At 35.6% G+C, this 125,351-nt stretch overlaps 13 protein-coding genes across 21 annotated transcripts in view; 7 read left to right on the forward strand and 6 right to left on the reverse strand.

Annotated features, from left to right (window-relative positions):
- Positions 1 to 2,230, reverse strand: part of LOC142550699 (protein FAR1-RELATED SEQUENCE 5-like) — a 6,598-nt gene extending 4,368 nt beyond the window's left edge. Inside the window, exon 1 of the mRNA XM_075659776.1 lies at positions 2,063 to 2,230. Coding sequence (XP_075515891.1) covers positions 2,063 to 2,230 — 168 coding nt within the window. The remainder of the gene's footprint in view (positions 1 to 2,062) is intronic.
- Positions 2,231 to 6,029: 3,799 nt separating this feature from the next.
- On the reverse strand, positions 6,030 to 6,572 carry LOC142550700 (pectinesterase inhibitor-like). The gene has a single exon (XM_075659777.1). The coding sequence runs from the start codon at positions 6,570 to 6,572 to the stop codon at positions 6,030 to 6,032; it is 543 nt and encodes a 180-aa protein (XP_075515892.1).
- A 15,906-nt stretch (positions 6,573 to 22,478) lies between these two features.
- LOC142551344 (leghemoglobin reductase) lies at positions 22,479 to 25,794 on the reverse strand. The gene is made up of 2 exons (XM_075660534.1): positions 25,449 to 25,794; positions 22,479 to 23,983 (listed from the first exon to the last, which is right to left on the reverse strand). The coding sequence occupies exons 1-2, from the start codon at positions 25,710 to 25,712 to the stop codon at positions 22,733 to 22,735; spliced, it is 1,515 nt and encodes a 504-aa protein (XP_075516649.1). The 5' UTR covers positions 25,713 to 25,794; the 3' UTR covers positions 22,479 to 22,732.
- Positions 25,795 to 27,439: 1,645 nt separating this feature from the next.
- Positions 27,440 to 30,788, reverse strand: LOC142551345 (putative protein phosphatase 2C 49). The gene is made up of 2 exons (XM_075660535.1): positions 30,408 to 30,788; positions 27,440 to 28,718 (listed from the first exon to the last, which is right to left on the reverse strand). The coding sequence occupies exons 1-2, from the start codon at positions 30,594 to 30,596 to the stop codon at positions 27,723 to 27,725; spliced, it is 1,185 nt and encodes a 394-aa protein (XP_075516650.1). The 5' UTR covers positions 30,597 to 30,788; the 3' UTR covers positions 27,440 to 27,722.
- Positions 30,789 to 51,928: 21,140 nt separating this feature from the next.
- Positions 51,929 to 55,269, forward strand: LOC142551346 (polygalacturonase At1g48100). Of its 2 annotated transcripts, none has more exons than XM_075660536.1 (6): positions 51,929 to 52,995; positions 53,075 to 53,242; positions 53,400 to 53,444; positions 53,527 to 53,734; positions 53,839 to 53,920; positions 54,580 to 55,269. In XM_075660536.1, exons 1-6 carry the CDS (start codon positions 52,558 to 52,560, stop codon positions 55,079 to 55,081), a joined length of 1,443 nt encoding a protein of 480 aa, XP_075516651.1. In that variant the 5' UTR covers positions 51,929 to 52,557; the 3' UTR covers positions 55,082 to 55,269. The 2 variants fall into 2 exon arrangements, with proteins under 2 accessions (XP_075516651.1, XP_075516652.1); XM_075660537.1 differs by having other exon boundaries at positions 51,934 to 52,968; positions 54,580 to 55,264.
- A 2,203-nt stretch (positions 55,270 to 57,472) lies between these two features.
- LOC142551347 (uncharacterized) lies at positions 57,473 to 62,174 on the forward strand. Of its 4 annotated transcripts, XM_075660539.1 has the most exons (9): positions 57,473 to 57,588; positions 57,671 to 57,845; positions 58,639 to 58,742; positions 58,896 to 59,037; positions 59,174 to 59,244; positions 59,330 to 59,806; positions 59,919 to 60,452; positions 60,576 to 60,788; positions 61,160 to 62,174. In XM_075660539.1, the coding sequence occupies exons 3-9, from the start codon at positions 58,656 to 58,658 to the stop codon at positions 61,772 to 61,774; spliced, it is 2,139 nt and encodes a 712-aa protein (XP_075516654.1). In that variant the 5' UTR covers positions 57,473 to 57,588; positions 57,671 to 57,845; positions 58,639 to 58,655; the 3' UTR covers positions 61,775 to 62,174. The 4 variants fall into 4 exon arrangements, with proteins under 4 accessions (XP_075516654.1, XP_075516653.1, XP_075516656.1 ...); XM_075660538.1 differs by having other exon boundaries at positions 57,506 to 57,845; XM_075660540.1 differs by lacking the exon at positions 57,671 to 57,845 and having other exon boundaries at positions 57,570 to 57,588.
- A 572-nt stretch (positions 62,175 to 62,746) lies between these two features.
- Positions 62,747 to 63,975, forward strand: LOC142550887 (1-Cys peroxiredoxin). Its single transcript, XM_075659933.1, has 2 exons — positions 62,747 to 62,934; positions 63,243 to 63,975. The coding sequence occupies exons 1-2, from the start codon at positions 62,814 to 62,816 to the stop codon at positions 63,776 to 63,778; spliced, it is 657 nt and encodes a 218-aa protein (XP_075516048.1). The 5' UTR covers positions 62,747 to 62,813; the 3' UTR covers positions 63,779 to 63,975.
- Positions 63,976 to 67,334: 3,359 nt separating this feature from the next.
- On the forward strand, positions 67,335 to 76,033 carry LOC142551349 (protein GFS12). 2 transcript variants are annotated; one of them, XM_075660543.1, is made up of 16 exons: positions 67,335 to 67,744; positions 67,863 to 67,951; positions 68,202 to 70,310; positions 70,457 to 70,784; positions 70,883 to 71,098; positions 71,237 to 71,309; positions 71,408 to 71,613; positions 71,696 to 71,758; positions 72,093 to 72,298; positions 72,394 to 72,505; positions 72,956 to 73,477; positions 74,586 to 74,869; positions 74,944 to 75,187; positions 75,272 to 75,345; positions 75,471 to 75,606; positions 75,696 to 76,033. In XM_075660543.1, the coding sequence occupies exons 1-16, from the start codon at positions 67,613 to 67,615 to the stop codon at positions 75,843 to 75,845; spliced, it is 4,944 nt and encodes a 1,647-aa protein (XP_075516658.1). In that variant the 5' UTR covers positions 67,335 to 67,612; the 3' UTR covers positions 75,846 to 76,033. The 2 variants fall into 2 exon arrangements, with proteins under 2 accessions (XP_075516658.1, XP_075516657.1); XM_075660542.1 differs by having other exon boundaries at positions 67,336 to 67,744; positions 68,190 to 70,310.
- An 8,065-nt stretch (positions 76,034 to 84,098) lies between these two features.
- Positions 84,099 to 91,417, forward strand: LOC142551350 (uridine/cytidine kinase UKL1, chloroplastic). 2 transcript variants are annotated; one of them, XM_075660546.1, is made up of 15 exons: positions 84,486 to 84,569; positions 84,677 to 84,737; positions 84,842 to 84,919; positions 85,023 to 85,092; positions 85,204 to 85,322; positions 85,526 to 85,622; positions 85,750 to 85,829; positions 86,261 to 86,455; positions 89,308 to 89,391; positions 89,487 to 89,547; positions 89,909 to 89,969; positions 90,271 to 90,364; positions 90,461 to 90,533; positions 90,627 to 90,709; positions 90,792 to 91,417. In XM_075660546.1, exons 3-15 carry the CDS (start codon positions 84,917 to 84,919, stop codon positions 90,936 to 90,938), a joined length of 1,167 nt encoding a protein of 388 aa, XP_075516661.1. In that variant the 5' UTR covers positions 84,486 to 84,569; positions 84,677 to 84,737; positions 84,842 to 84,916; the 3' UTR covers positions 90,939 to 91,417. The 2 variants fall into 2 exon arrangements, with proteins under 2 accessions (XP_075516660.1, XP_075516661.1); XM_075660545.1 differs by lacking the exons at positions 84,677 to 84,737; positions 84,842 to 84,919 and adding an exon at positions 84,099 to 84,375 and having other exon boundaries at positions 84,478 to 84,569.
- A 1,829-nt stretch (positions 91,418 to 93,246) lies between these two features.
- LOC142551351 (pleiotropic drug resistance protein 3-like) lies at positions 93,247 to 102,820 on the forward strand. Of its 2 annotated transcripts, none has more exons than XM_075660547.1 (22): positions 93,247 to 93,740; positions 93,878 to 94,001; positions 94,137 to 94,219; positions 94,459 to 94,543; positions 95,419 to 95,584; positions 95,697 to 95,773; positions 95,859 to 95,912; positions 96,009 to 96,401; positions 96,477 to 96,758; positions 96,846 to 97,159; positions 97,258 to 97,418; positions 97,489 to 97,592; positions 97,671 to 97,824; positions 97,894 to 98,180; positions 98,311 to 98,643; positions 99,442 to 99,732; positions 99,900 to 99,983; positions 100,331 to 100,464; positions 100,570 to 100,797; positions 101,241 to 101,412; positions 101,494 to 101,748; positions 102,443 to 102,820. In XM_075660547.1, exons 1-22 carry the CDS (start codon positions 93,430 to 93,432, stop codon positions 102,707 to 102,709), a joined length of 4,359 nt encoding a protein of 1,452 aa, XP_075516662.1. In that variant the 5' UTR covers positions 93,247 to 93,429; the 3' UTR covers positions 102,710 to 102,820. The 2 variants fall into 2 exon arrangements, with proteins under 2 accessions (XP_075516662.1, XP_075516663.1); XM_075660548.1 differs by having other exon boundaries at positions 93,248 to 93,740; positions 95,425 to 95,584.
- A 1,082-nt stretch (positions 102,821 to 103,902) lies between these two features.
- Positions 103,903 to 107,176, reverse strand: LOC142551352 (putative receptor-like protein kinase At5g18500). Its single transcript, XM_075660549.1, has 8 exons — positions 106,765 to 107,176; positions 105,739 to 106,386; positions 105,536 to 105,640; positions 105,185 to 105,307; positions 104,931 to 105,101; positions 104,654 to 104,783; positions 104,128 to 104,340; positions 103,903 to 103,997 (listed from the first exon to the last, which is right to left on the reverse strand). The coding sequence occupies exons 2-8, from the start codon at positions 106,365 to 106,367 to the stop codon at positions 103,932 to 103,934; spliced, it is 1,437 nt and encodes a 478-aa protein (XP_075516664.1). The 5' UTR covers positions 106,368 to 106,386; positions 106,765 to 107,176; the 3' UTR covers positions 103,903 to 103,931.
- A 3,724-nt stretch (positions 107,177 to 110,900) lies between these two features.
- LOC142551353 (protein TRIGALACTOSYLDIACYLGLYCEROL 4, chloroplastic) lies at positions 110,901 to 115,329 on the reverse strand. Of its 2 annotated transcripts, XM_075660551.1 has the most exons (6): positions 114,995 to 115,130; positions 114,435 to 114,520; positions 113,420 to 113,666; positions 112,722 to 113,076; positions 111,309 to 111,631; positions 110,901 to 111,220 (listed from the first exon to the last, which is right to left on the reverse strand). In XM_075660551.1, exons 2-6 carry the CDS (start codon positions 114,497 to 114,499, stop codon positions 111,023 to 111,025), a joined length of 1,188 nt encoding a protein of 395 aa, XP_075516666.1. In that variant the 5' UTR covers positions 114,500 to 114,520; positions 114,995 to 115,130; the 3' UTR covers positions 110,901 to 111,022. The 2 variants fall into 2 exon arrangements, with proteins under 2 accessions (XP_075516666.1, XP_075516665.1); XM_075660550.1 differs by lacking the exon at positions 114,435 to 114,520 and having other exon boundaries at positions 110,904 to 111,220; positions 114,995 to 115,329.
- A 7,315-nt stretch (positions 115,330 to 122,644) lies between these two features.
- Positions 122,645 to 123,630, forward strand: LOC142550888 (uncharacterized). The gene is made up of 3 exons (XM_075659934.1): positions 122,645 to 122,800; positions 123,026 to 123,426; positions 123,563 to 123,630. The coding sequence occupies exons 1-3, from the start codon at positions 122,780 to 122,782 to the stop codon at positions 123,606 to 123,608; spliced, it is 468 nt and encodes a 155-aa protein (XP_075516049.1). The 5' UTR covers positions 122,645 to 122,779; the 3' UTR covers positions 123,609 to 123,630.
- The last annotated feature ends 1,721 nt before the right edge of the window (positions 123,631 to 125,351 follow it).

A 125,351-nucleotide genomic window follows, 5' to 3' on the forward strand; every position in this document is an offset into this window, starting at 1 on the left:
GATTCAGAGTCTGATAGGATCGATTAACGTATCAAGAGTGTTTAGAAGGGGGGTTGAATAAACACTCACAATTAAAACTGATCTTTTCGAATTTTGAGTTCAGTTTGGTGACAAACTGATTCTCGGAATCTTGCTGGTCAATGACAATCAGTTAAACTAAAGTAGTTGCGGAAAGTAACTGACTGAAAGATAGAATACAAAACTGAAATAAAATACACAAGGATTGTTTCTGGATATTCGGAGATTTCAATTACTCCTACGTCACCCTTTCTATCTCAAGGATAGGATTTCCACTAAAAGACTTTGATCGAATACAAGATTTGTACTGACCCACTTCAGTTTGGACTTATCACTGCCAAAAACTGAAACTCTTAGTATTACAAAATGTTCTCAGTGCATAACTGATCTTAGCACTATCGAATTTAACGATTATTACAAAGTGCTAGTGAGCTCAAATTGTAGCCTTGACTGCTACGAATAAACCAAATAAGAGTGAGCTAAGATTTTGGCAGAGTAACAGTAAGCTTTGAATGGAGTGATCTTCTTCTTTTTTTTTTTAGCTGTTCTTCTGTCATATTTATAAGCTTCCCTTCCATCGGTAACTTGAGATATATTTGAATCTTTGTATCCGTTGATTGCCACTTCATTATTTATTGGGCATTGTTTGCTTCATTTATTGTAATGCGGCGTCTTAACTGCTTTAGCCGAAATGTGTTGTTCTAAGCTGTATTGATTGAAGTGCGGCGTTTCATATTCAGTTGCAGTCTTCTATGTCTCTTTGTCGGTTGAATGTTCTTTCCCGAGACATGTTCAGTTGAAGGATGCTTAGCTTAAAAGCATACGGCTGAATGTATCAACTGATCGGTTTCCAACTGATCAGTTTTCTTTATTAGATCAGCTAATTTCAGTTGTTAAGTCCAGTTGCTGAATACAATTGCGCGTATCAGTTGGTCGATCAGTTTGTCAAACTCCAGAATTTAGAGTCTGGTTTTCAACAATTTCTCCCTTTATGGTGTTTGACAAAACTCATCAAGTAATAATAACTGAATATTGAACTTTATGTGGATAAGATAAGATCTGAATTTCTTGAACTGATGGAGGTCTTGATTCAATAACAGCTGAATCTAATAATCTGATTAACTGCTTTTTAACGAGATGGTTTCTTCTGCTGTTTCTCAAGATTCTCTTTGATTTCTTCCCCCTTTTTGTCAAACAAATCTATCTTCACAGATAATCTTCGAACGTCAGTGGAAAGAATTTTGACATCTGAGGAGATACTTGAGACAGCAGATTGTAAAAAAGTCTGCAGCAATTCCATTTTATTAGAAACAGAAGTTTCCAATCGCTCAACTCGTTGACTGATTATATCCTGAGTTGTATAGAGACTTTGAGCTAGACCTCTGTTATTCTTCATCTCAAGCACAGTTCGGGTAAAAGACTCCATGGTTGCTTGAATGTCTTTCAGTTTTGCTGAATCAAATTCAATTGAAGAATCCAATTTGACAGTATGAGACAATTGTGTGGATTGAATTTTCTTGATTTCAGTAATCATCTGCTGCATATTGTGCTGCATATTCTGGATTTCTTCAAGGACAAGATCCATTTCTGTGGATTGAAGATGAGGTGACTGATCAGATGTTCCCTGTGTTTGATCTTTCGAGGCTTGATCAGAAATTACTAGAATCCTGTTCTGGACTTCAGTTTCAGCAGTTGTAAGATCAGGGACTTTTGATTCAATGACTTCTTCAGCAGTCTGAATTGTAACTACAAAAATTTGTGCCTCTTGTTGTTCTTGCACCAAATCTGGAGCTTGCTTTTCAATTGGAAAATTTTCAATGATTAATTGAGTTTCCTCCGATTCAGTTAGTTCTTTTTCTGAAGTTTGGATGGGCACTTCAGTTTGTACTTCAGTCTCAGCAGATATTTCTTGCTGAATTAATTCTTCAGCAACAAGAGGCTCAACTGGTTCTTCAGATGATATCTGAACCACTTGTTCTGGTTTCTCAGTTGAAGGAGCAACTGATTCAGAATTTATTGATTCTAGCTGAGCTTCCAGGGCTACTGTCTGAGTGATTTCATCAATATTGGCAAAAGTTAATTCAGCCTCGGAATACATGTGTTTATCAGCAGATGATTGTGGCATATCCTGAACAGGTTCTTCAGCAACCGGTTGTGGAGGTGGCTCTTTCTGCTGGGAGGAGAATGTATCTTCTTCTACATCATTAGCCATCAAGCACTTGACTTCCTCATCATCACTAGAGCTGCATGAGCTTTCTGGTTCTGACTCCTCACTGTCAGTTTCTGCCCATTTAGATTTGTTTTCTTCAGCTTAGAGTACCTTATGTTTCTTTCTGAAGGACTTCTTATCTTCCTTGGGTCTTCTTTTGTGTTCATATGATTTCTTTCTTCTATCAGTTGAGCTTTGACTGTCCTTCTTGGGTTTAGGACAATCAGCAATAAAGTGACCTAATTTGCCACAGTTGTAGCAGGCATTTGATTCATATTTGGAGCTGTTCCTTTGGTATGGCTTCTGAAAGTTTCCTTGATTCTTTCTCATGAACCTTCCAAATTTTTTGATGAACAATGACATAGCATCACTACTCAACTGATCAGCAGATTTCTCGACTGAATTGATTGGTTCTGTTCTGACAGCAGCTAGAGCAGTTGTGGCTGCAGGGGTAGATGGTTCTCTTTCTCTGGTCTGTAGCTCAAATTCATAAGCCTTTAAATCAGCAAACAGATCATGAAGTTCAATCTGGTTCAGATCTTTGGACTCCCTCATTGCCATGGTCTTGACATCTCATTCTTTGGGAAGACCTCTCATTACCTTCAGTGCAATCTCTTTGTTGATATACACTTTTCCAAGTGCATTTAACTCATTGATGATACTGCTTACTCTTTCATCATACTCGTGCATTGATTCTCCTGCTTTCATTTTGATGTTATCAAACTTTTGAACAGCAACAGAAAGTTTATTTTCTTTGGTTTGATCATTTTCTTCACACAGCTGGATCAGCTTTTCTCAAATTTCTTTGGCTGTCTTACACATCTTTATTTTGCTGAAGGTTACTTTGTCCAGCGTTTTGTACAGAATGTCTTTAGTCACATTATCAAGATTTGCTTTTCTTTTATCTTCAGTTGTCCATTCATCTCTGGGCTTTTCTATTCTTTGTGGTGCCCCTTCTGTTATGGCAACTGCTGTATTTGTTTTTAGAATCTTCATGGGTCCATCAGTTATGACATACCACATGTCATCATCTTGTGCAGCTAAATGAGCCTGCAATCTGATTTTCCAATTATCAAATTCTTCTATGGAGAACATAGGAATTTTGTTGAATGAAGTCATGCTAGCAAGTTTATAGATCAAAAGTATTCAAGAACAAAATTCAACCGCTCTGATACCACTTGATAGGATCGATTAACGTATCAAGAGTGTTTAGAAGGGGGGTTGAATAAACACTCACAATTAAAACTGATCTTTTCGAATTTTGAGTTCAGTTTGGTGACAAACTGATTCTCGGAATCTTGCTGGTCAATGACAATCAGTTAAACTAAAGTAGTTGCGGAAAGTAACTGACTGAAAGATAGAATACAAAACTGAAATAAAATACACAAGGATTGTTTCTCGATGTTCTGAGATTTCAATTACTCCTACGTCACCCCTTCTATCTCAAGGATAGGATTTCCACTAAAAGACTTTGATCGAATACAAGATTTGTACTGACCCACTTCAGTTTGGACTTATCACTCCCAAAAGCTGAAACTCTTAGTATTACAAAATGTTCTCAGTGCGTAACTGATCTTAGCACTATCGAATTTAACGATTATTACAAAGTGCTAGTGAGCTCAAATTGTAGCCTTGACTGCTACGAATAAACCAAGTAAGAGTGAGCTAAGATTTTGGCAGAGTAACAGCAAGCTTTGAATAGAGTGATCTTCTTCTTTTTTTTTAGCTGTTCTTCTGTCATATTTATAAGCTTCCCTTCCATCGGTAACTTGAGATATATTTGAATCTTTGTATCCGTTGATTGCCACTTCATTATTTATTGGGCATTGTTTGCTTCATTTATTGTAATGCGGCGTCTTAACTGCTTTAGCCGAAATGTGTTGTTCTAAGCTGTATTGATTGAAGTGCGGCGTTTCATATTCAGTTGCAGTCTTCTATGTCTCTTTGTCGGTTGAATGTTCTTTCCCGAGACATGTTCAGTTGAAGGATGCTTAGCTTAAAAGCATACGGCTGAATGTATCAACTGATCAGTTTTCTTTATTAGATCAGCTGATTTCAGTTGTTAAGTCCAGTTGCTGAATACAATTGCGCGTATCAGTTGGTTGATCAGTTTGTCAAACTCCAGAATTTAGAGTCTGGTTTTCAACAGAGTCAGAATCCGATCGCGATCGACTTAATCGTTCGATTTGCTTGAGTTTCTTCTGCAATGGCACAGGCGATCACTCATTCTGATGATTCACTAAGTCCATATTCCGATAGTCCAGGACTCGTCCTCGTCTCGCAGCTACTAACCGAAGATAACTTTGCCTCCTGGTATCGAGCTATGGTTATAGCTCTTTTTGTAAAAAATAAGTTGGGATTTGTGGATGGATCAGTCCTCAAGCCTGATAATTCTGATCCAAACTTGTTGACCTCATGGAAGAGAAATAACAATATTCTTTGATCAAATCTGTCGTTTTTGAGTTCTCTAGACGGCCTTTTTCTGCAGATGAATTATTTATGTTCAGATAAAATATGGTGAGAAAAATGGAGAGAATCAGCAGGTTTTTGCCACAAGAAATACCCATTTTCGGACTATGAATTTCACGGGTACGTGTGTGTCAGATTTCTTGAAGTGGTGATTATGCTTGAACATATGTATTTATTAGTGGTGGAGAGTCTACATATAGCTAGGGTTCTTGAGAATTAGGGCGATGTGATTTTGATTTATTTAATATTGCATATTAAGTTGCTCTAAATATATATTTGTCAACCTATTTACTAGATATTATATTATATTAGTCGCTTAGATACACGCGTTGTTTTTGTAATATTATATATCGATATTATGTATGACATGAATTAATATATTTATATTTATATCTATTTATAAATATTTCGATATTAATAATGTTTAATATTAAAGAGAAAAGCTAAAACATTATATTTTTCCACTAGAATCAAATATAAATTCATTTAATGAAGGGTTCATTTATATAATTAACCAAATACATTGTACTAAATTGTATTTTAGTTAAGTCCAAAATATTATGGTAAAATATTATTTTTTATTTGAGTATATATTCTGATATGATGTATATCAATACCATTTATTGAGTATGATCATTTTGTTAGAAATTTCATAATATAAAATTATTCTTTTTTATTAGATTTTTATAAAAGTATTAAACTACAGAACCTTATTACTCATAAAAATTTTAAAAAAATTATTATATATATGTAAACTTTTCTTAGAAATACCGGGGCACTGCGGCACAAAAACTTGTATACCACTATACCAGTCATATCACTTATTTTACATAAATATTTCCCGTATAGGAAAAATATACACTAAAATTTATGCATTATATCGTATTAATATGCAAGATTACTATTCTGCATTTTATGTTAATTGAGTATATTCTCTTTTAGAAAAGATGTATAACTGTAGGATTTGCCCAAAATTGACTCAGAATAAATTTTACAAAATTATGAAATGACTTGTGGTCGAGCATATTAAATAACACAAAAAAATCATTTGCACGTCAATTTTGTGCGACGGATTTTCGATTCAGACAGACTTCACCCATAAAAGTATTACTTTTTATACCAAAATTCTTGTCAAAAAAAACAATATTTTTTATATAAAAAATATTGTTTTTGACTGTAAGTATGAAACAAATCGATTATCTGATCATCTCACATGATTTCTGCTCTTTAAACAAAGCTAATAACTTCTTGTCTGATATCCTATTTTCCTCGATCAATAAATTGGAAATATATAATTTCAAGAAAATATAATATAATTATATAAAAGTTACATTTAACGCCCTGCTAAAAGTTGAGAAATAACCAACACTACGCTACAACCATCCAGCAAATCCTTGGTCCCCTTCTTCACCTGAGCAGGCTCGCTGGACGGCGGCTGGAACTGTTTATCACAAGCTCCGGATTCTGCGAACGCCGCAGATGCTTCGGCAGGCAGGCTTTGATACTTCCCCGCATTCAAAGCCCCCATCACTGCGAACAGATCAAGATTGGTCTGCCGATAGCTGCCTATACATGACTTGAATTTGTCATTGAGCGCCGGAAATCTCCCCTGAATGAGAAGCTCACGAGCCTGGTCCGCCGCTAATTCGGCTAACAACTGTGCCGGCACGAGTGCTGCCTTGCATAGCTCGGGCAGGCTCTCGTTTCTGAGTCTCCCTATATTCTGGTAACAGAAGGTGGGATTACGGGTCTTGGGGCAAATTTCATTCACTAGATCATTTTCATTCCCTTGAAACGACTCGTTGGTGTTGATTAGAAGGAATAGCGAGAGAGAAACGAAGATGATCGAGCAGTTTTTGAGACAAGAAAACACCATTTTTGAATATATGAGAGGATTCTGATTTCTGACAGTGCATATTTACAAGTTGCTAGTATATAAGGTTATGGTTTGAATCAGAAACAATTCACATTTAATGTTGTATATTAAGTACAACGAGGGATTTGGTAGCCATGCATGAAATAAACTTTACGTTATATATTTGACTGTAATTTGATTCGTATTAAAATCAATAAATCAGATTCTTATTTTGTATTTTATGTAAGGACGACTTATTATTACATTATCTACACTATATTATAGAGATTTTGACGCTCATATTTATATACCAATTTTCTTTCCCCAAATACTCATTTCCATAATAACTTATTTAAAATAAAACAAATTTTAATAAAATAGAAATTCAGAAATGAACTTTTTAAATTTAAAAAAATACACTATATATGTCATTATATTCACACAAAAATGCATCACATATATAATTTAATTTAGATTAAAATTTAATTTACGTGTGTGCCAATTGTTTTAGTATATGTTGGGTTCAATTAATACCATTATTCTTTGATCTGGTGTATATAATACCCATTTATATTGCTACATTTAGTTTTTAGTGATAAAAATTTTCCATTTTGTCCGATTCGCGTTGCATATATTGCAATTAATGCTACATTAGTATTATGATATCCGTATTTATGTCTATTAACCTTAAGTTCATGTTGATCTTGACCTAAAACTATGAAATGATGTGATGTAGTGATAGTTTGTTTGCTTGCATAAGCATGTTGTTGATTGTTTATCTATCATTGGATGGGTTAGTGGACAATTTATGATTTTAGTATACTAACACGTATTTTTTTTTTCAATTTTGGCCTTTTGCGGCATCAGATCCGTCGGCAATGTTTGATATCACATTATCATTTTTCGACGTCACATCAGTTGTTCAGTGAAGAAAAGATTAAAAAAAATGAAAATTAGTGGACTAAAAATATCAGTTACCTGACAACGTGTAAGGCCCGAGATTTTATTACCGTAATCCGAGATTAATCTGAAATGATTTATTTATTAATTGAGATGATTATGGATGAAACGGATCAGACCAGGAGAGCCGAAAGAAGATTTGACATTTTGTGCAAGAAGAGTTTGGCGCATATGCGCCGGATTGAGGCGCGCACATGCGCGGCTTGAATGCGCGCACAAGCGCGGAACGTCCAGAGAGTTCGGCGCACATGCGCGGCGGAATGCGCGCACATGCGCGGAACGTCCAGAGAGTTCGGCGCACATGCGCGGCGGAAGGCGCGCATATGCGCGAGTATTGAAATGCCGAGACAGTAGGTCTCGCGCATATGCGCGACTTATGTGCGCGCATATGCGCGAGCAGTCCAGTAGCCAACGTGTTGAAACAGAAGCTTTGGCGCATATGCGCCGGATTGAGGCGCGCATATGCGCCAGTAGTTGCGAAGCCGAGTATCGAGACCAGTAGGTCTCGCGCATATCCGCCATTTGTAGTCGCGCATATGCGCGAGACATGCAGATTGAGGAGTCGCCACGTTTCTTTGGCATGCAACATATATATATATATATATATATATATATAACAAACGTTAATTCTCAGAAGAAAAAGAAAGAAAGGAACGAAAGAAGCAAGTTCTGATTTTGATCGAGATTTACGAGCAATCCGTCCGTCTGAATTGTAATCCGACTTCAGTACTGTGTTCCTATCAACGCAGGCTACAACTGGACGTAAGTTTTGTTACGTTTAGATACGATTTGAAATTATGATGTTGTCAGAATTGAATAGAAATCATATATGGTGTTTCTGATACAGTGGACATCGTATAATCGAAGTCAGATTAAAGAACAAACTGGTTATGTAATTATTATGATTTTTGGAATTGATTAATTGAGATTCGATATCAGATTTGTATTGTTATTGAAATTATGAGTTGCACCGATATTGATTATGAGTTCTGGTATTATATCTGTGGTGTTGGAATTGACGAAGTTATCGAGATTGTATTGTTATACCGTCGAAACATCCGTAAATTGATATTGATCAGATTCGGTATTGGTTGAGATTGTATTGTGGTATCGTATGTCGATTGGCATTGATCCGATTATGTTTTGATTTGAGTATTGATCAGAACAGGTTTTGAACTGAGTTATATACTGATATTGTATCTATTCGATTGTCATTATCAGATTGGGTATGGACAGAGTTGAATTCGGGACTTCGTCTTCGTCAGACCGAGAAGATAAAGGTATAAATTAATGTTGAGTTGGGATTACACAACTCGAGTGAGGTTTGGCTCGAGTTTCCCTAAATCACATACTTTACCTTATTGTATTGATTTGATTGATGTACTTGTTCTCTTGATTTATAGATAGCAGGTATTAGACGAGTAATCTTGGGACAGAAGTGCCTGATAGTGGCGGGATCGCCACGGGCACATTACACGATGTCACAAGATAGTGTATTGGCGATAGTGCCAAAGTCTGTCGCCGGATGTTTGGCTATCGATGTGGATAGAATTGTAGCTTCATCTATTACTGGTGATCGGTACTGTATCGATGTGGATAGAATCATAACTCTTCTATTACTGATGATCAATATCATATCGATGTGGATAGAATCGGAGTTTCTTCTATTACTGGTGATCGATACTATATCGATGTGGATAGAATCAGAGCTTCTTCTATTACTGGTGATCGATACTATATCGATGTGGATAGAATCAGAGCTTCTTCTATTACTGGTGATCGATACCCTATCGACGTGGATAGAACTGGAGTCTTTTCTATTACTATTGGTCGATATGGGAATGCCAACTTCTGGAAACCGGGATCCCTATACTAGGATTGAGTCTAGTCTAAAATGTGAAGTCATGAGTCTAATTGACAGTTTATCTTGAGTTACGTTGATTATGTTCCTGAATATGGTACATGATGAATTTTGTTCTTGATGATGGTACATGTTAAGAATAGGATTTATTCTTGATATGGATTTATATTCTGATCTGGATATATGTTAGAAATATCTGTTATATGCTTTTATATTGTTTTTATGATTGCATGTATACATGATTTATACTGAGAATGTAATTCTCACCGGAGTTATCCGGCTGTTGTCTTGTTTGTATGTGTGCATGGCAACAGGTGGGATAGGATCAGGGTCAAGAAGAGAACGAGGCTGGACTAGATAGCGTGGAGATCCGGGCTTCGAAGCAACTTAGGATTCAACATTGATATATAGGTGAACCTAGTTGAATTCTTGTAGATAATACAAGATTTATATGTTTATGTTTAGTATGTAATCTGAATTGAATTACATCACGTTTCCGCTTTGTATTTTTTAAAAAAAATTTAGACCCTGTTTATTATAATTGTTTGAATTATTACTAAAGACGATTAGGGAATGAATTAGCGTCCGGGTCCCCACAACAGGTGGTATCAGAGCATTAGGTTCCAGAACAGTAGGTTCTAGAACTGTAGGTTCTTGAGATTGAGATAGAAAAGAGGGAGCGGGGTAGATTGAGTTTTCTTTCCTGCATGTGATTGCTAGCATGTGATTTACTTATAATGTTGACTTACATTGTGTATGCTAGCATGATATTATGTTTACTGCTTTTAAATACATGTTACCTGAATAACTGAGTTGATTTGGTAATATGTCTGATTTGAAAATAAATCAGAACCAATTCTCGATCAGAGGTAAGCTGATCAGAAAGGGACTGAGATTGATTTATCTCATGTGATGGCTAACTCTTTTGGTAAGCAGATATACCTCCTCGAAGAATTCCTGAAAGGGGTAGTACTTCGATTGATCAGATGGATGAGACAGAAACTTTGATGGAAACACAGATGAAGAGGTTTCAATCGTTTCAACCGCTGATTCTGAAGGGTAATGAGACGCCAGTGGAGTTTGAGAATTGGTTAGATGATATAGAGATACTGTTTGATTCACTTGATTATCCAAATGAACGGAGAATTAAACTGGTGCCCAATCAGTTACACAAGGTCGCTAGGAGTTGGTGGATTACAACCAAAAGAGTATTAGAACAGCGGGGTACGGTGATTACGTGGGAAGTCTTTAAAACTGAATTTTATCGAAGATTCTTCTCAGGGTCGTACCGAGAGGACAAGAGAGCAGAGTTCGAGAATTTGAGACAATGCCAACTGAATATTGAAGAATATGTTGCTAAATTCTCTACTCTACTGCGTTTTGTTCCTCAGATAGCTGGGAATGATGAAGTTGTAACTGAGCAGTTCATCAAAGGATTGAATTCAGAGATAGTTGCATTGATAAATATGCAGCGACCTTACCATTTTGCTGATACTTTGAATAAAGCAAAAAGAGCTGAGGCGAGTCTAATTACACAACAAGAAAGGTTGTGTGCAATGCAACCCCAGACACAACAATTCCCTCTCCGATTGGATTGTGGCAGTACGAGTGGGAAGCAAGATTTGCTGAAAGCTCGAAAGAAACAGTTTAAGAAGTTAGGGAGCGGTTCATCTAGCTCCAGTGGTTCTAGCCCGAGTTATACTGGAGTTTATTGCAGGACTTGCGGAGGGAAACATCCCATGGAACAGTGCCAGGGAGTGACTGGTAGGTGCAATATCTGTAAACAGCAGGGACACTTTGCTAGAGTCTGTCCACAGAGAGGTTCCCGAAGATTTCAGGGAGCAGAATCATCTGGTGGTAGTGATCGAGGAACAGACCCAGGACACACGTGATGATATAGTAGCAGGTAATAATCTTTTATGATTATGTTGCATATGCATTGATATATACTAATGCATTCCCTACGATTATCTTTGACTGAGTTGTACCTGCTGGGTCTGTATTACTGTAGTATTGATCTTTGTACCTTTTGGGGAGAGGAATTGATATCAGTGAATTCTGTGATATATTGTGTACTGCAGTAAAAAGAGAATGAGATTGAATTAGATTGTATTGTACTTGTGTTATATGATTCTGATTACATTATTGATATTAATATGCTAACAAGTACAGAACTTTATAGATTCTTGCCAGGAGATGGTAAGATTCGGACCTGAAATGGCCGATGAACGAATGATATACGGTAAGGATTCCCGATTTTGAATTCCTTGATATCCGTATTATGTATGATTCGATGATTATCGAAAAGAATGGAGTAATTCCTTATGTATTCAGTTGATTACTGAAGTTGAGTCTATCTGGGAATGATTTTTCAGTAACAGGAGAGTTACTATAGTCGTTCCAGATGAAATTCCGAGTTTGTCTTATATCAGGGAGAGCGACTTCAGCCTTGATGTGACATCAGATATGGATTTCATTTTAGACTTCTGTACAGAATGATATTGATTGAATTGAAAGAATTGAAATGTCAGTTAGAAGATTTACTGCCTGAGAGTTAGAGTTACATCTGATTATGTGTTTCTCTGGGAAATACTTCAGTTCTGTGTATGGGTTGATAAATCCTGTGTTCCGAAGTGTTGTGATGACCTTATGCTCGTTTTATCTATGATATTTTGATATATTCGCAGCGTATGATTGATTGAATCGAACAGTTGAAATTTGTATTGAATATTCTGGGAACTGAGATTGTTGTATACAGAATTGTTCGGCTATGAATTCAGATTGCAACAGATTGCATTCAGAGTTTGTGATATCTGAAGATAGTATACTGATTGATTATAGCACAGTTGAGACCGTGATCAATGGCTGAAACGGCATTGGAAATGGAAGAACTTCAGAAATGTCAGAAATTACGTTTTATGAGTGTACTAAATCAATATAAATGATTGGTATTCTGAATCCGTATTTGATACCGATTGTACGAACCGTTGAGATTTTATACAGTTCAAGCCGGCTCAGAGCTGATGTTAAAAATTACAGCAGTTCCGAAGTTTGATCAGATTGTTCAGAACTTGATTTCGATAGTCAGAACAGTGTATCAATCAGAATACCAGGTAGGTAATGCTTTATTTTATATAATTAGCTGAATTATTTGTGCTAGATATTTCGAATTTGAAATGACAGGTATTGTCAGAGGCACACAGTAGTAGATTCAGTACTATTCTGGTAACCGGAAATGTGTGATAATTCGAACGGACAGTTTTGATGTAAATAAACGAAATCAGTTATGTCAGAATTTGTGTTGAAATGTCTAAATCGCTGACAGATGAGGACAGAAAGATAGAAACCAGGAGATTGAATATACAGATTATCGATTCCTGAATAGAAATAGGAGTATAATTCTATGGATCTGGTGATAGACTTACCGAAATATTGCCAAAAATGTACCAGAATGTGGTTATGATTGAATGATTGTTCAAATCTGCATATATATATTGTACAGGATGACGTACAGATATGACAAGACGACTGAGAGGTATGTCAGAAAAGGGGTCAGATTGTATTGAATGCCAGAGTTGATTATATGATACCATGATTTTTGGTTGATTTTATACTTTTGACAGAATGTATAGAATGATTTTTTTATCTATGGTTTATAGATTGACGGATAGTCGGAGCGAACTATCTAGATACTGGAGGATATCCAGGAACTGTAGTGCTTGATTTTAGCACTAGTGACCTGATGTCTTGTCACTTTATGAATTATTGTACAATAATAGCTATTAGATGAGTATCGAGATAACTCTAGTCGAGATATTGTACAGTGAGTACTGCGGATTTCCGCTGAATGGGAATGATATTACGGTGATATCTGAGATTGAATTTGATAACAGCTGATGATATTGATTTGGTATGAGCTGTTGATTGGTAAATACGGATGTTGTATAGCCAGTATTGTGAGATTGATTCTGTCAGAGTTATTTCGAAGGGTATTATGATATTATACTTCTTGAATTCTTCTTCAAATTGAAATCAGGGATGCGTGAAAGAATGAAAATTCAGAATGAAGACTATTCTGTTGTTGGAAATACGGTAAAGTTAGCAGGGCATTAAAAGAGACAGAATCTGATATGAGATTGAGATTTCAGAATGATTTTACAGAATAAGTTTTCCTGAATTAACCTCTATTATACATTCCTTCTTTATCTGATTTGATTGTCTGTGATTTGGAGGACGAAATCATAACTTAGAGGGGGAGAAATGTAAGGCCCGAGATTTAATTTGTGAGGCCCGAGGCCGAAGAGGGCGGGGGGTGATCGTCGGTGCCATCAGTTGCATGGACAATGAGCGGCTCCTGGCAGGCTTCTAGGTGGAGGGAACATGAATGAACCGACCCACACGGGAATGAGAGGGATTCCGAGACTGTTCAATGTAATGGACTATACAGTTGAAGAGGGCTTAAAAGATTTGATTTGTACTACTCATATCACGAAGGTGCATCTTCTTTTCGGTAACTCATCACATAAGAACTCCAAAGTTAAGCATGCTTGAATTGAATGAGTTAGATAAGATTCAACTAGATTTGTGTGTTAATAAACTTACTACAACAGATTTTTTTTAAATAATGAATGTCAAATAAAATAAGTGTAAATTTGGTATTCAATATAAAACAAATTATGACACCAAAGTTTGTTACTTAAAGATCTCAATTTAATAATATAACATAGTATATCATATATACAGGTTATTGGACTTTATGTAACCCACAATCACTAACCTTCGATGTGCACTGGGCAACCCTATGATCAGCTAACACAATAATCTACAAGCCACGAGTAAACTGCACTAGGCAAACTCTGTGCGGTAGACTCGCTTGAAAAAGTGTTTGTTGTGAGAATCGAATTTCTTACTATTAATCAAATGCTCACCTACTCCACCAAATTGTAGAAATCACAGTATTGTACTTTAAGACTTCGTTTGGTTTGGCAGATAAAGATTGGATTGCCTCATAATAATTATTTGTCATTTGTTCTTCTCACTGATTGGGCGGCCCAATTTATCTTTGGGCCTATGATAAATAGATAATTTGGGAGGAGAAGAGATCCCTACATACCCAACTGATAAGTATCCAGTAGTAAACACTATTATAGATGAGAGAAAATATCTTCACACAAATACCTTTTGCTCAATAAACAAGCGTGAGAAGCGGAAACACTTTTTCTGCAGGGAAAAAAAGGCGGTATTTTGCCCTCTTCCTCCCACGACCACTGTACGACGCAATGAAGAAAAATAAATTTCAGAAGGTGTAGCAAGCATCGACCAAGGTAAGTGTGTCGATCTTCATGGCAATGCTTAGTTTCTTCAAGAATTTTAACCATTATTTGTTTTGGAGTATGTTGTTATGAACATCGACCAACAATTAATTTTCTGAAGATGAGGAATAATTATTTTGTCCATATTTTTGTCGAAACATTTGCTGGCAATAACCTCTTTTTCGAATAAATGCTCAAAATTTTTATTTGTGTTTCTCTGTTGTGTTGATACATCATGTTGGGCAAACCAAAGAACTGTTTTTCTGTGCTTTGATTTACTTGTTTTTTTTTTGTCAGTTATGGACATTGTGTAGCTAAATTTATTTTAGAATATTGTATATTTTAATGGCATGGTGTTTGTTTCAAGATTGTTTCCACCTTCTGGTTTTATCTCCTACTATTGAATACTAATTTGCTCTTGTAGCAATAATTTTTTACAAGGGGTAGCATTGAAAAAGAAGTGATTGTGAATAAGACGTAAATACACACGGTGTGAAAACCCGAATTTCCAGCATTTCCAGCATTTCAGTAGCAATGTAAAATTTTCAGCAGAAGATAATATTTCAGAAGCTGGTACTTTTCCAGCAGAGTAGAATCCAACAGCAGACAGCAGATAAAAATCCAGCAGCAGAAGATTAGAATCCAGCAAACAGTTACTGATTCAACTTAGACTTGTAACTGAAGCATTAACATGGAATAAAGGCTGTTAATGGCAGATTATGGTCATTAATAGGGAGGCTAACAGTCAAAATTTGGCCTATAAATAACACCCTCAAGTCTCTGAGATTGTTGTTACACAATTCTTGAGTTATCACTTGAAAATTTAGCTAAGAGAGGGTATTTTAGAGCTGTAAAAATCAGTAGCGAGGCAACCAGATTTCCAGTATACTTCAACCGAAACTCTAGCAAATTACGGTAAGTGGGCTTATGTATAAATATCTTGAAATCAGTTTGATAGTTCTGTTTTAAAGCACAGTTTCTGTATGTTTAATTTCTGATATATTCAGTGCTTCAAAATCATATATCAGAAATTAAACATACAGAAACTGTGCTTTAAAACAGAATTATCAAACTGATTTCAAGATATTTATACATAAGCCCACTTACCATAATTTGCTAGAGTTTCGGTTGAAGTCTACTGGAAATCTGGTTGCCTCGCTACTGGTTTTTACAGCTTTAAATACCCTCTCTTAGCTAAATTTTCAAGTGATAACTCAAGAATTGTGTAACAACAATCTTAGAGACTTGAGGGTGTTATTTATAGGCCAAATTCTGACTGTTAGCCTCCCTATTAATGACCATAATCTGCCATTAACAGCCTTTATTCCATGTTAATGCTTCAGTTACAAGTCTAAGCTGAATCAGTAACTGTTTGTTGGATTCTAATCTTCTGCTGCTGGATTTTTATCTGATGTCTGCTGCTGGATTCTACTATGCTGGAAAAGTACCAGCTTCTGAAATATTATCTTCTGCTGGAAATTTTGCATTGCTACTGAAATGCTGGAAATGCTGGAAATTCGGGTTCTCACAAATGGGAGCTACACTGCCGAAACGATGGGTTGTTACCGTCTGGAATTTCAAGCCGCTTCTTTTTGTTGGTCAGTAAACCATTCAACTTGTGTTTCATTGTCTTCGAAGAGTGAACATTCATATTTTTTTTCCCTTGTGCAAAGTTTATATCCACCTTCCCTGTACCATCACCTAACATATTAGGGCCAGAATGATGAGATGCACAAGAAAATACATTACCTTTCCCAAGAGAGCTTACTGCCGCTTTAATTTCCACCTCACACTCAGCCTCTTCATCGTCTGATGTAAGGTCTATGATTTTGTTATGATCCGATGTGAGGTCTATCACTTTGTTATTGGCCTCGCTGTCACTTAGAACAACATAATACTTGCTTATAACAGTAGCCTCAGAAATACTATCCAGGTTCTTAGACATTTTTGAAACATAAACAGCTGACTAAACTTCTTTGGTCTTTGTGGAGGGGTATGATATGTATGGTATCAGTAAAGATAAAGCAAAGTAGTTTTTAAATAGAGCAATTTTCTAACAGAAAACAATTGTATCGGTGTGAGCATTAATTTCTAATACACCAACCACATTTATGCACAACAAAATTTTTTTATCATCAAATATGTTAAAGTGCAATTAATTGATCATGATAGAGGTTACCCATCTACAGTGGGAGTCATGTCGACATAAATTTCAATAAGAGATTTTAATGTAGACTCTTACCTCCGCAGAATAATAAAAATGAAGGGTATGCATATTAAACAAATTGAATCATATATCATTCGGGAGTAGTAAAAAGTAGATAGCAAACCAAATTTATATTAAAATTATGTCTCATACAAGCAACACAAAACAAAACACTTACATAATACCCAAATTATACAACATACCATGTATACTACAACAAAAAATATCATACCAATTGATGATCATATGACACAGAAACACCTGATATGCATGTTTTTATTTTGACACAACAAGGCACAAAATTAAAAATAGTAATACGCAGAGAAAGAAATATATACAACCAAAGCAGCAACAAATTTGTTCTGTGGAAAGCCTTTGGGAATTGGTGTCATTCAAGAGTAAATTTGATGACAAGAGTGATGTGTGTTTGTTGTTAGATGTATAAGTGTCGACCGTGGATGACGAGTACTGCATGTCCGTTCGGGACTAAATCCAGCTCTATTCATGCATGTTTTGGTGGTATGACCGCTTGTTTGACTCATGTTTTGCGCATGTGTCTGCATGTTATCATTGTCATAGGTTGTATGATATTCATCGTACCAAATAAATTTCTTAGAGTGCTTCAAAGAGGCCGGGCAAATGTAGTAATGCTTCCCTGGACTAGTGGCAAATTCACCTGCCAGGCGCAAAAGCATGACACCATTACCACACTGGCATTGTGGTGGCCTTCTGAATTCCATGACAACTACAATATCAAACATGTCGAAGGTGTCATTCATCATGGGCAATAACCTCATACACAATAATTAACTCTTACCAACACAACATAATATTTTATTATGCTAACATCATTTCACATAATCCACATTACAGAGATATTGAAATAAAACTAATATCGGATTCAGGGGATCTCTACTTCAATTCAATTATTAGGTGACTAGATAATCAAACAAAAGAAAAATAACCATCATTTCTTTTCAGTTACAAGATATTATTTCTAATACACAAGTTTATGACTCTGCAATAACCTTATTTGGTAGATGACACAAGAGCAGTGAAAATTTTGCGGAAAGCGGTATCCAACAAAAAATAACAAACGTATTGCAAATGAGGAAATAAATTAATAAATCAAAAATCAAGGATTTGCAGATCTGTTAAAAAAAAGGCAAAAATATGTCAAAAATCGACCGTGAAATCGGATGAAGTTGGTGAAATCGGCTACCGTCTCCGAATGAGTAGATGTTTTGCAGAAACTCAATTTCGTGAAATCGGATGAAGTTGGTGAAGTCGGCTACCGTCTCTGAATGCGTAGATTTTTTACAAAAACTTAAATTTTTTATGCGAAGGTTTTTGAAGAGACAGTGAAGTTTTCTTCTGGCCTTGGAGACACGTGAAGGATTGGGTAGTTTCTTGTGGGTAGGTATGGGAAGAAGGTTTAAATGAGGGCATTTTTGGAAATTAATCCATATTTGTAAATTTTTTACTTTTATAATCAATCACAACAAACACTAAATTATTTATCCCAATTTTCTAATTTTTCATACCAAACACTGTATATTTAATCACATCATATCAACAATCTTTATATTTGTATAAATAATCATTTAAATATTTGTTTACTCAGTTATCTCATCACACAAACCAAACGAAGCTTTATATGTAATTTAAATGGATTAAGTAGAGAATACTATCACAAATGAATTGATTAAAAACTTCAAATATTTTATGTTGGTCGCATCGGTTCTGCATCAGACGATGAGCCATGCGAAAACATTATATTTTCCATCCTTTTCAAGGGCTCTAATTTCATCATTAACATCTCTCTATTATGGTTGATGAAGTGCATCTTGAATATTTTTGGGAATTTCTGCCTGTGATAAACTTGAGACAGACAAACGATAACTTGGAGACAACTTATGCTATGACACAAAGTTTGATATGGGATGTTGAGTGCATGACATTTATCCTTTTCTGTTTTTTGAGAAATAGAAATATCAAGATAATTAATAAGAAGAGGTTGGTTCTAAAAGTTGCCTGGAGCAATATAATTTTGTACCCGATGCATATTCTTGACTTTTATTCGGAGGAATCGGCTGATCTATCTCGTGGTTAGGTTTTGGCCTTCTTGATTAAACTTGAATCTTATTTTCGATTAAATTTGGAGACTTGGGATCTTGTGATGGTGGTAAAATGGAAGATCCTGGTGATGGATGAGTATTGGTTCAGAAATATGGGAATAACAATGTGGAAGTTGGATCATTCAGGGTGTTACATGAGGAGAGAGCCAAAGCTGATATTCGTCTAGAGTACATGGAGTTCTCCTCTTGAGTATCAGTTTTGAACTAGAAGGGCTGATTCTCGAAGAATTTTACATCCATGGTAACTTAAAATTTCTTCACAGTATGAAAATAAAACTTATCTTTGGTTTGAAGAGTATCCAAGAAATACGCATTCAGTGGCTTTTGGATCAAGTTTTCTTCGTATATGTTGAGACACATGAACATATACACCACACCCCAATATCATAGGAAGAAGAGTAGATTATAGTCGTGTAGTGACCCGAGTATTGTTTTATGTAATTAAATGATAAAACACGATTAAGTGGTAATTAATTTAGCAATTCAGAGCAATTGAACATCAACATGTCGGAACCGCCGAAATGAGTTTGGACCATCCAAACACACGGTCCTAGCAAGATGACTCATGTTTCAAAAGTTCACTAACATGTAGCATTTCATACCTTCCAAACTGCAGTTTGGACTTTCTGAACCCAGGTATCTAGTTAGGTGTCAAAACGAGCATGACACGTAGCAGCAGTGTTCGGATCATCCGAGCTAGAGTTCAGACCATTTGAACTCTGCCTATAAAAAAGCCCTTCAGATTTCAGAATTTAGGAAAAAAAATTCAGACTTTCCTCTCTATTCCAACCTGTATTTGAGTGATTCTTAGTCATATTATCGAGGGTAACGCAGCGGAGAGGTGCTTCCATAGTCATAGCGAAGCTAAGGCCAATGCTGTAGAGTTTTCTATATCAGTGGGCTAACACAGGACGGAGATATAGTCATGAATCTCTAGTAGTATTTGGGGTAAGATATTAATTTTATAAGAGCCTGGTAAATGGGAAAAATAGTGATATTGTGTTTCAATTGTCCTCTAGGCTAGGACTGAGATCAACGTGTTTCCTCGACCCTTGGTAGTAGACGTACATAGATACAGACTGAGATAACCAGCGGGTATGGATTCTTATGTATTGCATTTTATCTACCATGACATGCTTGTTTTAACATAAATATATTATGTTAGGCATGTATCTCATTCGAGATAGTCTTTCTAGTAGGGTCGTTCAACCTTATATTCTTCTGATATATGATCAGGCACGGGTAGCCAATGTTATAACGGAGAACGAGACTACAGCGGCTAGAGTGCCTGATATCGACGATCTCGATGCAATTGTTTGAGTCACCCAACGGATTTGACCATAGACGGTACTACTCACTCTTGACGCCTAGACTGAGCATGATGTTCTACGTTGACCCATTTATCCAGTTCACTTCATTTGCGTGTGCATATAGATTTGTATATTCATATTTATGTGTTGGGCAATTTGTCGCTCATGTACTTGGTTTTATATTGGACATCTTATTCGATGGGACAGGTCTCAGGTCAGACAAGGCCGATGGTCCAAGGTTTTACTCTTTTCAAATGGGGGGTTTTTCATGGATGACTCAAATAAGATATCTTCTCACAAAATACGACCCGTGAGACCGTCTCACACAAAGTTTTGTCATAATTTAAAATTTGAGTTATTAAACATCTTTTTCAGTAAATTTGTTTGCCATAGAGAGCATATATTTAAAAAAATAAGAAAACGAATTTTTCTTATTACGATAAACAGTGAAAAACCTTGATTATAACGTGGTTTGATCCGACCGACCTACTCCACACGTCCAGCAACGAATAAATACATTAAGCACTTGGTGTTATAACCGATTCACCTGCCTAGAATCAAACACACGTAGAACAAACAAAATTAATAAAGTAAGGGCATAAAAATCATATTTGAAGGCATTAATCGAAAACAATGGTAATAAAATGAGGACATTAAAACCAAATTCAGGCATTGAAGATAAAAATACACGAAACTCGACAGATAGAAGTTGTATATAGATAACAGAGATATAAGGCCCAAGCTAAGTTTAAGGAGAGAACAAATGTTTTTATTATATGCAACTTCGTAAATAAATGTTTTTTTATATAATCTATATCGTTGAGTGCATGAAAATGTTTCCAGGATTTATATAAAATATATGTGAAATGTATACTACGACTGCATGATGTGTGCTAGAAATTATTTCTTAGTAGATTAAACGAGTTCAAATAGAGAAGTGGGGAGAAGAATTGAGATGAAAATAATCAATATCTGAACCCTTTCGCTTATTTTTCAAAAACGATCAATCTAGTTTGAAGTTCTTTTTTAATGAAGAAATTTTATATATATATATATATATATATATATATATAATTTTATTTTTTCAGCTCTAAGATGAAAATTCATCATCGTCGAGCTCTAGTTCGAAGTTCTTGGTTCGCATGTTCAAGCAAACACGATATTACGAGAATCGAAAAAATTATTGACAAGTTAAAATACAACGGTTCTCCCGGACAGGTAAGTTGAAATCACCATAACGACATCACAAAGGCTTAGCATTTGCCTGTTTAAGAGTCACTGGTTCAACGGTTAATGTCGGCCCTGAGAAGCTCTTACTACAAGAAATTGGCTCATTTAGCGCAGCTGCCGTATATGTGCTTAGAGTTGCAAAATCACCAGATTTTAAATAATGATCTGCTATTTCAAGATAATATATAGAGCAATCATATTTCAACAAACATGATTTTTATAGCTCATTTAACTTCACATCTTGTGTTCCTCTAAACGAGATGTGTATAATCTTTTCAGTCGATTAAGCGTTGGATCTGGCCGAGTCTATAGAGATTATCAGAAGGGTGTGAAGTGAAGAGGCCAGAGAAGCCCTTTGGTCTGCTTTTAGAATCTGTGCTCATAGCCGAGGATTTTGAGTTCTGGGGAAGATTTTGGAGGTAAAGTCATTTGATGCTTCTGTGTATGAATTGTTGGTGAGAAGAAATAAAAGAAGGATCAATGGCTTAACAAGCTGAGTTCGGGGCATTTTCAACTTGAGTTTTCTTTTGTTTTCAAACATTGTCCCTGCCTTCAAACTTTTGCGAGTTGGGTATTATAAATGTATTTTAGAAGAACAAATTTGGAAAACACCCATTATGATTATCCCGCACCCAGCTAAAATATGAACCATATCAGACGAACATTTGATTGCTATCCGCTAAATGATTTGGAAAAGATAGCAGAATCCTTTGAATATCATTTAACTCTTGACCGACTACTATAGCCATTTATTCCCCTGCGAAGCTAACATGAAAAGGGTTGATACTTGAGTATGTAGCCAAGAAGTAATTTTCAACACATGAAAACAGAAATTTAAAATGCTAGTTGCATATGCCGGATAGCGAGTCTCAGCATATTTCTCATTTCAAAAGTAAATTCCATCCACAGATAAAAACTAAATATCTTCATAAGCATAGAAGCTGAGAGTACAGAGACTTGTGATTTTATTACTCTCGAGTCACGAGATGATCTGGAAGAAACATTTTACTGTAGTATTATGATTCCAAGAAGAAGATGAACACAACTTTTTCAACCACTTCATAAAATTACGGGCGGAAATGGAAAAGAAAAACCTGGTTTACGCCCGGTTGCAAAATCTTAAAAATAGACATGAGCTGTCGTAACAACATTACGTAATGTGTCCTATATGTGAATGGGCTTGTCGTAAGTAGCCATAGCAGCCTCCTTCACTGCCTCACTCATGGTTGGATGAGCATGGCAAGTTCGGGCAATGTCTTCACTTGATGCTCCATAATGCAAAGCCAAAACAGCCTCGTGAATTAGTTCCCCTGCATTTGGAGACATGATGTGGACACCTAAAATCTTATCAGTCTCCTTCTCAGCAATTATCTTGACCAGTCCCTCAGCATCATCAATTGTTTTGGCCCTACTATTTGCCAACAAAGGGAACTTTCCAACACGATAATCAACTCCAAGTGTTTTCACCTGCTCCTCAGTTTTCCCCACGTATGCCACCTCAGGGTGGGTGTAAACAACTCCTGGAACCAAATCATAGTCAACATGAGCCTCCTTACCAGCAATATATTCCACACATGCAACCCCATCCTCTTCCGCTTTGTGAGCCAACATTGGGCCAGGAATAACGTCACCAATGGCATACACACCTGGTACATTAGTGGCAAACCGCTTGTTCACTGAGATCCGTCCACCCTTGTCAGTTTCAATCCCTAATTTCTCCAATCCAAGTCCAGCAGTAAATGGAACTCTACCAGCAGAAACAAGAACAACATCAGTTTCAAGAATGGTCTGATCACCGCCAGCTGATGGTTCAAGAGTCAACTTCAAAGTATCACCACTGGTGTCAACAGACACCACCTTAGTTTTGAGCATGAACTTCATCTTTTGTTTCTCAAGAGCACGTTGAAATTGTTTTCGGACTTCACCATCCATGGTTGGTACAATGTCTGACACAAATTCAACAACAGTGACCTCTGACCCCAGGCGACCCCAGACAGAGCCCATTTCAAGGCCAATATAGCCTGCCCCTATAACCACTAGCCTCTTGGGAATTTCTTTCAATGCTAAGGCCCCTGTAGATGATACAATTCTCTCCTCATCGATGGTTATTCCCGGTAGACTTTTGACATCAGAACCAGTTGCCACTATAATATTCTTCCCTTTCACAACTGTGTTGCCACCATCTAGAGTATCAACAGAAACTTCAGAAGGCGAAAGAAACTTTCCATATCCCTTAACGTAATTAACTTTGTTCTTCTTGAATAGACCTTCAATCCCTTTAGTTAAATTACTAACTGCTTTATCTTTCTGGGCCATCATGGCTGGTACATCAACCTCAACAGAAGAAATCTTTACACCATGATTAGCAAACGAATGCTTGGCTTCATGATACATGTGGGAAGAATGTAGCAAGGCCTGCACAAGATAAATGGAACATTGACATGGATTTTAACTCAAAACATCAACACTCGTACAAATTGGTTTTTTAGCATGCACCAACTATAGAAATTATTAACTTAGAGACAACACTAAAATTATTAACCATTAAAACAAGATATAAGTTCTAAATCAAATGAACAAGATGCGCAAATACTCCCTCCATGCTATACATAGAAATTATGCTATTTGTCGGAGATTTTTTGATTTATATATATATCTGGGAACGGCTATATTATATATGCATGGTATTAATGGTAAAGTTATGGACAAATTAATTAGTCTTCACTCTGTTCTTTTATTTAAAACTCTCATGTTCCTAAAAAACAACACATGAATGGTTGGCGCTTCAGAACATAATACAGGTAGTTCACCTTTTCTAAACACTAAGACAAGAGAACAAAAGAAAACCAAAGCTGTAAACTAAAGATGAAGAGAGAAAAATAAAAATAAAAAAGAAGTTGAAAAGTGATCCCCGGACAATGGCCACATGCCAGTTCAAGAAGAGTGTTTGAAATTTGACAAAAATAATCAAATTTTAGCATTCAAAATTTGGCAACCTTCAAATTTGCACTAAACTGAGTCCATTAAAATTATCGACGATCTCTCGCAGAGTAAGCAACACAGTTCACATGTGCATTCTTATCTTATGCAACAGTTCTAAGTTTTTAAAACTCTGAAAGAGATACTAGTGTCAAATCCTGTTCAGAGAGATCGACATCAGAAGTGTTACTTATCACCTTTTCAAAATAACTCACCAACTGAGAAGGCTAAAAACCGAGGAAGAGAAAATGATAGTACTTTCCATCATATAAAACTAAGAACTTCTGACAAGCCCTTTGCCTTCATATGGTGTTTGTATCAAACTGTTATACGTTAATTCTGATTATTATTTATCTTAACAACAAAAAAAGTAGCCTTGTTCCACTTAATCCTGAAAATTAATGACAATTTATATCTAGCCAAAATTCACCACAGTTAACAGCATGCAAACAAATGCACATTACACTTAATTGTATCATTACCTTCCCTTCTGGCACCAAATATCTCAGCTAAATGTTGAATATTGCATAATGAACTAAATGGAAACTTGTACCGAATATACCTTTCGTAACCTGAATCGCCAACTAACTTATAAAAGACGTGAAGCACGGAAGCTAAATTTCAGCAAAACAGAGCAACAAGGAATGAATATCAAAACAGTAGCCGATTATCCAGTAGTAAACTTATCATCAACACAGAGAAGAGGGAGAACAATCTAAATTCACAATCCAAAACACAATCCACCACGCACTCCCAATCTTCAATCAATACCAACCAACGCATCACTCCGAGCGACAGACAATCAGGAATACCAAACAGCAACTTGATAGACCGAAAAAAATCAGCAAACAACCAGAAAAATCGAACAGATCCGGAAAATCAGGCAGACACAGGCACATACCTTGGAGGGGATGCAACCAACGTTGAGGCAAGTGCCTCCGAGTGCCCCTCGTTTCTCAATACATGTGGTCTTGAAGCCAAGCTGCGCGGCCTTGATGGCGGCGACGTAACCCCCAGGGCCGCCGCCAATGACGACGACGTCGTTCTCCTCTGATCCCGAAGCGAACCCCCTGCGGCTACCAATCCACGAGTACTTGCTTCCGTAGTGCAATTGCCTCGATGATACCAAAAGAGAGATGGCTTTTCGACTACTCGCCGTCGACATTTCTGACCAAAATTTCTACACAGGAGAAATCGATCGAGCTTATATCAGCACAAAGCAGAATGGAAATTAGAAGTTATATTTACTCTCTGAAAATTATTACCATAAATTGAGACTAAACCCACTACTGGTTAATCTACAAAAATAATTAATTAATTAGTAGGTTTTATTTTCTTTTTCTTGCCTCAAGTTTCATGGATTTCTTATTCGATCGATAAGATACGGAATAGGTCAAATCTTTTTATCGTGATATCATCTAATAAAAATTTTATATTAATAATTATTAGAGTAGGTATCTTATGAAATGATCTCACGAATCTTTATCTGTGAGACAGGTCAATCCTACCGATATTCACAATAAAAAATAATGATCTTAGTATAAAAAGTAATATTTTTCATGGATGATCCAAATAAGAAATTTGTCTCACAAAATACGACATGACATGTGAGACCGTCTCACACAAGTTTTTGCCTAATTATTAATTCAATAATTAGATGATTTAGGAGATATTATATTTCAGTCAACAATTAGTTACTAAACATAGCAATTTTCACTAGTTTTTAAACTAATAATTCAATGAATCGAATTATCTATATTTGTACAATTTAAATATGTGGTTTAAATTAAAACTATATTTATATGTATAAGTTACTTGAAATAATATTAAACTTAAATATATATATATATATATATATATATATATATAATTCATTGATTAAGTAGACACATATTCAAATCGGTTTTTATTATATAATTAAACAATATTGAATATTCTATTTATTAAATTAGTTTTAAGAAGTTATATGAATAACAAGTGGAGCGAAAAATAATTTAATAAGGAGATTGGGATTAACCATAACTACAATAAAAAAATAAAAACAGTGTCTCCAAATTGGCCTAGTCATCAACGATGATTTTAATAAATCGATAACATTGCTAACTAATACAATATCAAATCATTTTTATTTTAATTAGCACAAAAATTCTTGTGAGATGATCTTACGGATCAATTTTTTGTGGGTCTACTCTCTTATTTGGATTATACATGAAAAAATATTATTTTTATACTAAGAGTATTATTTTTTAATTGTGAATATCGGTAGAATTGACCCGTCTCACAGATAAAAATTCATGAAATCATCTCACAAAAAATCTACTATTTAATTTTTATGAATTACAATATTAAATAATGTTGCACGTCAAACTTGTTTACAATCATGAACGTGCTGATTTGACCAAAATTTTACGTGTGGTTTGAAATTAAAATATATATATTTATTTTTAAACATAGTTGATAGTTGGGAGTGAAATTAAAAATTAAAAATTAAGTCTCTTGTGACACGCTTTTACGAATCTTTATTTATGAGATGGATCAACTTTACCGATATTCACTATATAAAGTAATGTTCTTAGCATAAAAAATAATATTTTTTCATGAAAATCCCAAATAAAAGATATGTCTCACGAAATACAACCGTGAAGTCGTCTTTCATACAATATAATCGAACGATGGACATAAATTCGTTGTTGGTTAGAAGCCAGAAATATCAGGAATATACATCTATGGACACAAGGAAAACATCGTGGCCTTACGCGTCCTATTTTAAAATATTTGGTTCAGAATTGACGCTGATTGGATAGATGAGCAGTTGAGCTCCATCAGAGAAAAGTTATCAACATGGACAAAACATTAAAAAAACTCATATTATTAAATTTAAAATACCGAATATAAAAATCAAATACAAATTTAAGATTATTTGTTGGACACACACTGAATCATGTTCACCAGCCCAAATTACAGAATCAAGAGTACAAAACAGAGATACAAGAGAAATAGATTATGACACTTTCAAAACAATGGAGTACATATATCGGAGTGACACAAAAATAGAACTCCCCAAAATTGTATTTATTATTTGCTTCTAACAAAAATGCAATTATTTGTACAGAAAATAATCTGGCGTTCATGTGCGGCCTAGGTCAAGAAACTGTAACTGGGTTTTATATTTCTGTCAGTTGCCTTCTAGCAAACTACGCAGCTTTTTCCGACCCTCCTCGGACATGCAGAATCGTAATCTCGGCCTCTGCAAAGGCACAGAATCTCGGAACTTCGGAGACAAGCAGACCACGATGGCCGTGAGATTGTCGCAGGTATCACGCTGTAATGCTCGATGGATAAGTTCTACCGCACACCGTTGAGGGTCGTGGTGGCGCCTAAGCTCGTGGCGAACCAGGCTAACCACTTCTTGGTTCGATAGAACATCCCATATTCCATCGCATGCGATTATCAAGAACTCGTCATCCTCAGTCAACAAAATATGCTGAAATTCAGGATCTGAGATAAGAGGAGACGCAGATCCAATTGGTTGTTTCATGTACCAGTCTCCAAGGGCTCGAGTGACAGCAAGTTCACCGTTTAGGTATCCATATTTGATGATACCCCCTAAATCTTCAATTCTCTTTCTTTCGACCTGACAGGAGGGTCGGTGATCTTCAGATAGTTGAAGGGCATAGCCTTTTCGACAGAGAACGGCTCGACAGTCTCCAGCATTTGCTACAAGTAGATATCTTCCGAGAACCATGGCAATAAGTGCCGTTGTTCCACAGTAAGAATCAACATGACTCTGTTCATCGGCCAGTGCTCGATCCGCCAATAAAAAAGCTCGGCGATGAGAACTCTCCAACTCGTGCAAGAAATTTTCGTCAACATCAGATGTTTGAGGCAATTCAGCATCCTCAAAGAAAAATTTAATGGCATTATTTTTCAAATAACATGCCGCATCAGGTCCACCATGGCCATCAAAAACAGCATAAAAAGAACTTGGTTGGGGCCATCTGTATTGGGAACCCAAGTGAGTAGATAGATCATCTATCCGAATATGCTGATCTTCATTGTAACTGCGAGGTCCAGTATCTGTATGGCTTCCCGAGAATATTCTTGGTGTAAACTGGTTGATTGTATTCTCGAATAATGTATTAGTCTGAATACTCGTTGAACAGCTAAGAGCCTGATGACACAAAGGATTTGGTTAAACTGTATTCGTGGATATTCACCAATTTATAAGACATGAAGATCAGATATCCAATAATTAATCAGCTATAAAATAGATACTGACAGTAGCTTTTATTTATGACTTACGAAGTTTATGTGCGCTACAGAAGTATTGTGAAAAATATTCTCATAATGGAACATCACAAGGTTGGTTATCTACACATTTGATAAAGTTTTAGAGGCACACCAGACCGGCACATACATATAAATATTCAGATAGAACCCCGAACAAGTACTAAATCAGTACATCATCAGCAAACATCAAATTGTGCTTCAATAACAAATTTCACATGTAAGCAATAATAAACCGAATAAATGGTTATCATATTGTTGGACAGGTATTACAGCACATGCAATCATGAATTTGGTAGGAAAAATAGGATCTTTGAGGTGTAGCATTAGTACCTTACACAATTCAAGTGTTTTTACGATTTGTTTATTCGATAAGAAGCATTTCATATCAGATGCAGATTGCACATTCCATAGACGGCATGGCTACTTCAAACATGGCAGGTAGAATTTGATCATGATCATGCTTGACATGCATCATGGTATGAAGTGTTATGAGGAAATCTTATATACCGATGGTTAAGAAATGCAGAAGGATTATTTAGAATGTTAAAATAAGATTATTTAGAAGATCGGATGCGCGTTGATATTTTGAAAAACATTAAAAAGTTGCGTCAATGAACTATTTGACGGTGACACGAGAAGGGAACCCGAAGTATCATTAGATAAATGAAATAATGCATAATCACATCAACATCTAGAAGACATACACAAGTGGTAATTTTGTACATCACTATATGGTATGAACATAGCAAGATCTTCAAGATCCACAATAGAATTGGACATAAGAATGAGAATCTTCGGCAATTACACCTTCACACACCAACTTTCATGGTTCACGGTTCACTATGATACATTTACATTATACACGAACTATAAGCCCTTGCCATCTTTGGAACAAGAAGTGTTACACAGTTTCAAAGCAAAAGCCTTTGGTCTATTTCTTATCCGTTTATTCTTCCAACTCAATTATACTATCAACGTTTAAGGAAAAAAAAATGAATTTCACTCCAGGCAATGTATAGCCAGCCGTGGTCATGGAATGGGTCTAGCACTTTGCTAAACTGCCTGACCCAAAAACCCAAACAGTTGCGAAATGGTCCTGGATTGGCCTAATCCAGAGTACTCCGGGCTTGGGCAGTTCACAGACCAAGCCACCTTAGCCTGGCAGCTTGGCAGTTTGGTATGTTCATGTTACGCTTCATCAACCCCCATTTTTTTGCAAAAGAACACAAAACCCTATAAGCAATATTGACTTAGGCGTCGAAGAAATCACCAAATTCCCAGTAAAATCATACCAGATTCAGACCATACTCGAGAACAATTAAATATTTTCACGAGAAAATTCAAAAATATAAGCTTCCGTTCCACAGCAAAAATTTCACAAGAATAACTACTATTTTGTGTGACAAGAAAGATTCAAACACCGGAAAAAAAAAGCCCAAGAGAATCCAATCATCGAAACATTAATTAAAATCACGAATCCAGCCAAAACAAATCTAATCTTCCTGAAAACAATTAATAAACAACAAAACCAAGAATCAACAGCTCAAAAAAAGGCAGATTCGACACATACCGATTCAGAACGAGAGAAGTCCAAAGATTCGGGAGAGCGAATAGTCGGCGAGCTAATCGCCACAGTTGAAACAGTCGCCGTACACGAGACATCCACGAAATCCGGTTCAAGTTTGGGAGCCGGCGACGGTACGCAAAGGTAATTAACGACGAGGCTCTGCTGACAAAAAACCTCCGCTTCTGCCACCATGATTGCTTCTTCAACACAAAATCTCTAATACGTAGATTCCAACAACGCAGTTCAGAAACAATAATCGATAGCTTCTGACGAAGATTTGATTCACTGAGAGAGAAGATGAGAATTTTTCCTTTTTTCTGGAGGAAACGATAGAGAGAAGTTACAACTTGAAAACAATAGAGAGAATATTCACGAAGGAGGCTGCTTGGCTGGGTTTATATATATTATATATTATATATATATAATATATATATATAATAAATATATATATCTGTGTGTGTGTGTGTGTGGACGCGGAAATATAAATCCCGGACGCGGGGGTAAAAAATAGTGAATAATAATAAATTAAAAAAATAGTGTATTTGGGAGTGTATTTGCAATAATAGGGTCGGTGGAGTTGCTTTTGCTCATGAAAGAAAAAATATATAAAATTTATGCCCACCAATAATAAAGTGTTATTTAGCAAGATTCTGGTAGGATAATTATTCGGATAGATAGATAGATGAGGAACAAGCCAACTATTGGTGGTGGAAATTTTTCAATCCCATTTTATATAATATTTTTTATTTAATTTATAATATATTTATGTTGGCATGCTTTTTTCATCATCAGTATTTACCTATATGGTATTTATGTTGTTGATGTTGTGTTTTTTTATAATTTTGGTCATTTGTTTTGCAACTGCGTTTAGAAATATAAACGAATTAAGTCGTTCGCGAGTTATTTGGAGCTCAGTTCGCTAACAGACTCATTCGTTAAGCTTATCGAGGCGACCTTGAGCTTGACTAGTTTTTTGAGCCTTGATTGTACAATAATAATTGCATTGTCAAACATCGAAATATGCGTGTAATAGAAGTTATTGAAAGACTATAAAATAATAACTCGATCTTCTTAAATTTGCATACCTTATTTGGCTTTTTAGCTAAGAATGCTCGACAAGCTAAAAAACAAGCTTGTTTAATGAGCTCGAAAAGGATCTTGTTTAACGAGCTCGAAAACGAGCCCGTTCAATGAGTCGAGTTCAAGTCAAACTCATTAAACATGATAAACAAGCCAAGCTCGAGCTATTAGCAAGCTCCCATATTTTAAATGAGTCGAGCTCGAACATCATGATAAAAGCTCGAGCCGAGCTCGATCCTATATATACCTTAAATGAGGCGAGGTCAAGCATGATATTCTTCGGCTCGGTTCAGCTCATATATTCGACTCGACTCGTTTACACCCATATCTATAATATTTTATTCAATGAAAACGATTATGTGGCACCAGTCATGTTAGCATAACATCGTGTCTAAAAAACAGATATAGTCTTCTTAATTTGAAAAATGATAATATAAAATATCAAAATCACAAAAATACAAATATCAACTACCAAAATTGTAGTTTTTACTAACTTTACTTCAATGCTCGTGCACGTACAGCTGAGAACGCTATCAATATTATGATGCTACCTTTTCTTCTGGTGCACGTGAATGCATGCTAATATAAGAAGGGTTTTGGATTTTATAATAATTTTTTCTAAGCGATTCCTATCAGCTGAGTAAAGATTTTAAATTAAAATTTCATGTTTTTATAATATATTATTTGCTTCACAAATCGTAAATTTCCATTTTTATGTTTCTAAATTTCAATATGTAAATTATTATGAATCTTTCCCACTTTATTTATGGATTTTTTTCCCACTTTGTTTTGTTTCTGTCTTTGTTGCTTCACAATTTTGTTTGTATTTCATTGTGATATTCTCATTGTTGTAAATTAAATATTAATTGTAGATTAATAATTTATGTGTTAGATGTGATATCCGAAGCCAAAATTCTCATGGTGGTATATGGTCTACAATATGAGTGATTAATACGTGAAAGATGAAAGCTTTATCAATGATTGGGTGATGGGAGCATGATCGAACCGATTTCACACTAGAATGAGATGTATAAAAATTTAATAGATACTACCTATATCAACAAGGTAATTTTCTTTTCCGGACTCGTCACATAAAAACTCAAGTTAAACGTTTTTGAATTCGAGCAATTATGTGAAGAGTGACCTCCTGAGATGTTTCTCACGTTGCATGTGAGTGAGGACATAAGAACACTGTAAATATATGTGTCGGTATAGTTGAGAAGTCATTGATATGGTATGTTATATCAAGACTTACATATTATTTTCTAATACAAACAAAAATTTATTTTTATTATGTTAAACTGAGATTGATCATTTGCATTTAGTTTTATCAGTTAATATTCGGATGTGGTCAGTGATATTCTTATTATATTAACAAATATTTACTTTTATTATAACCTTATTTAATATATTTCTTTTATATGTCATTTTAATGTCAAATTTCGATAGAAATAGGGGAAACAATATTGAAATATGATGCAGATATAAAAGTTTACGTTGTCAAAGTTTTTGTCGAAGACTTTCGAATCTTACGAGTTTAATAGCAAAAATACTTAATGTTTTCAAATAAATCTAGTTTCATAGCAAAAATATTGAATGTCTTCGAATATTACGAGTTTAATAAAAAATATCGAAGACTTTGTTAGTTAGAAGCTTTTTGAAACTACAATGAACATGTATATTACTTTTGATTTTAATTGTTACGTATTATTTTGTTTTTTGTTAAAAAATTTCTAATCCGAATGGTCTTAAAATCCCGACTCTGCTATTGGTTACATTGTAACTTATTTCTGATTATACGAGTCACATAATGACAATTTGGTGTTACAGTGATTCAAAAAAGAGATTACATTTGTGTAATTCAATACTGGCAGATGAGCGCAAATAATTTTTTACATACGTGCTCTTGTGAGATATTATATGTGTTTTGTTGTTTGAATAATCAAACGAACCTCTAAACGAAGTAGAATTGTGTTCTTAGTGAAAAAAATATATCTAATCATATGACAATAGATTCTCACACTTTGGAATATGAGCAGGACTCTTATAAAAATATTTTACATATCTGTATACGAGAGACAGGTCGACTCAATCCATATCTATAGTGAAAATAATATTTTTGATATAAAAAATAATTATTTTTCAAAGATCGGATCGGATTAGATATTTGTCTCATAAAATTAACTCTTGAGATGGTCACGTGAGAGTTTTTGTGTTGGAATATACACAATATTGCTGGATTAATATTGATTCTCGATTAACCAATACCTTAAGATCTAATTGACATGTGCGTAATAGGAGATCATATTGAACCGTAATAGGATATTGGTAGGAATTATCGATTGGTATATGAGTGATTGTGAGTGATTGTGGCAAGATGCTAGCTTTATTTTGGTCATTATTGATTAAATAAGTTCACTTGATTGACATAGATATTCAAGGAAAGAAAACTTGTTTGATTATAGGATCATAAATATGAAGAGTAGATTATGAGCTAATTTTGAGTCGATATTGTTGATGTGCAATAATTGTCCTTTCTAAATAGAACAATTGAAATGCGGTGTTTGAGCTGATGTGTAATGTCATGAGCTTACTGATCTATCGGGTCTGTAATCACGTCTCTCACAAATCACAATATCTCACATACTTTACTCGCAGTGTTATCACACTCTTGACAGTTATTTACGAGCTCAATTGATACTTACGCTGCTCTAAGAACATATATATTTGACTTGGAGGTAGTACTTGGTTAGAGTATTTGGGAAGACGATAAAAATAACTGACATGAGTGAAATATCATTGTGAGTAATATACCCGATAGACTCAGAAGAATGCGATTGCCAATCTAAAAGAATATTACATAGCTACTACCTACTGCATATATAGTGAATAATATGTAGCCTCGTAGACTTGAACAAATAGGCTTTCTTGGAACCGAACAAATGACAAAAAGAAAGGATCGAAAATCCCAAGTGAAAGAAGAGGAATTGGAATCAATAGTTGTGCCTCGATAGCATTATTATTGTTTTGTTTTGTAGAAAGAAATAAGTGATATCAATTCATTAACATTCTTATTCTTATTGTACTCTTTTCCCCACTCTTTTATTTGATCACTTCAAGTTTGATTTTAGGGGCCCACAAATAATCTTCTCGAAAAATACCTAAACAATAATCAATGAATACGTTTTCGTGAGACGATCTCACATATTTTTATTCATGAAATATGTTAACTCTGTTCGTATTTACAACAAAAACTAATATTTTTTTACCTAAAATATAATATTTTTTAATGAGAATCCAACGATGTCAAAATTAATTACTCTAAATTCATCAAGTTTATATTTCTTGTTTTATAAGGAAAATTCAAGGGGTTGAGAAAACTATCGTATAACATATTAGGACGTAGAAAATTTATTAATCCTCGAGTTTGAATAGAAAATACAAAATATGTACGATTATTATAGTTTTATAATCAAATATTCATTCTATATTATTTTTATAGATCATATATATCGTATGTGTCACAACCCCCTAATTGTATAAAATTGCTAATATGTTAAACGTTGATGAAAATAAAGCATGACCATGTTGCGTGATTGTAAAGAATATTATATCGTAAGTAGTTACTATATTCTATGAAAATGTCTTTATTGCCTTTTGACTTTTAACGTGTCCTATCTCCATAGGACATAATAGCAATTCTCAGATCTTCAACTTCTCGTATTTCTGAAAATTATAATCTTTTAAATGGGACATGAACTCAAACATCACGTTTTGATTATTTAACGGAACAAAAAACACACTCCAACAATAACATAAAAAAATTTAATATATTACAAAATTTTTATGTGATAGTTTCAAGAGTCAATTTTGTGAGAGAGATCTCATATTTGAGTCATCAATAAAAATTATTACTTTCTTTTGTTCAAAAGTATTACTTAGCGTAAATATGAGTATATTCACCTGAGCGAACCGACCGAAGGGACTTGACTTTTCCGAACCGAACGATAGCGACTTAATAAGCCTAGAGAATAAAGATCCTTGATCGAAGGTAAATTGAGAAGATCCAGAGCGAACTAATGAGTTTGAGTTCATGAGGTTTCATGCGTAAGAGTCAGACTACTACTATATGATAGAACAAGGGAAGTAAGAATCTAGAGAATCTTTCGGCAGATCTAGTTCTTCTAAGGAATAGATAGGCCTCTCGTCGTAAGTAATAAACTGTCATTGTGAAACCGTCTCATAAGATACATACTATTAATATATTATATTACAAACAAATTTGATTAACTAGGGAACTAATATATGTATATAAACCAAATAATTTTCGAAATTTCCAAATGATTTCAGACAAGCATGTGTTTTTATGCTGAATTACTCACTTAGATTAACAATTCACACTTCCTCCAATAAATGATTCTGAGGATATTTTTAGCGATGGGGATGGACAGGTTTACCCTTTGGAAAAAAAAACAAAATTAATTTTTTTTAATTAATTTTTAAAGGGTGCTTCCACTAGAATATTCCAATGAGATGCGTGAGCATGCATCTCTCCTCGTAAATTAAAACACTAATCGTGCCACGAATATTCGTCAACAATAGAAAACAAACAAATTACAAATGAGTGGCCGTGAAGAAGACGACACTAACATTTGATTCATTCACGTAATTTGGTTCTCTGTTTCGCAAGTTTACATAAGACCAGCCAAGGCACAAATATCGCATCCATTCGGTTTAATTCGATTTTATGCTTAGATCGAATGATCATGTTACTTATATGAGACGGTCTCACGGGTCGTATTTTATGAGACAGATCTCTTCTTCGGGTCATCCATGAAAAAATATTACTTTTTATGCTAAGAGTATTACTTTTTATCACTGTTATCAAGGGCGGAGCTACTACACTCTCATAAAGCCGGGGTGGCCCAATTTTTTTAAAAAAATTTATATGTAAATTTTGTATAATTTTGGAATAATATGATATTAGCCCGGGTAGATCAATTTAAAATATTAAAAGATTGTAGAGTTTAAAATTCTAGTCCGGGCAGAGCCAGACCGCCAGTGACTGTTATCATTGTAAAAAAAATTGAAATCTATTTCAATTACGTTGTCTAAATAAGTTATGGATTTTGAAATCAATAGATTTAAAATATATCGTATCAAATCTATGGACATAACCGAGATAAGAGCTAATTATTCTTCGAGATGAAGATGTTTAGAGCGAAGAAGAAGAGAGAATATAAAAAACATGGACAGAGTGTATATTGTTTGTATAGATTTTTGTATGTACTTTTCAAGGCAATTAATTCCGTGGATATTTTACTTCTATATATTAATCGCAGAGTTTTTATTGGTCCATATGGCCTATACAGTGTGGATAACGAGCTGTGACTCAACGAGTCCCTGGAGTGACACATAAACACACATAATATATAAATAATAATAATAAAAATCATAGAAAATATGTAAATGATAAAATAAATGATGTGAGACCGGTTTTTATTTATATTTAAAGCTAGCATAAATCATCGAGAGTTGAAAACATTGCATTTCAAAAAAAAAAAAAAATGTCTAAAATTTTTAGAATGACTTGTCAGCATGTATTGGCATTCTGATAGGATTGAGTAATTGTTGATACAAAAAAATTTATCAGCTAATTCAGCTGGGCTCTGATCTTTTATCACCGATTATACCGATTCATCGTAGAATGTTTGGATTTAATATGATTGGTCGACTTAAATAAACTATCGGCTAAGCTTCATCATTTTTCCTTGAATCGGTTTGACTATCAGAATCTCATTAGCGTAGCTCTGTATTCAGTCGAGTTCCTTAGAAAACTTCTTCTTATGAATATCCAGTTTTCCTTTTTTGAATTCAGTTGAGTTGAGCCATGTAATTATCATTTGGATCAGCTGTCTGGTTAAATCACCAAAACTGAATTAAGCTATGTAAATATCATTTGGATCAACAATCTGGTTAAATAACCAAAACTTATAATGTTCTTACACAAGTATATGATATCAAGTTTTATTATATAAATGAGCAACGACGTCATTGCACGTGAAGTATACAATTAAATTTATACTAAGTATCGTATTTAAATAACTCAACTTTATTTAAAAAATTCAATAATGATCTCAATTATCAACGAATTAAAGAAAACAAAAACAAACATAACGATGAATAAATTCAGTAGAGAATGAATAGACATTGAAAACTATCTTATAACGTATTGGGATATAGGAAATTGATTAATCCTCAAGTCTGAATAGAAAATTACAAAATATGCACGAGGGTTATGGTTTTATAATAAAGTATTTCATTCTCTATTATTTTTGGAGAATGGAGCTGTGACTCGACAAGTTCCTAGAGTGACACATAAACACACATAATATATATATATAAAATAACAACAACAACAACCAACAATAATAATAAATCATAGAAAATATGTAAAATGATAAAACAAATGAGACTGGTTTTTATTGATATTTAAAGAGAGTTTAAATAATCGAGAGTTGAAAACATTGCATTTCCGGAAAGAAAAAAAAATAGGCTTGTTGTAAGACGGTCTCACGAATCTTTATCTGTGAGACGCGTCAACCCTACCGATATTTACAATAAAAAGTAATGCTCTTAGCATAAAAAATAATACTTTTTCACGGATGACCCAAATAAGAGATCTGTCTCACAAAATACGACCCGTGAGATTGTCTCACACAAGTTTTTGTCAAAAAAAAATCAATAAAAAAAGTTAGTACAATTTGTTTTTTTAAAAATATGAAGTGTAAATCTGCTACTGTCCTGTTCTACCTAGTACCTACTGGTAGAATGCACCGATGATTTTAAATTTATATGAATGTTTGGATCATTTGTCACACTTCTAGAATCATTTATATGAGTGTTTGGATCATTTGTCACACTTCTAGAATCAGTGAGTCACAAGACTCAAAAAATAGCATTTTATGTTCTAAATCCACCACTCTTTGGATTTACATATGAGATCAACACTCTTTCGAAATTACGCTTATTATTGATTAAAGTTAAATTTATAGAGTAAATAACTGTGACGATCATGGGCCTAAACCAAATTAGGACAATTAATATTTTAGGAATTTGAGTACTTAAATTTGGAGGACTTGAGTTAGAATGTTGAGGATGGTTGAAGCTCATGTTGGTTAAACCTGCGAAAGAAACCACGTTTTAGGGATGAGATATTCCGTGATCAGTGACGGTATATGGACATGAGCTACGGCTCATGGTGGACCAACATACGGACCGTGACCAAAGTGGTGATTGAGTATGGAGTGAAGCTCATGTTAGTTCAACTTACGATACATGGTCGTTACAAAAAAATTTTTTTTTAGCCCACCATAGGTCGAAGACTGGCCCAACATGAGACTCAACTCATGTCCATGGGCCATATGTTGGTTTAGCATAAGTCGTATCTAATACCCATGCATCGACACTCATAGAATATACAACCACTGGAAAGTAGTTTTTTTCGCCTCCCAACAATCAAACACTAGACTTCCACGATTAAATACTTAGATTATTAGTGTGGGGACCCGGACGCTAATTCAGTTCTTAATCATTTATGGGAATAATTAGATCAATTAATAAACAGGGTCTAATTGTTTTTTAAAAATACAAATGCGGAAACGTAATGTAATCACTCTGATATACATATCCAAAGTAAAGTACATGTCTTGTACTCAATACATTAAAATCAAACTAAGGTTCAACCACTAAATATCAAGTGCTGAAACCTATTCTACTTCTGGGTCCGAATCTCCACGCTAAACTAGTCCTCTCTCGTCCTCGTCTTGACCCTGATCATGTCCCACCTGTTGTCATGCACACATACAAACAAGACAACAGCCGGATAACTCCGATGAGAAATACATTCCCAGTATAAATCATGTATACATGCAATCATATAAACATATATAAAGGCATGAATTAGATATCAATAACATGTATCAAATCTGAAAGACATGAAACGATATAAAGTTGTAAATCAAACTCTGACTCACAATCTCTGACTCGACTCTTTCCTAATCTAGGGATCCCTATCTGAATAAGAACGTAACAATCTCTCACCTACTCTCCCGATCGCGGTGACGGTACGTTCTTATTACGGACTTTGGTCCCGTCTATATCGAATCTCGGCGATAGAAGTCGCTCTTCTTCTAAGCAACATCGATATGACCAAACGTCCGGTGTCTTCGCATATCCTGCCAAAGACTTGGCATATCCTGCCAATTTGGCATCTTCGCCAAAGACTAGGCATGTCCGCCCAAAACTAGGCACATCAGCCAAAGACTAGATGTAAGGCCCGAGAATTTGATTACCGTAATCTGAACTGATTTGGGTGTATTTACCGTAATCTGAGATTATTCTGGGATGATTTCTTGATTAATTGAAGTAATTATAGACGGAACGGAGTGGACCGAGAAAGACGAGAAAAGACGTGAATATATGTGCAAAGGTGTGTACTCGCGCACATGCGCGGCTGGAATGCGCGTACATGCGCGAGCATGGCAGAGCAGTTGGCGCATATGCGCCGGATGGAGGCGCGCATATGCGCGAGTTGTGCGGAAAGAGTGGTGCGTGACCAGAAGGTCTCGCGCATATGCGCGACTTGTGTGCGCGCATATGCGCGAGTAGTCCTGTAGCCAAAGTTTTGAGACAGAACCTTTGGCGCATATGCGCGGAGTTGAGGCGCACATATGCGCCAGCAGTTGTGAAGCAGCGCATCGAGACCAGTAGGTGACATGCAGATTGAGGAGTCGCCACGTTTCTTTGGCATGCAACATATGTTATATATATATATATATAACAAACTTTAATTTCAGAAGAAATCGAGGGAGAAGCTCGAGGAAAGGGAAAAAGGGTTCCAAATCGTAGAATTTCGATTTTTACGAGATCCGCCCGTCTGATTTTGAATCCGACTTCAGTATTAAGTTCCTATCAACGCAGGCTACAACTGGACGTAAGTTTTGTTACGTTTAGACATGTTCTGAAATTATAATGTTATCAGAATTGAATGGAATTCATGTATGATGTTCTTGACATGTTAGACATCATAGAATCGAAGTCAGATTAAAGAACGGACTGATTATGGAATTGTTATGATTTTTGGAGTCGATTTGACTGAGATTTCATATCAGATGTGTATTGTTATTGAGATTATGAGTTGAACTGATACCGATTATGAGTTCTGGTATTATATCTGTGATGTTGGGACTGACGAGATTATTGAGACTGTATTTTTATGCCGTCAAAACATCAGTAAATTGATATTGATCAGATTTGGTAATGGTTGAGATTGTATTGTGATACCATATGTCGATTGGCATCGATCAGATTATGTTTTGATTCGAGTATTGATCAGAACAGTTGTTGAATTGAGTTATATACTGATATTGTGTCTGTTCGGTATTGTTATTACCAGATTGAGAATGGACAGGATTGAATGCAGGACTTCGTCTTAGTCAGAGCGAGAAGAGAAAGGTATAAATTAATGCTGAGTTGGGATTGCACAACTCGAGTGAGGTTTGGCTCGAGTTTCCCTAAATCACATACTGTACCTTATTGTATTGATTTGATTGATGTACTTATTTTCTTGATTTATAGACAGCAGGTATTAGACGAGTAATCTTGTGACAGAAGTGCCTGATAGTGGTGGGATCGCCACGGGCACATTGCACGATGTCACAAGATAGTGTATTGGCGATTGTGCCAAAGTCTGTCACCGGATGTTTGGCTATCGATGTGGATAGAATTATAACTTCTTCTATTACTGATGATCGATATTATATCGATGTGGATAGAATCGGAGCTTCTTCTATTACTGGTGATTGGTACCGTATCGATGTGGATATAATCATAACTTCTTCTATTACTGGTGATCGATATTATATCGATGTGGGTAGAATCGGAGTTCTTTCTATTACTGGTGATCGATACTATACCGATGTGGATAGAATACGAGCTTCTTCTATTACTGGTGATCGATACCATATCGATGTGGATAGAATTGGTATTTCTTCTATTACTGGTGATCGATACCCTATCGAAGTGGATAGAACTGGAGTCTTTTCTATTACTGTTGGTCAATATGAGAATGCTAACTTCTGGAAACCGGGATCCCTAGACTAGGATTGAGTCTAGTCTTAAATGTGACGTCATGAGTCTAAGTGACAGTTTATATCGAGTTATGTTGATTATGTTCCTGAATATGGTACATGGTGAATTATGTTCCGGATGATGGTACATGTTTAGAACAGGATTTATTCTTGATATAGATTTATATTCTGATTTGAATACATGTTAGGCATATATGTTATATGCTTTTATATTGATTTTATGATTGCATGTATACATGATTTATACTGAGAATGTAATTCTCACCGGAGTTATCCGGCTGTTGTCTTGTTTATATGTGTGCATGGCAACAGATGGGATAGGATCAGGGTCAAGAAGAGAACGAGGCTGGACTAGATAGCGTGGAGATCCGGGCTTCGAAGCAACTTAGGATTCAGCACTGATATATAGTTGAACCTAGGTGAATTCTTGTAGATAATACAAGAATAGTATGTTATATTTAATATGTAATTTGAATTGAATTACATTACGTTTCCGCTTTGTATTTTAAAAAAAAAAATTTAGACCCTATTTATTATAATTGTTTGAATTATTCCTAAAGACGATTAAGGAATGAATTAGCGTCCGGGTCCCCACACTCGGCATATCCGCCTATAACTCTACACATAACATATGCTTAACTATAAATCGATAGAATAAGCATATCAATCTCAAACACTGCAACATATCGAGGCAATGACAATTCAGTATGTGATTTTGGGAAACTCAAGTTAAATCAAACTCGAGTTGTGCAATCCCGGATCAACATTGATTTATACATTTCTCTTCTCGGTCTGACGAAGTCGAAGTCTCGAATTCAAATCTGTCCATATCAATCTGGTAATGACAAAGGTCGAGGAGTATGATATCAATACACCAATCAAATCAATACTGGATATAATCAGAACTTAATCAAATTATGTTTCAACGGCATAACTGTACAATCTCGAAATACCGGCAATACAATATCAATATATACAAATCAGCAACTCATCTGATCCAAATCTGAATAATATCAATATACCCCGCAATATAGTATCAATCAGATATCAATCCCAACATCTCATAATCGATAACAATACAATTCTGATATCAAATCTGTCTAATCACAATCAAATCAACTCTGAAAATTCATAACAATTACATACGGTATCTGTTCTTCGATCCGGTTTCAATTATACGATGTCTAACATATCGAGAACACCATATATCAATCATATCTGATTCTGGCAGTATCATTATTTCAAATCATAACAAAACGTAATAAAACTTACGTCCAGTTAAAGCTCTTGTCGATAGAAACACGGTGCTGTACTCGGATTCAAAATCGAACGGGCAGATTTCTCAAAATCACAATTTTTGTATCACGAACTGAAATCTTTCCTCGGTTTCTTCTTTTCTCTCCTTCGTTGCTGTCTGAAGAATAAGCTTCCAACATATATATATATATATATATATATATATATATATATATATATATATTGCATGCGAAAGTTAGGTGGCTTATCTCTTGTGCTAACACGTCTTGCGCATATGCGCGACCTCAACCGGCGCATATGCGCGAGATCTACTGGTCTCCGCGATAAGCTTATCGGCAGCTCGCGCATATGCGCGCACCACTTCCGCGCATATGCGCGAGGTTCTCTGGACATGGCATTTAGCTTCTGCATAGCCCGCGCATATGCGCGCACACTTCTCGCGCATATGCGCGAGGTCTTCTGCCACTGTCGCGCATATGCGCGGCTCCTTATGCGCGAGGTTTTCTATCCTCGCACATATTTCATGTTTTCTTCTGTCTTTCCCAGTCTGATCCGTTCCGTCTATAATCATATCAATTTATCCACAAATCATTTCAAATTATGATAATCAAATTCTCGGGCCTTACACTTAGAGCGTTGGAAATAGCTCAATTGGTAACAACAATATAGGAATCTCGGTATTTAAGCCTGAAAGTCCAGTGTTCGAGTTTTGATAAAGGTGATAAAAACACTTTCCGAAGGTTATATATTATACGAATGACGGTATATAGACATGGATTACGGCTCATGGTGGACTAACCTATAGTCCATGATCAATAGTGATGCATGAGTATAGGTTGTGGCTTATATTGAGTCAACCTACCACCCATGGTTGTTACAATAAATTTTGATATTTTGATAAGTTTTTTTTCTATAGTTTCTCAACTATATCCTTTAAATGCCTAATTCGATATTCCACATTTCTCTATCCATCATATCTTTTTTCGTTTCATTTTAATATCTTTCATTTTATTTTATTTTATTTTTAAAAAAAAACCATGTTTCCTTCTCCATTTTTGTTGGTTGAAATAATTGTCTTTGCTTGATAGAACGATCGAACCGTGGTGCTTGAGCTGCTGTGCGGTTTAAAATATTTGAGTTGCACCATTACTACTAGCTATAGCTTTTGGTAAAGCGGCAAGCTCTCGGTCCTACAATTGCAATAGTTGTCCTTGCTTGGTAGAGCGATCGAACCGTGGTGCTTGAGCTGCTGTGCAGTTAAAAGAATTGAGTTGCACCATTACTACTAGCTATAGCTTTTGGTAAAGTGGCATGCGCTCGAACCTACAATTGGTATCCGAGCCAAGGTCATGGGTTCGATTCCCATTGATTGCAAGAAGTGCAATTATTGGGAGGGAGATTGTTGGGTGCAATAATTGTCCTTGCTTGATAGAGCGATCGAACCGTGGTGCTTGAGCTGCTGTGCGGTTTAAAAGATTTGAGTTGGACAATTACTACTAGTTATAGTTTTTGGTAAAGTGGCAAGCGCTCGATCCTACAATTTTTGTTACATATCACACACATTGTATGTGTTAGCTAGTTGTCAGAATCGGCTTATTTCTCTAAATATAAGAGATATAGTCTTCAAATAATAGTACGTCGAAGCTGTAACGCCCCAGATTCGACGAGTGTCATCACTGTATCAAGACGGATCTTTCCAGCGTGCTTATGTCCACACGCACCCTGGGAAACTTCCCAGGAAGTCACCCATCCCAAAATTGTCCCAAGTCAAGCACGCTTAACTTTGGAGTTCTTATGTGATGAGCTACCAAAAAAAGATGCACATTCGTGATATGAGTAGTACCAATCAAAATCTTTTAAGCCCTCTTCAACTGTACAGTCCATTACATTGAACAGTCTCGGAATCCCTCTCATTCCGGTGTGGGATCGGTTCATTCATGTTCCCTCCACCTAGAAGCCTGTCAGGAGCCCGCTCATTGTCCGTGCAACCTCATGGCACCGGCGATCACCCCCCGCCCTCTTCGACCCCGGGCCTCTCATGCCCATCAGCTTCCGCTTGGTTCGTCCCCGAGCCACACCGTACTAAGAGATGTCGGCTCTGATACCAACTGTAATGCCTCAGATTCGACGATTGTCCTTACTGTATCAATACGGGTCTTTCCAGCGTGCTTATGTCCTTACTCACACGCACCCTGAGAAATTTCCCAGGATGTCACTCATCCCAAAATTTCCCCAAGTCAAGCACGCTTAACTTTGGAGTTCTTATGTGATGAGCTACCGAAAAGAAGATGCCAATCAAATCTTTTAAGCCCTTTTCAACTGTATAGTCCATTACATTGAACAGTCTCGGAATTCCTCTCATTCCGGTGTGGGATCGGTTTATTCATGCTCCCTCCACCTAGAAGCCTGCCAGGAGCCGCTCATTGTCCGTGTAACCTCATGGCACCGGCGATCACCCCTCGCCCTCTTCGGCTCCGGGCCTCACATGTACCATTGTCTCACATCTTAAAAATTAAAGATTTAAAATAAGCTTATAATGAGATACAATGGACTTCTATAGCAACTTGGGTTAATCATTTTCGTAAAGCGAGGACGAATACGAGGTAGTTGCTATAGGGGCTCATTGTGCAGTCATGCATGCGCGGGACTGGGCTCGGGGCGTGACAGAATGGTATCAGAGCCGGTCACCGGCACGGAACACCGGGAAATAAGTGCTATGCGGGGCAAAGTGCTATGTGCATGGGAGCCACCTCTTGAACCTGCGGGGCAAAGTGCTACATGACGGGAGCCACCTCTTGAACCTGTAGGAGCCACCTCTAGATTCTCGATGCTGGTGGATCGAGTGGTCAGGCCGCGACGAGGACGACGCGTTCTGAAGGAGGGATGATTGTGATACTCTTGTCCCACATCTTAAAAATTAAAGATTTAAAATGAGCTTATAATGGGGTACAATGGACTTCTATAGCTATTTGGGTTAATCATTTTCGTAAAGTGAGGACGAATACGAAGTAGTTGCTATAGGAGCTCATTGTGCAGTCACGCAGGCGCGGACCCAGGCTTGGGGCGTGACAGAAGCCATGATTTTGGGTGTGAGTGCTTTAAAATAAGTACAAATCATATATTTTATATGCGAAAAATTAATGCTTCAAGATACAATAAGAAACTAACATATAACCAATCAACTACACATACGATTAAGTTAAAAATATACGAAATATATAAGACAATGTAACATAATCAAATAGTTTCAAAGATACAATGTTAAGTGTACAAAACTTCTCATCAAAATAATCCAAATTGTGTGACAAATATTAAAAAAAATGGTTACATTTCAGCTACCAGGTAGGCATTCCCCTTCATATATTATAAATAGCAATAAAAGCTAAAATTTAATTAAATCTTAGGTGTATTCATTTAATGATTTAGGATCACTATGTTAGAAAATTATCATGACGAGTAGAAAATATGGACGAGCAATCTATTTTGTTGAAACCCATTGATACTCACTGAATATAGATTTGCACTTTTCGATTGTCGATGATTAAAATAGGTTATGGCTGATGACACGGTCATACAACTTGTGAGTGTGGACAACTGTAGCACTGTCTGAAATCATAGATAAAAACATTAGATATGAGTCGGAGGTGTGCTCTGACGTATACCTCGATTCTGAAGTCAAACTCCAATCAAATATATATTGAGAAAGAAAATAATAAAATATAAAATAACAAAATTTGGTATTTATAGGAAAGAAATGACACCAATTTCAACAAAGTTTGGGTGTCAACACCATAGATCTGGAACCGAGCCCCTCTAATTCAAGAGGTCTCCGATCACTGTGCACAGGCGGGCAGCAGACCTCGGGGCCTTGGATAGTCTCTTTAAAAAATGACTCATTTTATGTGGATGATATAGACAGTCGAAAAGTTATTCTCGCGTACGTCTTAATAATTTATATTCAAAAGGATCATATTTCTATCAAAGAAGGTAAATTTATATCAAAGCTAACTCCCAAATTGGCATGTTGCCGCTCTAATTGTTGGATCTCGGTTTTCTACACGCCCAAACGCAGCGGAAGTTATAAAAATTTTATTTTATTTTGACAATCAAAATATGTTTTGCTTTGGGCGCTCGTATGGTTTAAACATAAACATACATAGGATGTTAGAAAATTATACCTTTAGTGAATAAATCACTGGACTCCAACTAATCCGGTATAAACGGATTAGCTCTTGTTGATTCCCTACGAACTTTCTTCAAGGGATTCCTTGTTTGATCCTCCTATCAAGTCCACGACTGAATTGTATGTTCCTCTTCCAAATTGCACTAGAAATATTGGAAGAGATTTACGATGGAGATTAAATATCGAGAGACGGCTCAAACCCTAAAATTTTTCAAGGAGGCCGAAATATTTGAGAGAGGAGGTGGTGTGATTTTCGAAAATCACTTTGAGGTGGTGGCTAGGGTTTCTCTACTCTACTCTTATTTATATTAACCCATGACCTAATTATCATAGTATAATAATTGGGCCTTTAATTAACATTAATTGGGTTGATTAATTAATTGGGCTAGTCATACTAGTTTAATCCATTAATCAAGGCCCATTAATAACTTTAATTATTTAATATGTTGGACTTGTACTCCTACAAGCCCATTAAACATATTATCCACCATATTTAATTAATTAATCAACTCAACTTTTGAGCTTAATAAATTAAATACACTATAAATTCAACATTTGAATTTAATTTTTAAATTATAAATTCAACTACTTGAATTTTCATCACCTCCAAAATTTAATATTTACTAAACCCAACATTTGAGTTTAATAAATTAAATTCTCAAATTTTATAAATACAACTCCTTGAATTTATTCTCTCAAAATTTAATTATCATAAATTCAACTCCTTGAATTTACTATATAATATAAATTCAACTTCTTGAATTTATTCTCTCAACGGGAACAAACAATCCAGTACTTGTGTGACCCTCAATAGTTCATGGATACAGCTAGCCGTGGGTTCACAACTCTTTGTGAATCAGGACATAATCCTTTATTCGGGCTTACCCTAGTTAGCCCCATTCTTTTCATCAACACCTTGATCAAGAATGTCAGAACTCATTTCTGATTGCACCCATCGGATCATGGTAAGAGCGTCTAGTAGCATCGCCCCATGATCCCCTAGGTATCACTGATAGTGCCTGCAAGAACCAGTCGATTATGATTAACTTACAGTACGGTCCCTTCATCTCATATATCCCGATCAAATCTGCAACCATTGGTTCATCGAGGGTTGCATATTAATTCGATAACTATGTGATAACTATAATAGTGGCATCGCGTGTACTATTTGAGAACTCCTTCTCTAACGTACATCTCATACTCTGGCCAGAGATTCCATGCACTATTATTTCATTAGATCACATAGGATATCCACACCCGTAGGTGAGCGGTGAATCCCCAACTACAATGCACTGGCTCCTATATGTGTCGCAACTGTACCCAACCTCGCCACCTGATGACTCTCATGGAGCCGGTAAATGAGTCAAAGCACATCCCTAGCATATAGAGCCTCAGTGTTGTCCCGGGTCGTAAGGACTAATGGTGTACAATCATAACCACGGACTTATCCTCTCGATGAATGATAACCACTTGGAAAGTCCGAGGGAGGGTTGTTCGGTATAATCATCATATGACTACCCATCTGCATGTTTGGACATCTCTATGCCCTTACTAAGAAACGCAGTACACAACATCACAGATGCTAGTCTCGAGCTCAAGCGATCTTTATCCATGTTTTAGGCGGCTGAATCGACTAGGAACGAATTTAGATCATACAGTGTTTACAAACGAGTTTCAACATCGAATTACGATTCATTTGTATTAAAGTATAATCAAGGTCTTTATCTATGTTTGATAACATGGGTATACAGATAAAGAAATAACAAACCATGAAATGATGAATTATATTAAAATAAAGATTGTTAATTACAACCGAGTCAATAAAATCCCTAGCCAACAGTTGGCTTGCAGAGCATCTACTCTAACACTAATTAGTAAGATCTCGTTTGACTTGGAACGCCCATTCAAGCTCACTGGTCGATCTCCTGCTCCCACGGGGCGAGCTTTGAGCTCCAATGACCTTTCTCGACACATTTTGGGTCAGTCTCTTGGCTAGCTAAGCTCTCTGACCTTAACCAACCTCACCCGAGGATCACTATCGGGATCAATAAGGTTGCATTTTGATTGATAAATTATGCCATGTGAAGTTAAAAATGGAAGATACTTCAAAGCTTCTAAGCCAATATCGGTTTTCATGTTTTATATTTGTTTTATATTTGTTATAAAACATATATAAATGTGTATAAAGTTTAAGATCACACAGCAACGCTATTGCAAGTAAACTTAGGCTAATTCTTTGCGTAAATTTCTTTCTTTACAAAAAAAATTATGTAAAAATTACATTTTTTGTAATGTATATTTGATTCATTGTGATATTGGTCATCTATATAATCAATATTTGTTTTACTTATATATCATTTGATTTTTGGTAATTTTAGTTATTTTTTTTATCAGGAATACTGATGTGACACACTATACATGCCAGCACCGCAATAATGCCGCATTGGCATTCCGTAAGAAAAAGACTAGAATTTTCACTTACAAAAACAAAGATAATAATTTAAATTGAAATTTAAAAATATAAAACACCAAAATCGTAAAAAACATAAAAAATAAATCCACAAATGTAATTTTCCGGGTGAAAACTTATTTCTATGAGAATACTGAGTTCGGACACCGGGGGAGGTGGGCTTGTAAGGACCAAGTCTAGCCCCACTATCTTGTTGAAACTCTAGAAAGGTTCTTTCAATATTTTTTGGGTTCTGAAAAATGAAGTGTCCCCTGTTTCCCCACTCACTTTTTAAGTTTATATTTGTGCACAATCCATTTTCTTATAATTTGTTCAAAATGAAGAGGTGCTTCCTTGGTTGTTTGCTCATTTCCAAGTTACCACACGAGTGGTTACTTGTATTTCTCCGAGTTTTTGTCTCATAATTTTCAAAATTTATTCTCCATCGAGATATACTTGTTCATTTGTTAAGATGTCACTGAGTGGTTCAATTCTTCCAAATCCTTGAAATTTCTAGAACCCAATATATGAGTTAATGTCGTGCCTCAGTCTGGTCTTGGAGCATGACAAATAGTCGATTTCTTCAACCTCTTCCTTAATGCAAATTTTCCCCCACTTTCTTTGACCTGATTAGAACTACCTCAACTCATTTATAAACCCAATGTTTTCATGCTCCTATGACATTCGCGTCATAGTGCTATTTTAATCGTTCACTCAAAACTCCAAATCATAATTGATTGATTTCATCTTTATCGTTTTACCGAAATCTATAAATTGTTATTGATTTCTATTATAGAGACGGTTTCTATTCCAATTTCTATTCCAATTCCAATTCGCAACTAAAACCAAAACCTAATCTGACCTAAACAATATATATATATATGTTTGTATAAATATGTACCTTTCCACCCGTGAATGGATTTAAATTTCCCTTTCACGCCTTTTGGTTTGGCTACTCGATATTCATGCATGATTCCCTTACACATGTATTTTCGTGGCCTAAAATCCATCAATCGATCGAGCTGCTACCCAACAATAAAGAGTCACGAGAAAACATGACCCTTGTTACATGTGTCCCTATCACATGAAGGGACAATATCATTTATTATTATTCTTATTTATTCTAATTTTTAGTTATATATGTACATACATATATAGTTATGTGTATATTCTTACACATATATATACACATAGGTCAGTATTTTGTGAGACAGATATCTTATTTGGGTCATCCATGAAAAAATATTACTTATATGCTAAGAGTATTATTTTTTATTGTGAATATCGATATGGTTGGTCCGTCTCACAGATAAAGATTCGTGAGACATTATCACATTAGAGCTATAAATATTAATAAATTGAATTTGATTGTAATAACCAATTACTTTCATGTGTATGTAGTTAAAAGTCATGGCCACCGATCCAATTTGTCTCAACTTTCGGCCATGTCTCCATGTCAACATACTTCTGGCTTAATTATACGTACTAGTATTTAATCGTCTGCTAATAATTGCATGGAGTTTATTATTACTGAAAGTTTCCATCTATTTGTTTCTTTGTGGAATACTTTTACACAATTAGAATTAGAATTTTGTTTTATATTTTTGTTCAATCGTTTTTTTATAACGATGAAACTCATCGTTCCATCCTTCGATGCACACTGGATAAACTCTCCGTCTAACGCAGAAGTTTACAAACCACGTTATCTAGTTAAACCATATTAAACAAACTATGTGCGACAAACTCGGACAAAAAATGTTGATAAGTAGAATCGAAATTCTGATCATTAATGAAGTGTTACTTTTGTTCAATGCTATTAAATATTATTTTGAATGAAATTAACTTAATTTTTTGCCATGATAGCTTCTGAATACTTATATTGTCCCTACTAAAATTTTCTTGTTTCGATTTTGCCGGCTCCCTTGTGCTGACAGCAGTCTAATATTATAGAAAATAAATAAACTATTGTTTGGATCGATAATTTTGAATCAAAAAATGTAAAATATATTATTTAAACTAAGAGTAGGTATCTTGTGAGACAGTCTCACGAATTTTTATATGTGAGACGGGTTAACCCTACCGATATTCACAATAAAAAGTAATACTTTTAGCATAAAGAGTAATACTTTTTCATGGATGACCTAAATAAGTAAGAGATCCGTCTCACAAAATACGATCCGTAAGACCGTTTCACATCAGTTTTTGCAATAAACCAATTGCACTTTTTAGGATCACGAAAGTTATTATGATTTCAAATTCATTCACCGTCATTTTAAATTTACTCATTTTGATTGAATTGAAATCCAATTCTCAATCCTCGTATCACATCCAAATCTTCCGAATTAAATGCAACTATAAGGAATGTGGATGAAATCTGAGTTAGAGGCCTAAAACTTACATGCTTGGTGCTGGGAAATGACGGACTTCCCCTTGGTTTTCTTTCCAGATAAATCTGGATGCGATCACAATTTATGTAAACACTGGCCTAATAATTAAGCTGTGAAGCGGTTGTTCTTTGGGTAAATAGCATAGTTTTCAAGAAAACAAAAGCCCTTACCTCACTCACAGGCACTGTCTTTCCAAAAGTAGTGAACTCAGTTTGAGTCATTTTCACATGAGTTTGTATTTATGCTGCGGAAAAAGAACTAATCACAAATCCCACAACAGAACAAAGAGATCCAATATTTCCCCTTGAATTAAAAATGGGATTTTGCAGAAACTGATGCATGAATCAACCTCAACTAGACGCGTGTCCATCTCTAGCATGAAATCATTCACCCTTGTGTGAAACTTGTTCAGTATAAATCTCAGCCTCTGCTTCCATATGTTTCTTGCCAGTTGCTAATGTACACAACACAATACAACCACTTTCTTCGAGCTTTCATCTTCTTAATTAATTCTTCTTCTTGAGAGAGAGCAAAAAAAATAAGTTGCATAAATTCCAACAAGAAGTCACTCTCAGTCTCAGGAAAGGGTACAAGATAATCCTGCCATCTGTCACAATTTTCTTGGTTCATTTGCCTTGTGTGCACAATGGAAATCATACACTGCTTATTCGTGTTATGGATCTTGAATGTACAATTCTTGATCCAAAATGTAGCCAATGTGGATGGAGGGAGACATCATAATCACATGAACAAGAAGAAAAAGAGTGAAATTTCAGCTGAACTTACCGCAGCCGATTCCCCGGACCAATCTCCCACTGTTCCAGCCGACTCGCCTCTTCCCCAACCCGGGAACTTCTCTAGCACGAGCTGCATTTTCAATGTGTTTGATTATGGTGCAGTTGGAGACGGAGATACTGATGACACTGATGCCTTCAAGGCTGCATGGAAGGAGGCATGCCGAGTGGAAAATGGAGTGGTTCTGGTCCCTTCAGATCAGGTGTTTCTTATTACTTCAACCATTTTTTCTGGACCCTGCGAGCCGGGGCTCGTTTTTCAGGTAATATCAGATTTGTTTCGTAATGGTGTGGAATTTTGAATCAAAAAAGTGTAAAACTATGCGAAGTAATTACAAGGGAATGTTACTAATTACCGTACCTGTGAAGGTGGATGGATTGCTAATGCCGCCTGATGGACCAGATTCCTGGCCAGAATCCGACAGCACTAAGCAGTGGCTGGTGTTTTACAATCTTGACGGCTTCACTTTCACTGGAGCTGGGACCATTGAAGGAAATGGCCAGAAGTGGTGGGATCTCCCATGCAAACCTCACAAGGTAACTAAAATCTGATTCATACACATTATGCATACATATACAGAAATTAAGTTGTATCTCTCTCTATACGTTGTTTATCTTTGTAATTTAGAACGATATTCATAAAATTTGGAATAGAAAATGACAGTAATTGCCGCAAAATATGTGTCCTTTTTAGGGTCCTAATGGAAAAACATTGCCCGGACCATGTTACAGCCCAGCGGTGAGTGATAATCTCCAAGTTCAAACTTGTCGGGTGGTGATTAGCAACTAATGAAATCGATTCCATTTGCATATATTTACAGTTGATTCGGTTTTTCATGAGCTCGAACTTGGTGGTGACCGGTTTGCGGATCCAAAACAGCCCACAGTTTCACATGAAATTTGACGGATGTCAAGGTGTCCTAGTTGAGAAGATGTCGATCTCTTCCCCTAAGTTAAGCCCAAACACAGATGGAATACACATTGAGAACACCAAATCGGTTGGCATATACAACTCTGTCATAGGCAATGGTAATCACACACACATACACACACATATAAATCGACGCAAAATTCAGCCAAAGAATTACTGATATGAATTAATCCACTGAGTTATAAAATGAATGATGAAACAGGGGATGATTGCATTTCAATAGGTCCAGGTTGTTCAGATGTGGATATAGAAGCCGTCACTTGTGGGCCGAGTCACGGGATAAGGTATGTGGTAGCGCTTCTTTCACCACCCATTTTCGGAAGAACAATATTGAACTTTATTACTGTACCACATCATGGGAATATTTTCGTGAGTTGTGACCATTAACACACAAATGCAAACTAGTTTCCACGAAAACGGGCAATGGAGACCAAGTGGTGGAGGCGATGAGGGCAATCATCCACTCGATTTATTCGGTCATACATCCTAAATTATTGCGTCTCCGACACATGGAGTGCATCTGGCAACATATTTTCTGAAACTCGCTTCAACTCAGATGACAAAATAAATAAAATGAGTTGAGTATAATTTTTAAAAATGGGAGGTTTGAGAGTAAATGAGATGTCTAAGAATATATATTTATCAATACACGTACGATCCACATTTTTCAGTAAACCCCACCTCACGTGTGAGGAGAAATATTCATTTTTAGATGTATATCTGGAGTATTACTCTGAAGATAACATGGAATTTTCCTATCATTGAGTCAGTCTCCTCCTCTCATCTCAACCACCACTGCCTGATTCTTGGATTCGCCTCCATGCATCGAATAGAATGTGAGAAGTGACAGATTTGCCGAAGGAAATCTAGAGATCCATTAAAGATACAATTCATGGTGCCGCCTCGACTCATCCAAACTTGTTTTCTTTTTTCTTAAATGCAGCATTGGCAGTCTTGGGGTACAAAACTCACACGCATGTGTTTCTAACATATCAGTAAGAAATGTATTCATGAAAGACTCGGACAATGGACTCAGGATCAAGACATGGCAAGGAGGAACGGGGTCAGTGACTGGCATATCTTTCGAGAACATACAGATGGACAACGTGAGAAACTGTGTGATAATTGATCAATATTACTGCCTCACAAAGGCCTGTCGAAACCAGACCTCCGCCGTTTACCTGACCGATGTCACGTATAGAAACATAAAGGGTACCTATGATGTGAGAAGCCCTCCTATACACTTCGCATGTAGCGACACCATAGCCTGCACTAACATCACAATGTCAGAAGTTGAGCTTCTACCCTATGAAGGTGTACTAGTTGACGATCCCTTCTGCTGGAACGCATATGGCCTACAGGAGACACTCACTATACCTCCGATTGATTGTTTACAAGAAGGGGTGCCTCAATCTCTAGAAGAGAGTTCCTTGGTTGGCTGCTAAAAAAAGAATTAGAATTCCGATATATTTACAATTTAACTAGAAGAGTATAGTATAGTCGTCCAAGAGCAACCTCTCGTATTTGACCGGTTGCTAAGGTTTCATCCCTTTGGGACTTGTTTCCCACATAGCGTGATGGGAACATATGGTGATTATTCATATGATTGTATCTTTCAGGTCATTAGTGTGTTAATGAGTGGAGTTGTACAAGGATTACTTGACATACTTACGATACGAAAAAACTATGAGCCGGTACAGAAAATATTTTTGGAGGAATAAAAATCTACAATCAGTTGATCCCACAAAAGAAGAAGAACATAAAAATGCAATTCTTTTTGTACTTGTTCCATGACATTATTTGATCACAATCAAAACTGCGATCTCCACAAGGATGATTCAACTGGAGCGTTTGCTAAATTTCTGACCAACCAAGTTTTCAGATTCATACGGCATGTGATTGATCAATCCCCTCGCCGCATCATCCTTCAACTTCTGATTTTCTCTGGATCTGTCTCGTGTATATGTCTTTAGAATTGTTGCCTAACCATGTCAATGACAAACTCGGCGTCGTATTTCTGCATTAAATCATACAAAAGAAACATCTTTAATTGCTTCATTCTTTCAAATTGTGAAGTGCAACGAAATTGGATCTTTCATTCAAAGAAACCAAGTAACAGTAAGAAGCAAAGGCTCAAGAAAAGACAAGTGCACCAAATGCGGCATCCAACACAAGAACATGGCTCCTCAACAAGTAGTTTCAAAACACCACAAGAAAAAAGATGGAAATCTAATGACGGGCTTCGATCTTCAACCAACGCTTTCTCAGGTGAGTTTATCACATATGACGATTTATCCGACTAACTTAACTTGCAGACTATTGCATTAACTCATGTGTTTACTCGATACATATCGAAAGATAGTGGTTACGAGTTGCATAGTAATTAAAAAAATACATAAATAAATAAAAACTCTATTGTGTAATCTGTTACACTCATGCTATCATATGATAATATGAGATCACATTTTTTTATGTTATGCACTGTATGAGTTCATGTGAAAATAATTTTGATATCATTACTATCTTTTGTTAAAAAGTTGTGACACCACTCATATTATATGGTAACATCGACCAACCCGACTTTGTATAAAAGAAGTTAACATATTGTCATATCGAGGTAAACTACATACTTGAAGGACAAACTAACACAATTTAAGGGGGAAAAAAAAAAAGAACCTGGCAATTGGGTTTGCCTTTTTCGTTTTGGTTCGAGTTTGTTTGGTTTAGTTGGGCACAATTTTGATTCGACTTTTGTATCTAAATTGTATCACACACATGTGATCCACCCAATAATGCAGTTTTCTTATAGCAAATTCCAAAGCGCGAATGGAACCAAGCTTTTAATTTTGTTTCAACTTTTGACTTTAATATTTGAATTCATATGTTTTTTTTTATTCGTTCTATTTATTTTATCATCCATTTTTTGGGTTTCAATCCGTTTCAAATTATTATTACATGGAAAGGGGTAAATTGGTTTTTTTTTTTTTTTTTTGAAATCCTATTCTAGGGGTTAGGAGGACTCGAACCCGATTCACTACAAGTGGAACAATGTGAGACCATTAGAGCTAAAGCTCGGTCTTGGATAAATTGATATTTAGTCTATCTGAACATGGGATTTTTATGAATATTTGAATTCATATGGACTACATATGGATCGAGACATTTGTTCTGGACGAAGATATTTGTTTTTCGAAATTGACCGAAAATAAATCCAAGTATAAGCATTAATATTATTAGAAAATGATTTTATATAGGTTTTGCAAGATGATGAACTCATAAGTACTTACACAAACTCATGAGAAGTATGTTTATATGGGTTTTGGAAGATGATGAACTCATAAATTGTTATATAGGTAGATTAGATTTTCCCCAATTAATTTTTTGCATTTTAAATAAACTACAATATATGTAAGACTCTATTGCATTTTGTATTTTTCGCTTTTTAACAATTTAAATCAATTTTTATCGAGATATTTTTTGATATTCGATTATACATGCGAGCATCATACTGATGTCTAGTCAGCGTCACTGAGTGATATGTTGAAAAACAACAAAGATGACAAAAATAGAAAAAATATATGACTAAAAAGAAAATTGTTAAAATAGAATAGATGAAATAAGAAAAAATGAAGAACATGTTATTTTCTTAAAAAGAAAGATTTATGATGCACATCACCTAAAAAACTTCTAGCATTCTCCAATGACCCTACTAGATGCTTCTATTCCATTGCTTGGCCCGACCCTTGGTCCTCGGTGGCTTGTCCGAATCCAAAATTTTCAAACCTGAAGGCTAGTCGTGTAATTTCATTTCTTGATGGTACAAACATCAGGGTACAACTTCATTAAACGTTACACATAAAGAGAGGTCGTGTAGTTCACCTCCACCCAGCAATCAAGGATCAATCCCCATCTCTATATGCGTTCGTGCTTTCATGACAACGCGTCGAATATAGTAAATTGCTAAACCAATTGCGGTTCCATAGATTTTCGTTCAAATTTCTTGGATTCCACCCCCTTTTGTTTTCTCTCTCTAGGGTTTCCTTAGCCGCGTCGACTTTGAAGTAGTAATGTTAATCGAGATATATCAAGATATATTATAGCCGGTGGTTTAGTGAGCGTTGTTCGATTTCGACCCTCTTGCATTTGATCTTTCAGCTGCCCTTTGAATCAACCACCTCTTCAATCGGCTGCCTTTTGTTTTGTTTCTTGGTACAATATTTTTTTCGCTTTGCAATTTCAAGGCCATAACTTTGTATATGATGCAGATTACTTATTATTATTATTGGTAGTTAAATGGGTGGTTTTTTTTTCTGCGTCTGTATTCATGTATCATTTGCTGTATGCAAGGTGCAAGTATGTGGATTTGCTTCTGTGGCGGGTTTTAATATTATTTCAAGGGTTCATTGAATCTTATATCTTTATCATGCTTTGACCAAATTCATCATGGCTTTCGAGATTCTGTTGGATGTTTAATGCTATGTATTTTGGTTTGCTATATGCAAGGTGCAAGTATGTGGAATTGCTTCTGAGTCGGGTTTTAATATTATTTCAAGGGTTCATTGAATCTTATATCTTTATTATGCTTTGACCAAATTCATCATGGCTTTTGAGATTCTGTTGGATGTTTAATGCTATGTATTTTGGTGGGGATTGTGTTGCGCTTCACTTTAGGACTGCATTTTTTCCTGATCTGATATTAAGTTTACCTCTTAGCTATGATATTTTGACTGTTTGTAATCACATAAATCCTATGTGGTCTTGTCCTTCATTGTAGGAAGGCACTTTTAAATTTGATTTGGCAGTCTAAAAGACATTCTCGATGTCACTTATTCATTATTTCCCACCATTTTGGATTATCTTGTGCATCAGCCCGTTTTTTCAATTTATTATAACTTTGCTCGTCATAGAACATGCGGATGACTGAAGTTCAGTGTTGCATTTCAGTTATCCTTACCCTGCAATCTATATTAGTTCTCTTAAGCATTACTATTTATTTCTGTAGGAGTGGCAAGTCCTGGTATGGAAGTGTACAATATTCCTGATCAAGGACTTGCTGATATGGAAGTGTACAATATTCCTGATCAAGGACTTGCTGAATCATATATGGTGATTCTTTTATGTCACTTCTGCATTCTATCTTATTCGGGTGGACAAATTTTTTTCTCTTTTTTTGGAGTTCTTACTTCTTAGGGATTATGATGTTCTATGCATACAATTTTTGTTTTTCATTTTTAAAATTAAGGCTTTGTTATTTTGCAGATTCAAGGTACTGAATCAAACCCACAGTTAAGTGGACAACTTGAACAATTTGAGGCCATGTATAGTGATGGTGCCCCCGAATTCATTATTGATCAGGGCTTGTATTATCCTACTGCCAGTAACTATGGATATATCTGTACAGGTTAAAATATTTACTCTGTTTTTTTTTTAAATTTATTGAGTTGGAGTCTGACATTGATATTTTACTAGTTGTCTAAAGTTGATCATAAATTATCATTGGAACCGTGACTAAAATGATATTATCTCATATTTGATAGGATTTGAATCAACCGGTGACTTTGAGGATGGTATGGTTTTTGGTTTGGATGGTCAAGATATTCAGTACACTGTGAGTCTTATTCTTCTGGTTTTAAGATTTGCATTCGATATCAGCTTAAGTTATGATTTTATGGAATGTTATTTTTGTTTTGCAGGGTAGCGCAAATGAAAGCTTGCCATATGCATACTATACTCCTAGCTATGGATATGAACAGTCTCCTTATAACCCTTATAATCCCTATATTCCTGGTGCTATAATAGGAATGGACGGCTCCTATGTAACACCTCAACAGTATTACGGCCTTTCCTCATATGAGACTTCTGTTTCTTCACCTGCGTACATGCCTATGGTTATTCAATCTAGACATGATATTATGGCTAATGGGATGACAGACTCGTATGCTTATAACGCTACATCCGTCAATCAAGGCAATGGCCCTCCTGTTAGGTATAATTTATTTTCAAGCAATTCAAATTCTTCACAACCGTTGCCGGGGGGCAGAGATACCAGAAGGAATCCCCTTGTAAAGTCATCTGAGGGAAGTAGACCAATAGATAGATCTAGCACACATCCTGTGACTGGTATTGATTCTGCTAGTTTTTCTGGTCATGGATCATCTCAAATTCGTCGGGTAAGTCTCTAATGAGATCATGGCGTGTATTCAGAATAGTTAGCTTCAGATTCATTTTATCTCATCATGCTGATAGCAGTATATTGACTATTTTTTTCAAATTTTGTTTTAGGCTAGAGGTGTGCGAGAAATAGAATATGGTTCAGGTGCGAAGCTGTCATCTGGTAGCCAATTAAAGGTTTGTTTACCTTCTGCGAATGGATTGTCAAGTTTTGAATCATGTGAACCTGTACAGCCTTCTGTACATAAAGTTAGACCTAAGTTACTCAACGGTAGAGTTCTAGATGATGTTAAAAGCAGCTCTGATGCACTGGGTGAACAAAATCATGGCCCAAGGACCAACAAATTGAAAAGCCAGTTGCTTGTTAAAGCATACACGACAAGAGATGGAAATCCGGATGCAAATGGAAACATCACTATACGTCTGGATCAGTACAACAAAGAAGGTTTTTGTATTAATGATTATAAAAATGCGAAGTTCTTTGTCATCAAATCATACAGTGAGGATGATGTGCATAAAAGTATAAAGTATAATGTGTGGTCTTCTACACCTAATGGAAACAAGAAGCTTAACAGTGCATATGAAGATGCTCGGAGAATAGCTGCAGGAGATCCAACAGGCTGCCACGTCTTCCTCTTCTTTTCTGTAAGTGATAGCTTTAACCTTTCTTTGTTAAACAGCTACAGCAGGATTCTATGCTCATGGTTATTTTTCATTACAGAAGCCTCAGATCCATGTTTTCACGGTATGCTTCTTTTTTATTTTTAGGTTAATGCCAGTGGCCAATTCTGTGGTGTCGCCGAGATGACTGGCTCGGTTGATTTCCTAAAAGATATGGATTTCTGGCAGCAAGATAAATGGAGTGGCAGCTTTCCTGTGAAGTGGCACATCATAAAGGATGTGCCAAACCCCAATTTCAGGCACATCATTCTAGAGAATAACGAGAACAAGTCAGTGACTAACAGCAGGGACACCCAAGAGGTACCTTTGCATTTTTTGCTCGACTACCTTCCTCCATAGTCCATGGCTAATGTTTATCCGTGAACTGGTTATGATCCCTCACCCATGTACAATATCTGCGATTATTGCGTTCAACCTTTGACAATGTAATGTTCTTCACGATTGCTATGATCTTGTGACATTTATCTTTGGCGGTATATGAATAATAATATTTGTGCGTCGGTCGACTGATGAAGATCATCACTGATGTGTTGTATATGTGTTTAATGATTATGAATTCGTATTTCACTGTGTTGATAATTGATGTGGGATTATATCAATTTGCTTGAATTGTTGAATAATTGTTTGTAATCGACCAGGTTGTCTAAATATTGTGAAATGTGTACTTTCAGATTTGCTACAAAAAAGGTTTGGAGATGCTGCAAATATTTAACAACTATACGTTGAGGACTTCCCTGCTTGATGACTTCATGTATTATGAAAATAGACAGCGGATCTTACAGGAAGAGAGAGCCAGGCTCCTAACTAGGAGTTACGAAAATCCATATATCATTCCCTTAGTGGATACCACTCGCAAGTTTCATCCTGTACATGATTTTCCTTTTGTTGGTGATGAGTATACTGCCAAGCAAGAACCCAAACTCTTGGCTACAGAAAAAAACAAAGATCCAGCAGATGAGGATCCAAATTGCTCGGAGAGCCAGTCTGCCATGCTGAGACAAGCTAGTAAGGTCAATAGCTCAACAAAGTTTAACAGGAATAGCCAAGTTTCAGCAGATGGAGTACGAGACTCGGGCAATGAGTTGAAAATTGGATCGTTGACCATAAATTCAAAGCAGCTTGAGTCAGATTCCTCATCTCCCGCTACCGCTGCTTCTACTGCAGCTGTAAGTGACAATGTTGTTACAATTGGGTCGATGCCGGTCAAAGTTAAGGGCACTGAATTTTCTGAAATCTTGACATTTGGAACAATTCCCCTTGTTCCTAAAGCTCTTCCGCATGGTTAAGTCTTTTGGTGGGTTTTTATTTTGAGCAAAGTCTGGGATGGATTTGATCGCTACTAATATTTTGTCGTGGTGGATGTTGCTGATTAGTCGCAGGTGAAGAAGTTCTAATCTGTCCTAGAGGTGATGAGTTTATCTATCACTATTCACAGGCTATTGTTTATGCTTCATTGGGGGTTACTAATACTATGTTAGCTCAGTTTTTCGACTCACTTTTACCCGAAAAATTTATTTTGATGACCTAAATTGGATAAACATGACGTCTTTTGGTTCTGGTTATGGCTTTGGGATTTTGGGGAATTAGGCTGAGGTTGGCTGTACCGTTTTTTACAATGTGACATTTTATCTATTGTATCGGTTTTTACAGAGTTTGATGAAAAAAAGGAAAAATGATTTAGTGAAATGGAAAGGCTTTCAGCTACTCTCATCTTTGCTTCTATTTACTGCATTTTCGTCGAAGGCTCGTGTTTTGCGATATGTAAAGTGAACCGAAGAATTTCATACTTCATATAACACTTCCATCGAACCTCAAGTAGGAGTAGACAGCAACACCTAAATAAAGTGAGATAAATTCTTTCCCTTAACGTAGAAGGGAAAAAAAATCCAACCTCCATCTACCCCATCCCCAAATCGTTGTAATAATAATAATAAAATTGGATTAGTGAAAACTAATTCCTTGTGCAGTTTCTAGTAACTCAGAAAAGGCTGAAATCTTGGGTTCAGAGTCAAAGAATGATGTAAACTTTCCCTGGTTCAAGACCTAACCGGATAAAGAACACTTATTATGAAATAAAAATTTAAGCTTTTGATTTATAACATATACCAATATTTCTCTTAATTAATTTACGTGGAAGCAGCACAGAGAATCAGTGTCGCATGCCAACCCCTTAACTAGCCACGTTCTCTCCATGCAATGTCTCTTCTATCACTACTTAAACCCTCCCGTCTACCTCTTAAAATTACACGAGAATATATGTGTGTGCATATATTTGCATCGTCTTGATCGAAGACTGATGAGCGATAATCTTTCTTCGTGTGAAAAATGCCAGGACTCACCATTGGAGACACTGTCCCAGACCTTGAATTTCAGACCACTCATGGAAACATAAAACTCCACGAATATTGCAACAATGCCAAGTTCACCATCATCTTCTCTCATCCAGGTTATAAGTTGATCTTCATCTCAGCTCTCCTCAATATCACAAGTATGCTTGATTTTTTTTTTTTTGTAAAATTGGTCCTCTCTTAAAATCGGCTTCATTGTGAGTTTCAATGGAAGTTGAATTTCTGTCAAGTCTTAATCTGCTATCGTAGCTTGTTTTGCAAATTTGGCTCTTTCTCTGAGTCAAAAGGGAGGAAATTGCAAAACAAGTGTGACTAGTGGAATAAAGGGTACAACTTCTCCGGACCCGAGCATGCTCTCTAGAGGGACGAAAAATTCAATGATCGCATAATCTGTATTTACATGCAGGTGATTTTACTCCTGTTTGCACGACGGAGCTCGGTGCGATGGCGGCTTACGCCGACAAATTCGAGCAGAGGGGGGTGAAACTGCTGGGATTTTCCTGCGATGATATTCAGTCACACCAAGAATGGATCAAAGACATCGAAGCCTACAACAATAACAAAGTGGTAAACTACCCCATCGCGGCAGATCCCACCAGAGAGATCATCAAGAAACTCAACATGGTGGAGCCTACAGACAGCAACACGGTGACCCCCTCTCGTGCTTTGCATGTCGTTGGGCCCGACAAGAAGATAAAGCTGAGCTTTTTATACCCAGCGAGCACTGGCCGGAACATGGATGAGGTTTTACGGGTTCTGGACTCACTGGAGATGGCGTCGAAGCACAAGATCGCCACGCCTGCAAACTGGAAACCTGGGGACCCAGTGGTGATCTCGCCTGATGTTTCTAATGATGAGGCCAAACACTCCTTTCCCCAAGGATACGACAGGGTTGAAGTTCCCTCTAACAAAGATTACCTGCGGTTCACTCATGTGGAGTAGCCGTGTAGCGAGTCACATTTATATATTTAAGATTATCAGGTTAATATGCGTTGGTTTTGCTTGTAACGAGGAAGGCATTGGCTGGGATGTGTCTCTGTGTGCCGTATATGCGTACTTTGTTTGCTGCTGCATGCTTACTGATCCGGGGTTGTAATATATTTAGTCTAATATATTTGTGTCTATTTAGTCATTTATCATTCACAATCGGCATCTTCGATGCTACACGTGCGGCACTGTCCCCAAATGATTTGGATGGACAAGATTCACACATATATATGATTTTAAAAAAATTAGTGGACCGCATGTATGTGTGGCTAAATTTGAGCCCTTGATTCTATCATGGATCAGTGTCTCTTGGAATCAACCTTCACAATCAAAACTCTCACAATCAACCTTCACAATCAAAACTCTCACAAACCCAACTAAAAAAAAGCCTCAAACAATTCATAAATTGTGACTTTGGGTGCAAGCTGAGTTATTCGCTAGTGTTCATGAGCTGTTCTTCCCACCTCGGAAAAATTGAAAATCCCTCCCGGGCCGACCCCAATCCTATTTCGTTCCCACCTCCAAAAAAATGCTTGAATCGCCTTTTTTCTTACCTGTTATAGAGATTTTATTCGTTTAGGAGAGGGGTCAAAAAACTATTTCAGACTCGATCCAATTAATTTAATTTTTTTAAAATAATATTATAATATTATTAACTATAATTTTAAATAAAATAATATTGTCACGATGCCCATACAAAAATTGGTTTATATTTATATTATATTATTAAATGTGAGATTATTAGAGTAATTGTTTTGGGAACATTAAAATATTTAATTTTATAATTATCTTTTTTATTTTACTAAAAAAATTTAAATCACTTCATATTTTATATAGAAGAAAATTTATACAAAACTTTTTTTTTTAAATCGAACAATTTTTTTAAATGAAAAATAATTTCGTGTTAATTATTTAATATTATTTGATCAAATTACAAATAATAATAACACATATAACGAGTGCATCGAGTCTGCATCTTTTACTAATATTTAAAAAAGATTAGTCTACGATCATATGGTTTAAATTAAATGATTAAATAATTCACCTAAATTAAAAAATTCACATAGATAAATATTATAATTAAATAAAATTATAAAAAATAAAAATAGAGTTTTATCTTTATTTTTTCCCATTCAGCTAAAATTAGAATCTTAAAAGGAAACAAGTTGTTCTTATTCTTATATTTATCGGAATATAATCTTGAACATTTCGAATATCTTCTTCTTACTTGAGGAGATTTTGAATTTTCGGGATTAAAGTTATTTTTAACATTAAATGTAATTTATTTACAATTAATTCTAATTCTTTGATTCTCATTTCCTCAACATAACAGAACTAAAAATAATCAAACTTTCCACCCACATAAAACTAGGCCAGGAAAAATCCCCGAAAATCCCGAAAATATCCAGATCGACTTGTCGGGATTTTTCTGTCCTGATCGACTTCGGGGGAGGGATCAAACATAAATATATTGGCAAAAACTTATATGAGACGGTCTCACGGGTCGTATTTTGTGAGACGGATATCTTATTTGGGTCATCCATGAAAAAATATTACTTTTTATGCTAAGAGTATTACTTTTTTATTGTAAATATCGTTAGGGTTGACCCGTCTCACGGATAAAAATTCGTGAGACCGTCTCACAAGAGACCTACTCAAATATATTCTTGATGGAATTCCCGTCCCCACCTGATTTTATTATTAATAAAATCTTTTTGAAAAAATAAATGACAAAAACTTGTGTGAGACGGTCTCACGGATCGTATTTTGTGAGACGAATTTTTATTTGAGTCATCCATGAAAAAATATTACTTTTTATTCTAAAAATATTACTTTTTATTGTAAATATCAATAGGATTGACCTGTCTCATAGATAAGATTCGTAAGACCGTTCTCACATGAGACCTACTCAAAATAAATAGTATTATTGGGGCTGAATCCCACACAAAAATTGGATAATACATTTAAAATGGGCTAGTCCATAGATGATGATATTAGGATTTAAATTAAATTATTAACTAATTTATCCAAATAAAAAAATTCACACAGACAAATATTATAACTATAATTCAAATAAAATTACACAAAATAAAAATATTTTATCATAATTTTCTCCATTTAAGTCTGGAAAAGTGAAGGAAACACATTGTCGTGGCGGAGATAAACCAAACATATCATCGGAAGGAAACAATGTTTGTGAATACTGATTGATGCAAAATTATTTTTATTCATACCATATAATTTGTTTATGGTTTTTAATTTTTAATAGTCAAATATTATAAAGTGAATAAATAAATATAATCGCTAAAAATTATTGAAGTAGGAGAATATTGATTGACGACAAGCTAATTCTTGTTTTGGATTAATCAAGAAATTGTTTAAGTTTATTTGTAATGTACTAGGAAGATTTAAGTTTCAATAATCATGAACATTGTTTGTCGTGCTCATCAGAACTTATTTCAATAGATTTGAAAAATATTTTTCGGGATATCTTTTCCTACGAAAAGATCTTGAATGTGTGAGATCGACTAAGAGAGATTGTTTCACCCTGTCCGTGTAGGCAGTGCCTGCACGGGCAATGACTCGGAAAAATGCGAGCCGTTGGATCGACCCTTACGGACACTGCCAGCAGAGGTAGAGTCGAGTAAATCGACTAAGAGGGTTATGAGACATGTTCCTACCCTAATGTAGCAGAATTTTATGCTAAAAAAATTGCATAAATCATGTGCAAACAAAAATAAAAAATAATGAATTTATTCTAAATAAATAATAATAATAAAAAAAAGTACTACAAAGTTGGTGGTGGATTTGCAATGAATTTCACGACTTCAAAAGGAAATTTTTTTGAAATGTGAAGTTATCAAAGTAAGTACGATAAAAAATTGAAATCATATCATAGATGAGTGCTTGATTATCCTAGTATACAGAATGTTTTCGCTCCATTTAAGCTTCTCTTCTAAAAAAAACTAAACTATTTCAAATTCAAACAAGTTGTAAGTGAAAAATATTCAATGAGAGTCGTTTAAATTTGTGTAAAACTAATTAATTAATTTAAAGAACTCTTTTTCGGTCAAAAATTAACCCTCTACTTTTAATATTTGGGGAAATATAATATTGTTGATGATATTTAGGAAAATTGAGTAAGTTGGGTGGACAACATTTTGAACTGGAATGTGTCATTCCCTACAAATGATGGTGACTGAGTAGGATGAGCACATGTCTAGTGGTCTACACACATTAAAAAAAGAAAATGTTAGTTGGATGTTACAAGGTTTCCGACGTAGTCAGCCCGACGCTGAATTTAGTACAAATGAAAAAAAAAAATGCTTAAAAAATTGAACATAAATAATATTTGTGAGAATGTATTTATTTATATATGTGATTTTCCTTTTGTCGGACCCTCTCGAGATAATCGAATAGTGGCTCGGATGCGTGTCTGAGAACATAGGAAAGAATATGTGTCCGATGACTATAGATTAAGTCGACCGAGTTCATGATCAATTGAACTAGTCTTTTTATGTAGTCCGGTGGAGGGCATGAGCCCGAGCTGGTACAAGTTAACAGTGATCTAATAGACTCTCGGATTGATGCATGACCGAAGTGGTTTAATCGGGTGCTCATTCTTTACCGACTGGTTTAATAGACCAACTCTAGCTTCTTATCTTTCTTCCCCGGGCCTTTCATCACCGATTGTAATTAGAAATATAAAAGGGATTTTTTCCGGCTGTGGCAATAGAGAAGTGGCCTGTTTGATCAGTTTCCGTTTGGATTGAAAGTCGAGAAACGGAAATGGGAAGAGAAAGAAAAATGTGCTTTGACTGTCTTCAAAGACGGGTTGAAGCTGATTATTCCGGCGAACTCAGCTTCGTTTATGGACTCTCCGATTCTCCTCTCCCCTTTGGTTCCTCAGCCGTCGTCCAGGTCCTCCTCGTGCAAATCTTTATACGAAATCTACCTTTTTTTTTTTTTTTTTTGTGAAATACTCAATTCTTAAATGAATTTTTATTGGCTTTTGGGGAAACGTAAAAATTGGATGCAGATGTCCGATTCTGGTGGAGCAGCTACATCGCAGCAATTCGTCCTGAGTTATGTACCTTATTGTGAAGAGGATTGCTTGTCTAAATACATGTATGTTTGATCACTCGAACTTACTACTTTACTTGCTTCTTTTCTGTGTTTTCGTGTTTTCATTCTTTTGAGGCAAGCAATGAAGCGTATGATTGTTGCATTGATGAATTCCATGAGCAAAAAATTAGTGGCATAGATAATGAGTATCAAGTAATGAAGTTGTAAATATGGCTTCATTCGCAATACAATCAGTTTTTTGTTAGTTGAGATGATGTAAATCTGACTTCTATTTTTCTAGTGACGAGTACAGTTCTGGTGAAGGCGGATATGATAACGCCAGAGAGAACATCATGCTTTCCAATTTGGAGCGGGACCAAGTAGAGGTCAGTGTTGGAATTTCCAGTAGTAAGAGTAATTCGTCGGCTACTACAACTCAATGTCGTGACAGAAACATATTCATTAATGGGCTCAGGTGTGAAAAATGTAAACTTTCCAGTAGATTTTCTTGCTCAAGGACGATAGCTTCATTGGCTCCAACTGCTCGGATTGGCAAAGCATCCTCTGCGCTCTCTGAAGATCTTGCTTCAGATCTCTTATCTGGTGCACTTGAAGATCACATTTTGCATTCGATAAACCTTCTTATTGATGGAAAATCGGCGGGACAGGAGAGTATAAACTTTCTTAGCTTGATTGGAATACCTTCATTTGAGGAGAATGGTTTTCCGGGATGCATACGGCATCCAAACATAGTACCCATTTTGGGAATCCTTAAGTCATCTAGTCATATTAATATAGTGCTTCAAAAGATGCCGTTTACCCTTGAAAACATAATGCACTATAGCCCAGACGCCGTAAAGTCTGATTGGCATGTGATATTTTTAATATACCAGTTACTTTCAGCTCTGGCTTATATTCATGGTTTGGGAATCGCCCATGGGAATTTATGCCCATCCAACATTATGTTAAATGATACATGTTGGTGTTGGTTACCAATTGGTGGCAGTCAGTTACTGAACTCCGAGGTAAATCTGCATGGAGAATGCCACAATTGTTCTGCTTGTGGTTTTTTTTCCGAAGGATGTTCCTTTAGCACACTCTATGCTGATTTAAGTCTATCTGAATCTGTGGATTGGCATTCTAGTTTCCATAGGTGGTGGCAAGGAGAGTTGAGTAATTTTGAGTATCTTCTCGTCTTAAACAGATTAGCGGGTAGGAGGTGGGGCGATCACACATTTTCTGCTGTCATGCCCTGGGTTGTAGATTTTAGTGTGAAACCTGATGAAAATAGTGATGTTGGATGGAGGGATCTAAGCAAAAGTAAGTGGCGCTTGGCAAAAGGTGATGAGCAGTTGGACTTCACTTATTCAACATCCGAAATCCCACACCATGTGTCAGACGAGTGCCTATCTGAACTTGCTGTTTGCAGCTATAAAGCTAGGAGGTTGCCATTGAGTGTCTTGAGAACAGCTGTCCGTTCAGTTTATGAACCTAATGAATATCCCTCTAACATGCAAAGGTTATACCAATGGACCCCTGATGAGTGCATACCCGAATTCTATTGTGATCCACGGATATTTAATTCCCTACATTCTGGCATGCCGGATTTGGCTGTGCCTTCTTGGGCGGGCACTCCAGAGAGGTTCATCAAGTTGCACAGGGATGCCTTAGAAAACAATCGTGTTTCATGTCAAATACATAATTGGATCGACATCACCTTTGGATATAAAATGTATGGTGCGGCTGCCATTGATGCTAAGAATGTAATTTTGCCACCTTCCATATCCACAAAGCCACGGTCAATGGGACGCCGCCAACTTTTTACTCAACCTCACCCTCCACGTCAAAAAGTTACTGGAAAACTTTGTGGTAAGAAATATGGATATACTAAAACAAAGAATAATGGGTGTAAGGATGCTCTACCCACTGAAACGGATAATTTACGGAAACTAGAAGAAGCAGCTCTATTCAGTGAGAAATCATGGCATTTATGTCCTTGTTATAATGATTACTTAAAAGACAGAGTGAAGGATGGTTTTTCTGAGAAGGAGCTGATGACGGATAGTATTGATTATATTTTATCTAGACAACCTGACTGGGTGAAGAACTTTGGCGCGAGCCCAAATGTTGATTTGAGTTATCTTCTTGAGTATCTTGAGGTTGATGATGACGGTTCTACTGGATTTCAGGAACTATTTCTTTGGAGCCAAACATTTACCTCGAAGATATCTTCTAAAAGTGCTGCAGATGACATGTTTGCTATTGGATGTATTTTAGCCGAACTTCAGTTGAGGAAGCCACTATTTGGTCTAAACTCATTAGATCTCTACTTGGAGAGTGGCGTCTTACCAAGTCCAATGCAAGAACTGCCTTATCACGCACGACTTATCGTTGAAACCTGCATTCAGAAGGACTGGAGCAGGTAAACTTTCTTAGCCTTGTAACCCCCAATATTTCTGTTGATGCTTTTGAGCTCCATTCATTTCCTTTTCCTTTATAGATAAATATAAGAATTTCAGCTGCAGTCCACTTTATCTAAAGAATTTCTTTTCTTTTTAAAATAATCAGGAGGCCTTCTGCCAAGTGCATTTTGGAATCTCCGTGCTTCCCCAGATCAGTAAAGTCATCATATTTATTTTTGTCCTCCTTTCATCTTCTAGCAAATGACGCATGCCGTCTCCAGTATGCTGCTACTTTTGCAAAACATGGAGCACTGAAAGCAATGGGAGCATTTGGTGTCGAAATGTGTGCCCCTCATTGCCTACCTCTTCTAATGACTTCTACCTCAGATACTGAAGCTGAATGGGCTTATATGCTATTGTCAGAATTTCTGAAGTGTCTGAAGTTAGAGGCGATAATGAAACTTGTTGTGCCATCTATCCAGTCAATTCTACAGGCTAGTTGGTAACTTTGTTTTTGTTTTTGGTGTTGCATGTTAAAACACATCCGTTTCTTTTATTTTCCTCTTCTCATTTCTTAAATACTTTGTTTTAGGTTACAGGCCATTCGCACTTGAAGGTTTCTCTTCTTCAAAGTTCATTCATGCACGAGTTATGGAACCAAATCGGTAAACAAGCATATTTGGAGACAATACATCCCTTGATAATATCAAACCTGTCTGTTGCACCTCAAAAGAGCTCATCTGCTGCTGCCACAGTTCTACTCATTGGGTCTAGTGAAGAGCTTGGTGTGCCGATTACAGTTCATCAGGTTTAACTTTGTCGAAATTGAATGCTGTGCAATCTCAAAAGTTAATATTATTATGTGAAACAACTTTTATATTATAATTCTCTGAATGGTATTCTATCCGATTTTATACGCATTGGACTGATTGAACTAAATTTCCAGACAATTCTGTCCTTGATACTCTGTTTTGGAAAAGGGATTTGCAACGATGGAATTGATGCATTGGTTAGAATTGGTAGGTTCTATTTGGCTGAATAACTGGTATTTGAACACCCTTCTTGCAATTGTACCTACTCCCTTTTCAACTTCTGAGGTATTATAGTCGCTATTCAGGTGGACTTTTTGGGGAGAACTTAATAGTAAAACAGATTCTACCGTTACTAAGAAGTGTTGTCCATTCTTGCACTGATACTTCATTTGCCAATAAATCTGAACCCTTGCAAAGTTGGGGATCTTTGGCGTTGATAGATTGCCTGACAACATTAGATGGCATTGTTCCATCCTTGACAAATGATATTATTATTAAGGAGCTGACTGAGGTATAAAATTATTTTTGACTCTATGATTGCATTGTATATCAAACTAGTATGGCTCCAATGATATACTTTCAAGCTTATGCAGGATAGAAGTTGCATGCATGTCAAGATTCTAATGCGGAGAGACCTGGAAAATCGGGTATATCAGGTATTTTTATTTTTAGGTCTTCACCGCAATGTGGTTATGAAGATAGATTCGGGATATTTTGTGAAGCTCTTTCCCCCTCTTACCATTACCTGATTTACTCTCTCTCGCCCCCTCCCCCAATCTATTACGGTCCTCAGTTTACATATCATAGCCCAGCTAGTAATTATGTTTGTCATGATTGAATCTTCTGGTTGAATAGTTATAAGTTGAAAAACGACGTTTGAAATCATGTTTACTAATGGAGCAGACTTGTATTTTTTTGTTTCCTTTGCATCTGCAATTTTTTTAGTCAATTAAGAATTATTGTGCTTACATGATTTACTTTATTTGCCAGACTAGTGCAAGGAGTCTTATCAGGATTTGCCAGCAGATTGGTGCCGATTTAACAGCAGTGCATGTTCTGCCGAAACTCAGAGAGTTATTTAGTGAGCTTGCTTTTTCAAATGAAAATGACAACCATGTCCATTTGGGTGGAAACCTGAAGGGACAGAGAATGAAATTCAGTAAGGAAGATAGTTTTGAAAGTCGCATGGACCTTGTGTATGTCTCTGTCCTATTTTATTCTTATTTTTTAGGCTTTGTATACTATTGCACATAAGCATTCGGTCACCACACAATTAAGGAACTCTTGGCAGATTAATATTGTATCCTCCACTTGCTTCTCTGCTGGGAATTGAGAAACTTCGTCAGTGTTGTGCAACATGGCTGCTTCTTGAGCAATTCCTTCTACGGCACCAAAACTGGAAGGTATGATCCTTTTCAATCCCTCTGAGAACAGGCTGCTTTCCTTATATGAGAGTGATTCCATATGCACATATTTTACCTACATCATGGCAGCGTCATCTGCTTTTCTTGCCAATTATGAGAACTTATTGACTTCAATTTGGAATTTATAGGTAGCTACAGTTATAGTTGATGATTTTTATTTCATAATGAAAAGGAATGGATTATTATTTTCCATTTCCGACTAGCATGTGGTCTAGATAGCAATCATGCATAACATAGCAAACCATGAAAATTTTCAAGTGCTAAGATGTTGTGAAACTTCAGATGAAAGAAAAACATTGAGTTCAAAGTGAAAAAGAAACGTGAGGACAAATTATATTAGCTTTACTGTGAGTGTATTAATTGCATCCGAAAATGTTCTTCAATTTTTAACTCTACAGTGCACCTTTTCTTTATCTGTTGTAACTTTAGTGGGAATATACTGGGGATCCCTCTCAAAGTGATTTGGAAGGTAAAAATGGTAGAAGATCTTCTTACGACAAGAACTCGTCATCCAACAATATGCCTACCAAACTCTTACTCAATGGGGTTGGATGGTCAATCCCACAGTCACAGGGAAAAAGAGGCCCCAAAAATACCGTGCCGATTAAAAATTTGTCAGAGCATTACCAGAACCCTGTTGAGAGGCATGTGATAAGTTCTGCGTCAGAATTCCAGGAACCTTGGTATTGGTTCCCTAGTGCAGCTTCTAGTTTGAGTATTCTTGATTTCACTTCTCGTACAACTTTTCCAAAGGATGAACTCCCATGGAAAATCAAAGCATCTATTATACAATCAACCCGTGCGCATCATGGAGCATTGAGATCTTTTGCTGTTGACCACAATGAGTGTACGGTGTTCACAGCAGGAGTTGGACCAGGATTCAGAGGGAACATTCAGAGGTGGGAATTATCAACAGTTGATTGTGTTATGAGTTACAGTCGCCACGAAGAGGTTTGCTATAGTTTTTTCATGATTCAAATACATTTCTGGGTATTAGACAAAGAAAAAGAAAATGTGTTAACTGATTTGAACTTAAGTTATCCTTGGAATGAGACTTTCAAGTTTTGAGCACACCAATAGTAACTTTTTACTTTTTACGTCTGGAGGACCGAAGAACTGTTATTTTAGTGTTCGTTTGTCTTTCTTTTGTTTGCATTTTGTTTTCATTTTATATTTGTTGAAAAAATGATTAATGTTAGCTTTCATTTTCCTTGTGTAGATTATTAATATGCAAACTCTGGCAAAGCCTAATTGATGCTTTATTTTCGTATGTCCTGGGTTGGAGGGATAGGGAACTCCTATATTAATCTTGTTTCAATCTGTTGGAGACTGGCTGGGAATAAATATAAAAATAACTTTGCTCTGGACATGGTGATGAATCTGAGACATGAGTTGTGCACCGACCCACCTGTTCTCCCTCTTAAATATTTTTTTAACAAACTACAAAAGGATAAGCTTACCCTTTCTGTTCAGTCTGCATTCTTTTCCTTCCATTTTTCTTCCGTACCAAATGCGGTTTGCAAGTGAGCCCTTCCAATGACACTGTGCGAGAAGTAATCTGGTACTGGAGAAGTACTTGTATCGTCTTCTTTATGCTACTATTTGTGTTTATGACATGTACATGATGTTATTTGACTATCAAAACCTAATTTCAAATAGTATGTTTGAAAATAAGTTGATTACAGGTTTTTTCTATTTTAAAATTAACCACATGCTTATGGTGTTTTGTTATTCAGCCCTCTTTGTTCAACATGAGAGATGGGGTATATTATTAATAATTACATTATGACAGTATTGTCCGTGTTGATGTTAATCTTGTTGCAAGCCAAAAGCCATTGGATATTTTGCAATGTCTGTAGTAAAGATTGGAAATCTCCATCTTTTAACTTTAATGAAGAATAAAAAATAATTTGGTCGATTCATGCTTACATTCAGTACACCTCAGTTTATGGCTTTGTTTATTGTAGGAGGATCTAGTTTTTTCACGTGTCTTTGCTACACTGTTACTCTCTACAAATAATATTTGTGGACCCCTCTCTAATTTCCTCTTTATTGTCAGGTTGTAAATGATATTCGTATTTTAGCATCCTCTGGAAGGGTAGCTTCTTGTGATGGAACAGTTCATATATGGAATGGACAAACAGGAAAGATAATTTCTGCATTTTCTGAGAGCACTTTAACGTCCACACGCCGAATCGATAGAGATGAAGACGATATGCTTCATTATAATCCATCACCAAGTGGAATGATTAGTAATGTGTTCCACGGGAGTTTGTACACTAAAATAGATTACCTGGAATTCATTGATAGACTTGTAGTGGGTACTGGAAATGGATCTCTCAGGTGACTACATTTTACAAATAGACCATATCTCATAAGCATTTGTGTTTCTTAAAAACTATCTTCATGTTGCACAGATTCTTTGATGTCCATAGTGGTCAGAAACTTCACCTTTGGAGGGGAGAACCCACTGATTCTAGTTTCTCTCCTCTAATATCATCCATCTGCTCATCTGGTTCTGCAAAATTGCACCCAGAGGACAATGTTGCTTACCCCTCTTGGATTGCAGCTTCATTCAGCACTGGCTATTGCAGCCTCTTTGACATGAGAAGCGGCAATATTATTTCATCATGGCAGGCTCATGATGGATATGTGACTAAGGTAATTTAAAAATAATCGGGATGAAAATGATATTGAAAAATGCATAGCTTTACAATTTACTTTCAACTTTTCCCATTCTGGCAGCTTGCTGCAGCTTCAGATCATCTCCTTGTCTCGAGCTCTCTTGACAAAACCTTGCGAATTTGGGATCTGAGAAGGTTCATTTTTCTATTACTGTTGCTTCAAGCTGGCAAAATTTGAGTAGATTACTTAATTTATGTAGCTTAAAATCAACTGAACAGGATTACTATTGTATGATGGCCCTTTTTGACATTTTTAACAGGAATTGGGCATCAGAATACACAGTTTTCAAAGGTTATAGTGATAGCGTCTCTGGTTTCTCAGTGTGGGGGAAAAATGTGATCTCTATATGCAAAAACAAAATTGGCTTATGTTCTTTGGCTAGCACTGCAGATGAGGTACATCTCTTTCTTTATCTCTGTGTGTTTGTGTGTGTTGTCCCTGAATGTATCTATTAAGGCACATTTATGTTTTTACCATGGCATAGGATGGGCAGTTTCGTGTCATTCCTCAAAATCTTTATATGGCGGATGGGGAATCAAAGAACTTGTCTATGCTATCGGCCATTTCCATTTTACCTTTTTCACGCCTTTTTCTCGTTGGAACCGAGGATGGCCATTTCAAAATTTGTTGTTAGTCTTGGCAACTGCTCTCTGCATGTATAAATTTAAATGGGAATATACTTAATTAATTGCAATTTACAAATCATGTGTTCATCACTCGCATTGTTTTGTCCGTCTGTGTATGACTATTGAAGATTCGAACCTCCATTATCGATTATCACACTATTTATTGGCTATATATAACATATCCTTTTCTTTTTGACCATTATGCTTTATAGATTCTTGCACTTGTGCTCTTCTGCGAGTGTGACTTGTGATCGATCATGTATTCATGTGCTTCAACAGTTAGGGTAATGTTTTAAACTTAATGGAAGAGCATAACATATGATGCTTTGCTATGCTTTCTTATCAACTTTACCAAAAGTGACATATTAAAGTTGTGCATAAATGGATGGATTTGATTTTGAGGATGGATTTAGACTTGATGTATAAAAAAGAATAAAAAAATTTAGCACTAAAATTAATTAAGAGATTAAAAATTAAAAAAGATTATGTTAAATCAAAAAAATAAAATAAGACCAAAACATAAATAAAAAATGCCATTATTCAATTTTTGAGGATATAATTCATAAATTAAACAAATAAAAAAAGATCAAAAAATTTTAAAAAAAAAAGATCTAAATGCAATTTTGGACACGACATTTTTGTAATTTTTGTCATCCTCCAAAACCATGATGCAACATCCATTGTGGAGATTCAATTTAAAGATGCATTAGACGAAAATTCATTCATCCTCTGTTAGAGGATGGTCGGAGATGATATCAGATTCCGGATCAATTTTCAGGGTTGTGAGAAGATCGTGATCCCAATAAATTTTCAAACTTTCAAAGACAGATTAAGGGGTGTGTTGGGTAGTACGAGGAAAAAGAAGTCCAAACAACTGAACAAGGGTTACAAGGTTACTGAAGCGTTTTCGTATAGCCCGTTGATGGAAATGGAGGATTTTGTGTGAAAGATTGCTATGAAAACATTTTATACAAGGGTATGAAAGTCATTTCATATATATATATATTCTATTTTATTAAAGTTGAGGATATGATAGTAACCACCTATGAAGGACACCAACTTTACCCATGATACTAATATTACTGTTTGGCCAAAATCTTTGAAGCCCAATGATAATAGAAGCCTAAAATGTGGAGAGGCCCAATAGACAAGTCCATAAAGGGGTAAGTTGAAGACCACGTTTGGGGGAGTTGGTCCACGATCCACGTTGGACGATCGTGGAAAATGATCAAATCGTTCGGTGGATTGGAACAAAAACTGAGAGGAAGAATCAGAAAAAGGCCCCCGACAAATCAACACAAAAAATCTACAGCAAAGCTCTGCAGAATTCCTCTCAATAGTTCATCTTTTTCCAATTTCCAGTATTTTAGTTCCTTGAGATTTTTACATATTCCTTCAACTTTCTTGTGATAATGTCGTTCAAATTCATAACAGCGTAATTAAATTTGATTTTGTTCATGGATTCCTCCTGTAATTTTGTCTTAATCCTCATTTTGTGTTTGCGTTTTTGAGCCATTTCGAAGGAGTTAGAACTTACGACCGAATCGAGACTCACAACGCTTGGTAAACGGAGTCAGATCATTCACAACTTTGGCACGATCACGTGTCTGGCACGCCCGCAAATTTTCGTGACAAACAAGTTGGCACGTCCGGTGGGACACAATGCCTCCAAAGCGTACTGAGAAGAGTGAAGGAATTCCTCCATCACTGGGGAAAGGTCATCGCTCACAAGAAGAGTTTCAGGAAACTGATGCAGAAGGAAGAACGGTTGAAAGGCTTGTACACCAGTTCGAGGAAGAGACTATGAAGGAAGGAATTGCTGTTTCTGGTGGTGATGGGTCTTCGCCGAACTTCATGTTGGCCATGGAGAAAAATATCCGCAACGATCTCAAGGAAATGACTCAAACTTTCGCTACTGTCATGATGGAATTTGTGGCAGAAATGAAGGAATGGAGAAAGTCTGCAAAAGGCGAAGTGGTTATACCAGAGAGTGATAAACTTCAAGAGAATGACGTCAAGCTGCTGAAAGATCAAGGCCAAGGATCAGGAGTTTCTCAGGCAGGTGAAAGTCGCCGCTTGGGGGAAGCACAAATTCCTGAATCTGCCAGGGAAGAGAGATACACTCCTCCGCACAAAAGGGATGAGGAGTTGGGGTTGAAATTCCAAAACTGAAGCAACAATAAACAAATGGCTGGTAATGTGTTCTCATTGACGTCTCATAGATTACATCCAGGGATGTATGTTGATGGGGGAATGCGTGGATATTCAGCGCCAGGTTTGGGGAATAACACTCGGGGGGCAATCTATCCTCCTCACCAGTCAAGACAAACTCCAACGTTGGATTTTGAGATGGTACGTGATGTGATTCAAGAGTTGTATGGCCCAGGAGTGAGGCCAATCAACCGACCAGAATTCCATAAACCGTATCCTGATGTTGTGGATCGTGACAACCCTTATCCAAAAGGATACCGTATTCCAGACTTCACGTTATATTCTGGGGAAGACGGTCAATCCAGCGTGGAACATGTGGCCAGGTTTACAATTCAGTGTGGGGAATTGGCAAATTTGGAGAACTTTTCTAATTACAAGTTACGTTTGTTCCCCAATTCCCTGACCAGTACTGCTTTCACATGGTATGCAACACTACCTCGAAACTCTATTAAAAATTGGCATGATATGGAACGTCAATTCCATACACAATTCTTCCGGACAGTACCTGAGATTAGTATAGCGGAATTGTCAAGGGTGGTCCAAAAACCGGGGGAATCTGCCAATGATTTCATTTGTAAGTTCAAGAAGGTGAGAAGCAGATGCCGAGTTTTCCTCCCTGAATCAGAATACGTGAAGATGGCACAGCGAGGACTCGATTTTGAACTTAGAAAGAAGTTCCAAGGGATGGAATTCCGTGATTTTTATGAACTTGCGGCCAAAGTTTCAGAGTATGAGGAATTGTTACGAGAAGAGAGTCATAAAAGAAAGTCTACAGTGGGCTCTTATTTTCAGGAAGTGGAGGAAGTTGCACTGGCAGAAGTAGCAAATTCCGGATCACGCACTGTCCCTTTATTGAAGCGCAAGAGTGAAGAACTTTCCAAGAAAAACATTCCTCCAGTGCAAACTCCTTATACTTTCGATACATCTAAGACGGAGGAAATCTTCGATCACTTAGTGAAGGAGAAGTTCATAACATTCCCCCCAGATCACAAGCTACCCACGAAGGAGGAGTTGAAAGGAAGAGATTACTCTAAGTATCACAATTCCTTCAATCATAATATTAATGCTTGTTGGGCGTTCAAGAATGTCTTGCAGGAAAGAATCAACAAGGGAGTCCTGAAATTTCCCGAGAAAAAGGAAGTGATGATAGTGGATGAAGATCATTTTCCCCCGGTAGCCAATGTGAACATGGGCAGTACTGACTTGCGTTTCTTGATCAATGAGAGGAGAAGGAATGGGTACGGGGACAAGTCCATCAAACCAAGATTTACCATAAAGAAGTGTTGGGTGCCTCGAAAAATGATATTTGAGGTCAAGGAGAAGAAGACAGAAGCTGTTCATGAAAAAGACCACTATTACAGTGGAGGCGGTCTGCATTATACTGGGAGGAATATGAGGTATGACAGGGAATCCATGACCAAAAGGCCAGGGAACCAGTACCTCAGAAGGGGTCCACATCCTTGGTCAATGAATGGCGAGAGGAGAGCTGACCGACAGTTATTTCAGAAGACAAGACAGAGGCCATCCTTTCTGGATACTGATAAAAAATATGAGAGGAAGTCCCGCTTCGTTGTTCCTCCTATAGCAGTTCCCGAAGGCGTATGGAGGCGAGTAGAACATTCAAAGTTTCCAAAACTCCTTTCTCGGACCCAAAAACGACGTTTGTTGAGAGAAAAAGCTGTTGAGCGCAGATCTAAGCTGGAGGAATCATTCAAAGAAAAGAAAATATTTGAGGAGGAATATGGAGGTAGCAAGGAAGAAGAGTTACAAATGGAGGATTTAATCTTAGCTCCGGCTCAGATGAAAGATCGACAGCCGGAGACAGATATTTTATAAAGATGGAATAGATGAGAAGTATTGTACAAAGTAGGCTGGATAGCCACTTTGGCTAATTTTGAGATATTGACTCGTAGAAAGTTTCTGTAATATGCGAGGAATAGGCTTTTAAGTCATTCCCCGCTGAACTTGTTTGCAAATAGTGATGGACCATATGTGAATAAATAAAAAGAAAATTTGCTCATGGAATCATTTGCAGCTGATGTGATTTTAATAGAATAATGTGTTGTCTTGATAGCCGAATTGATGACGTATAGAGCACGTTTATTACATATTTCGATACTTTGATGGTGTTTGGAAAGTATGGGTGATAATGAGCAATGGTGATAACATGTTGTGATAATATTGAAGAAAACAGGCTATTTAGCCGTTGTTCTTAATTTATTTTACAGAAATCCGGGCAGAGTTTCCCCTGTAAACGTGACATCCCAGAAATACAAATACATGAAAACAAATCCCAAGCAGCATGTATAAGGTAAACAACATGTTTCCAACAACAAAATTTGGCTTTCAAGCTACTTTTCCAACTCTACACATCATAAAAGACACTTGTCAAACAATGGTAAACAAGTGCAAAAAAGATATTCATCAAAGCTTGGCAATTTTCTTTTGGATTGGCCGGCGGCACTACCATGAAGATTTTTCATCTCCATTGATCTTTAAGAAATCCAAAAAATAGGATCTCATCCTCAGTGAATTTGGTGGAGCATCACAATTCCTTGTGCTGGTGAATTTCTTGTAAGTACATGGAAGATTATATAAGTTGCACAAGCTATAGACCAAGCTCTGAATATGCACAACAAGGAAGTTGCTCTGTTGAGGTGCAAGCAGTGAGCTCGAGTGACATAATTAATGATGGTCCGGAGAAATTGTTGGAAGCTTCTGAAATAGTGGAAAAGTCCCAAGAGGAAGAATGTGCAAATTACGAAATGCCGATTTCAAGAAACATGTTGGAAAATATTGAAGACGTTGACGGTGGTGCTCTCTGAGATATTTTTAGAAGGCAAGATGTCTCAAAATTGGAGGAATATGTGAGGAAGCACTACAAGGAGTTCAGACACATCTATGGGAATCCCTTGCCACAAGTGTTGCAAGGTGTTGCTCATCAAAAAACTCATTCAAACATAGACACAAACGCCTTGAGAGCAGCATGAAATGTGGCAAATTCTACTGTGTTTTTGTGATAGAGGATTGGAAAAAATGGTGAAACATACCTATCTTGAGAAGAGGTGGCTTGATGTAAAGAAATTTGATGATGACAATTTTCAGAAACTTGGATGGCATTACAAAGGCGATGTAATCTGCGGTTTCTTCGGGAAGATCGGTGGCCTCCGATAGAGATTTGGGGGAAGGAAATGAGGAAAAGAGAGATAAGGATGGGGTTCAAAGAATGCACACTCTGTTGGAGGAAGAAACATGTGTTTCAGCTGTCAATTCTTCTTCAAGTCCGTAGAACCATTCCTTTCAACCATTTGATTATACGTTGTCTCTGGATAGCTAAAAGACCGAACAAACCAAAGACATGGCCAACTTACCCACTGGGCCAAATTGGTCAAAGTAGCCAAATAGCCAAAATGAGCCAAATTAGCCATTGGCCCAAATTGGCTAGGGGCAGTTGTTTGGCCAAAATCTTTGAAGCCCAATGATAATAGAAGCCCTAAAATGTGGAGAGACCCATAGACAAGTCCAAAAAGGGGTAAGTTGAAGACCACGTTTGGGGGAGTTGGTTCACGATCCACGTTGGACGATCGTGGAAAATGATCAAATCGTTCGGTGGATTGGAACAAAAACTGAGAGGAAGAATCAGAAAAGGCCCCCGACAAATCAACACAAAAAATCTACAGCAAAGCTATGTAGAATTCCTCTCAATAGTTCATCTTTTTCCAATTTCCAGTATTTTAGTTCCTTGAGATTTTTACATATTCCTTCAACTTTCTTGTGATAATGTCGTTCAAATTCATAACAGCGTAATTAAATTTGATGTTGTTCATGGATTCCTCCTGTAATTTTGTCTTATTCCTCATTTTGTGTTTGCGTTTTTGAGCCATTTCGAAGAAGTTAGAACTTACGACCGAATCGAGACTCACAACGCTTGGTAAACGGAGTCAGATCATTCACAACTTTGGCACGATCACGTGCCTGGCACGCCCGCAAATTTTCGTGATAAACAATTACACTTTTGTTTTTTTGTTTTAAATTTCAACACACACTTTTATTTTTATTTTTTTATTTCAACAATTCAAATATCAATTTAATCCCTCCATAATTTGTCAAATTTCACTTTAGTTCATCGACAATGATAAAAAAATTATACGCACACGCATCGCGTGTGCAGAATAACTAGTATATTATTAAGTGTGAAACATTTAGAGTAAGGCAAAAACTTTTGTGAGACGGTCTCACGGGTCGTATTTTGTGAGACAGATCTCTTGTTTGGGACATCCATGAAAAAATATTACTTTTTATGCTAAGAGTATTACTTTTTATTGTGAATATCGGTAGGATTGACCCATCTCACATATAACGATTCGTGAGACCGTCTCACAAGAGATCTACTCTTAAAGTAACTATTTTAGAGGAAACCAAAATATTTATTTCTATAATTACCCTTCTTACCATATTAAAAACTTATTCAAATCACTCTATATTTATCTATTCTATTATATTAAGTATGAGCACATGATAGTAACTACCTAGGAGGACACCTATTTTTCTTCTAATTTTACCCTTATATGATACTAATATTACATTTTTGTTTTTTGTTTTTTTGTTTTTTTTAAAAAAATTTCAACACACACTTTTATTTTTATTTTTTTATTTCAACAATTCAAATATCAATTTAGTCACTCCATAGATTGTCAAATTACACTTTAGTCTATCGATAATGATAAAAAAAATTTGTACACACACGCATCGCGTGTGCATAGTAACTAGTTTCCATAATTATCCTTCTTACCCTACATCAATCAAATTATTGTAAAATTTGAAACAAACATGCAATGATTAACATTAAGTCAGCACTCCGACGAGAAGATAAATAAAATTCCAAAAAGAGAAAGAAAATCAAAGTTAATGAAATAACCATAATCAAATTACTAATCTCAAAATTTGACCAACTTAGGGAAGTCCAAAGAACGATATATATAGTTAATGATATTTATTATATAATAATTTTATTTGTTTTAATTTAATACGCTACAATCTTAACTAAATAATTTTGATATATTAAGGCCGAAAATCAATACCTATTGATTCTAATACTAAAAAATATATAACAATCTCCTCTCTCAATTTAAAAAATTATAATTAAAAAATTAAATTCCTGTAAATGTGATCGAGGAGTGGTTGCTAAAATTAAAAACTTTGACAAAAAATATATAAATATGTGGTGGAAAATAGAAAAGCATATACCATTTTGTTTTGAATGGAATATACCTTTTTATTAAATATTAAATAAGAGTAAAAATGTCTAAAGAAATGAAAAATTCAAGTTATTTTCTCATCTAATCAACCATATAATTTCTTTATATTATTAATCAATATTAAATCCATAAAATTATATAATTTATTAGTCAAGAAATAATCTCTCCATTATCTAATGAATTACTCGGAGAAATAAATTTGAAATATATTAATTTCGATTATAGTTTTATTACTTACAAGAAAAAAACATATCAAATCTAAAATTACACATTATATATTTGCACGTTAGTAATATAAAATAGAATAAATTTCAAATGACACCATTATTGAATAAACTTGAAATTCATCTTAATTAACATGAAATATATATATTATATAAATGTGTAAAAAGTGGATTTGAAGTTTATGCTATTATTTCTAAAAAAACAAAAATTTATTTAAATATATTTGAAATTAATTAATCCAAAGACAATCCAAAAGACACGATAATAATTATCCATTTTCTTATATTTTTATTCCAGAAAATGTGGAGAAAGTTATTTTTTATTTATTTCATAAATAATTAATAAACTATTTAATTAATTTTAAAAATATTTATTAGTTAAAAACTGATAAAAAAATTTAATGCATAGAATAATTAAAAATGTTTGAAGCTGTATTTGTACTGTGTTATTATTAATTTAATGTCATGTATTCAAGTTTATTTTTTTTAAATCAATTTTAATAATTTATGCGTATTATTTAATTAGTATGAATTCAATTCTATATATATTATTAATGGGTAATTAGAAAATATTTTAATCGCCGGATCAGGGAGTTGGCCCAGTAAGCCCATCCTATACCATTTACAACGCCGCCGTTGCCGCCTCCAAATTACCGGAGACGGACACAAGATGGCGGAAGAGACCAAGTCCATCGACTATGTAATGGAGGCGGCGTCCGGCCCTCACTTCTCCGGCCTTAGAATATCTCCCGCTGCTTCTCCGCCCTCTCTTCGCTCTTCCACCTACGCCACTCCCGATTCTCACTCCGCAGATTCCACGCCTCACAAACAGCCATTTGTCATCGGTAGTTTCTTTTGCATCTCTCAATTAATCGGCTTTTAGATCGTTCTCCTACATTAAATGTTGGACTGATTCTCCATGATTTTTGCTTTGCGGTCTGGAGCAGGTGTTTCGGGTGGGACGGCCTCAGGGAAGACCACGGTTTGTGATATGATCATTCAGCAACTTCATGATCACCGAGTCGTGCTTGTCAATCAGGTTCTTTTTTTCCCGCTTTGCAAATTTTGTTTCTTTCAAGTGAACGCTATGTAACCAAGGAACCTTAAGAGTTATAAGCATGGTTTGCCGTCGTGGCCGTGGAACAGCCGGAACCGCTGTTTTGGAACGGGAAGGTAGCTGTCACGGTAAAGCTCCAGGCTCAAACAGGTAAATTACTATAACACTGTTTTTTTATGGAATATCAAGCGGTGGCAGAACATAATGTTTGCGGCGTTGCGGAACGATTTTTGAATTTGTTTCCAATCGATCAGGGATGGTTTCATGTACTGTGCATGGAGCTGGAACAATAGCCCCCAGTACGGCCTCCTCGACCATTTCGGCAAACCATGGTTATCAGTAGATGAAGTTTTGTTATGATGCATTAAAACAATGTGTTACCCGCGTCACACTTTAGTAGAACAACTATTTTCGAATTTTTAAATTATTCTGCAGGATTCTTTCTATAGAGGATTGACTCAGGAAGAGTTGAAACGTGTCCACGAGTATAATTTTGATCATCCAGGTGATAAATTAGACTTGCTGATTTTTTCAGAATTTGGTACTATTTTTGTTGGTACATGAATTTTTGTAGAGACTATTCAGTGGTTCAAGTGTCACATTGGGTTTCTTTCAGATGCTTTTGACACAGAACAACTCCTTGAGTGCGTCGAAACTCTCAAGAATGGGCAGCCAGTCCATGTACCAATATATGACTTCAAAACACATCAAAGGTGTTCAGATAGCTTCCGCCAGGTGCTCATTTTTAACCTTTAGGAATTGCTTGGAGCGTGCATCAGGAATGTAGCCATTTTAGTTGCTGATCCGTTGTATTCAGCAACCATTGAAATTTGTATGCAAGATAATGGAACAAACCTGCATTTTGTTGAATGTATCGGATATAATAATATTTGGAGGTATTGTTTAGATTTCCTTGAACATAGAGCCATCTGTCCCAGGTGAATGCATCTGATGTAATCATATTGGAAGGAATCCTCATTTTCCATGACCAGAAAGTGCGGAATTTGATGAACATGAAGATATTTGTTGACACAGGTTGACTTTGAACTAGTTGTGCATAAGCTCATTTTATCGTTGGAATATTTATATGTGACCGAAGTTGCTTTTTCTTTCACAGTCGACTGAGTTCTGGTTTTTTTATTCTAATGATTTATTAATTCAGATGCTGATGTGAGACTTGCTCGTAGAATCAGACGGGATACTGTTCAGAGGGGTAGGGACATAGACTCCGTTCTTGAACAGGCAAGCCTCTTGTTTCTTCTGTCTTTTGAGGAGTTAACGGTAATGATGTTTTGTGATGTGACCTTTGATAAGGAATTTTCATCTGACTTGGATTTCAGATGTGAGGGAAGGAAATGGAACAATGCCATTTGATATACCTTAATAAAACTTGAACATTTTTGAACAGCTTGTTTTTTGATCAATAGTGATATGGTTTAAAAGGATGGAGTGGATAGAAGTATTCAATAACTTTGTGATGTTACTGCATATGATTTCATAATGTAATTAATGCTAATTTGTTTTCAAAAGAATGCGTTACTTGTCTTGGTTGTAGTCTATGTCACTTATAATGGGTATAGAAATTTGTGATTTTTGATTCGCTGTGATTGATTTTTTGTACTTTCAGTCACCTTAACGCACGTTATTTTGCAAAAACTATGCTTTCTGTACAGTATGCAAAATTCGTTAAGCCTGCATTTGATGATTTTGTTCTGCCGTCCAAGAAATATGCTGATGTTATTATCCCCCGTGGAGGTGACAATCATGTAGCAGTAGATTTGATTGTTCAACATATCCACACCAAGCTTGGCCAACATGACCTATGTAAGATATATCCGAATGTGTATGTTATCCAGTCGACCTTCCAGGTACATTTTCTAGCTTGTTCTTGATTCAGTGTTCTATCTTCATATTGTAGGTCTGAAAAGACTCATCACAGAATTTATTTCTACAATGAGAGCTATCTTTTTAGCTCTCACTTATCCGATTGAGGATAGACATGACTGGGTAGAGTGATTTTAAAATATTTGAGGGGAAATAAAAAGTTTGGTCTTTTTCATATCCGCTTTGTGAGCTTCATGTCATATCTCATATTGATTGGAAAGTACATGGAAGTCAAATTGATAAAAGTTCATGCTTGATATGAACTTTGACTAGACTTTCACTTATAAAGGCATCCACATTAGTTTTAACATTAACACTCATTATTTGTGGGTCTCACACGCCACACACCTATTATATTAACGCCTCTTTTTTTTTAACATACTTCCACATTCATTTTAATATTAGCAATCATCATTTGCGGATCCCCATGTCCACTCATTCATAAATATTTTTATTTTGTATTAACTAAATGCATTTTCAATTTTATTTACAATCTTTAAATGATTATTATTTAAAATTAATAATATTATTCTTTTTAAATATATTTATTACTTAAAATCATTTCTTGTTATTTTACTAGTGTCATTTATTAAAAATTGAAAGTTTATTATAAATTTTAAATGAAGGCATAGGAAAAAATTCATACTTTCATAAAACTAAAAGCAACATATAAATTAAACGTTTCGAAATATGTAAAATACATTTCATGGATTGTTGTATGCTTCCCCAAATATGCTCAACTAAGTGAACATGGAGGTGATTCACTTGATTGTCACGTAGTTCATAATTGAAAATGAAGTAATACTAAAAGTTGAAGGTTGAGTATAAATTTTAGATATTTCATCTCTCTCTCTAATCACTTCACATAGAAGTTCATGAACGATAAGTTGTTCCTTTGTCATTTGCGATGTGTCCTTGTAAAAGATTTGTTCATTCCTTCAGCTTATTTTCGCGATTCTTAGATTCAAATTCGGCTAACTTCGAGTTGTTTTTGTTTGAGGTCAAATTCCGCCTTTTTTATGTATGTATACTCAGTAAACTATGCAAACATATTGTCCTTGTTTACTGTCATATCCTCTATTACCGATTTAGCTTTGTCTTTTACCTTTCTTTTTGCTAACTTCTGACCCATTGGACGAGTGTCTTCTTCGTTTAGTTATACGTCTAGACTTGCATCTTGGTTTGATGAACTGTTGCTTGCACCCACCTCCGAGGTCATCACCTTCTTCGTTCCAACAAGGTGATCAGTAAACATTGGACTTGACGATTATCTACACATGCTCGAGATTAATTACAGTGGCATTATTTTCTTTGCGATATTTTTTCATACGAAAGCCTCAAAATATCCTCATCATGATAACCTCAATATATCCTCATCATGATATTTTTTCATACGCAAGCCTCAACACCATTATAAATGATATTGTAATTTGTCTTGAGCGATATACCTCTTTTTGAGCGATATACCTCATTTTGGATTGTATTGTGTCAGTGCGATCGTATTACACTTGCACTTCTATTGGGTGAGCTTGCGAGACAATTCTCATTGTAGTAACTTGCATAACGTCACCAGAAAACATCCGCCTTTTGATCATTGCTGATGATTGGGTACTCATCACTAATAGTGACAATAAATCTTGCTAAGACCTCGTCTTCAACCTTTCTGCAGGTTGACCGTTTTCTCCTACCCTCGATGCCTGAATCCGCGTTTTCTAAATTGAAATGTTGATTGGGGATTCACATATGGAGAGTTGAGTCTCTAGGACAGAAGTCGGAGTTGTCGATTTTTTTCCATCGGAGATGTAGAGGGCATACCAGTTGCTTGTGGATTAGAAAATCCATAAAAGAAGGCGACATAAAATATGGATTGCTCATATTTCGCCAATATTCAATTGTAGGCGTTTGATATGGAGCTCGGGATTTTATTCAGATTATTCAAAGAATTTCCAAAACCTTGGAAATTTGGAACAAACAAGATATTTGGAAATTGAGGTTGATATTGTGTAAAATAAACAAATTCATAATATTGATAATTGGGTGGAATTTGTGAATTTTGAGATTAACCATTTTCTTCTGGCATGTTTGTAGAATTCACGAAATTGCTAAACCATCTATTGTTATTTTCATCGATGATGAGTATGGTACTAAAGAGATTTTGAGAGTGGTTTATGATGTAGTACTGAAATGAAATTGATGAGTATTTATAGATGACTTTTTTTAAAATTAAAATAACCATTAATTGCCGTTAGGAATTTTAGATTTTTTTTTGTAAATTCACATTCATTAAAATATATTAATATATATATTTTTAATAACTGTTGGGAATTTATTAAAAAAATTAAAAAATATAGAAAAGTTGGTGTGGGGCGGCCACCAGGCATGCGGCCCACTTCCACGCCCTCCCATCGCGCGTGTTTGCACACGCCAGACTGAGAATTTTTTTATTTTAAAAAATTGACGTGCGGCATGTGTGTGGATAACACCCGCTCACATTAGTGATGAAGTTATTTGGGTGTTAAAACACCCCCACTTTAATACCAATGTGGGTGTCCTAAATGTTGAAAGTTCATAAAATAAGAGAGTGGAATTAAGAAACTAGTTTTTACTGTTCAACCATATGGATGGAATTGATGTTTGGAGATAAAAATTGTGTTAATGTATTTTGTTATCATCGTATGAAATAAAAAGCTGGGACCCTGTATGAGTGATTTTAGTATGATACGAATTTTTATCTGCCTTCTATCAGCTTTTAACTGCTGGTTTACTTATTTAACCCCATACCTTGTTTCCATGTCTGTAATGAAATTTACCTGTCTCTTCTATTTCTTTGTTACAGATAAGAGGTATGCATACTCTGATTCGAGATCGGGATACATCAAAACACGATTTTGTATTTTATTCAGATAGGCTTATCCGACTGGTAAACTTTTAGACGCCTTTGGCAAAAAAAAAAAAGACAACCAAATACTTCTTGCAAGGTGACCCAATATTCTCTTACATAATCTTGTATTTCAGATTGTGGAGCTTGGTCTTGGTCATTTACCCTTCACGGAAAAGCAAGTGATCACTCCTACAGGTTTGTTAGAATATTGTAGAGAACCAAAAGAAATATGCCTTAATTGAATTTCCTCTTGATCGCGTTGTAAAATAGCAATTGCCTTCTCTCTTCCCATGTTGAGGAAAATTTTCATGTAAAGAAAATATCACGATTGTCCCTCCTAGAGATTTCAAAAATTGCTTATTACATGCTATAGGAGAAACAATGCTATTGAGATTATCTATGAATTATCAGAAATCACAATCACCTCGGCGGTATTTCATTTTTTTTGTGATTGAATATCATTTATACTGTGCTCTTATCCTCCTATCCGCATGACCACTTAGTTTCTTTACATGAAAGTTTTAATCTTTGAAACTTTTACGTTAATCTGTCTCAGGATCAGTGTACTCTGGTGTAGACTTTTGCAAGAAATTGTGTGGAGTATCCATTGTACGAAGGTGAGGGAACAAGTCCGACCTCATTCTACTTGCAAGTGTCTAATATTAGAAAACACCCATGAGAAGAAAAGGTTGAGTTTGTATAATTTGTACCAAGGCAGGCAGACAGTTTAAAAGGGATCCATTGTTTGGAGAACCTTTTCTCAAAATTTAATTGTTTGACCTTTGGTTTGCTCTTGCCCACCTTTTTCTATAGAGATTAGAGGGGATGAAATGTGGAAATTATTTTTCAACTGGTCTATGTGACCATTTATTTTAAAAAGAATTCAGTTAGTTTTTTTGGTCCTATTCGAACTTACAGTGGGGAAAGCATGGAAAATGCACTTCGTGCTTGTTGCAAAGGGATTAAAATAGGAAAAATTCTGATTCACCGTGATGGAGACAACGGAAAGCAGGTCTGTCTTATTCTGTCATTTAGATTGAACCTCCATTGTATATTCTTGGTGGAATCTGTACCTAAATATATTAATCAGTCTCTCCTACCCAAATAGCTTATATATGAAAAACTTCCAAAAGATATCTGTGAACGCCATGTCCTGTTGCTGGATCCAGTTCTTGCTACAGGTAGCGATTTAACATGAAAAGATTTGAATTATTTGAAAACTATTACGTACTATTTTCTTCTGGAATCCAACACCATTGATTTGTATTTTCCAGGTAACTCTGCTAATCAGGCAATCGACTTGCTAATACAAAAAGGGGTTCCAGAGTCCCACATCATATTCCTGAACCTCATATCAGTGAGTGATAAGATTCTTTCCCCAAGAAGAAAAATCCTTGTACATGGACCATCTCAAATTTTCTTTTAATGTTTCTGCGTAGGCACCGGAGGGAATACACTGTGTATTCAGACGCTTCCCATCCTTAAAGATTGTGACCTCAGAGATTGATGTGGCGCTGAATGAAGAATTTCGTGTGATACCGGGTCTGGGCGAATTTGGTGATCGTTACTTCGGGACAGATGACTAATATTTGTAAATAAACATAAACTGTAGAACTGCGAAAGAAAATAGATCGAGGGCTTGATTGAGCGAGACGTATCAGTTTTCAGAAACATTACGCTTTTCTTCGTGGAGCAGGAGAAATAATTTCATGGCAAGACTAGACTCACTGTAATTAATATAATTTGTGGATCATCGACAACATTCCCGTTAGTCGGTCAGTTAACCCGGGCTAATTTACCCGAGGTGCCTGTTTTTTCTGTGCTTCCACCAAGGCACCCTCAAATCTGGTTATTGACTAAACTCTGGACGAAACCATCTTCAGTTCTTTTGGAAAGGTCTTTTCCTCCTTTAAGTGAAATTTAAGTAATGAGAATTTGTTTAGAAAATAGAAATGAGAATCTGATTAGAAATAATGAGGAAGGGAAGGTCCAATCTAAAATGCATCTGAATCATGAAATCTTTTTTCTACCTTTCATTTTACAAAGGCTGTTGCCAAATTTCAAAGTGGGCTTGCATTTAAATCTTCGAAGTCACCAAATATAAAATGCAGGGTCATCAGGTGAATCAAAATCATAAACCCTCACATTTTAGGTACTCTCTTTTCTAGAGTAGGAATGGATATTGTATCATTGGTTTCCGTTTCTTGTACATTCGTTTTCGTTCTGCACGCAAAAACTCGATTCTAGTTGCAAGAGGAATGAGAAGAATGCATGCTGATATTCAAAGAAAATCTAATCAATCCTTGGAAAAGGCTGGCTCTCCAATCTGTTTGTGGTAGTGAAAACTCGTTTACAATCGTCGGTTCAAACATACTGAACATTGTTCAAGGAATAGAGGGATCCTGTACTTCAAAGTTATTGGATTTCGCTTCTTGCCTTGAATTCTTGACAACAGATGACCAATATTCCCAAACAAACCGGTGCATGCCTTGAAGAACTAGAGCTTCCTTGTATAATATAATATATATTGTACTACAATAACTATTTTTAACTATAATTATTTTAGAATTCGAGTTAAGCGATGGATTAGACAAGAACACCGAGTATTATCCTGACATAGCTATTGGGTGTATTTTAGCTAAACTTCAGTCGAGGAAGCCACTATTTGGTGTGAACGAATTAGCTCTCTGCTTGGAGAATGACGTTGGCTTATAAAAGAACGTGAAGTCCTATCTTCATGTAGATAGATATTGGATGTATTTTAGCTGAACTTCAGTTGAGGAAGCCACTATTTGGTGTGCACTCATTAGATCTCTACTTTGAGAGTGGCTATGGATTAGACAAAAACGTAGAGTCCTATCTTCATATAGCTATGGAATGTATTTTAGTTGAACTACAGTTGAAAAAACCATTATTTGATGTGAACTCGTTTGCTCTCTACTTGGTGAGTGGTGTCCTACCAAGTCCAATGATTTCCAAACACACTGACACACCACATACATGCATACATACATGTTGAAGACCCCAATAATAATATCAACTGTATATTCTTGGTGAAAAGACGAAATGGTGACTGAAATATGACCTATCAAGTGAGGGCCATAGCAATAAGAGAGGGATAATCATGTAAATTTCAACTATAAATGTGTATCTCATGGGAGAAAAGGGTTCCAACCCACTTCTAAAAGAGAAAAACATCATTAACAGATGATATGATTCGACTCTTAGATAGGAGTTTTTTTCTTAAAGAAAAAGGCAGACTTAATGAGACACGATACCTTATTGGTGGAACTTGACTTGTCGGAGGGGTATTTTATTTTTTAAACTCGGTCAACTTTTTTTTTAAATGACCTCTTTAAATGTATTTCAAATACACTCTTTTTTAAAAAAATAAAATTATATCCTTATTTTAAAAAAAATTATTTTTGTTCGATTTGTCTCTTTTTTCCTTTGATTTGATTTATGAACTATATATTTATTTTTTCAATGTCATTTTGTTTGATTTATCTTTTTTCCATTAAATAATAGATTTTAATATATTAAAAGAAAATGAAGTTTACGCTATTGTTCAAAATTTCATAGTTTCTAATTTTTGAATAGATATTCTATGAGAAGATCTCATAAATTTATACTATTTAGACGGATAGAATATATGAGTTTGTTCAGGGAAATTAAAATGTTTAATATAGAGGTCAAAAATTAATTTAATATTTCAAAGTATTATACAGTGCTAATAAAATATTCCTGGAGGTAATTAAAATATGATTTAAGGGCAATGATGAACTTATGTAAAAAGAAAAGAACATGATATGGAGGGGGGGGAAAAGTGAAAATGACTAAAATATAAGAAGAATTATGTTCAATGGAATTCCACCGTAAAGAAATCAGCTGAGCATGAATATTCTGGTACAAATTGAAAACAAAGCATTAAAAAACTTTCAAATAAACATAATTATAATCAGATGTGACTGACTTCTTTTTCGAAAGTAGACCAGAAAATATTCATAAATGCATGACTGGGGTCTAGGCATCTCATTTTGAACACCATTGTTATTGTTGTTTTCACAATTATAGGACATGGAATCATTCAGAAGGGACAGTAGTGATGCACCTTTTCAACCTCTTGATCCATCTAGGAAGGAGGATGAAGAATTCGAATTACAGTGGGCTGCCATCGAGAGATTACCCACGTTCCAACGACTCAGGACATCAGTGTTTGATATTAGTCAAGAAACTACAAAAACTGATGCTGAGATTGAAAGGAAAAGAATTGTCAATGTTGCTAAGCTTGGAGCACTTGAACGACGCCTTTTTGTGCAGAAGCTAATAAAGAATGTCGAGAAAGACAATCTGAGGCTGCTTAAAAGAATAAGAGAACGAATAGACAGGTATCATCTTAATGTGATGCTTTACCAACTATCATCTACTCTTGGAAATAGAAATTTTTAAGACTTTTTCGACCACAAATACTTAACCGAATGGGATCTATCATATTGTGGGGCTAACATCAAATCTTGCTACATAGAGTTGATGTAAAATTACCTGCAATCGAGGTGAGGTTCAGACATCTTTCTGTGGAAGCCGAGTGTCGAGTAGTTGATGGAAAGCCACTGCCAACACTCTGGAATTCTCTTGCAAGCATGCTTCCGGTAAGTACTTTTGACAGCCCTGAGAAAAGAAACGCCACATAAGGAAAACATATGCTTTTTTCAAGTCTATATATCTCAGATCTAGCCAGGGACTTGTTCAACTTAAGTTTTGCTATGTTTTCATCGTTTAAATAGGTTTGGAAGGCTTTCGGGTGCCAGTCTCAGGATGCCAGGATAAGCATCTTGAAAGGCATCAGTGGCATCATCAAGCCATCAAGGTAAGGAGTACTCAAGTATATATATTTCAACTGTTACCTTGGACAAGATGATAAAATAACAGGTTTCAAGGACATATTGATGATTAGTCGTTTATAAGAGCTGGACAATTGAAAGAACAGTGGCTGTCCCTGCTATAAGTTATTTTTGCAGAACAAATCCAGTGAAACTAATGCTCACTGTGAAACAAGAACTAAGAAGTGATACATGTTTCATAATCAATCAAATATGATATTTGCAGGCTTACTCTCATTCTTGGTCCCCCGGGCTGCGGAAAAACTACACTGCTGAAGGCTCTTGCTGGAAAGTTGCAAGATCCTCTCAAGGTTGGGTTAAAGAGTCTTGTATCTCAATCGAAAATACGAAACATGGAGTTCAATACTAGGTTTATGCCAACTTATGGATCTCAGTGAAGTCATATTTCAATTGACTGAGTGAGTGATGCCAGCAGTGTGCTTGTGATATTTTCTCGTCAAAACATCTCACCGTATATGTGTATCACTCAGCTTTTGCAAGGATTTAGTAAACCATACCTCTAATATAAAAGATATATGAATAGTTGAACCAAGGCCTCCACCCTTTATTCTTTCGGATAAAACCTACCCCATGATTCATATTCTCGCAAGGTCCTCTAGCCATTATCACTCGTTCGAGTGCGGTGTAAATTGCCAAACACATCTTCTAAGCTCATAGAGCTTATTTTTTCTAAAGAATCTGGCAGCTTCTCCGTTCTTTTCCTCCTGTCATAGAGCTTGTAGCCATCCACCTTTTAAAAATCTACTCAATTTCCAAACTCTGCATCAGGAAACAGATAAGGCAAACCACTCACAAAGTTTTAAAGAAATCATTTTCATTTTTTTTTCTTGAAAAGAATAAGAGAAAATTAGAATTCAAAGACTGCATGTGACTTATGAGCCTGTCTAACTATACCTCATATAACAAGAAAAACCTAAAATCAGAATCATTAATGGTCTACAATAAGTGTAATTACTTCTGGGGATTAAAAGGATTATGGTGCTAGTGTTAAACTATGAATTATAAAATGGGGGGAGTGTTAAAAAATGTGGCAAGCCAAGAAGTTGCTGCGCAGACATATTTTTTGTCAATTTATCAAAGAATCAACAATAACACGTGATCATTGATGATTCATTCACTCAAAGCAACTTTAACTAACATTGTTTATGGTATCCCAATTTGCAAGTTACAGGTTACAGGAGAAGTTTCATACAACGGTTATGAACTCCGTGAATTTGTTCCGGAAAAAACATCGGCTTACATAAGCCAATATGACATCCATGTGCCGGAGATGACGGTGAAGGAAACAATTGATTTTTCTGCGCGTTGTCAAGGGGTTGGAAGTAGAGGAGGTCCTGGAACTTGACCATCCACCAACCTCTTCTTTTGCTGCTTCTTTCTTTTTTCCCCTTTCAGATTAATAAGTCCATTGAACCACATGGGCTGACTTATTCTACCCTGTAGATATCATGCAAGAATTGAGCAAAAGAGAGAAAGCAGCAGGCATTATACCTGATCCAGATATCGACACCTACATGAAGGTAATAGTGTGTGCTATTAGGTGTTTTATATGTTAGTATAGATTTCAATGGATTTAATATACGACAAAAGTTAATGCTTTAACAGGCAATTTCAATCGAGGGTCAAACAAGCAATCTTCAGACAGATTATGTGCTGAAGGTTAGTTCTCGTTCGAGGAAAATTAGCTTAATGTTTAGAAATGCAAAGAATACATCACATATCACAGATGACATATATTATTTTTTGATTTGACAGATCCTTGGAATGGATATGTGCTCTGATGTTATTGCTGGGGATGCAATTCAAAGAGGAATTTCAGGTGGACAGAAGAAAAGATTGACTACAGGAGAAATAATTGTTGGTCCAATTAAAGCATTATTTATGGACGAAATATCCACAGGCCTAGACAGTTCCACAACATTTCAGATAGTGACCTGTCTTCAGCAACTTGCTCACTTGACTGATGCAACCATTTTAATTGTGTTGCTTCAACCAGATCCGGAAACATTTGAACTCTTCGATGATGTTTTATTAATGGCAGAAGGCAGACTTATCTATCAAGGGCCTCGCAGTGAGGTCCTTCAGTTTTTCGAGAATTGTGGATTCAAATGTCCAGATCGGAAGAGCGCAGCAGACTTCCTTCAGGAGGTGCACGACATATTTTTTAACACTGTTTACAATTTGTGAAGTGGTTTAACGAATGTGTAATATGATAATTTTCAGGTAATATCAAGAAAAGATCAATCTAGGTACTGGTGTAGATCATATGATACTTATAGTAACATCTCAGTGAATCAGTTCTGTGAGCTGTTTGAAACCAGCTACCATGGAGAACGATTAAACCAGGAGCTCTCTAAGCAATACGACAAATCCCAATCCCATGAAAATGCTTTATCGTTCAGCACTTGTACCATCAGCAAATGGGAATTGTTCAAAGCTTGCATGGCCAGAGAAGTGCTTCTCATGAAGCGGAATATCCCTTTATACGTGTTTAAAACAGTACAGGTAACTTCGATGTAACAAAGACCATACCCATTAATTTAACCGCGAGAACTTTCAATCTAAAACAGATAATTTCCTCACATCTTCCAGCTGATCATCATTGCCTTCATAACAATGACAATATTCATGAGTACTCGAATGATTATCGACTTGAAACATGCAAACTACGTGATGGGTTCTCTGTTCTATACACTCATCAGGCTTATGACAAATGGAGTTGCAGAACTAGCATTGACGGTTTCAAGGCTCCCAGTGTTCTACAAACAAAAGGCATTTTGTCTGTATCCAGTATGGGCGTATTCAATCCCAGCTTCTGTTCTCAAGATTCCACTTTCACTTCTTGACTCCATTATATGGACATCAATGACATACTATGTGATTGGATATTCTCCTGAAGTCGAGAGGTAAGTCAACTGTAAGCTCTAACATGTACTAGATCCGTTACTTAAATTGTTGATTTCTCTTATCTATGTGTTCCACACATTACTTTCCATCCCTCTAGGTTCTTCTGCCAAATTCTCCTACTATTTTTGGTACATGGAACGTCAACATCTCTCTGTAGACTCATAGCATCAATCTTCAGAAGTATGGTTGTTGCAACGACTTTCGGTTTATTAACATTAGTGGTTATGTTCTTGTTCGGAGGTTTCATTATTCAACGATGTAAGTTATCTCCATCGCACGCTACAACAAATTTAAGTTATATTCCTAAAGAAGATTCTGTTTTATGCAGCCTCTCTACCACCATGGTTGAGATGGGGATTCTGGGTATCTCCAATGACATATGGGGAAATAGGGATTTCACTAAATGAATTCCTTGCTCCACGCTGGCAAAAGGTTAACAAAAAAAAAAGCATCAAGGCTATAATCCATGAAACAAACTTGAAGTTTTAATAAACCAATTTCTTTCTGCAGGTCAGCCTGGGAAACACAACTTTAGGACAGACTATCTTAGCTGGGCATGGGATGGATTTCGGTGGATATTTTTATTGGATATCAATAGGGGTATTATTTGGATTCATGATAATGTTTGACATTGGTTTTGTATTAGCCTTGACTTACCTAAAAGGTATGTTCCTCTCACAAGTATATATCAATAAATCCTCAGATATTTACTGATGAACACAGAAAAATTCAGCTCCAGGGGCAGTTCAAGCCATTATTTCTAAAGACAAGTTACTACATCTTAAAGCAAGAGAAAATCACAAGTCATTCTTGGAAAATGATTCAACTGAAGCCTCTTATCCTTCAGATTCCTCCAAAATCCAAGGGTTAGTTAATCATAAAACAAACATAAACAAAATGGACATCTCTGTCCAAGAAATGGCAGATCAAGTGTCTACCATCAAAGGAAACATGATCCTACCATTCCAGCCACTGACCATGGTATTTCAAGGAGTGCAATATTTTGTTGATACACCCAAGGTAACATCTGTAACTTTCAAAATCTCGCATTCTTATGTTTAATGATTTTTTTATTTCCTTGTACGAAATACCACCCGCTTTGCAAATCCAGGACAGTATTTTAGTACATAACCAACTTGCATATGCACAGGAAATGAGAGAAAATGGTTTCGACCATAGAAAACTTCAACTGCTTCATGATATGACTGGTGCATTCAGGCCTGGAATCCTAACAGCACTAATGGGAGTCAGCGGTGCTGGGAAAACAACTCTCATGGATGTTCTTTCTGGAAGAAAAAATGGTGGAACTGTGGAAGGAGATATAAGAATTGCAGGATATCCTAAAGTTCAGAAAACATTTGCTAGAATATCGGGTTACTGTGAGCAGTATGACATACATTCCCCACAAATTACAGTCGAAGAATCTGTGATGTACTCAGCTTGGTTGAGATTACCAACACAGATTGATCCAGAAAGCAAACATGTATGATAATTCTATTTATTATTATTTTTATTAAAGATAAATTTTGATATGATAGAATTTTAAACTAAAAAATAACAAATAGTTCTGCATGGATCCACTAGACTCCACTTCCTAACTGATAAATAAGGTCTAAGCCCAATTAATAACCATAGATTAGTATAAAACTAGAAATAAATATATTAGATACATAACTGGCAGGGTGATTGTTCAGCCACTGTACACATTCTTGTCACTCCAATGTTATGCATACAAACAATGATTCTCACGACTAAACCTACCAAAGAAACGAAGAGTTTGTTTTAACAGTCGTAGTAGCTCAATGTTTCCAGTCATCAATTACAGGATACAGTGTGCAGATTCACATCATCCAATAGTCAATTTGTTTAGGAACTCTACGTTTTTCTCGTGTAGAAATATTTTTAGTATCAAATGTTAATACCGATAAGGTTTCAGCTGTAAACATTTGAGGCAGTACTAACAATTTAATGTGATGCGTGAACAAAAAAATCGACTCACAACTCATAAAATCTGCTTTCCAAACTAACCTCTGCTTGCACATTTGATTACTAATACAAGGGTACTGCAGTTTTGAAACCAATCTGAAGTACATGCATCTATGATTATTCACAAGATAGTTCAGGATTTCATCCACGAAGCAATCAGCTTTAGTTTAGGTAAAAGAGTGATAGTCATAATGAAGGAAAATTTCCTCACATATGGCAAGATTTTAACTGAATATGACAGACCTGAGAATATGAGCACATGAAATCTTGAAGCTTCGATGTGTACATGATGCAGGAATTTGTTAAGGAAGTCATTAGCATGATTGAGCTTGATGAAATCAAAGATTTCATTGTTGGCATTCCTGGACAAAATGGGCTTTCTACTGAGCAGCGGAAGAGGCTAACCATTGCAGTGGAGCTTGTTTCCAATCCATCAATCATTTTCATGGATGAGCCGACATCGGGTTTAGATGCCAGAGCAGCAGCTATTGTCATGCGCACAGTGAAAAAAATAGTTGCCACAGGAAGAACCACGGTTTGTACAATTCACCAACCAAGCATCGATGTTTTTGAAGTATTTGATGAGGTACACATACGTCAGTTTCATTTGAATGAAAGTTGTTCATTTGGTCAGATATGGGCAGTGGAAACTGTTCTTACTATGTCTGATAAAGATATTATAAATACTAATCCACTTACGAAGAAGACATGGCAAATTCAAGAAGGAAACTATCCTGTGTTTAATCTTTGCAGTTGATTCTAATGAAAAGGGGAGGGAAAATCATCTATTCCGGAGAGTTGGGTTACCATTCCCATAAACTTATAGAATATTTTGAGGTATGAAAGTTGCAAACACTCTGAATTTTTTATGCAGCTGCAATTTACTTCAAGGACGATAGAGCATTTTCCTTCGGGTCTCCTGGAAATTAAGTGTGTTCAGACTTAAAGATGAACTTAGTCTCTAGCAGTCAGCCAGAATAGCATTTGAGTTAGATAAATCACACAAAATATTTCTCCAAATATAAGAAGACGAGACTAAGTCTCCTGATAAAATTCTATGGGGGAAAAAGATTATCAAATCATCTCATATGCAAGCCCTTTTTGCTATTTGAAAATCATTGTATCTTTAAGCTTCTCATTTTTTCTGGTGCATAATGATTCCATATGTTTGGCCTCTATACCAGAGAATTCCGCAGTTACAAAAGATAAGAAACAATTATAATCCTGCAACATGGATGTTAGAGGTTACTTCTACATCAGTAGAAGAAGAGCTTGGATTAGACTTTGCTAAAATTTACAAGGAGTCAACACTTTATCAGTAAGTTGATAAATGTATTCGAGGGAAGTATGTGATTGCTGCATTATTCATATCCCTGCTAACTGTAGTCTTTCCCTTATAATGGGCCTTCATACATTGCCACAGGGAAACAATGAATACTGTAAGGCAGCTGAGTGAACCACAAACAGGTTCAAAAGACTTGCATTTTCCAACTCAATATCCACAGAACGGTTGGGAACAGTTCAAGGCTTGCCTATGGAAACAGTGTCTGTCGTATTGGAGAAGCCCAGAATACAACTTGGCGCGCTTCCTTTTCATGATTGTTGCCGCATTATTCTTTGGAGCAATATTTTGGCAGAAGGGGCAAGACATGTAAGTTCTTTTATTTTATGTGATTTTGCATGAACACGGATCATCATTCTATCTCTTTCATTTTATTGCCAATTTTCATTTCAACTGATTAGTCCTAAGTACTAATGCCAAGCCAGCAAGCCCTGTACTAAGGGATCGCGACATGGCCATGTTCCCAAACCAAAAGGAACTCGAGCACACTTTAGTCTCGATAATTAGATTATTAAAACTTATAAAATTCTCCATCGACTAAAAATCTTCACGGTGTAGTTATCATCAAAACTTACTCTCGCCTCATGATTGATGATCACTTTTCTTAATATTTTGAAATATGAATAATCATTCGGAGACTTGTATGATTGAATTGAATTGTTATGAACATACGATACTTTACTGTACATAAAGTTCAATTTACTAATGAGAAAATGACCCTCTCCATGATATTTTTGCATTTCTTTTTCAAGAAACAACGAGCAAGATTTCCTTAACATTCTTGGATCAATGTATCTGGCGGTCATCTTCTTGGGCATAAATAACTGTTCATTAGTGCTCCCATATGTTGCAACCGAACGAACAGTTTTTTATCGAGAGAGATTTGCTGGGATGTACTCATCAATGGCCTACTCACTAGCACAGGTCAGATGCCATCACATTAAACTTTACTTTCACAATAGTGAACTGTAGTTTTTTAAAATCAATCGTACCTTGATGTTGCAGGTAACAATAGAATTACCATATGTATTTATGCTAGCAGCTCTCTATGTGACCATCATATATCCATCGGTTGGATATTATGCATCAGTCAGCAAGGTGCTCTGGTGTTTCTACACTACATTCTGCACGTTTCTGTACTTTATTTACCTTGGGATGCTTATAATTTCACTAACGCCAAGTCTCCAAGTAGCTTCCGTGATGGCAACAGCGGTCTACACTATATGGAGTCTTTTCTCAGGTTTTCTACTGCCAGGACCGGTAAGGATTTTTATCTTTTCATGGAATAGTTGAATGTATAAATTGGCTAGAGCCCCATAGAACTTGTATAGTCCTCAGGAAACAGGAAATCAAAGACCAATACTTGGGAAATTCTTCGGAAATTTTGATTTCTTGATCCTACCAAACATTTCAAATTTCACCGCCCTTTTGGCTTCAGTCTGTAATTCAAATGTGAAGTGTGAAGAACAAAGAATTCCAAGACAAATATAGCCTCCAAACTTGTATTTTCATTTCATTTTACTTGCTATGGAGGATAGAGTAAATAAGTAAAGAAGAAGATGCCAACTATCCAGACATCCCTGCTATCCCACAATCACGAGTTTAGCCTTATGCAGAACTTCCCAGTTCCCATTAATTTGTTAATCAATCAAGGGAAGGTTAGATGTGCTTTCTTATGGCAAGTAAAAGATTTTCACAGTTTCTAACAAGGAGCCAATGCAACTATGTGGAATTAGGCTTCCTCCCATTCCAACCTAATAATCTACGACATGCCTAAATCAAATCAAATAGTAACACCAAATTTAACTCAATCCACTGCATTTTACGATATAGAGTAACCATCAAAGGTGATAAAGCTAAACAACATTCAATGTAGCCAATCTAACTTTAGCTTACTTTCACCCATATTATGCATATTTCTTGTTCATTTAGCAGTGCTTTACACAAAATGCAGGAAATTCCCATATGGTGGAGTTGGTGCTATTGGATCTCTCCGTCGTCATGGTCCCTGAATGGTCTGCTGACATCACAATATGGAGACTTGGATGTAGACATAGTAATGTTCGGAGAAGTCAAATCTGCAAAAACCTTTCTGAAAGAATACTTCGGGTTTCGACATGATCGTTTATGGATAGTAGCAGTTGCACTGCTCGGTTTTCCTGCTCTTTTCGCCTCGCTGTTCGCATTTTTCATGGGGAGACTGAACTTCCAGAGGAGGTAAAGAAACGATGAAAGAAAGAGTGGCCCCTGTTATTATATATAGGTAAAAAGTAAAAAGAATACAAATTCAGATACGAAAAATCAAGAATTTGTAAAATAATCTTTAAACGTGGAGAAATTTTTTTTGCAAATGTTAAAGTACAAATTCAGGAATTTGTGATTTTTCTTATTTTTTTTTATTTTTTTTATTTTTATTTTTTGCAAAATAATTTTTAAACACACAGAAAGTGGAGACAAAACAAATGTTAAAAACTAACGGTTTCAAATTTATGGTAAAGCAAAAGTCATTTTTAAAAATATTTCCATATAAATCCTATGTAAAACACAAATTTTAGCTCAAATGAATAATCAAAATCCAATTATTATTTATTATTGTTATTTGACATTAAATCCACTATTTAAAATTTTTATTGATAGTTGGAGTATGCAATCAAGAATTCGTTACTTAAATTTCTTGAATTTGTGCTTTTAAATTTTTTAAAACATATTATTTTATTTATTAAAAGATATATTTGTTTAGTTTTCAAAAAAAAAATATGCACGTGTATCGATTCACTATTTTGAAATAGGCAAAAACTTGTGTGAGACGGTCTCATAGGTAGTATCTTGTGAGACGGATCTCTTATTTGGGTCATCCATGAAAAAGTATTATTTTTTATGCTAAGAGTATTACTTTTTATTGTGAATATTGATAAGGTTGACTCGTCTCACAGATAATGATTCGTGAGACCGTCTCATAAGAAACCTACTCTTTGAAATAATGTATCTTACAAATTATTGAATTTGACTTATTTTTAGTATGTGATATCAAATCTTATTTTACAAAAACAAAAGATGTGTTCGAATTCTAAAAGAAAATTAATAATAATAATAATACGAACCTCGGTTTTAATTTTTATTCAATACGAAGTCCTTTTAAAATGGAACTGCACGAATTCCAATTACAAAGCCCCTTAAAAATCCATATTCACAGGCTCAAAGGCAAGGAAAAACACTGTGATGCCGGCTAATCCGACCATTGAGGAAGGAATCCTTCGTGACATCGGTATCTTCAAATTTTAATAAATCGCTTACGTATGTATCCTTCTTTTTTCTGAGGAAAAAAAAACACCCTCTAGCTAGTTTATTTATATCTTGAATTCACTTGGCACTTCATGGTTTTCCAGCCATGTACTAATGTACCGTGTACCCGACCTGAACTTGGAGTTGTCTCGAGTGTCGTGTCAGAATCTGTGTATTTGCTCTCCTTCCGAGGATGGTCTGAAGGATTCCTTCAACTTCTTACGACCCTGAAGTAGAAACATGATGAAAAAAGGTTGCAAATGAAACAACTACTTCTGAAAGACGGATTCTGGTGATTTTCTTGTTTTATATCAAAGAAAAAGGGAGGAAAGAATATTTTGTTGAAACTAAGCAAACCTCTCTTGGTACAGGGTATTCCTCTGACTCGAGCATGCGGACAACTTGACTCATTGGAGGTCTTTGTTCGACATTGGGATCGACACACCTCAAGGCAGTCAAAAGGGCTCGTTTAAAGGCAGATTTAGATGGCCTATTGTTTATATTTGGATCAAGCACCTCCTCAGAACGCTTCGCCCCAACCATCATCTTTATCCAGTCCACCAGATTTTTCTGGTTTGCGAGAAAATCAACAGTGTATTTTACAGAGTGATTATGAAAAGAGAACGAGTTCAATTACGTATCGTATCTACTTGTAGATGCAACTAGTCTAAGTCTTGAGAGTTGGGATGCCAGTGAAAAAATAACATGAAAATATTTACAATATCAGTTGGCATCAGGCACTGGTTCTAGGATGAATGGGACTGACCATGCATGAATTAAGCGAAAGGATAGTTGAATTTCTGTACTATTCTCTTCCACATTCGATACCGGAATCGGTGCTCTGCATAAATTCAAAGATGAATATTTACAAACTAAATTATACCTCGGGCAAAGGTCGACTGTCATCTACTGGTTCCCTTCCAGTTACTGCTTCCAAGAGCAAAACCCCGAAGCTATAAACATCACTCTTTTCATTTAGGAAGCCGCTGCTAGCATATTCTGGGGCTACGTATCTATATAAGAGAGGCAAATACGGGAGGAGAAGGGGAAACATGAGATTTTTAAGATTACAAAACCAATATCCCCATCTTCTTTAGAAGAGAGAAAAATTTACAGAAAAGTCTAGATCGAGACTTAGTAGATCCTGGATCAGAACTCACCCAAAAGTTCCCATAACTCTAGTGATAATATGAGTTTCTCCAGCACCAAGCAACTTGGCAAGGCCAAAATCAGATATTTTTGCATTAAAGTCGTCATCTATCAATATATTACTCGACTTAATGTCTCGATGAACCACTTTAGGATCAATCGCTTCGTGTAGGTAAGCTATTCTGCAACAGTCAACTCAGTTTACATTAATAAACAGATGACTTCAGACACCCAACTATGGCAACATAAGGATATGTAAACTCACGCCTTGGCAGTGCCGAGTAGAATTTTCATTCGTCCCTCCCAAGTAAGGTATCCATGCTGGGACATTGCTCCATGGAGCCATTGCTCTAGATTGCCATTGTTTACATACTCGTACACCAATAACCTATAGGTGTAACAAGATAGGAAACAAAGGTAAATAAATACATACTATTGGCCGTTATGACTTGTACAAGTTCAGAAATCTGCCATAATTGCTCAAGTTCTCATTTATTTTAAAGATAAAATACACAAAAATATAAACTTCCTTTTATCTGCAACATGCCCAATAATACTCTACAGGTTTTGATTTGCTTTCTTGAAAGGAAAGATAGGAAGTGTGAAAGAATAATACCTATGAGTACCTTCGATACAATAACCCAAAAGTCGAACCAAATTTTTATGTCGAACATGGCCAATAGCTTCTACTTCCACCCTAAATTCTTTCTCCGCTTGCCCTCTACAATTTAAACATCACATGGTCATCAACGCATAAAGAAAGCACGTAAGAGAAATTTTCTCTTACAAAGCTGAATGAAATCCATGAACCAGACTCACAAATTGTTGAGTAGCCTTTTCACTGCCACAAGAGTACCATTGGCCAGTTGGCCCCTGTAGACAACTCCGTATCCGCCCTCACCAATGACATTTTCATTCGAAAACTTATCGGTTGCTATTTCAAGATCCCTTAGCGTAAACCAGTGGCCCCAATCGAGCTGCGAGAGCTCAGGGAGGCCCGCTAGAGGGGATGGTATGGTAATAGGATGGGAAGAAGGCTGGTTTACTGCCAGAAAATCCCTCTTCTCCAAAGATTCAAATGTCATGTCATCCTTCCCCGTGAAAGTAAAGGAACCTGAAGTATTTTCCTTCCCATTGATTAAATGAGTCATAAGCTTATCAGAATTCTTTTCATAATTCTTTTCGCCATTGGAGAAGGAATCTCTTTCGGGATCAAAATGGTTAGTCGAAATCTGGTCCATTCTTATCTCTTTGATTTCCTTCGACACATTTGGAATCCGGCTAACTGGAAGTTTATTCCCTGTCCTAAATTTCTTACGCGCTACGAAACACCATAGCAGCAAAAGAACAAGCATAGCAAAGATGCAGAAGAAGATTCCCACTAAAGCCCACACCTTCAGATGAAGGATGTGAGTTTCCTTCGACAACCCGGAATTGAAGGACCCCATTTTCTTGACTTCCAGATGACTGCCACACAAAACAAAGATGATCAAGAAACAGAACAACCTTAAACAATAGGCGCCATTACTTCCAAGATTATCAGCTGTCAACAATATTAGAAAAACAAAATGATTCACTATTCCTTTCAAAAAGAGAGCAAAGGAAGAAAAAAGACCCTCTGTTGTTAAGAAGAATACACATGTGACATTAGATGCATACAACAAATCAAGGGAACAAAAACTTGCATCTTTTTTCGAGTATAAGATTGAACAACCACAACCAATTCGAACAGAGGAGAATAAAACAAACAATTATGAACTATCCTCACATGGCTCTCTGATCACATCATTTTCACCAAGAAAACATACAAAACAATGGAAAATACCATAAAGATTCGAACTTCACCTTTGATTTGATGGTATGGAGATATATTAAATATTTGCCTCCTCCCAGTATCCTATTTCATCGTTTTATCAAACTCAAAATCAGATAAATCTGAAATCTTTGTCCAATGCCCATAACCCAATGATCTCAAACAAACACGCTCATAAACTCTATGGGATGATCTCCTTGGCTTTCAATTTTTTTCTACTATGACATAATATAATTTCAAGTGGATATAAATATAGATATCATGGTTCCATAAGTGATAGTTTTAATGATGAAGGGTCTTGAAGAAGACGAAGAGATTAATTTATTGTATTTCTTGAAATGCCAGAGAAAAAAACTTGTTTTGAAGTTGAAGTAATATAGCAGAAACCACATGGAATTCTGGGAAATACAGAGAACGAGACGTTGGGTAATAAGAAGGCATGGGCTTTTCAGTGGTTGGTAAGACCTTATGCTCACCTCAGTTGTTGAAATAACAATAATAATAAAATTAATAATAATAATAATAATAACGATAATTTTTATTTAAAAAAAGTATGAAAATGGACAACTATGATTTTATATGATAGAAATGATCACAGCAATCAATATTTAATTATGTAACTAATAAGTGTTAGTAAAGAAAACTTTTTTTTATATATTAGAATTAGAATTTTATTTGTTGAAAATTGAAATGGTCTTAAATGACCAAAATAATTACAATTATTAATACTTTATAAAATTCATCAAACATACCAAACCATTTGAAAGTATTCATTAAAGATCAATTATTGGATTAATTTTGTAATACAAATTTTAAAAGATGTGCTACTCAAATATTGATCTATTGCATATTATTAACGTATAATCAGAATTGAAAGATAATGTTATGTTTAAGATGTATTCGAATCTTTCATGTTATGTCTAACATATGTTTGAGTCGGTGAAATATATGAGAGATTGATTAATGATCATGGGTTCAAATTCATAATCAATACTTTCTCGGACAAGGTTTGTTGTTGCACAGGGCTTGCAAGTACAGTGTACCTGACTAATGTGATTTACAGTTGGTGGTGGACCGAGGCAGAGCCTTGGCCCTCTCTTTCTTCTCTTATGATATTAGTTGGAGGAAGAAAGACCGTTGCGGGGAACACTCGAGAGAGGAAGCAGGATCATCCACATTCTGCTCTTGTGCTAGAATCGATATACGAATAAGCTCTTTGTCAAATAGGCTATTTTCACAGAGAAGAAGCAGGATCATTGGATACCTAAAGTTGGTTAGCCCGGAGATTTACGTTCTGTATACACTAAAAGGTAGCGACAACAGATTCTATAGGACCGAGTGTTTGCCGCTTTACCAAAAGCTATAGCTGGTGGTAATGATGCAACTCAAATATTTTAAACAGCACAGTAACTCAATCACCACGGTTTGATCGCTCTACCAAGCAGGGACAATTGTTGCACCCAACAGTCTTCCTCTTAATAATTGCACTTCTTGCAATCAATGAGAGTCGAACTCGTGACCTTGGTCCTGATACCAATTGTAGAACCGAGCGATTGCCGCTTTACCAAAAGCTATAACTGGTGGTAATGGTGCAACTCAAATCTTTTAAACGACACAGCAGCTCAAGCACTACGGTTCGATCGCTCTACCAAACATGGACAATTATTGCATCCAACAGATTCTCAATGTCAAAAAAATGTTATTAATATTTTGAAAAATAGATTTAATTTGATTTTATAGTAGCTACTTAAATAAATTATAACAAAAACATATCATTCAAATAATATTTGTATGAATATGAAAATGATTGTCAATAACCAATTGTTGATACTTTTATGATGAAATTTAATGCTTTTCTAAATATGGTTTGTTAATTAATCATGTTGTGTCTGCCTTGTTGACTGTTTTATTAACTCCTCAATTGAAATGAACTTTGATATAAAAAAATGGTGACTATATTTTATTATTTTTATTTATTAAATTTTTTTTATGAAATTGAAAATGCCCAGTTGATTATTAAATCAAATTTAAATTTAATAATTGTTAAAAGAATTTTTTTTGGATGTGAAAAAAAAATGAATAGACAAAAAAAATTTACCTTGTTTTAGAATTTGATTTATTCAAAAAGTTGTCGACTACATAAGATAAATATAAAAAATTGTAACTGCTAGAGTGAATCTTTTGTACATAAAATTTAAATATAGACAAATGTCAGAGATATACATTTTGCACAATAATAGGTATCTTGTGAGACGGTCTCACGAATCTTTATCTGTGAGACGGGTCAACTCTATCGATATTCACAATAAAAAGTAATACTCTTAGTATAAAAAGTAATAATTTTTCATGAATGACCCAAATAAGAGATATGTCTCACAAAATACGACCCGTGAGACCGTCTCACACAAATTTTTGCCTTTGCTACGCACAATCTTTCTATTATAAAAAATTATTATTTTCCTAAAAATTAGATATATACATTTTGCACAATCTTCAAATGCTAGCAGTAAGAATGTCTCACGTGACTTTAGAAATAATAAATATTTTCTATAATATGAATAAACCAATATAATATATTATGTTGAAGGATAAAATCTCCACAAATTAGTGATAATATATGGAACTATAATTTTTCAACTTACTCCTTTTACCTTATAAATTAGAGACCACCAGATTCTACAATATAAATATTTAATAACTTGTGATTCGTATGTCTCTCATTTATTTATTTATTCTTTTTATGATACTGACAAATTTAATATATATATATATATATATATATATATATATATAACATTTTTCATGCCGTCTGGGGCTATAGTATACAACATTTATTTGTATATTTTTGGTTCATTAGTGGATACGCCGGGCGACATATTTCGTCAAATTAGAACTTTTTAATAATTGCTCGATGATGATGGATTTTTTTTTTTTTATCCATATTACGTTTAGGGGAAAAAAATTATAATTTAAGTTTTCCATTACATTAGACAAGGAGTATGTTTTATATAAAGACGTTCTCACATATCTATATATGTGAGACGGATAAACTATGTCTATATTTAGACTGAACTGTAATATTTTTTATATAAAAAAAAATTCAATTTCATGGATTGGGTGTAGTAAAAAACTAGGACGAGTCGTGAAAATTGCTGCGAATCTTCAATATAGATGTGTTCTAATTATTGCTATTAATATATGTAATTTTTTATTAAATTAATAAGAAAGCAACAACCTAAGCTGCAATTATTAAAACTTTGACATTCGAACAGAAAAATATATAGTTTGACAACTAAGTGATTGGATAATACTTGTGTTTGTTACAAGGTATCCATCAGAATATGTCATTTGGCTCGTTGCCAACTGAAAAATAATATTGTATGCGCACACACAATTTTCTTTACGCTTTACAAGTTTTGATATAAAATATGGAACTATATGAAATGAAAACTGGAAATACATTATTATGAATTCACGATAAATCGATAATCGAACATGTGACAACGTTGGTCATAGTATCAACGACATAATCGTGTGCTGTAGTGTGCTTAACTTTTTGCCAAAAAATTTATTGATGGTAAATGTAACACAACTCAAATATTTTAAATCGCACAACATATCAATTTCACTCTAACGTCTCTGCTTCATAGATTATAATTGTTTTTTTTATGACGATAAAACTTACTATTGTCATATTTCGATGTGCAGTATGTAAAAGAAATTCAAAAGAATTGGAGGAAAGTGGGAAGGAGACATTCATATGATATGAACGCTTTAGGTAACGAACGCTAATAAAAGAAACATTTCAAAAACATAGGTTATCTTATTCACAAGGGCTTGTCGTACTCAATATAAACAAAGTGTAATAATTGTCTAATAATTGTTTTATTATTATTTTAAAATTTCTTTTAATAATGAACCAATAATATTAGATAAATTTGACCACATCAATAATGTTCAATGTCATCAGAATAATAAAACATTCATTTCGAAAAGAACAAATTTCAACTAATTATATGATTAAAACTTAAAATATATCAATTTATTAGATAATTTTCCTAAATTCCTCCGGTTAAAATTTTATTAATTTAATAAAAGTTTTTCTTAGGAAAATGACAAAACATCCCCCATTTATCCACATTGTCTAATAATGATGTCTTTTTTATTTCAATAAATTGAAGAAAAACAATTTAAAAGTTAATTTCTATCCAAATTATGTATTTAACTACAATTAAGTTCAAAAAGCTAACAATAAAGTTTTATGGCAAAAAAAATTAAATTTCTCTAAACTCAACTCTCAAAGAATCTTAGTTCTACCATGAACTCTTTTTGTTTCAGGGAATACCAAGCTACAGCCTTTGCTGAACCAAGTACTTGAAGGGCATATTCGATGGCAATTACAGGATCATTCACATTCAAAATCCAGTCTTTTTTCTTTGGGTCGAGCGCCACTCCTGCATCGACTCGGAAGCTGAAAGGTCCAGCAATCTGCACAAAAATCAAAACTAACTTCTGCCGCGGATTGGATTTTATGAAGTTCAGTGATGGAAAAGTTAACTCGAGATTAAATATGAACCTGCTGCTGAAAAGAGAAGCTGGCAGAGGGACACATTGCACGAACTGCTTCTGCATTTGGCACTTGAGAATTGTAGAGATCAAACGCCATGCAAGTGGCACCCTTTAGAAAGTTCAATCCAGAAGGAATATCCAGCCGGGCATAAAAGCAAGTAAGGTCTAGGAAAGGCTTCTGGAAATTTCCATGCTGAGCAGAGAGTGAGACTGACGCAAATAAATCCGCTAAAATCGCAGAGTTTACGCCTTTGGCTCGAAACCCAGAACACCCATTTTCTTCTTGGGCTCGAAGTGCATTATCACCGACAGATGCAGTGACAACAGCACCTAAAATGAAATGAACACATCAAAATCATAATTGTTGTGTGGTATTGGAGAAAAAAAATTACACAAATGGTTGACAGAGCCCATTCAGACGATAATGATATACTGATGGAAAACAAAATAATGCAGCGGTCAATTTGTTCAGCGCAAGCCGCAAGCCCTTAGCATAGTTATTAAATGCACTAGGTGCACATATATCTCAGTCTCTAAGGAGCACAGAGGATGGTGAGGCGCATGGCGGATCAAAGTAAGATGAGTTGATATATAAAATTCTACAATCTAGACACAGGATGAAAATTCTGCCAAATAGCATTCAATATTACTTAACCAACTAACTAACCACAAAATAGAAAGCTAATGTTAATTTGTGTATAATCAAATATGAATTACTTTTACATAGAATTTCAGCTACAACTCACAATGCACTATTTTTGAAAAACTGCTCCATTAAAAAAGCTTTGCCTGGCATCGTCATGGCCATTTTGTGTACTTTTTCACTATAGTAATGAACATACAGCAATGAAAAGGATGTACAAGTTTTTACTCTATACATACAATTGAGAGTGACTCAGAATCCTTGTTTTTGTTTATCTATCAAGGCATATTTGGAATAAGTCATTTGAAATAGACTATTCTAAGACCATAACTTCAAATTCATTTTATTGTTTGGATAACTTTGACATAAATATATTTCAAATTCATCTCTTATTATTTAAATTATATTACTGAAAACTATAATAGATTTTAAATGCACCCAATATTCACGTCATTTTAAAATCCCAGCTTCAAGTCATTTTCTCATCTCAAATACCTCCACAAAAACCAAACTAATCCAAGCATAACATCAAGGAAAATGGAATACATAGATAACATGTGAATCTTGGGAGCCCTTCGTAATCAATGCACATCAAGATTAGTCATGAACTTACTTCCAAGATTAGTCATAAACTTACTACTAAGATAAAAAAAATAATAATTTTGCTTCCCTAAGTAAAGATTAATATTTTCGGCATTTTCTCAACCAATAATTATGAACACAAGCAACAAATATCACTTACAATTAAACTTATTAGAGTCACATGGCTGTGTTTACCTAGAATCCCTGCTGCTGAAATATGAGGGGTGGACAGAAATATATCATACGGTTGCACCATTTTCATCTTTTGCGCTTCACTTCTCCAAATGTCGAAATTTTTCTTGAATGAAACTGCACATTTGGCACACAAACCTGAAAGTAAAGCAGCAGGTGCTCTTTGAGTAGGATGATCATCACACTGCTTGGGTGAACCTGTAGTGTGGTTGACACATAAATGGTAGCTTGTTCCACTGTCAGAAGCAACTGACGAAAGATCCATCGCCATTGTCAATGGAACATCCCAGTAATTACCATGCTGATCAACAAAAAGTGATGGCGACGCTGCTTCTACAATGAGATCGTGATGGAGAAACTGTAAAAGGAAAAATACTCATAGTTGTTAAGCTTAAAGTGACCAGCCCAAAAATCCCAGTTATAGAGCAGCAGGTGTGTGAGGGGTGATTACTATTCTAAAAACAAAAAACAAAAAAACAGTTAAGTTTATATCAGACATCCTATGATGTAATCGAATGTCGCGACATTTTTCTATCAGAGAACTAGAAAACAATGACAACATCAATGGCAGTAATTGAAACTCAGACAAGGAGTAAAGAAAAAAATGCATGCTGGCAAAGAAAGATTTAGCCATTGCAAGAATTTATACTATCAACATCAATTCTCCATAGATATCAGAGGTTACACAATTACAGCCTTGCCTTGTGATGAAGAACTGCCTTCTTTCTAGGAGCCTTGTCATCCGCACATGCCTCTAAGCTAAGTACCATCGTGTCCTGTGAGGTTAACGACCACTCTGAACAAAAATTTAGGGCATACAAAGTTTTGTTTGAAAGGTGTCTCCAAATACTCTGCAAAGATGAAGCATATGACTCTTGCCTGAACCCATTCTTTCGAAGCGAAGTCACAAATTTCTGTACATTGAACTGTCCAAGAATTGCCACTAACCTGCATGGCTTCGTATCAAAACGTGAATCAATCACAACTATATGTATTTATGTATGAATATATGTGTGTTTATAGAACTGACAAAGTCTATGCTCCCTGAATTAAACACGAGTTTAAGACATTGAATTACTGCCGAACGGTCTAGTTATTAGTAGATGATCTAATAGTTTTGCTATGTTGATGTGTTTCACAGTGGATAGCATAGTCTTAAGTGTCTAGAACCTGGTCACAAATAATTCACCAAGCACCTTTCAGGAGAAATATGGAGCAAAGTTTCCTAGTAGCTTTGAAAACTGTGTACACAAATTGTTAGTGAATTTTTAATACAATTATTACAATAATCGCAACAAAAATAAAATTATAAATCAAATAAAAAAATTAAAAAGTAATTAGATCAGCGGCGAAATATCACAACTGCCAGTACAGTAAAGTTAACTAGTATTAGAACTGCAGATAAAGTGCTCAACCGGAACAGTCAACAATGTGACGGTGGGATCAGTTCTTCCAATAATAGATAGGCAGTTGGAAGATTGAATTGTAGTTAAGCAGAAAAGATAATTCCTCTCGTCCGTGGGGAAGTATCAACAAGTGGAGGCAGAATCAACATATAACTAAATCCACTCTTTGCCAGAAAGATTTTGTATTTGGTTAAGCAGAAAATGAAACTTTGTTTGATATTACTTAACCTAGTTCAGAAGGAACCAAAAACCGGTTCGATTGAAATAAAACAGAATTTAATTTTATAAAACAAGTTAACAGCACTGAAACGTGTGAAACTCATAATTTCCTCGGAACAAATTTGCCACATTGTTGCTCTGAGATTTGGCGGGCATCCATTTCCGAGGATTTGACAGCTTAAAATCAACAACAATTAAACATGAATTGTAAATTCAGGCAAATAGATCGCATATCTCAATGTTATTAATAACAAAACCAAAAATTGAAGAGATGAGCAAAATAACAAATTAGGATAGAATTTAAAATGATATAGCTTAGAAAATTCAACTCTTTGACTGTCGAAATGGACTAAATATTCATCTGCTTAAAACCAAGATAACTATAGCCCACTAATTCCATATTCTTGAGAGCTTAAAGCCCACTCTCCCCACTCCAGCATTCATCATCTTCTCTTTTACCATGAATATGGGAAAGATGGAGGCATAAAGAGTTAAATGCACAAATTCCTTATTACATTCAAACTTGAAATCGAATGTTCTAAATCGGAATTGAGTTGTTACAGATTTCAATTGTTATGAAGGAAACAGGAAATTTTCTTGATTATTTAACTGAAGCGAAAGGCAACTGTGGAGAGAGGTTGGTAGCACTACCACGACTCGTTGGCGAAGGAGGGCAGAGGAAGAGAGAGGACGCGCTGAAAAGAGAAGCCACGGACGGAGTCAAGATTGGGAACGACGGGCATAGCCATGAAGCGCTGGAAGAAATCAACCTGCCGGGGGCGAGACAGCCTAGCCCCGCGGCTCAATCCCAACGGCAGCGGCTCGCCGGAGACTGGCCTCGCCACTCCTTCCACCGTCACCGGAGTCGATACGTCGACGTCCCAGGAGCCACCGTCCATGGCCCATCTAAGCTTCTTCATTGGATTAAAGATTTGTAGCTAAGGTTTGTCGGAACGCAATGGGCAACGAACACAGGGGAATAGAAGAGTTTTATTAGGGCATAAAAACAAATTAAAAATTTAAATAAAAAAAGGTTGAACTTATTGGAAAATAATATTTAAAATGTGTGTATTGAATATTTGAATGTTGAATATTTGAATGTTGAAAATAAGAGTTGTAAATATTGAAAATTAGTGTGTGATGATGTAGGTAATGATGTATTTTATTTTTGGATTATTTGTAAAGATTTCCTATAAATAGATCTCTCATTTGTGAAGAAAATCACAATTGAGTAGAGAGAAAAATATTATAAAGTGTGTAGTTTGGTAAATTTTGAGAGTTTGAGATTTTTACTTTTTACCATAAATTTTTACTTTTTCACAACACGTTATCAGCACGAAGCTCTAAAAGTCCAACATATTTTTCCAAGCTCCAAACAGAAGAAAAAGGTAACAAAAATAATTATATTTATTTTACTGTTATTTATTTATTGTGTATTTATTTAATATACAATATAATGTTATTATTAGAAATAATAAAAATAAATTTTTCATAAACTTGTTATAAATCCTGGGAGGATGTTAAGACGACATCCCACACTCCCGGTAAGGGATACGACAAGTATAAAAGCCGACATCCCACACTCTCGGTAAGAGATACGACAAGTATAAAAGCCTATAAGGTTTTTAAACAAAATAAATTATGACACTCATTATAATATTATGATATGATATACCTAATTATTTAAACATGTCTAATATTATATATATCATATTATTACCATAAAATTATACAAATACATACCTTTATTTTTTTTTGTACCCCAACGGTCATAAATGGTAAAAAACGGCTAGTTTTTGCCCTATAAATATGATCTCACAAACACATTCCATCACTCCAACTTTCTCTTCTTCTCTAAAAATTATTCATCATCAAATTTTTCGAAGAAAAAAGAAGATAGCTTTCTCAAGGATATTTTTAATTATTTTGGTTGTCATACTCACGAGTCTTGTATTTATCGGAGAATATCCTCCTCGTACGTTTTCTTTATTTTTACAAATACTTGTACTTGTTGTTTATCCGTTACTTTGTATTGCAATAATTATTAACTAATAAAATGCATCATAATTTTTTTTAGTACCACCATGTCAAATTTAACAAAGCTCGAATTTGTTGCGCTCGACATCACGGGAAAGAATTATATGCCATGGACTCTAGATGTAGAAATGCATCTTGAGTCATTGGGTCTAAGCGAGACCATTAAAGAAAATGGCATATGCACGTCACAAGAAAAGGCAAGAGCCATGATATTTTTGCGTCGACATCTCGACGATGGATTGAAATGTGAATATCTGACTGAAAAAAATCCCATGGCTTTGTGGAAGGGATTAAAAGAAAGATTCGAACATATAAGAGAAGTTATACTTCCGACCGCCCGGGATGAATGGAATACATTGAGATTCCAAGACTTTAAAAAAGTCAGTGATTACAATTCGGCGATGTATAGAATAATCTCGCAATTAAAATTTTGTGGACATGAGGTCACAGAATCTGAGATGCTTGAAAAAACATTTTTCACGTTTCATGCATCAAATATTACTCTACAGCAACAATATAGAGTACGTGGATTCGCGAGATATTCTGAACTCATCGCCTGTCTTCTTGTGGCGGAAAAAAACAACGAGCTATTAATGAGAAATCATCAGTCCCGACCCACTGGATCAACAGCATTTCCAGAAGTAAATGCTGTAAGTAAAAATGAATTTAAACCTGGAAACCAAAATCAAATTCAAAGACAAGGTTTTGGTCGAGGTCGAGATCGTGGACGTGGACGTGGACGTGGACGTGGTCGTGGTCAAGGCCGTGGTTTTGAAAATAATCGAGATAGTTATTTTTATAACTCATCTCAAAAGAACGTCCCAAACCATCCACAGAAAAGGCATCATGAGAATACAAGTGTTAATGAGAAGCACTCAAAAAGATATGAAACTTCTTGTTACAGATGTGGTACTCCAGGACATTGGTCCAAAGCTTGTCGAGCCCCTGAGCACCTTTGTAAACTTTATAAAGAATCATTAAAGGGGAAAGAAAAAGAGACCAACTTCACTGAACGCAGTGACCGTTTGAGTGATTCAACTCATTTTGATGCTGGTGATTTTATGAATGATTTCTCTGGAAATGATCAATATGTTGGTGGGATAGAAATGGACAATATTGATGCTGCAGATTTTCTCAACGATTTCTCTGAAAATGAACAATATAATGGTAGAATATAAATGTACAATAATCTATTTTTCATGTATTCATAGAATAATGTTTTATTGTATAATTATGATTTGTGTTATATTTAAATATATATTGCAAGTAATTTATTTCATTGCATATTTTTTTGAAGTTCAAATATGGAAAATGCTATGAACAAAGCTGAAGTTTGCATACCCGATAGTGGTACAACGCACACTATCCTCCGAGATAAAAGATATTTCTTGGAACTAAAACCAACAAAAACAACGGTGAATACAATATCAGGTCCTGTAGCCTTGATTAAAGGATGTGGTAAAGCACAATTTTTGTTACCTAATGGTACAAAATTTTTGATCAATGATGCTTTATATTCACCACAATCGAAAAGAAATTTGTTGAGTTTTAATGATATATATTCCCATGGGTATGATACTCAAACAATGAATGAAGGGAATGAGAAATATATGTGTCTTATCACATATAAATCAGGAAAGAAATATGTGATTGAAAAACTACCAATGCTCCCTACTGGATTGCATTATACACATATAAGTCACATTGAATCAAACATGGTAGTTGATAATTCTTCGATATTAACCAATTGGCATGATCGATTGGGACATCCTGGTTCAACAATGATGCGAAGAATTATAGAAAATACACATGGTCATCCACTGAAAGACCAGAAGATCTTTCAGAATAATAAGTTTCAATGTAAAGCATGTTCTCTTGGAAAACTTATTATAAGACCATCACCAGTCAAAATCCAAACTGAATCACCAATGTTTCTTGAACGTATTCAGGGTGATATTTGTGGACCAATCCATCCACCATGTGGACCATTCAGATACTTTATGGTATTGATTGATGCCTCCAGCAGATGGTCACATGTATGTTTATTATCAACTCGAAATGTTGCATTTGCAAGATTACTTGCTCAAATAATAAAATTGAGGAATCAATTTCCCGATTATACAATCAAGAAAATTAGACTTGATAATGCTGGTGAATTTACTTCCCAAACTTTCAATGATTATTGTATGTCTATGGGAATCATTGTTGAGCATCCTGTTGCTCATGTACATACACAGAATGGATTGGCTGAATCATTGATTAAACGTCTGCAAATGATTGCTAGACCAATGATTATGAAAACAAAGCTCCCTATTTCTATATGGGGACATGCAATTTTACACGCTGCTTCATTAATTCGCATCAGACCAAGTGCATATCATAAATACTCCTCATTGCAGCTTGCATTTGGTAAAGAACCAGACATTTCTCATCTGAGAATTTTTGGATGTATGGTGTATGTGCCTATTGCACCACCGCAACGAAAGAAAATGGGACCTCAAAGAAAGGTTGGAATTTATATCGGTTATGATAGTCCATCAATCATTCGATATATTGAACCTCAGACAGGCGAAGTGTTCACAGCACGTTTTGCTGATTGTCATTTTAATGAGGAAATCTTCCCAATGTTAGGGGGAGAACAGAAACATACCGAAAAAGAAATTACATGGTATGTATCATCATTGTTACATCTGGATCCAAGAACAAAACAATGTGAAAAAGATGTACAACAAATTGTACACTTGCAAAGAATAGCAAATCAAATACCAGATACATTTGCAGACACAAAAGGGGTAACTAAATCATATATACATGCTGCAAATGCCCCTGCTCGAATTGAAATTCCAAAGAACAAATGGAAGATACTCATGATGTCATTAAACGCCTGAAGCGTGGAAGGCCAGTCGGTTCCAAGGATAAAAATCCTCGAAAAAGAAAATTCATAGAGAAACACGATGATCACAAAATAAAGAATGACGTTTCTGAAGAAACACATGATGATCACAAAATAGAGAATGGTGTTCCTGAAGAAACACATGATGATGAAAATGTTCTGTCAGAACCACAAACTGACGAGAATCATGAAATCTCTATCAATTATATTAATACTGGAAAAATATGGAACCGAAAAGATATAGATGAAATTGATGATATATTTTCTTATAATGTGGCAATCGACATCATAAATGATAACGAAGATCATGAACCAAAATCTTTTGGTGAATGTAAAAATCGGCAGGATTGGATAAAATGGAAAGATGCCATCCAGGTTGAATTAAATTCGCTAAATAAACGTAATGTTTTTGGACCTATAGTCCTTACACCTGAAGGTGTAAAACCTGTTGGATACAAATGGGTTTTTATTCGAAAGCGAAATGAGAAAAATGAAATAGTAAGATATAAAGCTCGACTTGTTGCACAAGGTTTTTCTCAAAGGCCTGGAATTGATTATGAAGAAACGTATTCTCCTGTGATGGATGCAATTACGTTTCGGTATTTGATTAGCTTGGCGGTATCTGAAAATTTAGAAATGCGTCTTATGGATGTTGTTACAGCTTACTTATATGGATCACTTGATAGTAATATATATATGAAAATCTCTGAAGGATTTAAGATGCCTGAAGCACAAAGTTCAAAACCCAGGGAATGTTATTCTGTGAAATTACAAAGATCATTATATGGGTTAAAGCAATCAGGTCGAATGTGGTATAATCGACTAAGTGATCATTTGATGAAAAAGGGATATGTAAATAATTCAATATGCCCTTGTGTTTTCGTTAAGAAAACAACATCCGGATGCGTAATTATTGCTGTATATGTTGATGATTTAAACATCATTGGAACGAATAAAGAAATTCAAGAAGTTGTGTCATACTTGAAGGAAGAATTTGAAATGAAGGATCTTGGAAAAACCAAGTATTGTCTGGGTTTACAAATTGAACAAAAAGAATGTGGAATGTTTGTTCACCAGACAAATTATACAGAAAAGATCCTTAAACGTTTTAATATGGATAAAGCAAATCCTTTAAGTACTCCAATGGTTGTTAGATCATTAAACATAGAAAAGGATCCATTCCGTCCATGTGAAGATGATGAAGATATTCTTGGCCCAGAAGTACCATATCTAAGTACCATCGGTGCCCTTATGTACCTTACAAATTGTACAAGGCCTGATATATCTTTTGCCGTGAATCTGTTGGCAAGATTTAGCACATATCCAACAAAGAGACACTGGAACGGAATTAAACATATATTCCGTTATCTACGAGGAACGACAGACTTGGGACTTTTGTATTCAAAAGATGCTAATCCAAGTATAATTGGTTATGCTGATGCTGGATACTTATCTGATCCACACAAGGCACATTCCCAAACTGGATATGTATTTACTCGTGGAGGCACTGCAATATCTTGGCGTTCTCAGAAACAAACGCTCGTAACAACTTCATCAAATCATGCCGAGATTATTGCACTACATGAAGCAAGTCGTGAATGTGTATGGTTAAAATCAATGATCCAACATATCCAAATTTCATGCGGATTATCATCTGATGAGAAGCATGTGATACTATATGAAGATAATGCTGCATGTGTTGCTCAAATGAAAGAAGGATACATAAAAAGCGACAGAACTAAACATATTCCTCCTAAGTTCTTCGCATTCACCAAGGAGCTTGAGAAGAATAGATGTATTGATGTTTGTCACATTCAATCAAGTGAAAACTCATCAGATCTCTTCACAAAGGCACTTCCTACGTCAATATTCAGAAAGCACATATATAATATTGGGATGCGCAATCTACGAAATTTGTGAAGAATTGTTCATGTCAACATCAGGGAGAGTTTACGTGACTGCACTCTTTTTTCCTTACTATGGTTTTTATCCCAATTGGTTTTTTCAAGTAAGGTTTTTAACGAGGCAGTACAAAAACACGTAATGAAGACATCATCGTATCATGATCATCATCACAAGGGGGAGTATTGGAAAATAATATTTAAAATGTGTGTATTGAATATTTGAATGTTGAATATTTGAATGTTGAAAATAAGAGTTGTAAATATTGAAAATTAGTGTGTGATGATGTAGGTAATGATATATTTTATTTTTGGATTATTTGTAAAGATTTCCTATAAATAGATCTCTCATTTGTGAAGAAAATCACAATTGAGTAGAGAGAAAAATATTATAAAGTGTGTAGTTTGATAAATTTTGAGAGTTTGAGATTTTTACTTTTTACCATAAATTTTTACTTTTTCACAACAGAACTTATAAGTTAATATTTGGAAAATAAAGAGTCTGTCGACTAACCTACATATACTTATATTAAAATTTAAGTATTTTATTAATAAATATAATTAATAAAACAGATAATGACATTTTGATAATATATATAGATATATATCCTTCCTACATCAACTAAAATACACTAATTTTTAACGAGAAAAATGAAAAAAAAAAAAATAAGACAACTAGAAAAAAAATGAAAAAATTTCTTCCACGAATCTATTTGGATAACCGTTATATAAGTTTCAAAAACTAATTTTCCAAAAACTAAATTTACCTAACACACAATGTTATGTGCTTAATAAATTATAGAGTATGATACGGTCTCACGAATCTTTATCTGTGAGACGGGTCAATCCTATCGATATTCACAATAAAAAGTAATACTTTTAGCATAAAAAGTAATAATTTTTCATGGATGACCCAAATAAGAGATCTATCTCACAAACTATGACCCGTGAGACCGTCTCACACAAATTTTTACCTAAATTATAAATGACATAAACAAAACAAACTGCTTTTTATCCTTTATTTTCTTTGCCTCCCAAGTCGTAACAATCTACATCTATTCTATTTTATTAAATTTGAGGATATATGATAATAACCACATAAGAAGGACACGAATTTTTTCTTCCAATTTTACCCTTATATGATATTAATATTACATTATTGTTTTTTTGTTTTTTATTTTAAATTTCAACACACACTTTTATTTTTATTTTTTTTATTTCAACAATTCAAATATCAATTTAGTTCATCCATAATTTGTCAAATTTCATTTTAATCCATCGATAATGATAAAAAACTGTACACATATACATCGCGTGTACAGAGTAATTTGTGTTTAATAATTATTAGCCCCTTGAAAAAGAACTGGTCAGAGATCTTACGTACATGAATATTTCATTCTCAGAATTGCATGGTCTTGAAACGTGTATCTCAAAGCATGCTTTTAGGCTATCCGATGATCGATCTCATGTTGGCGGTTGCACGATTCTCTCCTATTTAATCGTTGCCTTCCGTTTATAAAAAATTAAGTTGGCACAAAATTATTCATCAATTTACCAAGTATTATATCGTATTGTATTCATCCAAGATTAATTCTGAAGATTCAAATGGCATGTACTACTGCTATGGTTTGTGATCCCCATGCATGCTAAGCTTAATCCGTTTTTTAAATTTCAATTTAATTTGTTTGATTTTATGCATGTATTGGCCCTGATCAGACAAGAAAATTTTGTATAATTTTATAAAATTTCAAGTTTCTTCCCATGATCGGTGTGTCCGATGAGGATTTTAGTCGGAATCATGCATAAAATTCTTTAAAAATTTGATATTTAGTTAAAATCTTGTGCATGCAGAAACAATGCAGACCATGGATGCGCCGTGCTCCACTATTCCAGGCCGCGGCTAACAGGAATTTGGCCACATCCGCCACAGCAGCTGGTAGGGCCTCCGGTAACAACAGCGGGTTTTGGAGGATAGCGAAGAGTGGTGATTTTGCACCGGTATGGATGGTGGCTGGGATGGTCTGTGTAGCAGGATGCATCGGAATCCACACGGCAACGCAACAGCTGACGCGATCTCCATCGGTGCAGGTGACGAAGAAGATGAGGGAGAGCGTGCCGGAGGTGGAAATCCCCGATGCCGTGCTGGGATCGGCCGAGAAATTCATAGACAGGTCGTTTCTTCGTAAGGTTGCGCATATCCAGGACAATTACAAGGATCAGCAGGATAGCCCAACTCAGTCGATTTTCACTCGGTATCTTTACGTAACTCTTTCTCCATATCTATTTTTAGAGTTAATTACCTTTTTCCTTCTCCCATAACAACAGTGTTTCAATAGTTCATCTAAAAAAATATTCAATAAATAATCAAAATTTGATGGATTATGACAGATCTCGTGATATTGAGAGTTTGAAATCGGTTGGGGTCCGTCCATGAGCAGCAGATCTGGAACAACACACCTAGCTAGGGATTTGGATCCTCTGCTAACCTGTGTTGTGCACTTTTTACACGAGATGATCAGATGATAAATTGATCATCTCGTGTAAAAATTGCACAACATCATGTGGTGTGTTTTCAGCTACAACAGAGTATCCAAATCCATGTAGTTAGATAGTATGCAAGTAACTAATAATGTGTATTTTGTAAATAAATTAGATTTCTTTAATTATCCTATTTTGTTTATAAGGAGCTTCTCAGCTCTTGTATTTGTTTTCCAATCTCTCATTATTCAAAATATAATAAGTCTTTATACAGACATTGTTGTAATACATTTTTCACCATAATTTCGCGATTTTTTAGAATATATTTTTGATGTAGGGAACATTTGTTAGAAATTTAGAAACATTAATGAACATAAATGGATAGTTCGGTTGATTTGTTGATTCTTTAGAATACTCAGAAAAATCATTTGATTATGGTGAAAAACGTTCAGATTATATTATACAATTGATAGCGCAGCACGTCATGGCGAAGGGACCGGTTCTTGTTTGTTGTGGCCTTTCCATGCAAAAAATAAAAATAAAAATAAAAAAATCACTCCAAATCTCATACAACCGAAGATTTGTATCATTTGAATTTCAGATGGATCCGAATTGATCATGTACCAGTTGGCCGGAATAGGCCAGGAGTGAAGTCGAGTTGGATTCAATGATGATCATCATAAAATAATCGGGATTAGCGATGAAGTTTGGGTGGCTGCTCCCACAACTAACTTAATACTTGATGTAGCCAAGATAATATTGTAGGAAATATGACACATGTTATAAGAAATATCGTGTAGGAATTGGCGACGGCCAAGAAAATTTAGATGCGTAAACGATTCTTCTTCTGAATCTCGGCTCCCGATACACTCATCGATGATATGAGAAAACGCCTATAAATAGAGCGATTGAGGTCCCTAAGCATACATACCTCATAAGAAATATACACCATCTATCGAGATGGTGGAGTGCTTAGAAGACCTCAACCGAAAGTATAAAAAGCAGATAAATCAAATTTTTCAATGGCCGGAGGTAATTCTCCATTAAGCTTCCACATATTATATATCATGTTTATATATACGTAGAAACATAATTTTTGAGAAAAATTCTAACATTTGGTATCAGAGCCGTGATACCTCTGTCTTGAAAATATTTGATTTCATATGATGAAATTTTGAGAAAAGAATTTTAAGTTTTACGTAAGAAACTTAAAATTTAAAAATCGGACATAATAATATTAAGAAAATTACCTTAGAATTGTGTTCTCAATCGGAGATTGAATTTCTTCCTTGAATCTTGAAGATAAAAATATACAGTTTTCTGAATTTTGAAAATTTTTGAGAAAAGAAAATTTTAATACGAATGTGTTTCTGAAAATATTTCGGAGAGGTGCAGAAGAAATAAAGAGGAAAGACGAAAGTTTGCAAAATGAAAGAGTGTAAATTGATGAATGAGGCAATTGAATTCGGGTAATGTGAAATGCGAAATATTCAGAAGCATTTAAATTGAATGGGACCCACACAAATTTATATAATCAAAGTTGTGTAATTGAATGGGACCCACACCAATTTATATAATGCAAAGTTGAGTCGGTAATGCATATTTTTTTATATTAAAAAAATATTAATGTGGGACCCACGATAATAATTTAGTTTTAATTATTATTATTATTATTATTATTATTATTATTGTTTTTTTA

This window comes from Primulina tabacum, chromosome 7, assembly GCF_025594145.1.
Source record: "Primulina tabacum isolate GXHZ01 chromosome 7, ASM2559414v2, whole genome shotgun sequence".
NCBI classification, from domain to species: Eukaryota; Viridiplantae; Streptophyta; class Magnoliopsida; order Lamiales; family Gesneriaceae; genus Primulina; species Primulina tabacum.

Coding starts and splice junctions, on each gene's coding strand:
- LOC142551349 (XM_075660542.1), top strand. CDS start 67,613: ATGGGAAGAGAAAGAAAAATGTGCTTTGACTGTCTTCAAAGACGGGTT. Junction 70,311..70,456: donor ATTCAGAAGGACTGGAGCAG/GTAAACTTTCTT, acceptor TAAAATAATCAG/GAGGCCTTCTGCCAAGTGCA. Junction 74,870..74,943: donor ACTGGAAATGGATCTCTCAG/GTGACTACATTT, acceptor CATGTTGCACAG/ATTCTTTGATGTCCATAGTG.
- LOC142551352 (XM_075660549.1), bottom strand. CDS start 106,367: ATGGGGTCCTTCAATTCCGGGTTGTCGAAGGAAACTCACATCCTTCAT. Junction 105,102..105,184: donor CTACTCGGCACTGCCAAGGC/GTGAGTTTACAT, acceptor TGACTGTTGCAG/AATAGCTTACCTACACGAAG. Junction 104,784..104,930: donor AGAGTTATGGGAACTTTTGG/GTGAGTTCTGAT, acceptor TCTCTTATATAG/ATACGTAGCCCCAGAATATG.
- LOC142551345 (XM_075660535.1), bottom strand. CDS start 30,596: ATGGTGGCAGAAGCGGAGGTTTTTTGTCAGCAGAGCCTCGTCGTTAAT. Junction 28,719..30,407: donor ACTTCTCTCGTTCTGAATCG/GTATGTGTCGAA, acceptor TTGTGTCATCAG/GCTCTTAGCTGTTCAACGAG.
- LOC142550887 (XM_075659933.1), top strand. CDS start 62,814: ATGCCAGGACTCACCATTGGAGACACTGTCCCAGACCTTGAATTTCAG. Junction 62,935..63,242: donor CATCATCTTCTCTCATCCAG/GTTATAAGTTGA, acceptor ATTTACATGCAG/GTGATTTTACTCCTGTTTGC.
- LOC142550888 (XM_075659934.1), top strand. CDS start 122,780: ATGGCATGTACTACTGCTATG. Junction 122,801..123,025: donor TGGCATGTACTACTGCTATG/GTTTGTGATCCC, acceptor TTGTGCATGCAG/AAACAATGCAGACCATGGAT. Junction 123,427..123,562: donor ACTCAGTCGATTTTCACTCG/GTATCTTTACGT, acceptor GGATTATGACAG/ATCTCGTGATATTGAGAGTT.
- LOC142551344 (XM_075660534.1), bottom strand. CDS start 25,712: ATGTCGACGGCGAGTAGTCGAAAAGCCATCTCTCTTTTGGTATCATCG. Junction 23,984..25,448: donor TTGGTTGCATCCCCTCCAAG/GTATGTGCCTGT, acceptor TATCTTGTGCAG/GCCTTGCTACATTCTTCCCA.
- LOC142551351 (XM_075660547.1), top strand. CDS start 93,430: ATGGAATCATTCAGAAGGGACAGTAGTGATGCACCTTTTCAACCTCTT. Junction 94,002..94,136: donor CTCTTGCAAGCATGCTTCCG/GTAAGTACTTTT, acceptor TCGTTTAAATAG/GTTTGGAAGGCTTTCGGGTG. Junction 99,984..100,330: donor AACTTATAGAATATTTTGAG/GTATGAAAGTTG, acceptor CCTCTATACCAG/AGAATTCCGCAGTTACAAAA.
- LOC142551347 (XM_075660539.1), top strand. CDS start 58,656: ATGGAAGTGTACAATATTCCTGATCAAGGACTTGCTGATATGGAAGTG. Junction 60,453..60,575: donor ACGTCTTCCTCTTCTTTTCT/GTAAGTGATAGC, acceptor TTTTATTTTTAG/GTTAATGCCAGTGGCCAATT. Junction 60,789..61,159: donor ACAGCAGGGACACCCAAGAG/GTACCTTTGCAT, acceptor GTGTACTTTCAG/ATTTGCTACAAAAAAGGTTT.
- LOC142551350 (XM_075660545.1), top strand. CDS start 84,201: ATGGCGGAAGAGACCAAGTCCATCGACTATGTAATGGAGGCGGCGTCC. Junction 89,548..89,908: donor GCAAGTGATCACTCCTACAG/GTTTGTTAGAAT, acceptor AATCTGTCTCAG/GATCAGTGTACTCTGGTGTA. Junction 90,365..90,460: donor ATGGAGACAACGGAAAGCAG/GTCTGTCTTATT, acceptor CTACCCAAATAG/CTTATATATGAAAAACTTCC.
- LOC142550700 (XM_075659777.1), bottom strand. CDS start 6,572: ATGGTGTTTTCTTGTCTCAAAAACTGCTCGATCATCTTCGTTTCTCTC.
- LOC142551346 (XM_075660536.1), top strand. CDS start 52,558: ATGGAAATCATACACTGCTTATTCGTGTTATGGATCTTGAATGTACAA. Junction 53,243..53,399: donor TCCCATGCAAACCTCACAAG/GTAACTAAAATC, acceptor TGTCCTTTTTAG/GGTCCTAATGGAAAAACATT. Junction 53,735..53,838: donor CAACTCTGTCATAGGCAATG/GTAATCACACAC, acceptor ATGATGAAACAG/GGGATGATTGCATTTCAATA.
- LOC142551353 (XM_075660550.1), bottom strand. CDS start 115,263: ATGAAGAAGCTTAGATGGGCCATGGACGGTGGCTCCTGGGACGTCGAC. Junction 113,077..113,419: donor AGGCAGTTCTTCATCACAAG/GCAAGGCTGTAA, acceptor TTCCTTTTACAG/TTTCTCCATCACGATCTCAT. Junction 111,221..111,308: donor GCTTCTCTTTTCAGCAGCAG/GTTCATATTTAA, acceptor ATTTTTGTGCAG/ATTGCTGGACCTTTCAGCTT.